The 102,980-nt window shown below is 40.7% G+C and overlaps 1 protein-coding gene across 2 annotated transcripts; it reads right to left on the bottom strand.

The window, feature by feature from the left end:
• Nucleotides 1-7,260: 7,260 nt before the first annotated feature.
• Nucleotides 7,261-95,461, bottom strand: UBE2T (ubiquitin conjugating enzyme E2 T). Of its 2 annotated transcripts, XM_053706932.1 has the most exons (9): nucleotides 95,402-95,416; nucleotides 90,015-90,067; nucleotides 77,728-77,844; nucleotides 76,926-76,995; nucleotides 75,857-75,962; nucleotides 75,564-75,662; nucleotides 53,214-53,294; nucleotides 52,933-53,082; nucleotides 7,261-7,518 (listed from the first exon to the last, which is right to left on the bottom strand). In XM_053706932.1, exons 3-8 carry the CDS (start codon nucleotides 77,834-77,836, stop codon nucleotides 52,972-52,974), a joined length of 576 nt encoding a protein of 191 aa, XP_053562907.1. In that variant the 5' UTR covers nucleotides 77,837-77,844; nucleotides 90,015-90,067; nucleotides 95,402-95,416; the 3' UTR covers nucleotides 7,261-7,518; nucleotides 52,933-52,971. The 2 variants fall into 2 exon arrangements, with proteins under 2 accessions (XP_053562907.1, XP_053562906.1); XM_053706931.1 differs by lacking the exon at nucleotides 90,015-90,067 and having other exon boundaries at nucleotides 95,402-95,461.
• Between the last annotated feature and the right edge of the window lie 7,519 nt (nucleotides 95,462-102,980).

Here is a 102,980-nt window from a genome sequence, read left to right as displayed (position 1 = left end):
GCTTTTAATCCAAAAAGAGAGAGAGGTAGAAGTTGCTTTTTGACCTCTCCTTTTACCAGAATAAACAACAAACAAGGAAGATGTTTGTCTAAAATCCTTTGTAGTATCTAAATAGAATTTTAGAGCACGAACAACATCCAAATTGTGCAACAAACGTTCCTTCTTTGAAACTGGATTCGGACACAAAGAAGGCACGACTATCTCCTGGTTAATGTTTTTGTTAGAAACAACTTTCGGAAGAAAACCAGGTTTAGTACGTAAAACCACCTTATCTGCATGGAACACCAGATAAGGAGGAGAACACTGCAGAGCAGATAATTCTGAAACTCTTCTAGCAGAAGAAATTGCAACCAAAAACAAAACTTTCCAAGATAATAACTTAATATCAACGGAATGTAAGGGTTCAAACGGAACCCCCTGAAGAACTGAAAGAACTAAATTGAGACTCCAAGGAGGAGTCAAAGGTTTGTAAACAGGCTTGATTCTAACCAGAGCCTGAACAAAGGCTTGAACATCTGGCACAGCTGCCAGCTTTTTGTGAAGTAACACAGACAAGGCAGAAATCTGTCCCTTCAAGGAACTTGCAGATAATCCTTTCTCCAAACCTTCTTGAAGAAAGGATAGAATCTTAGGAATTTTTACCTTGTCCCAAGGGAATCCTTTAGATTCACACCAACAGATATATTTTTTCCATATTTTGTGGTAAATTTTTCTAGTTACAGGCTTTCTGGCCTGAACAAGAGTATCAATGACAGAATCTGAGAACCCTCGCTTTGATAAGATCAAGCGTTCAATCTCCAAGCAGTCAGTTGGAGTGAGACCAGATTCGGATGTTCGAACGGACCTTGAACAAGAAGGTCTCGTCTCAAAGGTAGCTTCCATGGTGGAGCCGATGACATATTCACCAGGTCTGCATACCAAGTCCTGCGTGGCCACGCAGGAGCTATCAAGATCACCGATGCCCTCTCCTGATTGATCCTGGCTACCAGCCTGGGGATGAGAGGAAACGGCGGGAATACATAAGCTAGTTTGAAGGTCCAAGGTGCTACTAGTGCATCTACTAGAGTCGCCTTGGGATCCCTGGATCTGGACCCGTAGCAAGGAACCTTGAAGTTCTGACGAGAGGCCATCAGATCCATGTCTGGAATGCCCCACAATTGAGTAATTTGGGCAAAGATTTCCGGATGGAGTTCCCACTCCCCCGGATGAAATGTCTGACGACTCAGAAAATCCGCTTCCCAATTTTCCACTCCTGGGATGTGGATTGCAGACAAGTGGCAGGAGTGAGTCTCCGCCCATTGAATGATTTTGGTCACTTCTTCCATCGCCAGGGAACTCCTTGTTCCCCCCTGATGGTTGATGTACGCAACAGTCGTCATGTTGTCTGATTGAAACCGTATGAACTTGGCTTTTGCTAGCTGAGGCCAAGCCTTGAGAGCATTGAATATCGCTCTCAGTTCCAGAATATTTATCGGGAGAAGAGATTCTTCCCGAGACCAAAGACCCTGAGCTTTCAGGGATCCCCAGACCGCGCCCCAGCCCACCAGACTGGCGTCGGTCGTGACAATGACCCACTCTGGTCTGCGGAAGCTCATCCCCTGTGACAGGTTGTCCAGGGACAGCCACCAACGGAGTGAATCTCTGGTCCTCTGATCTACTTGTATCGTCGGAGACAAGTCTGTATAGTCCCCATTCCACTGACTGAGCATGCACAGTTGTAATGGTCTTAGATGAATTCGCGCAAAAGGAACTATGTCCATTGCCGCTACCATCAAACCTATTACTTCCATGCACTGCGCTATGGAAGGAAGAGGAACAGAATGAAGTATTTGACAAGAGTTTAGAAGTTTTGATTTTCTGGCCTCTGTCAGAAAAATCCTCATTTCTAAGGAGTCTATTATTGTTCCCAAGAAGGGAACCCTTGTTGACGGAGATAGAGAACTTTTTTCTACGTTCACTTTCCACCCGTGAGATCTGAGAAAGGCCAGGACAATGTCCGTGTGAGCCTTTGCTTGAGGAAGGGACGACGCTTGAATCAGAATGTCGTCCAAGTAAGGTACTACTGCAATGCCCCTTGGTCTTAGCACCGCTAGAAGGGACCCTAGTACCTTTGTGAAAATTCTTGGAGCAGTGGCTAATCCGAACGGAAGTGCCACAAACTGGTAATGCTTGTCCAGGAATGCGAACCTTAGGAACCGATGATGTTCCTTGTGGATAGGAATATGTAGATACGCATCCTTTAAATCCACCGTGGTCATGAATTGACCTTCCTGGATGGAAGGAAGAATTGTTTGAATGGTTTCCATTTTGAACGATGGAACCTTGAGAAACTTGTTTAGGATCTTGAGATCTAAGATTGGTCTGAATGTTCCCTCTTTTTTGGGAACTACGAACAGATTGGAGTAGAACCCCATCCCTTGTTCTCCTAATGGAACAGGATGAATCACTCCCATTTTTAACAGGTCTTCTACACAATGTAAGAATGCCTGTTTTTTTATGTGGTCTGAAGACAATTGAGACCTGTGGAACCTCCCCCTTGGGGGAAGCCCCTTGAATTCCAGAAGATAACCTTGGGAGACTATTTCTAGTGCCCAAGGATCCAGAACATCTCTTGCCCAAGCCTGAGTGAAGAGAGAGAGTCTGCCCCCCACCAGATCCGGTCCCGGATCGGGGGCCAACATCTCATGCTGTCTTGGTAGCAGTGGCAGGTTTCTTGGCCTGCTTTCCTTTGTTCCAGCCTTGCATTGGTCTCCAGGCTGGCTTGGCTTGAGAAGTATTACCCTCTTGCTTAGAGGACGTAGCACTTGGGGCTGGTCCGTTTCTGCGAAAGGGACGAAAATTAGGTTTATTTTTGGCCTTGAAAGACCTATCCTGAGGAAGGGCGTGGCCCTTGCCCCCAGTGATATCAGAGATAATCTCTTTCAAGTCAGGGCCAAACAGCGTTTTCCCCTTGAAAGGAATGTTAAGCAATTTGTTCTTGGAAGACGCATCCGCTGACCAAGATTTTAGCCAAAGCGCTCTGCGCGCCACAATAGCAAAACCAGAATTTTTCGCCGCTAACCTAGCCAATTGCAAAGTGGCGTCTAGGGTGAAAGAATTAGCCAATTTGAGAGCATGAATTCTGTCCATAATCTCCTCATAAGAAGAAGAATTATTATTGAGCGCCTTTTCTAGTTCATCGAACCAGAAACACGCTGCTGTAGTGACAGGAACAATGCATGAAATTGGTTGTAGAAGGTAACCTTGCTGAACAAACATCTTTTTAAGCAAACCTAATTTTTTATCCATAGGATCTTTGAAAGCACAACTATCTTCTATGGGTATAGTGGTGCGTTTGTTTAGAGTAGAAACCGCCCCCTCGACCTTGGGGACTGTCTGCCATAAGTCCTTTCTGGGGTCGACCATAGGAAACAATTTTTTAAATATGGGGGGAGGGACGAAAGGTATACCGGGCCTTTCCCATTCTTTATTTACAATGTCCGCCACCCGCTTGGGTATAGGAAAAGCTTCGGGGGGCCCCGGGACCTCTAGGAACTTGTCCATTTTACATAGTTTCTCTGGAATGACCAAATTCTCACAATCATCCAGAGTAGATAACACCTCCTTAAGCAGAGCGCGGAGATGTTCCAATTTAAATTTAAATGTAATCACATCAGGTTCAGCTTGTTGAGAAATTTTCCCTGAATCTGAAATTTCTCCCTCAGACAAAACCTCCCTGGCCCCCTCAGACTGGTGTAGGGGCACTTCAGAACCAATATCATCAGCGTCCTCATGCTCTTCAGTATTTTCTAAAACAGAGCAGTCGCGCTTTCGCTGATAAGTGGGCATTTTGGCTAAAATGTTTTTGATAGAATTATCCATTACAGCCGTTAATTGTTGCATAGTAAGGAGTATTGGCGCACTAGATGTACTAGGGGCCTCCTGTGTGGGCAAGACTGGTGTAGACGAAGGAGGGGATGATGCAGTACCATGCTTACTCCCCTCACTTGAGGAATCATCTTGGGCATCATTTTCTCTAAATTTTGTGTCACATAAATCACATCTATTTAAATGAGAAGGAACCTTGGCTTCCCCACATTCAGAACACAGTCTATCTGGTAGTTCAGACATGTTAAACAGGCATAAACTTGATAACAAAGTACAAAAATCGTTTTAAAATAAACCGTTACTGTCACTTTAAATTTTAAACTGAACACACTTTATTACTGCAATTGTGAAAAAGTATGAAGGAATTGTTCACCACAGTGTCTTAAAGCCTTAAAAGTATTGCACACCAAATTTGGAAGCTTTAACCCTTAAAATAACGGAACCGGAGCCGTTTTTATATTTAACCCCTTTACAGTCCCTGGTATCTGCTTTGCTGAGACCCAACCAAGCCCAAAGGGGAATACGATACCAAATGACGCCTTCAGAAAGTCTTTTCTATGTATCAGAGCTCCTCACACATGCATCTGCATGTCATGCTTCCCAAAAACAAGTGCGCAATAGAGGCGCGAAAATGAGACTCTGCCTATGATTAGGGAAAGCCCCTAGAGAATAAGGTGTCCAATACAGTGCCTGCCGGTTATTTTACATAATTCCCAAGATTAAAATAATTCCTCAAGGCTATGGAGTATAAAATATGCTTATATATAAATCGATTTAGCCCAGAAAATGTCTACAGTCTTAAAAGCCCTTGTGAAGCCCTTTTTTTCTTTCTGTAATAAAAATGGCTTACCGGATCCCATAGGGAAAATGACAGCTTCCAGCATTACATCGTCTTGTTAGAATGTGTCATACCTCAAGCAGCAAAAGTCTGCTCACTGTTCCCCCAACTGAAGTTAATTCCTCTCAACAGTCCTGTGTGGAAACAGCCATCGATTTTAGTAACGGTTGCTAAAATCATTTTCCTCTTACAAACAGAAATCTTCATCTCTTTTCTGTTTCAGAGTAAATAGTACATACCAGCACTATTTTAAAATAACAAACTCTTGATTGAATAATAAAAACTACAGTTAAACACTAAAAAACTCTAAGCCATCTCCGTGGAGATGTTGCCTGTACAACGGCAAAGAGAATGACTGGGGAAGGCGGAGCCTAGGAGGGATCATGTGACCAGCTTTGCTGGGCTCTTTGCCATTTCCTGTTGGGGAAGAGAATATCCCACAAGTAAGGATGACGCCGTGGACCGGACACACCTATGTTGGAGAAATATTTAATGTATCCAAGTAATAGAAGTCTGTTTAAAAAAGGCTGAGTATGGAGCCCAGTAGTGATTCCTAGCTTTTTTAATAGCCAGTCCTTCCCTTAAGACTAGCACACAGATAAGACCAATATATTAGTTAAGTAAGAAAGCGCTAAAGAAGCTAAGGAGTCTAAGAGGTGATATATTCTAATAGCTTTTATTAAAACAGTTTGATATAAGTGTGGATCTAAAACATTTGCAGAATCAATCATATAAAATTAGGGACGTCTCCCTTAAAACAATTCTTCTAGTACAGTAATGCTAAAATAGTATCAGATATATTAAATATCTAGTTCATATATTTCTAATATGTGTAACTTCAAATTCGTTACAATAAAATCGCAACAAATTATACATGTAAATAACAACAATAGTAGAAAACGTGCTAAAAACAAACTAGTCCACCTTAGCATTGAGAGTTCATATATAATTTTGTATGAAATCCAGATCCAAAGTCTCTATTGAGTCAATACTGGCATATATATATTTTTCAATTTATAGACTGTAGTTTTCCATAATATGTAGCTTATCACTACTTAACTTGTGAATAGTTGTAAGTCAATATAACAAAGTCTGGCCAAAAGACACTGACCAAATCGACACTTTTTCCTTAGTGCAGGATAATGTGAATTATAGCTTACCAGAATCTTCAGACACTTACTGTGCCCTGCACATATTATGTGCGCTTCTGATAGAAGTAGAGAATATGCTTACCGGGAACTTCCGACACGGTATTGTGCCTCTTTACAAGCTTACTACGCTTTTCTCCGGTGGTTGATTACAGCGGTTTTTGTTTTCAGCGTCTTCCGTTACCAAGCGTGGCTGTGATGATGTCACTCTCACCTCGCTTTCTATTGTTACGGTTTTCTTCCTCTGTTATCCGCTATGATGTGCTCAGGACTGATGATCTCAATGTGACAAACGGCCGTTTGTACTCCCTGTACTTGACAGTTCTCAAGAGCCTGCAGGGAGAGTCCTTTAGAGATGTTATTATCCCGAAATGAAATCCTCAGGTTTGTAGTAATAATCTAATAACGCCAACAAGTTTCGCCCTGGTGTGGGCTTTGTCAAGACGTATCTGTTGTGTGTGGTTGTGGACTTTTAAATATCCCTCCTCTTCTGTTTATTGGTTGAGTAAGCTTCACATCATCGTCATCTTATTTAAGGTGGTAATACTTTTTCTTTTAAGATGGTAATGGTTGATTCTGAATATCTCTATGCGTTTTCTTTGTTTATGATTCTGATATAACTGCTTGTGCCCTGGGAACTGATTATGCTTTGGTCAATGTTTTGGAGAGGTGAACAAATGTAACATGTTGTACCATAAAATTGTGTGCTTGTAATGTTTAATTTTTTTTGCTGTTTTTTTATTTTTCTATTTGCCGCAAACAGGCCAGACTACATACTCCAAAGTCCTTTCACTACAACATTCTACATACACAGTGACTGAATGATCAGTGAAGTTGACCATTTATATAAGTCCATAACTGACTGCAGCAAATGAAATAAAATTGACACTACTTAAGGGGCTTTTCAAAGGTTAAAGGGACACTGAATCCAAATTTTCTCTTTCATGATTCAGATTGAGAATTACATTTTAAGCAATTTTCTAACTTTCTAACTCTTATTATCAATTTTTCTTCGTTCACTTGCTATCTTTATTTTAAAAGCAGGAATGTAAATCTTAGCAGCCAGCCCATTTTAGGTTCAGCACCATGGATAGCGCTTGCTTATTGGAGGTTTACATTTACCCACCAATAAGCAAGCATAACCCAAGTTCTCAACCAAAAATGGGCCGGATCCTATGCATCACATTCCTGCTTTTTAAATAAAGATAGCAAGAGAACGAAGAAAAATTGATAATAGGAGTAAATTAGAAAGTTGCTTAAAATTGCATGCTCTATCTGAATCATGAAAGAAAACATTTGGGTTTAGTGCCCCTTTAATTCTGCTAACAATGAAGTGTTTTATTGCTAACAATTGCTGAAGCTTGACATCTCTTTAAGGAACCATAATAAAAGACAAGGAATCATTAAAATTGTACAAAAATTCTGAAAATGTATTTAGCTCTTTATACAAAAAGATTGTGTAGTATTGATAAATAGCAACAAAAACATTCAAAAGGAAAAAGATAGGAGCAGTAGTGCAGTGCTTATGATTCTGGTTAATGATGCACCAAAACAATACTCAAACTGCAGCAGAAAAATTTATTTGCTAAAGATGAATACAAACAATGGATGAAGTCACCACGTTGTCTCCTCCTGAGACATAAGGACCCCGGTAACCAACTTTACCTGGAACAGAAATAAAATATGTACATTACAGATTACTGCACTTAAAGGCACAGTAAAGTCACACTTAAATGTTAATGATTTAAATAGAACATGCAATTTTCCAATTTACCTCATTTTAGTAATTTTGTTTAATTCCCTTGGTATCCTTTCTTTGACGGATATGAAACCCACATTTTTTTTTTTAATATGTGAGCACACAATTTTAAAAATAAAGCTTCCTTTCTACTTCTATTATCAAATTTGCTTTGTTCCCAAGGTATTCTTTGTTGAAGAGATACCTAGGTAGGTGAAACACTACATGGCAGGAAATAGTGCTGCCATCCAGTGCTCTTGCAAAGCTGTTGCCATATAGTGCGCCAGAAATGTGCATGCTCCTTAGCTTTTTTTTTTTCCAACAAAAGATACCCAGAGAGGTTCCGGTGGGCGGGCTAAACAGCAGCAGCTCAAGCTTTGAGCTCCGTAACAAGCCTCAGCATAAACTGCAGTTATATCTACAAAAAGAGCCCGCATTTGTTCTGCCCTTGACAGAGATCGTGTCTGGGCACTAGAGTGATTGGAGTGTATCATCTCTCCCCCACCGAAGCCCGCTGTAGGGGTTAAGAGTGGAGTGGCAGCTAAAAGTAACGTCTGCGGCAGCCATCTTGGTCAGAGTGGAGAAGAGAGGAGGCTAGCAGTGGATGGAAGAGGCCTTCAAGTGACAGACTCACGGCTGCCTGAGGGCGGATTGTTGGATCCCCTGAATCCTGTGCTCTATCTGCACTAACCTGAAGGGACGAACGTATACCAGCTTTTTGATATCTGGTGTCTGTGTGACACGTGGCGAGACACTCAGCCTAGACAGCTTACGGGATGCAGCAGAGCGACAGCAGTGCTTGATTGAAGCAGCGGAGGGCACCCCAGCACTGGAACAGGTCATCTCCTAGTGACGTGTAGTGGCAGGAGGAGCTGCGGATAGGCAGGGGCCAGAATAAGAGGAAAAGGCGCGAAATCCCTAGGGTAGCACTACCGTGCTGCTGTCCAGAAGATCCATCATTGTATCCCAGACCGGGGCCGACCCCAGTGGCTCTGCAGCTCTTCCAGAGGAGGTAAAGTCGGCTGAGGAAGTTGGTAAGGTAATCCAACACTGAGACACAGGCAAACACCTTTGCTCCCAATGGCTGGCATCAGGGGGTACAAGACCTGAGTCTCCCTGAGATAAATACAAAGGCCTGGAGTATTATACAGGGGCTAACTGACCATACACGTGGGAAACCTTGTGGATCTGAGGTTGGGGACAGGGGCCTGGTCTTATACATTTGCAGCTATACATCTGCCCACCTCTACAGCCCCAGTAGGGGTATAAAGATTACTGATTCTTGCCAAAAGTGCAGCATAAACCAGCACATAAGGGGACATTATATTATTATTGGGACAAACTGCGGCAGGACTTGTACATGCTGAACTTATAGGAGCCTTGCTTGTGTTTGGAGCCCTGAGGTAGAAACGAAGGCTTAACGGACTACTCGGAGAGTATTGTTATTACTGGCCCTCTCTAGATCCTATAGAATCAGCTGAAATTACATAATAGCTGTTTATTAACGGCATAACTACACGGACTGGGCCCAATTGTTATGATCTTCCCCAACTGTATACCCATAGAAGCTTCACAGATGAAGATAGGCGACAGAGGTCACCTCCCTTGCTGCAGCTTTGTGGCCTAATGTCCTGAATATATCTAAAGTCTCCTGAGAAGAGGGTGCCTGCTGTTGCACTGTAACTTGTGGGTACAGCCTTTGACTGCTCTGTGCTTATTATATGTGTTCTGTAATTGTACTGTGAAGTACCAGAATACTGTCTATGATCTCTGTTTGCTGTATGATATACTTTGTTTTGCAGGGTTAACTATGTGATCTGTCTTTATATGCCTAATTCTCTGCCCTTATTTAAAATACGTTATACATTTGCAGGTATCAGGTATTTGCAGTATCTTGATATTGGCACATTGTATCCTGAAAGGGGGGAAAGTAGACTATTGCTGCAAATGTCCCCTTTTTTTGTGTTCTCTTTATACTGCGTGGACTTTACAGGTATCCGATGTCCATTATATTTTAGAGTTTAACGTTTCTGTGTATGGAGAAATATCTTATTCAAGACCCAATGGAGAGCCGCAATAAAAATGCTGATCGCAGAGCCAAACAGGGACCAGACGTTGTTAGTCAGGGCCATCCTATGAAGCTCAACAGGAGATCCCTATGCTAGACCCACACCCTATTGTTAAGCAAATATCCACTCTGTTTCTGCCCAAAATAGGTTGTTAATACTGGTAAATTAGAGGCATTAGAAAAACTCCTTAGCATTGCAGCAAAAAATTGACGACCTTGAGAACCGCTCGAGGCGCAATAATGTCCGTCTGCTAGGGCTTCCTGAATCGGTAAAACCAACAGATATCTTAAAATTTGTAGAAACCGTTCTCCCTTCCCTGCTAGATATCTCACCGGAAAGCTTAGTGGGTAGCGTTGAGAGAGCACATAGGGTAGGTCCGGAGAGACCCGCTATGGATCATAATGCTCAGGCCCGTCCAGTCATGATTAAATTTCTACACTTTCAAACTAAACTGCGTGTCCTGAGGGCATATAGAAAGGTAGAGACTCTGACCTATGAAAACTCTAGACTTTTGCTGTTCCAGGACTACTCAATGGATCTGATGAAAAGGCGTAGGGAATTCTCCTCGGTCTGCTCTAAGCTCCACCGAGAGGGCAGACAGGCCTACTTACTATACCCTGACAAGCTTAAGATTGCCACCCCTAGAGGCCCTAAGTTCTTTGACTCCCCGCAAACAGCACAAGAGTATCTAGACGCAGAAAATGGCTCCAGGAGCCCTGGTCGCTTTAGAGGGGGGGAGGGTTGAAGGGACCTAATGTGTTAGCAATAATTACATTTTCTTCACTATAGAGTAATGAATGGCTTTATCGGCCAAAAAGGGGAAGGTATTACCTCAGTGTGATAGGCTAAGGGACACCTCTAGGTGTAGCGCTGGACCGCATACTAAACCCAATAACAAATTTGAGTTCGAGATCTTTCAGACCCTAGCATCTTCATTGGATGTGATAGATATCTGGCGCAAACTGAACCCAGATGGAAAGGATTATACCTGTCTCCCGGGCCTCTCCTACCATGTCCGTTATTGATTTGTTCCTGACCTCCAACTCTCTGATCCCCCAAATTAGATATGCTAAAATAGGAGAAGTGATTGTGTCCGATCATGCTCCTATAGGGCTTTTTCTGAACACCCTGGCACAGTCGGGGGGCCAGCGGACTCTCAAGTTTCCACAATACCTAGTAACATTTCAGGAATTCCAGCAACACATGGTAAAGAGTTGGAAGGATTTTCATGCCACCAATGCACAGCACCTATCGATGCCTGAGCTTTTTTGGCAAACGGCAAAGGTAGTGCTTACAGGGAACATCTTGGCCATCCTGTCCTATAGGAAGAAGCTGCACACGGAGAGGCTGGAGAAGCTCAGAGATGAACTGGCTGCCTCTTATCTTACATATCGCAATGCGCCCACGTGGTATCATCACCAAAAGGTACATGTCTACTAAGAGGGAGTATGATGCACTCTTGGCTTATCAAGCATCCCAAACACTTTTAAGAAATAGAGGCAGATACTACAGATACAGTGACAAATCGGGTAGGCTACTGGCCTCCCTGGTCAATCTCAAAACTTCTACGCGCTTCATTGTGGCCCTTAGGGATAGTGGGAGAGTGGTTAAAGACCCCAAGCACATAGCTGAGGCATTTGCCTCTTACTATAATCGGCTGTACACCAGCAATCAGTATGGCTCTGAAGAAATATTGGGGGACTTCTGGGAGTCTGTTAGATTACCCCAGGTGTCAGAAGAACAACTGAACAAGCTTAATGCACCTCTCTCTAGAGAGGTGGATAAGATGATTATGTCTTTAGCCTTGGGTAAGACAGCAGGCCCTGATGGGCAGCCCATAGAATTTTACAGAATGTTGAAACCGCAAGTTGTCCCAGTGCTGACAGATCTATTCACGGGCTATTTTACTGACGCGAAGGAGCCGTCTAGTACCTTCTCAGCGGCATATATTACGCTTATCCCTAAAGCAGGAAAGGATACCCTCCTCCCAGAATCTTATAGGCCGATTTCGCTATTAAACACGGACTACAAGATTCTTACGAAACTCTTGGCAGAGCGCCTTAAATTTATTTTACCAGATCTGATCCATGAAGACCAGACTGGTTTCATGCATGCAAGATAGTCAGTGGTTAATGTGCGCCGAGTATTGCAGGTAACCCAGTACTTTTGGAGTAAAGGACGAGCTGGATCGGATGCACCACTTCCGGAGGCCTTTCTGCTGTCCTTGGACACGGAAAAGGCCTTCAATAGGGTTGAGTGGGGATATCTCTTCCACACTATGGCCAAGTTTAACATGTCGAGATCTTTTCTCTCATTTCTTAAAAATCTTTACTCCTCTCCCATTGCCAACATATGTGTCAACAATCTATTTTCTACTGATGTGACCCTGGGGCGAGGCACCAGACAAGGTTGTCCTCTGTCGCCACTACTATTTAATCTGGCCATAGAGCCTCTGGCTATTAAACTGCGTCAAATATTTCCGGGTATTGACATTGCAGGAGATCCTCAACATCTGGCGCTCTACGTAGATGACATGATGTTGTTTGTACAGACCCCGGAGACTCACATCCCATCTATTCTGAGGACACTGCATGACTTTGGCTCCTTTTCGGGATACAAGGCCAATATGCAGAAATCTGAGATTCTGTGGCTGCATAAAAAAGCTGGGCGAGCCCATGACTACCCGTTTACGATAGCGACTCATACGATAACCTATCTTGGTATTCAGATTCCTATAAACCCTAATAAGCTGTACTCTATAAACCTGGCTCCCTTATGCCTCAAACTGTGTAGCTTAATGAAAAGCTGGAAGTCCCTCCCCCTGTCATTGGCAGGAAGGGTTAGTCTCCTGAAGATGGTGATACTGCCTCGACTTCTGTACCCATTACTTATGCTACCCTTATTGCTGACTAAGTCAGATGTGAAGTTGCTAAATTCCGCAATGCAGTACTTTGTTTGGAGAGGGGGTAAACCCTGAATATCTACTGATAAATTGTCCATGTCTTATCTTAAAGGTGGCTTATCTTTACCAGACTTTAAGCTCTAGAACTGGGCGGCATTAATCTGTCTTGTCTTAGATTGGTAAATTGGTACACAGCATTTTAACAAACCTAATTTGGAACGTGCAGCCCTAGGAGGCATCTCCCTGGCATATCTACCACATATGGCGAAAACGGGAGCAGCTAGACTAATAGGTATGAATCTCCTATACCGGGATCCGATAAGAGCTTGGCACCAAGCGCATAAATTCCTGAGGAAGAGCTGCGATGGCTTCATCTTTCTTCCCCTTAACGGCAACCCGGACTTCCCAGCGGGATTCGATACGAAACCGTTCACTTACTGGAAGAGGATGGGTTTGAAGAGTGTAGGGTCTCTGCTGGAACCGCTGACTCGATCAGTAAAATCTTATTCTGTGCTACAGAGGGAGTTTAACCTACCAAACACCCACTTCAACGCTTATTTACAGACTCCTCACTACTTGAGCGCATTGATTAGAGATAACCCAGACTTTTGGGAGGGATCCCCCTTTCGAATCACCCAATCTCTCTTCAAGATGGGCAGATTCTCACTATCAGAAATCTATCAAACCTTCTTGCAAAGCAGACTGCTACAATTACATCTGACAATCTTGCTGGGATGGGAGAGGGAGGGAGTCTTGGGCACTACTTGGGACGAGGCTCGGGAGGGGCTGGAAAAGGTTAGGAGGGCCACTCTTTCTGAGAACCTCAGGGAAACTCAAACCAAGTTTCTACATAGAGCCTACCTAACCCCTAATAGACTGGCTAAATGGATACCTGACTGGCCCAACAAATGCTCTAAATGCTCTGAGGAGTTCCCTGGCCTGCTGCACTGTATATGGGAGTGTCCAGTGATAAGGCAATTTTGGCATCAACTTCAATATTGGATTAATAAAAAAATGGAGATATCGATATCTCTTAAACCCACTGATGTCTTGTTTCTGAATTGGGGTGCACAGTACAAACAATATGACTCAGAGCTAAATTTGGTTATCTTATTAGCAAGGAAAAGTATACTAAGCCACTGGACTGAAATGACCAGACCTACTATAGCATACTTTCGTAATATGCTGAAAACACAGTTTTTTATAGAACAAATTGACGTTAGAGTAGATGTCTAACAGGCTTAACCTATTTTTAAGAAAATGGCGCAGATTGATCCTGACCTTTGAGTTACAGATTCAGAGACAGGTCCTCTTACCATTCAAACATACTGATATATTTCTAGAGGATACCTTACGAGGCGAGTGGGCCCATATATTACTCTCAAATGAAACTTAGGGGTTTTGGGAAGCTGGTGGGAGAGAGGGGAGGGGGCAGAAATGACTCCATCCGCCCCCCCCCCTTTTTTTTTCCTCCACGCTGTCTATTAGGATAAGGGATAGACGGGATATTGTTTAGAGTATAGGGTTAGGGAACCTAGCTTGGAGTATTGATGTTATTAGTTAGATAAGTGTTTAATCTGTTATGGGCAGGGCAGCCATCAGGGGGTGACAGGGGTGACTCCTGTCAGGGGCCCAATGGGTCAGGGGGGCCCCATGAGGCAAGAACTAAAAAACATAATTTATGCTTACCTGATAAATTCCTTTCTTCTGTTGTGTGATCAGTCCACGGGTCATCATTACTTCTGGGATATAACTCCTCCCCAACAGGAAATGCAAGAGGATTCACCCAGCAGAGCTGCATATAGCTCCTCCCCTCTACGTCAGTCCCAGTCATTCGACCAAGAATCAACGAGAAAGGAGTAACCAAGGGTGAAGTGGTGACTGGAGTATAATTTAAAAGATATTTACCTGCCTTATAACAGGGCGGGCCGTGGACTGATCACACAACAGAAGAAAGGAATTTATCAGGTAAGCATAAATTATGTTTTCTTCTGTTATGTGTGATCAGTCCACGGGTCATCATTACTTCTGGGATACCAATACCAAAGCAAAAGTACACGGATGACGGGAGGGATAGGCAGGCTCATTATATAGAAGGAACCACTGCCTGAAGAACCTTTCTCCCAAAAATAGCCTCCGAAGAAGCAAAAGTGTCAAATTTGTAAAATTTGGAAAAAGTATGAAGCGAAGACCAAGTTGCAGCCTTGCAAATCTGTTCAACAGAGGCCTCATTCTTAAAGGCCCAAGTGGAAGCCACAGCTCTAGTGGAGTGAGCTGTAATTCTTTCAGGAGGCTGCTGACCAGCAGTCTCATAGGCTAAACGTATTATGCTACGAAGCCAAAAAGAGAGAGAGGTAGCAGAAGCTTTTTGACCTCTCCTCTGTCCAGAATAAACGACAAACAGGGAAGAAGTTTGGCGAAAATCTTTAGTTGCCTGCAAGTAGAACTTGAGGGCACGAACTACATCCAGATTGTGTAGAAGACGTTCCTTCTTTGAAGAAGGATTTGGACACAAGGATGGAACAACAATCTCTTGATTGATATTCCTGTTAGTGACCACCTTAGGTAAGAACCCAGGTTTAGTACGCAGAACTACCTTGTCTGAGTGAAAAATCAGATAAGGAGAATCACAATGTAAGGCTGATAACTCAGAGACTCTTCGAGCCGAGGAAATAGCCATTAAAAACAGAATTTTCCAAGATAACAATTTTATATCAATGGAATGAAGGGGTTCAAATGGAACACCCTGTAAAACGTTAAGAACTAAGTTTAAACTCCATGGCGGAGCAACAGCTTTAAACACAGGCTTGATCCTAGCTAAAGCCTGACAAAAAGCCTGGACGTCTGGATTTTCTGACAGACGCCTGTGTAACAAGATGGACAGAGCTGAAATCTGTCCCTTTAATGAACTAGCTGATAAACCCTTTTCTAATCCTTCTTGTAGAAAAGACAATATCCTAGAGATCCTAACCTTACTCCAGGAGTAATGTTTGGATTCGCACCAGTATAGGTATTTACGCCATATTTTATGGTAAATCTTTCTGGTAACAGGCTTCCTAGCCTGTATCAGGGTATCAATAACCGACTCAGAAAAACCACGTTTTGATAAAATCAAACGTTCAATTTCCAAGCAGTCAGCTTCAGAGAAGTTAGATTTTGATGTTTGAATGGACCCTGTATCAGAAGGTCCTGTCTTAGAGGTAGAGACCAAGGCGGACAGGATGACATGTCCACTAGATCTGCATACCAAGTCCTGCGTGGCCATGCAGGCGCTATTAGAATCACTGATGCTCTCTCCTGCTTGATTTTGGCAATCAATCGAGGAAGCAGCGGAAAGGGTGGAAACACATAAGCCATCCCGAAGTTCCAAGGTGCTGTCAAAGCATCTATCAGAACCGCTCCCGGATCCCTGGATCTGGACCCGTAGCGAGGAAGTTTGGCGTTCTGGCGAGACGCCATGAGATCTATCTCTGGTTTGCCCCAACGTCGAAGTATTTGGGCAAAGACCTCCGGATGAAGTTCCCACTCCCCCGGATGAAAAGTCTGGCGACTCAAGAAATCCGCCTCCCAGTTCTCCACTCCCAGGATGTGGATTGCTGACAGGTGGCAAGAGTGAGACTCTGCCCAGCGAATTATCTTTGATACTTCCACCATTGCTAGGGAGCTTCTTGTCCCCCCCTGATGGTTGATGTAAGCTACAGTCGTGATGTTGTCCGACTGAAACCTGATGAACCCCCGAGTTGTTAATTGGGGCCAAGCTAGAAGGGCATTGAGAACTGCCCTCAATTCCAGAATGTTTATTGGAAGGAGACTCTCCTCCTGATTCCATAGTCCCTGAGCCTTCAGAGAATTCCAGACAGCGCCCCAACCTAGTAGGCTGGCGTCTGTTGTTACAATTGTCCAGTCTGGCCTGCTGAATGGCATCCCCCTGGACAGGTGTGGCCGATGAAGCCACCATAGAAGAGAATTTCTGGTCTCTTGATTCAGATTCAGAGTAGGGGACAAATCTGAGTAATCCCCATTCCACTGACTTAGCATGCATAATTGCAGAGGTCTGAGGTGTAGGCGTGCAAAAGGTACTATGTCCATTGCCGCTACCATTAAGCCGATCACCTCCATGCATTGAGCTACTGACGGGTGTTGAATGGAATGAAGGACACGGCATGCATTTTGAAGCTTTGTTAACCTGTCCTCTGTCAGGTAAATCTTCATTTCTACAGAATCTATAAGAGTCCCCAAGAATGGAACTCTTGTGAGAGGAAAAAGATAACTCTTCTTTTCGTTCACTTTCCATCCATGCGACCTTAGAAATGCCAGAACCAACTCTGTATGAGACTTGGCGGTTTGAAAGCTTGAAGCTTGTATTAGAATGTCGTCTAGGTATGGAGCTACCGAAATCCCTCGCGGTCTTAGTACCGCCAGAAGGGCACCCAGAACCTTTGTGAAGATTCTTGGAGCCGTAGCCAATCCGAATGGAAGAGCTACAAACTGGTAGTGCCTGTCTAAGAAGGCAAACCTTAGATACCGGTGATGATCTTTGTGGATCGGTATGTGAAGGTAAGCATCCTTTAAATCCACTGTGGTCATGTACTGACCCTCTTGGATCATGGGTAAGATTGTCCGAATAGTTTCCATTTTGAACGATGGAACTCTTAGGAATTTGTTTAGAATCTTTAAATCTAAGATTGGCCTGAAAGTTCCCTCTTTTTTGGGAACCACAAACAGGTTTGAGTAGAACCCTTGTCCTTGTTCCGACCGCGGAACCGGATGGATCACTCCCATTATTAACAGATCTTGTACGCAGCGTAGAAACGCTTCTTTCTTTATCTGGTTTGTTGACAACCTTGACAGATGAAATCTCCCTCTTGGGGGAGATAATTTGAAGTCTAGAAGGTATCCCTGAGATATGATCTCTAGTGCCCAGGGATCCTGAACATCTCTTGCCCAGGCCTGGGCGAAGAGAGAGAGTCTGCCCCCCACTAGATCCGGTCCCGGATCGGGGGCTCTCGGTTCATGCTGTCTTTGGGGCAGCAGCAGGTTTCCTGGCCTGCTTGCTCTTGTTCCAGGACTGGTTAGGCTTCCAGCCTTGCCTGTAACGAGCAACAGCTCCTTCCTGTTTTGGTGCAGTGGAGGTTGATGCTGCTCCTGATTTAAAGTTCCGAAAGGGACGAAAATTAGACTGTCTAGCCTTAGCTTTGGCTTTGTCTTGAGGTAGGGCGTGGCCCTTACCTCCTGTAATGTCAGCGATAATCTCTTTCAAACCGGGCCCAAATAAAGACTGCCCCTTGAAAGGTATATTAAGTAATTTGGACTTAGAAGTAACATCAGCTGACCAGGATTTTAGCCACAGCGCCCTACGTGCCTGTATGGCGAATCCTGAGTTCTTAGCCGTAAGTTTGGTTAAATGTACTACGGCCTCCGAAATGAAGGAATTAGCTAGTTTAAGGACTCTAAGCCTGTCCGTAATGTCGTCTAGCGTAGATGAACTAAGGTTCTCTTCAAGCGACTCAATCCAAAATGCTGCCACAGCCGTAATCGGCGCGATACATGCAAGGGGTTGTAATATAAAACCTTGTTGAACAAACATTTTCTTAAGGTAACCCTCTAATTTTTTATCCATTGGATCTGAGAAAGCACAGCTATCCTCCACCGGGATAGTGGTACGCTTAGCTAAAGTAGAAACTGCTCCCTCCACCTTGGGGACCGTTTGCCATAAGTCCCGAGTGGTGGCGTCTATTGGAAACATCTTTCTAAATATTGGAGGGGGTGAGAACGGCACACCGGGTCTATCCCACTCCTTAGTAACAATTTCAGTTAGTCTCTTAGGTATAGGAAAAACGTCAGTACTCGCCGGTACCGCAAAGTATTTATCCAACCTACACAGTTTCTCTGGTATTGCAACGGTGTTACAATCGTTGAGAGCTGCTAAGACCTCCCCTAGTAATACACGGAGGTTCTCCAATTTAAATTTAAAATTTGAAATATCTGAGTCCAATCTGTTTGGATCAGAACCGTCACCCACAGAATGAAGCTCTCCGTCCTCATGCTCTGCGAGCTGTGACGCAGTATCAGACATGGCCCTAGCATTGTCAGCGCACTCTGTTCTCACCCCAGAGTGATCACGCTTGCCTCTTAGTTCTGGTAATTTAGACAAAACTTCAGTCATAACAGTAGCCATATCTTGTAATGTTATCTGTAATGGCCGCCCAGATGTACTAGGCGCCAAAATATCACGCACCTCCCGGGCGGGAGATGCAGGTACTGCCGCGTGAGGCGAGTTAGTCGGCATAACTCTCCCCTCGCTGTTTGGTGAAATTTGTTCACATTGTACAGATTGACTTTTATTTAAAGTAGCATCAATACAGTTAGTACATAAATTTCTATTGGGCTCCACCTTGGCATTGGAACAAATGACACAGATATCTTCCTCTGAGTCAGACATGTTTAACACACTAGCAAAAAACTTACAACTTGGTTATAATCTTTTTTAGCAAAAAACGTACTGTGCCTCAAAGAGGTACTAACGATTAAATGACAGTTGAAATAGTGAACTGAAAAAACAGTTATAGCATCAAACTTTAAAACAACAAAACTTTTAGCAAAGGTTTGTTCCCATTAGTAAAATAACAATAATTAAATTTGACATAAAAAATACAAAGCAACGTTTTTATTCACAGTCACTATAAGAATTCTCACAGCTCTGCTGAGAGAATTTACCTCCCTTCAAAGAAGTTTGAAGACCCCTGAGATCTATCAGAGATGAACCGGATCATGCAGGAAAAATAAAAGTAACTGACTGGTATTTTTTGATGCGTAGCAAAGAGCGCCAAAAACGGCCCCTCCCTCTCCCACACAGCAGTGAAGAGAAACGAAACTGTCACAATTAAAGCAAAAAAACTGCCAAGTGGAAAATAATGCCCAAATATTTATTCACACAGTACCTCAGCAATGTAAACGATTCTACATTCCAGCAAAAACGTTTAACATGATAAATAGTTATTAAAAAGGATTAGTGACCTTTAACAGAGTAGTTCCGGTGAAATACCATCCCCAGAATACTGAAGTGTATACATACATGTCATTTTAACGGTATGGCAGGATTTTCTCATCAATTCCATTCAGAAAATAAAAACTGCTACATACCTCAATGCAGATTCATCTGCCCGCTGTCACCTGATCTGAAGCCTTTACCTCCCTCAGATGGCCGAGAACAGCAATATGATCTTAACTACTCCGGTTAAAATCATAGTAAAAAACTCTGACAGATTCTTCCTCAAACTCTGCCAGAGAAGTAATAACACGCTCCGGTGCTATTTTAAAATAACAAACTTTTGATTGAAGTCATAAAAACTAAGTATAATCACCATAGTCCTCTCACACATCCTATCTAGTCGTTGGGTGCAAGAGAATGACTGGGACTGACGTAGAGGGGAGGAGCTATATGCAGCTCTGCTGGGTGAATCCTCTTGCATTTCCTGTTGGGGAGGAGTTATATCCCAGAAGTAATGATGACCCGTGGACTGATCACACATAACAGAAGAAAAAACTTTTTTTTTTTTTTTTTTTAATTTTGGCAGCCACCAGTGGGTACTACAGCAGAGTGCTAATTGAGCATGGGACATGCTATTACAAGGAGTAAAGTATTAGCATTTGAGAGGATTTCTGAGTGTGCACTAAACCACTATGCACAGTGTGAGAAAGACTTGGCACTTTGTTTGTACAATGTGTGCCTGAGTCAGACGGCAGATCACTTTCATTTGCAGAGGAGGTAGGACTTACTTAGCAAATGTTTTTTATTTCTTTTAGCAATTTTGGGTTGTAACTTCAGTGTGGTAGTAGTTGTATGGTGGGGCCAGGGGTCCATAAAAACAAATTTTTTTAGCAGCAGTGTATTTATGATTATTTGACAATGCTGTAGAAATTCTATATTTAAAAGCATGCAGAAATGTTTCCTCCTCAATACACAAATGGTAGGTGCCCTTTTGGCAGATATGGATATATATATTTATTTATATATTGCATTCCAGTTTACTGTCCCTTTATGCAAGGACTTTCCAGATGCAAGGAGGCATTTTATCTAAGATTTTTACATCTGCATAAAACGTTATACTCTCAGACTAAGATTGCTCAGTGTTTGAAATGAGACAGGTTAACTTAAAACTGTTCAGTTTACGCTACAGCCGACTTAATTTTGAAATACATACCAACAAGCCTAAATCCTGCATTTAACCAGATCTAATGGTATGAGTGGTTTTCAAAATCCATAAGTACAGCTGACAGATGGGAACATTTGTACACCATATTTGAAGTGGTGCTCTTGGTTGGGGAAAATGGGGGGGGGGGGGGAGAACAAACATATGTCAACCTTTCAAAAGTACTTTTCTTCATCAAGCCATCTACCCAGATCATTAATGTACAATTTTGAATTCACAGAATTATTTTTGTTTGCACATTTACAAATATGATTCTTTAAAAAGTGATCTCTTCATTTCTGCAATTTTTTTTATCATGCATGTCACACACTGTTGATTTAGGGGATGCAATGTGCATAAATGTTTCCTCCTGTGAGAATTTCTGTGGGTTTCAGTGTTTATGTCTTTGTGCTTTGGTTTGTGTCTCTATGAGTGCGTATGTATATTTTTTCTGTGAGTCTCTGTGAGGGAGGGTGTGTATGTCTTTGTGCATTTTCTGTGGATGTCTGTGAGGGTGTGTGCAGACGTCTTTGAGCCTTTTCTATGGGTGTCTCTGTGAGGGTGTGTGTATGTTTGTCTATGTGTATTTTCTCTGGATGTCTCTGTGAGGGTGAGTGTGTATGTCTGTGTTTTCTGTGGATGTCTCTGTGAGTGTGTGTGTTTTCTGTGGGTGTCTCTGAGGGTGTGTGTATGTCTGTGTTTTTTGTGGATGTCTCAGTGAGGGTGTGTGTATGTATGTCCTTCTGTGTTTTATGTGGTTGTCTCTGTGTTTTCTGTGGGTGTCTCTGTGTGTGTGTGTCTATGTCTGTGTGTTTTCTGAGGCTGTCTCGGTCTGTGTTTCCTTGGGTATATGTGCAAGTTTGTGTGTGTGTGTTTCAATCGTCTGTTCCTTTTTAGGACATTTTGACCTTACTACTGATTAGTCACATCTTTCTACAGACTTTGAGACTAACAAGACCTTTCCGGAAGTCACCAATCCACCATTTAACCTTTAAATTATTGTTTAGGCAGTTCAGGGCCCTTCCTTTCAGCCACTGCATGCTGTTGACATCATTTAGTTGGCATCTTCCTTTACAAAAAGATAATCAGAACTCCATATTTTGTTTTCTAAATCTCCTTTTTTTTTTACAAAACTGTAGTTTACCTCATTACTTGTCAGGTCAATGTAAACAAGTGATGAGAGTCTGTTTGGGTGTCTGTGTCTGAGTGTGCTTCTTTGCGTGTCTGCTAGAGTGTCTATTTGTGAATCCTTATGTGTGAGTGTGTGTGTGTGTTTCAGTGTAAAGAATAAGATTAAGAATAAAGTGCATATACGTTTTAGTCAAAAATTGCACATGTCAAAGGAGTGGGGGGGGCAAAATTTCTAGTGGCGGCCCTGGTTATGGGGTTGGGAAGGGTTAAGTTGAGAATAGTGTTCTCTTTTAATGTAAAATATAAAATGAGAGAGCAGACTACATGTGAACAATGTAAATGTTATATGCATTTAAGAAATAATTGGTATAGTGCATATTCTGGGAATTCACCATATAATGTTATCCCTGACTTTTTCTATGTCATGATATTTGATGTATTTGTAAAACTAGAGAAATTATTATTGTGTGTATGACGCTACCTAACATGGTGATGTTTTGATGTGATGATTGTTGTATTCACATGTTGCTCTCAATAAAAATAATTTTTTTTAAAAAAGGATACCCAGAGAATGAAGAAAATGTGATAATAGAAGTAAATTTAAACGTGGTTTAAAAATTGAATGCTCTATCTAAATAACGAAGAAAAAAAAAATGTTGGGATCCATGTCCCTTTAAAGAGTAATCCTAGATGAGCTCAGGAGTGTGCACAGGTCCTTAGTCATCTGGCAGCAGTTATACATGGCTGCAAACTGCTACCATAGAGTGTCTGTGGCATTCAGTGGGAGCAGTGCTTGTAACAAAAGTATGCTCTTCAACAAAGAATACCATGAGAATGAAGCAAATTTGATTAAATAAGTTGAAGGTTTTCTTTTTAAAAACGCAAGTTGAAAAAAATTATTAAAAAAAATGTATGTTCTTTCTGATACAGAAAAAAATGTTGGGTTTCACGTCCCTTTAAATTGTCAGATTGAGACCCAACACAAGTCCTTATTTAACCCATCAGGAATCAACCAGCAAGACCTTTACTGTGCTGAAAGGCTTTTTGCATGATTCTTTTTTTCCTTTGCTGCTACTTACATACATGTTCAGTTAACATTTCAACAACAATGTTCACAAATAAAATATCAAACGGAAAGCTTGTTCATTATTGCAATAAAAAGGGACATTTAAAATTAACTTGGTGCTAGATTTTAAAAAATTAAAAAAAATGTTTTATCTCCCGGATCATATAGAAGCATTGTCAGCCAGTGTACTAACTTGCTTAGCAAACTATTCTGAGACCCACTATAATGTGTGCTAGAAAGTTCCTCAAATTGTTTAAAATGTTATAAAAATGTAAAGTATATGCATAAACACTTAGGCTATTAAAGGGACAATAATATATTTTCTACAAGTTCATTGCACAGAGCCAGTGGAAGGTAAAGATGCAGGGAAACCTCCGCTGTTTTTCTCTCCACAGTGTTAATTTAAGTTGTGGCCACTTTATCTGGGGACCACAAAAACTTGCTTACCTGATAAATTCATTTCTTTCTTGACACGGTGAGTCCACGGATCATCATCAATTACTGATAGGAATATCACTAATGGCCAGCAGGAGGAGGCAAAGAGCACCACAACAAAGCTGTTAAAGGGAATGTTTTTCCATTAATGTATTTTAAATGACTTGTTATACCAACTGCAGAGTATAAAATATTTGAGAAATTGCATTTTCGAGTTTATTTGTGTATATGAAGTAGCTGGTTTTGTGCTTTGAAACCAGAGCCTATAACAATGGGTTGAGCTTCAGGTAATATCATATCTCATTATGTTATCACTTATGTGTACAGACTTGCTTCCTTATCTTATATTTGTCTGGAACACCAAAGCTCAATACAGAGAGAGAACAATGGAAAATTATCATTTTATTACTTAACTATCCTGCATCCCACTGGGAGTATAATCTCTTCTGCTGGCTGTGTTTACTTAGGCTTGTCAATAGCGTATACACCAGTATCAAAACTTTCAGTATAGGTTGGGAAACCACAAGCTAAATCAGCTATTTCAAATGCTGAAATATGAGTAAAGGAGCTACTTGCAACCATTTTAATACACTCTAGCAGGTAAAAAGGAACATTGGGAATAATTTAAAGGGGAGAAAGTTTTTGGGTGAACTGTCCCTTTAAGTATCACTTCCCTTCCTACAAACCCCAGTCATTCTTTGCCTCTAGTGCAAGGAGGAGGTGAGGTGTTCTACAGGTTAAAATCCTCACATGGGGGTGCTGGAGTTGGAGATGGCAATACGCCATTTTTCCATGCTATGTTTCAGTGATTAGCAGGCTGCTCTGCTGAATACCCTAGTGAATCCTTGAGATTTCAGCCTGATGGCTCTCCTTCCATAAAACGTTGCTCGTTTTCAAATGGAAGTGAACTACGGTATTTTAATAGTTCCTGCATAGTCGCAGGGTCTGGGTTTCAGACCTAGCAGAAATGTTTTCTTCCACCACTGGTGGTTGTTCCTAAGTTAGTCCTCCACACCATATGGTAGATGCCACGGGTGACCGGCTTTCTAGCTTGAATGAGAGTATCCATCACTTTCAGAAAAACCTCTCTTGGCTAGGATTAAGCGTTCAATCTCCACACAATCAGCCTCAGAGAATCTAGATTTTGATGAACAAAAGGACCCTGTTCCAGCAGATCCCTGCGACAGGGTAACCTCCATGGAGGAGATGATGACATCCCCACCAGGTCCGCAAACCACATCCTTCGCGGCCAGGATGGAGCAATTAGAATAGTCAAAGCTTGCTCCTGCTTGATGCGGGCCACTACCCGAAGTAGAAGTGGCAACGGTGGAAAAATGTAAACTAGATTGAACTCCCAGGGCACTGCTAAGGCATCTATCAGTTCTGCCTGGGGATCCCTGGACCGCGACCCGTATCTGGGTAGCTTGGTATTGAGACAAAAAATGGGCAAAAAGGACCATTTAAGAATACACTATTAGCACTCATGTAGACACATTAACACAAATTGTGTGTATGCATTTGTGGAAAGATTGAGTACCAAACAGTTATTAGAGTGCGCTAGAGTAATTTAAAAAACATAACTTTTATTAAATACGCAAAAAACTGGAGATAAAATAAAGGGATGTGCGATTAAAAACAATAGCTACCTGGGGGGTGATATAAGTGGTTTCTTATATCACAGTAAGTGTCTAAGTGTAACGGCTATACAATATTATGCATACTTAAGTATTGGCAGTATAGATTGCAATGTACGACAGATCCCTGCAGAGGTTAGTAACTAAGTTACCAAGGTTCTAAATAATCACCTTAAATAGTTAGTTTGCAGGGGATATGTTTAACATATATAAGTAGCAAATTAAGGACACATGTCCGATACTGTCTGGGTGTCACCCAGACTGTTTGTTAGAAGAGAATGTGTTAATCAAGTTTAGCACAATGGTGCATAAAATACAAATACCATTTACTAAAACATCAGTGTGATTGGTGCATACTTAGGTATCCATACTCCACAGTTATAAACAACACAGGGTTAAACGTAATATCTTGTCTAATCAAAGTGTGACTTGTAACATGTAAAGACCAATATCTAATGCTCAGCTAATCTTTGTATCAGTTTAGATATAGTTCAATATTAAACAAAGTAAACCTTTACTAAGTTTATTTGTAGCGCTATATGTAACTGAAATGCCACCAGAGTAACTAATGTCTTGCCTCTATAGCATTTATGGATCTGTAATGCAATCAGTATTTATCATGAAAACAGTCATGTCCCTAAGATAATTGCGTTTGCACAGTAAAGTGTAATGTTTGTCTCAAGATGATCGACTCGCTGTGTTACATATAGCGTGAGGCCAATAACTAGTAATCCGCTGATCTTGGTGCCAGTTTTGATATAGTTCAATATTACAGGGAGCTGACGCCTCACCATTACACAGCAAGTTAATTAATACATTTTTTAAGACAAATATTATACGTTGCTGTGTAAATGCAGTTATCCAAGGGACATTACTGTGTTAATCCTAATACCTTAAAACAGATTTGCAAATCAATATCTTATTATAACATATAAATATATGCCCAGTGAACTAATACTTTCTGAAACTGTCATAGTGAAATTAACATCAGATTACTTAGCAACTATTTGCAAACTAACCATTCTTGCTCAACCGGTCAAGTCAAACGACACTAAGTTGATATACTGCTCAAACCACTTTGATTAGACAAGATATTACGTTTAACCCTGTGTTGTTTATAACTGTGGAGTATGGATACCTAAGTATGCACCAATCACACTGATCTTTTAGTAAATGGTATTTGTATTTTATGCACCATTGTGCTAAACTTGATTAACACATTCTCTGCTAACAAACAGTCTGGGTGACACCCAGACAGTATCGGACATGTGTCCTTAATTTGCTACTTATATATGTTAAACATATCCCTTGCAAACTAACTATTTAAGGTGATTATTTAGAACCTTGGTAACTTAGTTACTAACCTCTGCAGGGATCTGTCATACATTGCAATCTATACTGCCAATACTTAAGTATGCATAATATTGTATAGCCGTTACACTTAGACACTTACTGTGATATAAGAAACCACTTATATCACCCCCAGGCAGCTATTGTTTTTAATCGCACATCCCTTTATTTTATCTCCTGTTTTTTGCGTATTTAATAAAAGTTATGTTTTAAATTACTCTAGCGCACTCTCCTAACCGTTTGGTACTCAATCTTTCCACAAATGCATACACACAATTTGTGTTAATGTGTCTACATGAGTGCTAATAGTGTATTCTTAAATGGTCCTTTTTGCCCATTTTTTGTCTAAGTTGAAATAATACACAGCACCACTTACCTTGAAATTAGATAGCATACAAGTCATTAACCCATTCAGGGTGTAGTCACAATTATCGATTAGGAAGTGTCATTGACAATTCTTCTTGCTCCATAGCTTGGTATTGAGTCTGGACGCCATGAGATTATCTCCAGCATACCCCATCTGTTGCAAATTTCCGCAAACACCTCGGGATGGAGAGACCATTCCCCCAGATGAAACTATTGTCTGCCGAGAAAGTCCGCTTCCCAGTTGTCCACATCCGGAATATGGATCGCTGACAATGAGCAGTTGTGGGCCTCCGCCCATTACAGAATCCGAGATACTTCCCTCATGGCTAGGGAGCTTCTCGTTCCCCCCCTGATGGTTGATGTAAGCCCTGAGGTAATGTTGTCCGATTGGAATCTGATAAACTGGGACAAACCCAGAAGAGGCCAAGCCTTCAGAGCGTTGAAGATTGCTCGAAGCTCCAGAATGTTTATCGGGAGAAGATTCCTTTCCAGTCCACCGGCCCTGTGCCTTCCTGTCACCCCAAACAGCTCCCCATTCTGATAGACTTGCGTCCGTAGTCACAATCTCCCAGGATGGTCTCAAGAAGGATGTCCCCTGGGACAGGCGATCTGGACAGAGCCACCATGAGAACGATTCTCTCGATCGGCTGTCCAGAGAAATCTGTTGGGATAGATCCGAGTGATTGCTGTTCCATTACCTCAGCATGCACAGCTGCAGAGGTCTGAGATGGAACATGGCAAATGGAATTATATCTATGCTGGACACCATGAGCCCAATCACCTCCATACAATGGGCCACAGATGGCCTTAAGCAGATCTGGAGGATAAGACAACTGGAAGTAATTTTGCAACGTCTCTGGTCTGTAAGAAATATCTTCATGGATACGGAATCTATTGTCGTGCCCAGGAATTCCACTCTGGTACTGAGAACCAGAGAACTCTTTCCTAAGTTTATCTTCCATCCATGAGATTGAAGAAGAGCTCTCGAATGGTCTACTGCAAGCCGGCAGGACGGAGCTTGGACCAGAATGTCGTCCAAATAAGGCGCTACTGCAATAGCTCTGGATCTCACCACGGCGAGCAGAGCCCCCAGAACCTTCGTAAAGACTCTTGAAGCAGTAGCCAGACCAAAGGGAAGAGCTACAAACTGGAACTGCTGATTCCGAAAAGCGAATATTAAGAACTTTAAGTGATCCTTGTGTATTGGAACATGAAGGTAAGCATCCTTCAATTCTATTGTGGTCATGAACTGTCCCACTTGAACTAAGGGCAGAATATACCTTATCGTCTCAATCTTGAACGATGGCACTGACAGAAACTTGTTTAAGCACTTTAGGTCTAGAATCGGGCGAAATGTACCCTCCTCCTTTGGGACCACAAAAAGGTTTGAGTAATATCCGAGACCTCTCTCTGCTAGAGATACTGGTACAATGACTCCTAGGGAGGAGAGATCCATCATGCACCCTAATAAGGCGTCTCGTTTTTCTGGTCTTGAAGACAGTTTTGATAAGAGAAATCTGCCCCTGGGTGGATGAGATATGAAACCTATCCTGTAACACTGGGCAATAAACTCCAGAACCCAAGGGTCTTGCATGTCTCCCAGCCAAGCCTCCACAAAGAGTCTGCCCCCAACACGATCCAGTGACGGATCGGGGGCCGCCCCTTCATGCCGATTTTGTCTCGGCGGGCTGCTTATTCTGCTTCGATTTGTTCCAAGATTGAGATGGTTTACAAGTTCCCTTGGACTGATCAGGTTTCGCGGAGGGCTGCTGGCATTGGGACTTATCTGAATGAAAGGGACGAAAATTAGGACTCTGTCCTTTAGCTTTATTCTTCTTATCCTGCGGTAAAAAGGTACCCTTGCCCCCAGTAACCGTGGATATGATAGAGTCCAGTCCTGGACCGAAAAGAACCTTCCCCTTAAATGGAAGAGAAAGTAATTTAGATTTTGAAGTCATGTCAGCAGACCAAGACTTCAACCATAGAGCCCTACGAGCTAGAACACAAAAGCCTGATGTCTTGGCATTCAAGCGGATAATCTGCATATTTGCATCACAAATAAACGAATTAGCTACCCTCAAGGCCTTTATTCTTTCCTGGATTTCATCGAGGGGATCTGCTGCATTGATTCTCTGTTAAAGTAAGATTGTCTGTTTAAGTATAATAGTTAGATAACCAAGGTAGTTAGGCAAACAAGGATTTGGAGTAACCAAGGGGAAATATAATTATTTTATATTTTTAAGATAAACCTTTTATAAAGAATGTTTGAGAATCTCATTCAGTGTACAGTTTGCCACATGTTTGCATCACTGGAGCAGCCGTTTCTGGGATTATATATTTGCGGCAAGTGTGAGCATATTGTCTCTTTAGAAACTCGGATTAGAGATCTGGAGGAACGAATTGCAACACTGCATGAAATTAAGACACTTGAAAGGGAAATGGGTAGGACTGTGCTGGTTGTTAATGGTCCTAGCAGTGGGAATGGGGAGGATTCAGATTAGGAGACTCCAGGATGTAGCTGGGTCACAGTTAGAGGGCGAAGTAAAGGTAAGCGGAAGAGACAGGCCAGTTCTGTGCTGGTACACCCCAATAGATTTGCCAGATTAAATGAAGATGTTGGGGATATCAGTTCAGGGGTGGCAGTGTCAGAGAGGGCTGGTTTGCCTAGTATAGTGAACAGTCCTTTAGTTGTGGAAGAGCAGCATACTATGGCGGGCAGTAAGGCAGAAGGAGCTAAGGTCTGTTAATTCATGGTTAAAAACATGATGTAAACATGAGGGGTTTGACTTTTTAGAGCACTGGGCTAATTTTTCATTAGGATACAATTTGTACAGTAAGGATGGATTGCACCTGAATGACATGGGTGCTGGTGTGTTGGGGGAAAGGATGGTAGCACATTTAGAGAACCTTTTAAACTAGGCAAAGGGGGGGGGGGAGGGTCAGTTAGAACACAATAGAACAGAGAGATCAGTCTGTGAATATGTCACTCCCTTAATATCTCAAGGAAGGGATGACTAGCAGCAGAAAGCACATGAAAATTAAATGTATGACAACAAATGCAAGAAGCATGACAGTTAAATGGGGGAGCTGATGCTCTTAGTTGCAGAAGAGGACTATGACGTTATCAGTATAACTGAAACTTGGTGGGATTCACATGACTGGGCAGTTAACTTAGAGGAGTATACATTATTTAGGAGTGACAGGAATAATAAAAGGGGTGGAGGAATCTGCATGTATATTAAACCTAACCTTAAACCTACAATAAGGGAAGATATTTATTATACAAGTGACAATGTGGAGACCCTGTGGGTTGAAATAACGAATAGGGGGAAAAATCCTAAAAAAAATTTACTAGGAACATGCTACAAGCCCCCTAACATTAGTGACCTGGAGGAAACTCAACTACTAATGCTAATAACAGTGCTGTAATTATGGGAGATTTTAACTACCCTGATATAAACTGGGCCATTTAAACTAGTAATTCAGCTAAAGGGGATAGATTTTTAAATGTTCTTAGGGATAACTTCTTGCCACAATTAATAGAGGAGTCAACTAAGAATAAAGCTATATTGGATTTAGTACTATCAAACAATACAGATATAATATCAAACATAGAAGTCAAAGAACATTTGGGTAACAGTGATCATAACATGGTCACATTTGAAATCTCTTTTCATATGCAGTGTCTTAAAGGTTTACCTAAGACTTAACTTCAAAAAAGCAAAATTCAACGATTTAAGGAAATCATTAAATAATATAAGTTGGGACAATGTATTCTCTAATAAAAATACAGAGGATAAATGGATAATATTTAAAACGTTGTTAAATAAATATACATATCAACAAATACCATATGGTTATAAAAATAAAAGCCGTTGTGGATAAATAAAAATGTGTTAAGAGAAATTAGGAAAAAACATAGGGCATTTAAATTATTCAAAGAAAATAGTACAGACTCAACATACAATTTTTATAAGGAATGTAACAATGCATGCAAAAAAGCAATCAAATTAGCCAAAATAGAAAATGAAAAATTAATTGCAAAGGATTCTAAGTCTAACCCTAAAAGGTTCTTTAAGTACATAAATAGCAAAAAATCTAAGGATAATATAGGTACATTAAAATGTGTGGAGGGTAACATGATAAATGACAGGGAGAAGGCTGAGGTACTAAACCAGTTTTTTTCTTCAGTATACACAAGAGAGGAACCATTGGATGATACTTTGGAACAAAATAGAACATACCAGTCCATACCATTAACTAAGTTATGTTTAGAGGATATCAGGAAAAAACTGGATAATATTAAGGTAAATAAAACTCCAGGTCCAGATGGAATACACCCAAGGGTGTTAAGGGAGCTTAGCTCTGTTATAGACAAACCTCTACTCTTAATTTTTCAAGACTCATTATCCTCAGGCATGGTACCCCAGGATTGGCGTAAAGCTTATGTGGTGCCACTCTTCAAAAAGGGAGGCAGGGATGATCCAGGAAGCTATAGACCAGTTAGTCGGACATCAATAGTGGGGAAGATATTTGAAGGGATTATAAGGGATTATATTGATGAGCATATTCGTATAAACAAGATTATGAGTCGTAATCAGCATGGTTTTAGGAGAAATAGATCATGTCAAACTAATCTAATTAGATTCTACAAGAAAATAAGTAAAAATATAGATAAAGGGGAATCAGTTGATGTGATATACTTAGATTTTGCAAAGGCATTTGATACAGTGCCACATGAGAGATTAATGCACAAAATTAAGGGACTGGGAATATCTGAAAATGTTAGCTCATGGATAAATAACTGGAGCAACGAGTAGTAGTAAACGGATCATACTCAGATTGGACAAAGTTAATCAGTGGAGTCCCCCAGGGATCAGTACAGTTCTACATTTTGGAAGTAAAAATAAGCAGGCAACGCATTTTTTTAAATGGATCAAGATTTAGCCAAACAGAGGAGGAAAGGGATTTGGGAGTAGTAATAGATAACAAGCTAAAGATGGGTGCCCAATGCAGGGCTGCGGCTTCAAAGACGAATAAGATACTAGCATGTATTAAAAGAGACATTGACTCAAGGGAGGAAAGCATAATTCTGTCACTATATAAAGCCCTGGTAAGACCTCACCTTGAGTATGGAGTGCAGTTCTGGGGGACCGATCGCAAAAAAAGATATTGCAGAACTAGAAAAAGTTCAGATTAGGGCCACAAAGCTAATAAGGGGATTGGAGAAATTAACCTATGAGGAAAGGCTAGCCAAACTGGGTCTGTTTTCTTTAGAAAAAAGGCGCTTGAGAGGTGACATGATTACTTTATATAAATATATTCAAGGCCCATATTCAGAGATGGCAGAAGCTCTGTTTATTCCAAGAAAATTGTTTCTGACAAGAGGTCACAATTTAAGGTTGGAGGAAAGGAGATTTAATCTCTTGCAACAAAAACGTTTTTTCACTGTAAGAGCAATAAAATTGTGGAACTCATTACTAAAGGAGGTAGTGAATGCCAATACTCTATATACAGTTAAAAATAGTCTGGATACATTTCTGTATATAAACAAAATTAATGGATATGATTGCTAGTATTACATGGGTCACCTTTTAGTGGGGTTATTTAAGCTTAACTGGAGCTTTATGTAAGTATTTTAGATTTGTATAGGTTGAACTCGATGGACTTCAGTATTTTTTCAACATTATTTACTATGTTACTATGTAAAAAGAGGATCCAAGTCTTTCCCATTTATTCTAGATAATATTTGCCATTTTTACGGGAAAGTTTGTGGCACCACCCTGTCCTCGTAAACCTTATCAAGCTTAGGAATAGAAGGTTCCTTGGGTAACTTAGGTTTCGGAACCTCTAACGTAGCCAACACCCTATCCTAAATCTAAAGTCTGGTTCCTCCGCAGCCGGAGGCTTAAAGGCCACTGATTCCGACCCAGAAAGAGCCTCCTCTGAAGTTCCAGAGGCGTCTTCATTAGTGGATTACCTAGTATCAGATAAGTCCAACAAATTGGTAGATGACCCCTGGGAAGGTTAGCAGTATTTAACTTTTCACTTACGCTTAGCAGGGCGAGGTAAAGCACTAAAGGCCACAGACACTGCCATTTGCAACTGTTCAGAAAAGTCTGGCGGTAAGAGGCCCCTCCCGAAGGAGGATTAGTAGTGCTGCATGTGTAATAGGAGATGATTGCATGAAACGCACCTCGTGGGATGGAGACCCCCTCAGAGGTGGACAGCTGAGTAGTACTAAATCTCTTGTCCTTTTTGGATATAACTACTTTATCAAGGAATGTGGAAAATAATTGAGCAGGCGGATATACCGTAGCCTCCTCACAATAAAAACAGGTATTAGATTTGGGTAAACAGGGAGTACACTCTAACGGATCAGAGTCCTCCATAGCTTGCGCTTTTATGATGGACTACAGAAAAAAATAAATGGCACCTTTATACCCCCAATGGCCGGGGCACTCACTACCTCCTATGACCCAGGCCCCACAGAGAAACCGCTTAGTCTCCTGTAAACTGCACGATCAGGAAAGAGGAAGTTAATGAGGCCACACCCGGTCACATGGAGTGCCATGCAGGAAGAAAAGCGTGATAAACTGACAGGCCCCGCAGTTATCCAAAACAAAAGCCTGAATGTTCCCACATCTGCCAGAGCCTCATCTCACACATGTCGCAGCATAAAACATAAGCAAATCATGTATAAATCCCCTCTGTTCAATAATCCCCTTCCGTAGATATTAACCCTTGATTCCATACAGATAAAGTAGTCACACTGTGACCCTGTCTTCCTACGTTATCATATGAAATAAAATGAAACAATCTTACCGGAATTATCGCTGTGGAATAGACACACAGCCTCTTAAGTTTGACAGTCTTGTAGCATCACACCTGACATGGACTTGAGTGATAGAAGCAGGCAGTGAAACTCGTTAACACTGATTGCTTAGGAGTTGTTAATACGAGTCTGGATGGTTTTGCAGAAAGACTCTCCTCCAGACCCTAACCTTCGTCAATGCTCTCACTGAGAGGCTGAAAAAGGGTGTGTGTACAAGCGCTAAGGTAATCCCCAAGCTGTATCCAAACAGAGATCCTAACCAACCTCCAAAAAATATGCACAAGTAGTAAGAAGTGAATACAGCGCCAACAAGAGGCCAAGGGATAAATATACTCACAGAGAGATAAATGAAGATTATTTAATGAACCATGTTAAAAAGCATCAGTAATAAAAGACTATATATAAAAAATGTAAAAAGCACATATAAATAAAATTACAAATACAGGAATATCTTACAGAAGCGGCTCAAAGGGCCAAAGCTGATAATTACAATAAAAACAGAGGTAATAACAGGTGATCAGTGTGAGTGGTACACCAGAATAAGAGTGTATACTAATAAAACAGAATTAGCCTAAGTACAACTGTAGCAAGTGCATCAAGCAAAAAACTAATAAACAATAATACAAACAATAGTGTTCAAAATTAATGTTTACAAAAATAGTGTTCCAAAAAATAGAAAAATGCACTGCAGTGCAAAAATAAGGGGGGTAGCAAAAAAAGTGTCCCTGTAAAAAAAGAAATTCACAACATAGTGTATCCAATATGAGAATGAAGTAAAGATTAAAGTAATGCTTACCAATATGTCAACGCGTTTCTGCCCTCAAAAAAGGGCCTTTCTCAAGACTAGCTTTTTTTTTTTTACAGGGACACTTTTTAGGATACCATAGGAGCAGCTGACAGGTGCTAGGATCCAATCAGCTACTTCAGCAACCACACTCAGGAATTTGGATCTGTTAAAGTAACTAACATTGGAAGGAATCAATTTCCTCACTTTCACCTTGCTTTTCATCACCCATTTTTTTAATTTTTTAGTTTTGATTGACTTATTTTTGTTCTTCACTAACATTTGTTGATCCACTTTTTGAACACTTTTTTGGATTAAATTTTATATTTTATTATTTTTTATGTTATTGCATATTGTGTATTTTATGTTTTATGTTATTGCATATTGTGTATTTTATTTAATTATATCTTAACCTCACTGGATTAAGTAGCTAGCATTTTTATATCCATTTGCACTCACTCACTATTTGATTGTATCTATACAATTATTTTGCTACCCCCCTTATTTTTGCACTGCAGTGCATTTTTCTATTTTTTGGAACACTATTTTTGTAAACACTAATTTTGAACACTATTGTTTGTATTATTGTTTATTAGTTTTTTGCTTGATGCACTTGCTACAGTTGTACTTAGGCTAATTCTGTTTTATTAGTATACACTCTTATTCTGGTGTACCACTCACACTGATCACCTGTTATTACCTCTGTTTTTATTGTAATTATCAGCTTTGGCCCTTTGAGCCGCTTCTGTAAGATATTCCTGTATTTGTAATTTTATTTATATGTGCTTTTTACATTTTTTATATATAGTCTTTTATTACTGATGCTTTTTAACATGGTTCATTAAATAATCTTCATTTATCTCTCTGTGAGTATATTTATCCCTTGGCCTCTTGTTGGCGCTGTATTCACTTCTTACTACTCACTGAGAGGCTGACAAGACTACTTAAAACTCCAGTCCCATACCAAAGAGTACTACCCTCCATAAGAGACTACTCCGAATCTTCTAACACTTCTCTGCCATCCTCCTGTGACTAAAAGCAAAGAATTACTGGGGATGAGGGGAGTGGGGGAGGTATTTAACCCCTTAATGACAGAGGACCTACCAGGTACGTCACAGAAAAAAACTTCCCTTAATGACAGTTGACGTACCTGGTACGTCCTCTGTTGTCTGAAGTGCTGGAAGCGATCATGATCGCTTCCAGCTGCTTACAATGCAGCCCACTTGGGAAAAAAAAAAAAAAAAAGATCGATGTAGATGCAGGGGCATCTCTGTTTTTTAGTAAGGGATCTGGGAGGGGGAGGGATGTAGATTATTTAGGGGGGCCAGCTACACTACAGAAAACAAATATTTTATATTAAAAAATAAAAAAAACTATTTTGGGGAGCAAATTGGGTACTGGCAGACAGCTGCCAGTACCCAAGATGGCGGCAAATAGATAGAGGGGGAGGGTTAGAAAGATGTATGGGGGGATAAGGGAAGTTGTGGGGTAAGGGGGGATCCATCACTGCAGACTGTATGACAAAAAATTAAAAAAAATATTTTTATTTCAGTACTGGCAGACTTTCTGCAAATACTTAAGATGGAGGTGACAATTGTGAGGTGGGGAGGGAAGAGAGCTGTTTGAGGGGGGTCAGGGGGGATCAGGGGGTGGGATGTGTCAGTTGGGAGGCTGATCTCTACACTAAAGCTCAAAATTAACCCCACAAGCTACCTAATTAACCCCTTAACTGCTGGGCATATTACAAGTGTGGTGCGCAGCAGTATTTAACGACCTTATTATTACCAAAAAGCAACACCAAAGCCATATATGTCTGCTATTTCTGAACAAAGGGGATCCCAGAGAAGCATTTACAACCATTTGTGCCATAATTGCACAAGCTGTTTGTAAATAATTTCAGTGAGAAACCTAAAATTGTGAAAAATTTAAGTTTTTTTTTTTATTTGATCGTATTTGGCGGTGAAATGGTGGCATGAAATATACCAAAATGGGCCTAGATCAATAATTTGGGTTGACTACTACACTAAAGCTAAAATTAAACCTAAAAGCTCACTACAAGCTCCCTAATTAACCCCTTCACTGCTGGGCATAATACACGTGTGGTGTGCAGCAGCATTTAGCGGCCTTCTAATTACCAAAAAGCAACGCCAAATCCATATAGGTCTGCTATTTCTGAACAAAGGGGATCCCAGAGAAGTATTTACAACCATTTATGCCATAATTGCACAAGTTGTTTGTAAATAAATTCAGCGAGAAACCTAAAGTTTGTGAAAAAAAATTGTGAAAAAGTCAACAATTTTTTTTATTTGATCGCATTTGGCGGCATGAAATATACCAAAATGGGCCTAGATAAATGCTTTGGGATGTCTTCTAAATATAAATATATACATGTCAAGGGATATTCAGGGATTCCTGAAAGATATCAGTGTTCCAATGTAACTAGCGCTAATTTTGAAAAAAAGTGGTTTGGAAATAGCAAAGTGCTACTTGTATTTATGGCCCTATAACTTGCAAAAAAAGCAAAGAACATGTAAACATTGGGTATCTCTAAACTCGGGACAAAATTTAGAAACTATTTAGAATGGGTGTATTTTGGTGGTTGTAGATGTGTAACAGCTTTTGGGGGTAAAAGTTAGAAAAAGTGTGTTTTTTTTAAAAAAAAATTCCTCATATTTTATATTTTTTTTATAGTAAATTATAAGATATGATGAAAATAATGGTATCTTTAGAAAGTCCATTTAAAAAAAAACAGTATATAATAATATGTGTGGGTAAAGTAAATGAGTAAGAGGAAAATTACAGCTAAACACAAACACTGAAGAAATGTAAAAATAGCCATTGTCATTAAAGGGACATTATACACTCATTTTTTCTTTGCATAAATGTTTTGTAGATGATCTATTTATATAGCCCATAAAGTTTTTTTTAAAATAAATGTATAGTTTTGCTTATTTTTAAATAATATTGCTCTGATTTTCAGACTCCTAACCAAGCCCCAAAGTTTTATGTGAATACTGTCGACTACCTTCTCCAGCTTGCTCCTGTTTGTGTAAAGGGTCTTTTCATATGTAAAAGAAGGGGGAGGGGGGGGAGTGTCTTATTTGCCACTTGCAGTGGGCTTTCCAGCTACCTTTTCAACAGAGCCAAACTGACAGCTTCTAAGTAAGTTTTTAAACAGTTTTATACTGGATTTTTATATCAGTATCTGTGCATCTTATTCTTTATAGTAGTGTCTATTACATGGAGTTATATGAAAATGAGTGTATACTGTACCTTTAAGGGTAAGAAAATTGAAAAATGGTCCGGTCATTAAGGGGGTTAAAGGGACACAAATTTTTTCTTTTGTAATTCAGAAAGAACATGCAATTTTAAGCAACTTTCTAATTTACTCCTATTATCAATTTTTCTTCGTTCTCTTGCTATCATTATTTGAAAAAGGCATCTAAGCTTTTTTTTGGTTTCAGTACTCTGGACAGCACTTTTTTATTGGTGGATGAATTTATCCACAAATCAGCAAGGACAACCCAGGTTGTTCACCAAAAATGGGCCGGCATCTAAACTTACATTCTTGCATTTCAAATAAAGATACCAAGAGAATGAAGAAAATTTGATAATAGGAGTAAATTAGAAAGTTGCTTAAAATTTCATGCTCAATCTGAATCACAAAATAATTTTTTGGGGTACAGTGTCCCTTTAAGCCTTTCGCTGGGGTGTCTTTGCCTCCTCCTGGTGGCCAGGTGCTGTATTCCCACAAGGAATGAAGCCGTCGACTCTCCTCATATTAAGATGGAAATCGCACCACTGGTGTCAAATCAGATGTATTTCCACAGTCGTGTGTTCCAGGCATGCATCTCACAGCTCAGGAGGTATTACACTAAATGTAAAATTTTCTTTACATTTTATGGACCATTAGAAATAGGTGTATAAGCATTCTACATTTTGTATCTTCTGTAGGTGCAAAAATGTATTAGGCACAGGACGTTTATCAATCCTAAATAGGCTCATAACAGAACACACAATTATTTTGTTGTAATGGCTATATTCTGGGGTGAGGACTAAAAACAAACAAAAAACCCACTAATTTAGGTACAGGCAGAAAGAGTAAAATTGTGCCTTTTAAGCCCCCCCTTCCTAAAATTTGGCATGGTGCGGCTGAATCCTTTCTAGGCCGTGTGGCCAAATAAAGGGAGGTCCAGACTTGGCAGATTCTGTGTGAGTGGCCCTGTTAGGAAGAGTAGCTGGGCATCTACGCATGTTACTGCACACTATGGACCAGGCATGGGAGGGCAGGGCAAAATAACTACATATCACCAGAATACTACACCTTTACAATACCTGTTGATTTTCTGGCAACACAAATACTAGGACTAAATCATTACAGGGAACTAAATTTGTCACAATACGATCCTAACAACCTGCCATACACATTTCACCGCTTTGCAAAGCTTAAAGGGCCATTAAACACTTTGAGATGGTAATATAAAATGATAAAATTGTACAAAATTCTGAAATATACTTTAAATATTTTGGCCCCTTGTCCTGTAATTCCATTATGAAATTGTGAGCATTTCCGTTCCTGTTAGAAATGGAAGTATAGAACACTGTTGTATTCCACACAGCCATTGGCTGCACAGTCTAGTGATCTATTTGTAACTTTCACTAATTGGCCACAGCAGAGGTTACAACATGGCAGTTCCCATTGTTTCATAGACATTAAAATATTACTATTTAAATGGACAGTAAACCTAAAAAATAATGTTATATAATTCTGCACATAGTGCAGAATTATATAACATTATTTTAGTGCTATAGTTATAAAAGCCTTTATTCCCTTTTAATATTTAAAAAATATGCCACTTTTACAGACCTGCTCTCTGCTGAGCGGGTCTGTTTTTTTTAGTCAGCGCATCGGGCCAGCTGTATAGTCACACCTCGGCCCGACCGCGCCGTAAGACTAAGTGCAGCTCGCTCCTGCTCTGTCTGACAGCAGGAGCGAGCTTCACTTAATGCTATGGCGCGGTCGGGCCGGGCTGTGACTATACAGCTGGCCCGATGCGCTGACAAAAAAAAACAGACCCGCTCAGCAGAGAGCTGTAAAAGCGGTATGTTTTTTAAATATTAAAAGTGAAAAAAGTGTTTTATAGCTATAGCACCTAAATAATGTTATATAATTCTGCACTATGTGCAGAAATATATAACATTATTTTTTAGGTTTACTGTCCCTTTAAACAACCAATGAAACAAACTTTAAGAAACGCATCTACATGTTATTCTCAGACTAAATCTTTTCTTTGAATGCTTCATTCTATCTAGCATCTAGTGTCCCCTTAAAGAAGCCTGGAACTATATAAAATGTTGTTTCCTACACTAGTTTACATGTCTAAGGTGAGCTTTATATATCCCTCCTACTTCCCTTTCTCTTTGCAAATTTGTTCTTCAGAGGCCTCATTCTTAGAAGCTCAGGAAGTAGACACAGGAACAAGTAGAATGGGCAGTAATTCTAAAAATATAATTTATGCTTACCTGATAAATTTATTTCTCTTGTGGTGTATCCAGTCCACGGATCATCCATTACTTGTGGGATATTCTCCTTCCCAACAGGAAGTTGCAAGAGGATCACCCACAGCAGAGCTGCTATATAGCTCCTCCCCTCACTGCCATATCCAGTCATTCGACCGAAACTAGCCGAGAAAGGAGAAACCATAGGGTGCAGTGGTGACTGTAGTTTAAAATTTAGACCTGCCTTAAAAAGGACAGGGCGGGCCGTGGACTGGATACACCACAAGAGAAATAAATTTATCAGGTAAGCATAAATTATGTTTTCTCTTGTTAGGTGTATCCAGTCCACGGATCATCCATTACTTGTGGGATACCATACCAAAGCTAAAGTGCACGGATGAAGGGAGGGACAAGGCAGGTACTTAAACGGAAGGGACCACTGCCTGTAGAACCTGTCTCCCAAAAATAGCCTCCGAAGAAGCAAAAGTATCAAATTTGTAACATTTTGAAAAGGTATGAAGCTAAGACCAAGTCGCCGCTTTGCAAATCTGTTTAACAGAAGCCTCATTTTTAAAGGCCCAGGTGGAAGCCACAGCTCTAGTAGAATGAGCTGTAATCCTTTCAGGGGGCTGCTGTCCAGCAGTCTCATAGGCTAAGCGTATTACGCTCCGAAGCCAAAAAGAAAGAGAGTTTGATATCAATGGAATGAAGGGGTTCAAACGAAACTCCTTGAAGAACCTTAAGAACCAAGTTTAAGCTCCATGGAGGAGCAACAGGTTTAAACACAGGCTTAATTCTAACCAAAGCCTGACAAAATGCCTGGACGTCTGGAACCTCTGCCAGACGCTTGTGCAAAAGGATAGACAGAGCAGAAATCTGTCCCTTTAAAGAACTAGCTGATAATCCTTTATCCAAACCCTCTTGGAGAAAGGACAATATCCTAGGAATCCTAACCTTACTCCATGAGTAATTCTTGGATTCACACCAATGAAGATATTTGCGCCATATCTTATGGTTGATTTTCCTGGTTACAGGCTTTCGTGCCTGTATTAAGGTATCAATGACTGACTCGGAGAAGCCACGCCTTGATAAAATCAAGCGTTCAATCTCCAGGCAGTCAGTCTCAGAGAAATTAGATTTGGATGATTGAAAGGACCTTGTAGTAGAAGGTCTTGTCTCAGAGGCAGAGGCCAAGGTGGAAAGGATGACATGTCCACCAGGTCTGCATACCAGGTCCTGCGTGGCCACGCAGGCGCGATCAAGATCACTGATGCTCTCTCCTGTTTGATTTTGGCAATCAGTCGAGGGAGCAGAGGAAAAGGTTGAAACACATAAGCCAGGTTGTAGAACCACGGTGCTGCTAGAGCATCTATCAGCGTCGCTTCTGGGTCCCTGGACCTGGATCCGTAACAAGGAAGCTTGGCGTTCTGGCGAGACGCCATGAGATCCAATTCTGGTGTGCCCCAACGATGAACCAATTGAGCAAACACCTCCGGATGGAGTTCCCACTTCCCCGGATGAAAAGTCTGACGACTTCGAAAATCCGCCTCCCAGTTCTCTACACCTGGGATATGGATCGCTGATAGATGGCAAGAGTGAGTCTCTGCCCAGCGAATTATCTTGGAGACTTCTAACATCGCTAGGGAGCTCCTGGTCCCCCCTTGATGGTTGATGTAAGCCACAGTCGTGATGTTGTCCGACTGAAATCTGATGAACCTCAGGGTTGCTAACTGAGGCCAAGCTAGAAGAGCATTGAATATTGCTCTTAACTCCAGAATATTTATTGGGAGGAGTTTCTCCTCCTGAGTCCACGATCCCTGAGCCTTCAGGGAATTCCAGACTGCACCCCAACCTAGAAGGCTGGCATCTGTTGTTACAATTGTCCAATCTGGCCTGCAAAAGGTCATACCTTTGGACAGATGGACCCGAGATAGCCACCAGAGAAGAGAATCTCTGGTCTCTTGATCCAGATTTAGCAGAGGGGACAAATATGTGTAATCCCCATTCCACTGACTGAGCATGCATAATTGCAGCGGTCTGAGATGTAGGCGCGCAAATGGCACTATGTCCATCGCCGCTACCATTAAGCCGATCACTTCCATGCACTGAGCCACCGAAGGGCGCGGAATGTAGTGAAGAACACGGCAGGAATTTAGAAGCTTTGATAACCTGGACTCAGTCAGGTAAATTTTCATTTCTACAGAATCTATCAGAGTTCCTAGGAAGGAAACCCTTGTGAGGGGTGATAGAGAACTCTTTCCCTCGTTCACTTTCCACCCATGCGACCTCAGAAATGCCAACACTATGTCCGTATGAGATTTGGCAATTTGGAAGTTTGACGCCTGTATCAGGATGTTGTCTAGATAAGGGGCCACTGCTATGCCCCGTGGTCTTAGGACCGCCAGAAGAGACCCCAGAACCTTTGTAAAAATTCTTGGGGCTGTAGCTAACCCGAAGGGAAGAGCCACAAACTAGTAATGCCTGTCTAGAAAGGCAAACCTTAGGAACCGATGATGATCTTTGTGAATCGGTATGTGAAGGTAAGCATCCTTCAAATCCACAGTGGTCATGTACTGACCCTCCTGGATCATATGTAGGATTGTCCGAATAGTTTCGATTTTGAACGATGGAACTCTGAGGAATTTGTTTAAGATCTTTAGATCCAAAATTGGTCTGAAGGTTCCCTCTTTTTTGGGAACCACAAACAGATTTGAATAAAATCCCTGTCCTTGTTCCATCTGTAAAACTGGATGGATCACTCCCATTATTAGGAGGTCTTGCACACAGCGTAAGAATGCCTCTTTCTTTATCTGGTTTACAGATAATCTCAAAAGGTGAAATCTCCCTTGTGGGGGGGAAGCTTTGAAGTCCAGAAGATATCCCTGAGATATAATCTCCAACGCCCAGGCATCCTGAACATCTCTTGCCCACGCCTGGGCGAAGAGAGAAAGTCTGCCCCCTACTAGATCCGTTGCCGGATAGGGGGCCGTTCCTTCATGCTGTCTTAGAGGCAGCAGCAGGCTTTCTGGCCTGCTTGCCTTTGCTCCAGGCCTGGTTAGATTTCCAGGCCGGCTTGGATTGCACAAAAGTTCCCTCTTGTTTTGTAGTAGAGGAAGTTGATGCTGCACCTGCCGTGAAGTTTCGAAAGGCACGAATCGAAATTAGACTGTTTGGCCCTGTCCTGAGGAAGGGTATGACCCTTACCTCCAGTAATGTCAGCAATAATTTCCCTCAAACCAGGCCCGAATAGGGTCTGCCCCTTGAAGGGAATGTTAAGTAATTTAGACTTTGAAGTCACGTCAGCTGAACAAGATTTAAGCCATAGCGCCCTACGCGCCTGGATGGCGAATCCAGAATTCTTAGCCGTTAGTTTAGTCAAATGAACAATGGCATCAGAAACAAAAGAATTAGCTAGCTTAAGTGTTCTAAGCTTGTCAAGTATTTCAGTCAATGGAGTAGCTGTCTGAAAGGCCTCTTCCAGAGACTCAAACCAGAACGCCGCAGCAGCAGTGACAGGAGCAATGCATGCAAGGGGATGCAGGATAAAACCTTGTTGAATAAACATTTTCTTAAGGTAACCTTCTAATTTTTTATCCATTGGATCTGAAAAAGCACAACTGTCCTCGACAGGGATAGTGGTACGCTTTGCTAAAGTAGAAACTGCTCCCTCCACCTTAGGGACCGTCTGCCATAAGTCCCGTGTGGTGGCATCTATTGGAAACATTTTTCTAAAAATAGGAGGGGAAAAACGGCACACCGGGTCTATCCCACTCCTTAGTAATAATTTCTGTAAACCTTTTAGGTATTGGAAAAAACGTCAGTACACACCGGCACCGCATAGTATTTATCCAGTCTACACAATTTCTCTGGCACTGCAATTGTGTCACAGTCATTCAGAGCAGCTAAAACCTCTCCAAGCAACACCTGGAGGTTCTCAAGCTTAAATTTAAAAGTAGACATATCTGAATCCGGTTTTCCCGAGTCAGAGACGTCACCCACAGACTGAAGCTCTTCCTCAGCTTCTGCATATTGTGACGCAGTATCAGACATGGGCCTTAAAAACATAATTTATGCTTACCTGATAAATGTATTTCTCTTGTAGCGTAGTCAGTCCACGGGTCATCTATTACTTATGGAATATATCTCTTCCTAACAGGAAGCTGCAAGAGGATCACCCAAGCAGAGCTGCTATATATCTCCTCCCCTCACATGTCATATTCAGTCATTCGACCAAAACCAGACGAGAAAGGAGAAACCATAGGGTGCAGTGGTGACTGGAGTTTAATTAAAATTTAGATCTGCCTTAAAGACAGGGCGGGCCGTGGACTGACTACACTACAAGAGAAATAAATTTATCAGGTAAGCATAAATTATGTTTTCTCTTGTTAAGTGTAGTCAGTCCACGGGTCATCCATTACTTATGGAATACCAATACCAAAGCTAAAGTACACGGATGAAGGGAGGGACAAGGCAGGAACATTAAACAGAAGGAACCACTGCCTAAAGTACCTTTCTCCCAAAAATAGCCTCCGAAGAAGCAAAAGTGTCAAATTTGTAAAATTTTGAAAAAGTGTGAAGTGAAGACCAAGTTGCAGCCTTGCGAATCTGTTCAACAGAGGCCTCATTTTTAAAGGCCCAGGTGGAAGCCACAGCTCTAGTAGAATGAGCTGTAATCCTTTCAGGAGGCTGCTGTCCAGCAGTCTCATAGGCTAAACGTATTATGCTACGAAGCCAAAAAGAGAGAGAGGTAGCCGAAGCCTTTTGACCTCTTCTCTGTCCGGAGTAAACGACAAACAGGGAAGAAGTTTGACGAAAATCTTTAGTTGCCTGCAAATAGAACTTCAGGGCACGGACTACGTCCAGATTATGCAAAAGTCGTTCCTTCTTTGAAGAAGGGTTAGGACACAGTGATGGAACAACAATCTCTTGATTGATATTCCTGTTAGTAACTACCTTAGGTAAGAACCCAGGTTTAGTACGCAGAACTACCTTGTCTGAATGAAAAATCAGATAAAGAGAATCACAATGTAAGGCAGATAACTCAGAGACTCTTCGAGCCGAGGAAATAGCCATCAAAAACAGAACCTTCCAGGATAACAGCTTGATATCAATGGAATGAAGGGGTTCAAATGGAACGCCTTGAAGAACGTTAAGAACTAAGTTTAAGCTCCACGGCGGAGCAACAGTCTTAAACACAGGCTTAATTCTAGCTAAAGCCTGACAAAAAGCCTGAACGTCTGGAACTTCAGCCAGACGTTTGTGTAGAAGCATAGACAGAGCAGAAATCTGTCCCTTTAACGAACTAGCAGATAAGCCCTTTTCTAAACCCTCTTGTAGAAAGGTCAATATCCTAGGAATCCTAACCTTACTCCATGAGTAACACTTGGATTTGCACCAATATAAATATTTACGCCATATCTTATGGTAAATTTTTCTGGTAACAGGCTTCCTAGCCTGTATTAAGGTATCAATAACCGACTCCGAGAAGCCACGCTTTGATAGAATCAAGCGTTCAATCTCCATGCAGTCGGCCTCAGAGAAATTAGATTTGGATGGTTGAAAGGACCCTGAATTAGAAGGTCCTGTCTCAGAGGCAGAGACCACGGTGGACAGGACGACATGTCCACTAGGTCTGCATACCAGGTCCTGCGTGGCCACGCAGGCGCTATCAGAATCACCGAAGCTCTCTCCTGTTTGATCTTGGCAATCAAACGAGGAAGCATCGGAAATGGTGGAAACACATAAGCCATGTTGAAGACCCAAGGGGCTGTCCGAGCATCTATCAGCACCGCTCCCGGGTCCCTGGACCTGGATCCGTAACAAGGAAGCTTGGCGTTCTGGCGAGACGCCATGAGATCCAGATCTGGTTTGCCCCAACGATGAATCAGTTGAGCAAAGACCTCCGGATGAAGTTCCCACTCCCCTGGATGAAAAGTCTGGCGACTTAGAAAATCCGCCTCCCAGTTCTCCATGCCTGGGATGTAAATCTCTGACAGGTGGCAAGAGTGAGACTCTGCCCAGCGAATTATCTTTGAGACTTCCAACATCGCTAGGGAACTTCTGGTTCCCCCTTGATGGTTGATGTAAGCCACAGTCGTGATGTTGTCCGACTGAAATCTGATGAACCTCAGAGTTTCTAACTGAGGCCAAGCTAGGAGAGCATTGAATATTGCTCTTAATTCCAGAATATTTATTGGGAGGAGTTTCTCCTCCTGAGTCCATAATCCCTGAGCCTTCAGGGAGTTCCAGACTGCGCCCCAGCCTAGAAGGCTGGCGTCTGTTGTTACAATCGTCCAATCTGGCCTGCGAAAGGTCATCCCCTTGGACAGATGTGGCCGAGAAAGCCACCATAGAAGAGAATCTCTGGTCTCTTGATCCAGATTTAGTAGGGGGGACAAATCTGAGTAAACCCCGTTCCACTGACTTAGCATGCACAATTGCAGCGGTCTGAGATGCAGGCGCGCAAATGGTACTATGTCCATTGCCGCTACCATTAAGCCGATTACTTCCATGCACTGAGCTACTGACGGGTGTGGAATGGAATGAAGGACACGGCAAGCATTTAGAAGTTTTGATAACCTGGCCTCTGTCAGGTAAATTTTCATCTCTACAGAATCTATAAGAGTCCCTAGAAAGGGAACCCTTGTAAGTGGTAATAGAGAACTCTTTTCCACGTTCACCTTCCACCCATGCGACCTCAGAAATGCCAGAACTATCTCTGTATGAGACTTGGCAGTTTGAAAACTTGACGCTTGTATCAGAATGTCGTCTAGGTCCGGAGTCACCGCTATGCCTCGCGGTCTTAGTACCGCCAGAAGTGAGCCCAGAACTTTTGTAAAGATTCTTGGAGCCGTAGCTAATCCGAAGGGAAGAGCTACAAACTGGTAATGCCTGTCTAGGAAAGCAAATCTTAGGTACCGATAATGATCCTTGTGAATCGGTATGTGAAGGTAGGCATCCTTTAAGTCCACTGTGGTCATGTACTGATCCTCTTGGATCATGGGAAGGATGGTTCGAATAGTTTCCATTTTGAATGATGGAACTCTTAGGAATTTGTTTAGGATTTTTAAGTCCAAGATTGGTCTGAAGGTTCCCTCTTTCTTGGGAACCACAAATAGATTTGAATAGAATCCTTGCCCGTGTTCCGTCCGCGGAACTGGGTGGATCACCCCCATTAGTAAGAGGTCTTGTACACAGCGTAGAAACGCCTCTTTCTTTATTTGGTTTGCTGATAACCTTGAAAGATGAAATCTCCCTCGTGGAGGAGAAGTTTTGAAGTCCAGGAGATATCCCTGAGATATGATCTCCAACGCCCAGGGATCCTGGACATCTCTTGCCCAAGCCTGGGCGAAGAGAGAAAGTCTGCCCCCCACTAGATCCGTTTCCGGATAGGGGGCCCTCTCTTCATGCTGTCTTAGGGGCAGCAGCAGGTTTCTTGGCCTGCTTGCCCTTGTTCCAGGACTGGTTAACTTTCCAGCCCTGCCTGTAACGAGCAACAGCTCCTTCCTGTTTTGGAGCGGAGGAAGTTGATGCTGCTCCTGCCTTGAAGTTACGAAAGGCACGAAAATTAGACTGTTTGGCCTTTGATTTGGCCCTGTCCTGAGGTAGAGCATGGCCCTTACCTCCCGTAATGTCAGCTATAATTTCTTTCAAGCCGGGCCCGAATAAGGTCTGCCCTTTGAAAGGAATATTAAGCAATTTAGATTTAGAAGTCACGTCAGCTGACCAGGATTTAAGCCATAGCGCTCTGCGCGCTTGGATGGCGAATCCGGAGTTCTTAGCCGTAAGTTTGGTTAAATGTACGACGGCATCAGAAACAAATGCGTTAGCTAGCTTAAGTGCTTTAAGCTTGTTCATAATTTCATCCAATGGAGCTGTGCGAATGGCCTCTTCCAGAGACTCAAACCAGAATGCCGCCGCAGCAGTGACAGGCGCAATGCATGCAAGGGGCTGTAAGATAAAACCTTGTTGAACAAACATTTTCTTAAGGTAACCCTCTAATTTCTTATCCATTGGATCTGAAAAGGCACAACTATCCTCCACCGGGATAGTGGTACGCTTAGCTAAAGTAGAAACTGCTCCCTCCACCTTAGGGACCGTCTGCCATAAGTCTCGTGTGGTGGCGTCTATAGGAAACATTTTCCTAAATATGGGAGGAGGGGAAAAAGGCACACCAGGTCTATCCCACTCCTTGTTAATAATCTCTGAAAGCCTTTTAGGTATAGGAAACACGTCAGTACACACCGGTACCGCATAGTATCTATCCAACCTACATAATTTTTCTGGAATTGCAACCGTGTTACAATCATTCAGAGCCGCTAATACCTCCCCTAGCAATATGCGGAGGTTCTCAACCTTAAATTTAAAATTAGAAATCTCTGAATCCAGTCTCCCTGGATCAGATCCGTCACCCACAGAATGAAGCTCTCCGTCTTCAAACTGTGATGCAGTATCTGACATGGCTCTCACCTCATCCGCGCGCTCTGTCCTTAACCCAGAGCTATCGCGCTTGCCTCTTAATTCTGGCAATTTAGATAATACTTCTGTCATAACAGTAGCCATGTCTTGCAAAGTGATTTGTAAGGGCCTCCCTGATGTACTTGGCGCCACAAAATCACGCACCTCCTGAGCGGGAGGCGGAGGTACTGACACGTGAGGAGAGTTAGTCGGCAGAACTTCCCCCTCGTTGTCTGGTGATAATTTCTTTACATGTAAAGATTGACTTTTATTTAAAGTAACATCAATGCAATTAGTACACAAATTTCTATTGGGCTCCACATTGGCCTTTAAACATAGTGAACAAAGAGATTCATCTGTGTCAGACATGTTTAAACAGACTAGCAATGAGACTAGCAAGCTTGGAAATACTTTTCTAAATAAATTTACAAGCAATCTAAAAAACGCTACTGTGCCTTTAAGAAGCACAAAAAGCTGTCACAGTTGAAATAACAATGAACCAAATTAGTTATAGCAACCAATTTTTCACAGTAAATGTATTAAGTTAGCAAAGGATTGCACCCACCAGCAAATGGATGATTAACCCCTTAATACCCAAAAACGGATAACAATTTAATAATTAACGTTTTTATCACAGTCAAAACACACTGTCACAGGTCTGCTGTGACTGATTACCTCCCTCAAAATGAATTTTGAAGACCCCTGAGCTCTCTAGAGACGATCTGGATCATGGAGGATGAAGTAGACAGATTGTGACTGAATTTTTACTGCGCAAAAAAGCGCTAAAATAGGCCCCTCCCACTCATATTACAACAGTGGGGAAGCTCAGATAACTGTTTCTATGCAGAAAACAAAGATGGCCATGTGGTAAAAATCATGCCCCAATAAGTTTTATCACCAAGTACCTCACAAAAAACGATTAACATGCCAGTAAACGTTTTAAACATACATTTGAAAAGTTATGAAGTGTTATTAATAAGCCTGCTACCAGTCGCTTTTACTGCAGTTAAGGCTCATACATTATTTCAGTATTAACAGTATTTTCAGAGTCAATTCCATTCCTTAGAAAAATACATTCAGTGTACACACACTCATCAGCCTAATACCAGTCGCTATCACTGCATTTAAGGCTGAACTTACGTTACATTGGTATCAGCAGTATTTTCTCAGTCAATTCCATTCCTCAGAAAAATAATTTACTGCACATACCTCATTTGCAGGGGGGGCCTGCATGCTATTCCCCTTTTCTGAAGTTACCTCACTCCTCAGATGAGAACAGCCAGTGGATCTTAGTTACGTCTGCTAAGATCATAGAAAACGCAGGCAGATTCTTCTTCTAATGCTGCCTGAGAACAAACAGCACACTCCGGTGCCATTTAAAATAACAAACTTTTGATTGAAGAAATAAACAGTTAAAAAACACCACAGACCTCTCACAGCGACCTATCTTTAGTTAGGCTGCAAGAGAATGACTGAATATGACATGTGAAGGGAGGAGCTATATAGCAGCTCTGCTTGGGTGATCCTCTTGCAGCTTCCTGTTAGGAAGAGATATATTCCATAAGTAATGGATGACCCGTGGACTGACTACACTTAACAAGAGAAACATATGCGCGCTCTGTATTACGTCTAACCCCAGAGCTATCACACTTTCCTCTGAATTCAGGCAGTCTGGCTAATACTGCTGGCAGGGTATTATCCATGATTGCCGCCATGTCCTGCAAAGTAATCGCTATGGGCGTCTTTGATGTACTTGGCGCCATTTTAGCGCGAGTCCCTTGAGCGGGAGTCAAAGGGTCCGACACGTGGGGAAAGTTAGTCGGCATAACTTCCCCCTCGTCAGAATCCTCTGGTGATAATTCTTTTAAAGATAACAGCTGATCTTTATTGTTTAAAGTGAAATCAATACATTTAGTACACATTCTCCTATGGGGTTCCACCATGGCTTTTAAACATAATGAACAAGGAGTTTCCTCTATGTCAGACATGTTTATACAGACTAGCAATGAGACTAGCAAGCTTGGAAAACACTTTAAATCAAGTTAACAAGCAATATAAAAAAAACGTTACTGTGCCTTTAAGAGAAACAAATTTTGCCAAAATTTGAAACAGTGAAAAAAGGCAGTTAAACTAACGAAATTTTTACAGTGTATGTAACAAGTTAGCAGAGCATTGCACCCACTTGCAAATGGATGATTAACCCCTTAATACAAAAAACAGATTAACAAAACGAAAAATATGTTTTTATACAGTCATAACAACTGCCACAGCTCCTACTTTTGAAGCCTTTTGAGCCCTTCAGAGATGTCCTATAGCATGCAGGGGATTGCTGAGGGAAGCTGAATGTCACAGTTTGTAATTTTAACTGCACCAACTGTAACTTTTATACTATAACAGTGGAAAGCCTCAGGAAACTGTTTCTAGGCAAAAATAAAGCCAGCCATGTGGAAAAAACTAGGCCCCAATAAGTTTTATCACCAAAGCATATATAAAAACGATTAAACATGCCAGCAAACGTTTTATATTGCACATTAATCAGAGTATATACCTCTGATAGCAAGCCTGATACTAGTCGCTATTAAATCACTGTATTTAGGCTTTAAAGGGACACTGAACCCAAAAAAATTTCTTTTGTGATTCAGATAGAGCATGCAATTTTAAGCAACTTTCTAATTTACTCCTATTATCAATTTTTCTTCATTCACTTGTTATCTTTATTTGAAAAAGAAGGCATCTAAGCTTTTTTGTTTCAGGCCTCTGGACAGCACTTTTTTATTGGTGGATGAATTTATCCACCAATCAGCAAGAATAACCCAGGTTATTCACCAAAAATGGGACGGCATCTAAACTTACATTCTTGCATTTCAATTAAAGATACCAAGAGAAGGAAGAACATTTGGTAATAGGAGTAAATTATAAAGTTGCTTAAAATTGCATGCTCTATCTGAATCTTGAAAGAAAAAATTTGGGTTCAGTGTCCCTTTAACTTACATTAATCCGGTATCAGCAGCATTTTCTAGCAAATTCCATCCCTAGAAAAACTTAACTGCACATATCTTATTGCAGGATACCCTGCACGCCATTCTCCCTCTGAAGTTACCTCACTCCTCAGACATATGTGAGAATAGCAGTGGATCTTAGTTACTTCTGCTAAGGTCATAGAAAAACGCAGGCAGATTCTTCTTCTAAATGCTGCCTGAGATAAAATAGCACAACTCCGGTACCATTTAAAAACAATAAACTTTTGATTGAAGAAAAAAAACTAACTATCTTACACCACTTTCCTCTTACTACCTCTAGCTATGTTGAGAGCTTGCAAGAGAATGACTGGATATGGCAGTTAGGGGAGGAGCTATATAGCAGCTCTGCTGTGGGTGATCCTCTTGCAACTTCCTGTTGGGAAGGAGAATATCCCACAAGTAATGGATGATCCGTGGACTGGATACACCTAACAAGAGAAAAGTGGATCTTTGATAGCTTCCAAGTAAGCTCTGCGAATCGTGGTCTTTACGATAAGAGTTCCAAACACCTTAACGATTCTAGGAGTCGTAGATAAACAGAAAAGGTAGAGCAGTAAATTGGTAATGCGTGTTCAGAAAGGCAAATCTTAGGTACTGATGGTGGTCTATATGAATATGGATGTGAAGATATGCATCCTTCATATCTATTGTAGACATGAAATGCCCTTGAAGCACTAAGGGAAGAATTGATCTGATGGTTTCCATCTTGAAAGAAGGTAACTTTTAAAAATGTATTTAATGTCTTTAAATCCAATATCGGGCGATACATGCCCTCTTTTTTTCATAACTTTGAAAAAGGTTTGAATAAAAACCCTTTTCTTGATCTTTTAGTGGAGCTGGGATAATAACCCCATGCTCTCCAAATATTTTACACACTGTAAAAAGGCTAATCTCTTTTCTGGCCTTTGAGATGTGAAGCAGAAAAAACCTTCCCCTTGGAGGTCTGGACCTGAATCCTATTCGTTACCCTGGGACACAATCTCTATCACCCACGGAACCTGAACTGAGTTCAAGCCTCTTGAAATAAGCTTGATCGGATCAAGGATCGCACATTCATGAGGTTAAGATCTAGCATCAGAAGAAGTGTTACCCTTCGTTTCAGGAGTGCAATGTTTAGTATTGCGCTTACGCTTGCTTGGAGGCGGTAAAGACTCAAGGGCTTCAAAAACTGCAGCTTGTAAAGGAGTTTTAAATCCCTCTGAAAAATCAGATGCTTCCTAATTAGTTGTCACAGGTACCTTGCTAATAGGGCTTGGAGAAATGGGAGCTGAAGAATGAGACTGTAGAACAAAAGGTGAAACATGTGCTGCATGCGCAAAGCTCAGTTATTGGGCATTACAATAAAAAAATTAAAAAAGCATTAAGTTGCAGGTCTGCCGGAGAACACAATTGAAACGGAGCCGTTTCATTATAAATAATAAAAGTTGTGATTTCAAGAGTTTTGATATTCATCAAAACGCTTGAACTCTTTATGGAGTTATATCGATTGAGGGCTAGCAGTGTTGGTGAATTTACCATCACTTTAAAAAAATAAAAAAATTAAATCAGCAGAGAACCCAAAACCTTGAATATACCCCTAGATAGTTAAGGAATATACTCACACATATTTATATTTACATTCAGAGTAAGACCTAATTGTTTCAGGATTCCATACAGGACTTTTTGGGGTCAGCTGTGATCTCTGAACTTTTACGTTTCTGGGATTTGCCTGCTGCAGCTGCCTGCCTGTCTTTTGAGTCACATTCTGTTACCTGTAAGGAAGTGCATAAAGTTATAAACAAGCACACTACTCACTTATAATTAAACAACTCTTCCATAAGATCCAATATGGAGAAAAACAACTGACCACAGAAAGAAAATATAAAAATTTACATGTTCTTACCTGCAAACTGATAGCATGCTTTTCTGTCCACTTCTTTGCATTGGATACAAAAGCCGGTCTATTATATTTAAACTCTGATGACTAAAATAAAATAACATGAGAAAGGAAAAAAAAAAGAGAGAGAAAAAACATTTTTTAAGTAGGAAACATGATATAGTTAGATTATAGCATATTCAATAAGAAAACAAAGCCTTGTTCTTGATCTTCATTTAATGTTTTGCAACCCTACCCTAGTGTAATATTTTAAAACTTAAAACAAATCATTTGTTTTATTTAAACTCTAAGAGTTAGCATTATGTTAAAGGGACACTGAACCCACATTTTTTCTTTCGTGATTCAGATAGAGCATGAAATTTTAAGCAACTTTCTAATTTACTCCTATTATCAAAAAACCTGCTGAATTATTAATAAAAAAAAAGGGCGGGGTCGTGGACTCTCCATGTCCGGCAATAAATACATTTATCAGGTAAGCATACATTTTGTTTTCTTTACTGTGACATGGAGAGTCCATAACGTCATTCCAGTTACTAGTGGGAACCAATATTCAAGCTAGATAACACGGAATGAACAGGGAGGGAGAAAAAAGCAGGAGGACCTTAACAGAAGGCATCACCACTTGAAGAACCTTTCTCCCAAAAGAAGCCTCAGCTGAGGCAAAAGTATCAAATTTGTAGAATTTGGAAAAAGTATGCAGAGGGGACCATGTTGCCGCCTTGCAAATCTGTTCCACAGAAGCTTCATTTTTGAAAGCCCAACAAGAGGAGACAGCCCTAGTGGAATGAGACGTAATTCTCTCAGGAGGCTGCTGTCCAGCAGTCTCATAAACCAAACAAATCAAACTGCTCAACCAGAGAGACAGAGTAGTAGAAGTGGCCTTCTGAGCCTTACACTTTCTAGAGAGAACAACAAATTGGGCAGAAGCTTGCCAAAAAAGTTTAGTAGCCTGTAAGTAACATTTTAAAGCCTGCATAACATCCAAGTTATGGAAAAGACATTCCTTATGAGAAGGATTAGGACAAAAAGAAGGAACAAAAATTTCCTGATTAATGTTTCTGTCCAACACCACCTTAGGGAGAAACCCGAATTTAGTAAGAAGGACCGCCTGATCAGCATGAAAAATAAAGTACGGGGAATCACACTGCAGGGCTGAAACTCAGACACTCTGAGTGGAAAAAAAATAGCAAGAAGAAACAAGACCTTCCAAGATAACAACTTTATATCAACAACATGCATCGGCTCAAACAGAGCTTGCTGCAAAACTAAGAACTAGATTAAGGCTCCACGGGCGAGCAACAGGTCTAAACACAGGCCTGATTCTAATCAAGGCCTGAACAAAGGCTTGAACATCTGGTAAGTCAGCCAGACGTTTGTGCAAAAGGATAGATAATGCAGAAATCTGACCTTTAAGAGTAATGACTGATAAACCCTTCTCCAGGCCATCCTGAAGAAAAGACAAAATCGGGGGAATTCTCACTTGGTTCCAGGAGAACCACTTAGAGTCGCACCAATAGATATTTACGCCATATATTATGGTAAATCTTTCAAGCCTGAAGCATAGTCTCAATGACCGCTTCAGAGAATCTAGGTTTGGATAAAGCAAATGACCCTGAATTAGGAGGTCCTTCCTCTGAGGTAACCTCCAAGGAGGTAGAGATGACATCCTTACCAGATTCGCAAACCAGATCCTGGGAGGCCATGCAGGAGCGATTAGGAACACAGAGGCTCTCTCCTGTTTGATACGAGCAATGACTCGTGGAAGGAGAGCAAACGGAGGAAACATATGCCAGAGAGAACCACCAAGGAACCGCTAGCGCATCTATCAGAATGACCTGAGGATCTCTTGACCTTGAACCGTACTTTGGAACCGTGGCGTTTTGGCGAGACGCCATCAGGTCCAACTCTGGAACCCCCCACCTGAGGGTTATCTGAGGAACACTTCCGGATGGAGAGCCCACTCCCTGGGATGAAAAGTCTGTCTGCTCAGAAAAATCTGCCTCCCAGTTGTCCACTCCTGGAATGTGGATTGCAGACAGAAGACAATCGTGAGCTTCTGCCCACTGCAGAATGCGAGTTACCTCCTTCATGACTAAGGAACTCTGATTCCCTCCCTGGTGGTTGATGTAAGCCACTGATGTAATGTTGTCCGAATGGAATCTGATAAGCCGGACTTAAGACAGTTGAGGACACGCTGATAGGGTATTTAAGATAGCTCTCAACTCCAAGATGTTTATGGTAAGAGAAGAGTTTTCCTGAGACCACAGACCCTGAGCCTTCAGGGGACCCCAAACAGCTTCCCAGCCTGAAAAGCTGGCATCCATACTCACAATCTCCCAGGAAGTTCTCAGAAAACAAGTGCCCCAAGACAGATGTTCCTGTGACATCCACCACGAGAGAGAGAGAGAGAGAGAGAGAGAGAGAGAGAGAGAGAGAGAGGGTTCAGATTTATCCTTTGTGATAAATTTGAATGGTCTCCGTTCCATTGACGGAGCATACAAAGTTGCAACGGTCGCAGATGGAACCGAGCAAAAGGAATGATGTCCATGGATGTCACCATCAGACCAATCACCTCCATGCATTGAGCCACTGATGGACGAAAGGCAGGAAGCAAGAAGTTTGGATTTTCTGACCTCCGTCAGGAAAACCTTTATGGACAGGGAATCTATTATTGTCTCTAGGAAACACACTTTGATAGATGGAACTAGAGAACTCTTTTCCAATTTCACCTTCCACCCATGGGAACGTAGAAAAGAAACGCACCTCTGTATGAGATTAGGCTAGTTGAAAAGATGACGCCTGAACTAAGATGTCGGCTAGATAAGGCGCCACAGCAATTCCTTGGGATCTGATCACTGCCAATAGCGCCCCCAGAACATTTGTGAATATTCCAGACCAAACGGAAGAGCTACAAATTGGAAATGCTTGTCCAGAAAAGCAAACCTCAGAAACTGATGGTGTTGGCTGTGAATGGGAACATGAAGGTATGCGTCTTTCAGGTCTATGGTCGTCATAAACTAACCATCCTGAACCAAAGAAACAATGGAACGAATAGTTTCCATCTTGAAGGATGGAACCCTGAGGAATTTGTTGAGACACTTGAGGTCTAGGATAGGACGAAAAGTTCCCTCCTTTTTGGGAACCACAAATAGATTTGAATAAAATCCTAGACCTTGTTCTCTTAGAGGGACTGGAACAATAACTCCCAAGGAGGATAGGTCCTTTACACAGTTTAAGAAGGCCTCCTTTATTTGGTTTGAGGATAGTCTTGACAGAAGAAATCTGCCCCTTGGAGGGCAAGACTTGAATGCCATTTTGTAACACTGGAATACTAAGTATACAGCCCAAGAAATGGGACATTGCGTATCCAGGCTTGAGGAAAAAGAGAAAGCCTGCCCCCACTTGAATTGGGGGCTGAACCTTCATGCTGATTTAGAGTCAGCAGAAGGCTTCTTGTTTTGCTTTACCTTTTTCCAGGGCTGGCTGAATTTCCAAGTGGATCTGGATTGGTCAGGTGGACTTTTGACCCTTAAAGTTAAGAAAAGAACGAAAATTAGAAGTCTGACGACCTCTAGGTCTATTCTTCTTGTCCTGAGGTAGGAAAGATCCCTTTCCGCCCGTAATCTCTGAAATGATCTCCGCCAGACCAGGTCCAAACAGAGTCTTTCCCTTATAAGGTAAAGCCAAAAGCTTGGCCTTAGAAGAGATGTCGGCTGACCAAGATTTTAACCACCGTGCTCTGCAGGCTAGTACAGTGAAGCTAGACATTTGAGCTCCCAGTTGAATTATCTGCATGTTGGCATCACAGATAAAGGTATTGGCCAATTTAAGAGCTTTGATCCTATCTTGGATCTCCTCTACTCTAATTTCCTCTGCAATAAGATCAGACAATGCATCGCACCAGTAAGATGCTGCTCCTGCAACCGTAGCAATACTTGTTACAGGTTGCCACTGTAATCATTGATGGATGTACATCTTTTTTAGGTAAGCCTCTAGCTTCTTATCCATTGGATCCTTAAAAGAGCAACTATACTCAATAGGAATGGTAGTTCTCTTGGCAAGAGTAGAAATAGCTCCTTCTACTTTAGGAACAGTGTGCCGTGAGTCACAAATAAAGTCAGCAACAGTAAACATTTTCTTAAACAGGGGAAGGGGGAAAAGGGAACCCCTAGCTTATCCCATTCCTGAGCAATAATTTTAGACATTTTCCCTTAGGACAGGAAAAACCTCCTCAGAAGATGGGGAATCAAACTCTATCCAATTTAGAAGACTTTGTGGGTTCAGAGTCGTCTAAAAGTAGCTAGAACCTCTTTCAGTAATAACCGGGAGGTGTTCAAGCTTAAATCTAAAATTAACCTCTTCAGATTCTGAAGATGTTTTCGCTAAAGTGTCAGAGTCTGAGATCTCACCTTTAGAAGCTACTGAAGTATTCTCCTAATCAGACATCTGGGAAAGATTGGCTAATGCAGACCTACAGTCAGAGGCCTTACTATCAGGCAGAGATTTTTTTCTTATGCTTTCGAGGAAGGGAAGGCTGCCAAAGCTGCCGTTACTGCAGAAGAAATCTGAGTGGCAAAATCCCCAGGTAAATAAACACCCACAGGAGGATTAGAGGACACAGAAGGCACAGTATGAGAAACAATTAAGGCTTGGGACGTTTGTGGAGAAACCTGAAGCACGTCACGCACATCATTATCCTGAGCGACAATAGGCTCAGGAGTAATTTGTCTTTAAATTTTAAAGTCTTAGTTAAACAAGAGGAGCAAAATTGCATAGGCAGAACAATTTGGGCCTCTAAACATAATAAACATTTATCCATAGAGATGGACTGATCCTGTTCTGAGTCCATGGCTATAATGAAACAGGTCCCACAAGTAATGTCAAAATTAAGAAAATTAAAATTACAAATAAAATGAAGCAATTTTAAAATTAAATATCTAATTTTAATAATAAAACATAGGACTCCTTTGAAAAAAAAAAAACTGTTTGCCTGAGGCTCTTACCGCCAAAAGAGATACCCCACTAGTATTAGGAGACAACGGACTGCTTGAAGAGATCCACTCCTCTTAATAGATCCAGGTTTCTCCTCATCAAAGATGAAGTAAAAAAGGCTGATCCGAGAAGACTCTGAAGATACCACCGTAGCAAAAGCTTACCATCGCTCAACAGCACCGCTCCGCTAAACCGGAAGTGCGGGCGTCACTTAAGCGGGACCAAATAAACTGCACAATCTTATTACAGTGTAAAAAACTTTTACACATATAAGTAAATAAGCTCCAAACAACGGACTGCTTGTTGTGGTAAAAAGCCCATAGACCTCAATACAAAAGCATTAAATATGATAAAAAAGGTTAAATAATCGTGAACACACAATATCGTTGACACATCCCTTAGCCAAAAGTCAAGTCTCATACAGTATGCCAAATATTGTCCCCATATAAACCCTTAAAAGAAAAGGATTATTATGCCCCAGTTTAAATTATCTGAAACAGAGGGTAAACCTCTTAAGTGCTGCTGTCCTTCTGTACCTAGAAGGCAAAAGGCACTTACCTTAGATCCAACTGCATGATAGATACTGATCGTTAGGTGTGACCGGCACTGCACTCCCTGTCATGGACCTGTAGGAAAAGAACGAACAGAGTAACTAACTCTGGCTTTCTACAAAGGGGTAGCAAAGTGTTAAAAGTAAAGCAAAGACTTCCTCGCCGCATTTTAACTGATAAAAGCCACCACTACTCTTACTCAAGAGATTGACGTGGACACAGCTAGACTCCAATCCTTGCTTGCAGGAAAAAGTACCCATAAAAGGATTATTATCTTTAGACAACAACTTCGCACAACCTCCATTGACAGAGGCAAAGAGAATGACTGGGGATTATGGGTAAGGGAAGTTACACTTAACAGCTTTGCTGGTGTCCTCTTTGCATCCTCCTTCTGGCCAGGAGTTGAATATCCCATTAGAAATTGGAATGACGTTGTGGACTCTCCATGTCATAGGAAAGAAAAGTAATTTAGCTTTTAGAAATAACAGACTTCAGGACATATTAAACTGATTTAGAATTTTAGAATATGGTAAAGGAATTTAGGAACACTTTAAACACAAAAATATAACTGGTCTTCATTATAGCCTTAGAAGTTTGAAGACAGTGATTAAAAGGGATATAAAACAGTCTCATTATTGTAATAAAAAGCACTTGGTAGTCAGTGGCTTATGCTTAAAGGGACACTCAAGTCAAAATTAAACTTTCATGGATTCAGATAGAGCAGCTATTTTAATCAACTTTGCAATTTTCTTCAATTCTTCCATTAATGGAATGTGCACAGTCTTTTTATATTTTCACTTTTTTTGAGTCACCAGCTCCTAATAAGCATGTGCAAAAATTCACAGAACATACGTATATGCATTTCGGATTGGCTGACACATGAGGAGTGGAACTAGACATAACTTCGAAATTTGTCAGAAAATAAATCTACTTCTCATTTGAAGTTCAGACTATGCATTGTCATTTTTATCAAACATTTGCGGATTATGCAAATCTACTGTATTTACTGGTCTTTTAACAGATTTCATTGCAATATGTATTATTCATCAGTGTCCATTACTTCCTATAACATCCCTACAAGTGGGGTGGGTTTTCTACAGAAAGGAATATCTAGCTTGATGTCATACATCTTCTAGAGTAACATAAGCTGCTTTACTAATCAGTAAACATTAGAGACAGGAAGTCAGGTTCTGTTAATGCTCAGGAGAAGCAAAATGTAACCTAAGTTCTCAGCATATCTACTCCCTTATCGAGCTATAGGGAGGGGCTACACTGAGAATTTCAAGTGCTTATTATGCAAAAATGCAAGTAAGTTGTTTACCAGCTATTAACACAATCTGTTTCTTTTTACGTCTACTTTGATTTAAAATATATTTTTACTGAAGGAGTACTGTTTAATATCTACTTAAGAGCAATAAATTGACCTGTGAACAACATCTTCAGTATTTGACACAGAATGAGGAGAAACAATCACTGTAGTAATATTCAGAGAATTCACAACCTAAGCACAGCCTTATCCTGGGGGATGACATAAGCAAGCAAATTAAACAATTTTCAGAGGTGTTTAACCCCTTCAGGACAGATGCAATTGTCCAAGATCAGATTGTATGTAACAACAGTGCAAACAGGATGTCACATGCTCGTCACTGTGACCTTGTGACTCAAACAGCGCCGATTGGCTCCTGGAGGAATGCCTGCATTGCTAGGCAAGTCCCAGAGTTAGATCCACAGAATTTTTTTTAACAAGGAGGAGAACAGGGGGCTGCAAACATTAGGACGTTCCATGCCGTCCTTAAAGCCTGGCATTTTCAGGATGGCATGGAATGCAATAACGTCCTGAAGAGGTTAACAAAATAAAAACAAAAGCAAAAAATGAATGCATAGTGGAATGTTTTTATATTTTAGCTCATTAAAGGGACAGTTCACCCAAAAAATTTCTCCCCTTTAAATTGTTCCCAACGATTCATTTTACCTGCTTGAGTGTTTTAAATTGTTTACAAGTAGCTCCTTTACCCCTATTTTGGCATTTGAAATAGCTGATTTAGCCTGTGGTAGCCCAACCTATTGTGAAAGTTTCTATACTGGAGTATATTCTATTGAGTAGCCTAAGTAAACACAGCCAGCAGAAGAGATTACACTCTCAGTGGGGGGCATGGTAGTTAAGTAATAAAAATATAATTTATGCTTACCTGATAAATTCATTTCTCCTGTAGTGTAGTCAGTCCACGGGTCATCCATTACTTATGGGATTATAACTCCTCCCCAACAGGAAGTGCAAGAGGATCACCCAAGCAGAGCTGCTATATAGCTCCTCCCCTCTACGTCATATCCAGTCATTCGACCGAAACCATACGAGAAAGGAGAAACTATAGGGTGCAGTGGTGACTGGAGTTTAATTAAAATTTAGACCTGCCGTAAAAACAGGGCGGGACAGGAGAAATGAATTTATCAGGTAAGCATAAATTATATTTTCTCCTGTTAAGTGTAGTCAGTCCACGGGTCATCCATTACTTATGGGATACCAATACCAAAGCTAAAAGTACACGGATGACGGGAGGGACAGGCAGGATCTTTACACGGAAGGAACCACTGCCTGTAGAACCTCTCTCCCAAAAACAGCTTCCGAAGAAGCAAAAGTGTCAAATTTGTAAAATTTTGAAAAAGTGTGAAGTGAAGACCAAGTTGCAGCCTTGCAAATCTGTTCAACAGAGGCCTCATTCTTAAAGGCCCAAGTGTAAGCCACAGCTCTAGTAGAATGAGCTGTAATCCTTTCAGGAGGCTGCTGTCCAGCAGTCTCATAGGCTAAACGTATTATGCTACGAAGCCAAAAAGAGAGAGAGGTAGCCAAAGCTTTTTGACCTCTCCTCTATCCAGAATAAACGACAAACAGGGAAGAAGTTTGACGAAAATCTTTAGTTGCCTGCAAATAAAATTTCAGGGCACGGACAACGTCCAGATTGTGCAAAAGTCGTTCCTTCTTTGAAGAAGGGTTAGGGCACAATGATGGAACAACAATCACTTGATTGATATTCTAGTTAGTGACTACCTTAGGTAAGAACCCAGGTTTAGTACGCAGAACGACCTTGTCTGAATGAAAAATCAGATAAGGAGAATCACAATGTAAGGCCGATAACTCAGAGACTCTTCGAGCCGAGGAAATAGCCATTAAAAACAGAACTTTCCAAGATAACAGCTTGATATCGATGGAATGAAGGGGTTCAAACGGAACACCTTGCAGAACGTTAAGAACTAAGTTTAAGCTCCACGGCGGAGCAACAGTCTTAAACACAGGCTTAATCCTAGCCAAAGCCTGACAAAAAGCCTGAACGTCTGGAACTTCTGCCAGACGTTTGTGTAAAAGGATAGACAGAGCAGAAATCTGTCCCTTTAACAAACTAGCAGTTAAACCCTTTTCTAAACCCTCTTGTAGAAAAGACAATATCCTAGGAATCCTAACCTTACTCCATGAGTAACTCTTGGATTCGCACCAATATAAGTATTTACGCCATATTTTATGGTAAATTTTCCTGGTAACAGGTTTCCTAGCCTGTATTAAGGTATCAATCACTGACTCCGAGAATCCACGCTTTGATAGAATCAAGCGTTCAATCTCCATGCAGTCAGCCTCAGAGAAATTAGATTTGGATGTTTGAAAGGACCCTGAATCAGAAGGTCCTGTCTCAGAGGCAGAGACCATGGTGGACAGGACGACATGTCCACTAGATCTGCATACCAGGTCCTGCGTGGCCACGCAGGCGCTATTAGAATCACTGATGCTCTCTCCTGTTTGATCCTGGCAATCAATCGAGGAAGCATCGGGAAAGGTGGAAACACATAAGCCATGTTGAAGACCCAAGGTGCTGTCAGAGCATCTATCAGCACCGCTCCCGGGTCCCTGGACCTGGATCCGTAACAAGGAAGCTTGGCGTTCTGGCGAGACGCCATGAGATCCAGATCTGGTTTGCCCCAATGATGAAGCAGTTGGGCAAACACCTCCGGATGAAGTTCCCACTCCCCCGGATGAAAGGTCTGGCGACTTAGAAAATCCGCCTCCCAGTTCTCCACGCCTGGGATGTGGATCGCTGACAGGTGGCAAGAGTGAGACTCTGTCCAGCGAATTATCTTTGAGACTTCCATCATCGCTAGGGAACTCCTTGTTCCTCCTTGATGGTTGATGTAAGCCACAGTCGTGATGTTGTCCGACTGAAACCTGATGAACCTCAGAGTTGCTAACTGAGGCCAAGCCAGAAGAGCATTGAAAATTGCTCTTAATTCCAGAATGTTTATTGGAAGGAGTCTCTCCTCCTGAGTCCATGATCCCTGAGCCTTCAGGGAATTCCAGACTGCACCCCAACCTAGAAGGCTGGCGTCTGTTGTTACAATCGTCCAATCTGGCCTGCGGAAGGGCATCCCCTTGGACAGATGTGGCCGAGAAAGCCACCATAGAAGAGAATCTCTGGTCTCTTGATCCAGATTTAGCAGAGGGGACAAATCTGAGTAATCCCCATTCCACTGACTTAGCATGCACAATTGCAGCGGTCTGAGATGCAGGCGCGCAAATGGTACTATGTCCAGGGACCGTCTGCCATAGGTTCCGTGTGGTGGCGTCTATTGGAAACATTTTTCTAAATATAGGAGGGGGTGAAAAGGGCACACCGGGTCTATCCCACTCCTTGTTAACAATTTCTGTAAGCCTTTTAGGAAAAACGTCAGTACACGCCGGTACCGCAAAATATTTATCCAGCCTACATACTTTCTCTGGAATTGCAACCGTGTTACAATCATTCAGAGCCGCTAATACCTCCCCTAGTAATACACAGAGGTTCTCAAGCTTAAATTTAAAATTTGAAATCTCTGAATCCAGTTTACTTGGATCAGATCCGTCACCCACAGAATGAAGCTCTCCGTCCTCATGTTCTGCAAATTGTGACGCAGTATCAGACATGGCTCTACTATTATCAGCGCACTCTGTTCTTACCCCAGAGTGATCGCGTTTACCTCTTAATTCTGGCAATTTAGATAGTACTTCAGTCATAACATTAGCCATGTCTTGCAAAGTGATTTGTATGGGCCGCCCTGATGTACTTGGCGCCACAATATCACGCACCTCCTGAGCGGGAGGCAAAGGTACTGACACGTGAGGAGAGTTAGTCGGCATAACTTCCCCCTCGTTGTCTGGTGATATTTTTTTAACATATAAAGTTTGACTTTTATTCAAAGTAACATCTATACATTGAGTGCACAAATTTCTATTGGGCTCCACATTGGCCTTTAAACATAGTGAACAAACAGATTCATCTGTGTCAGACATGTTTAAACAGACTAGCAATAACACTAGCAAGCTTGGAAAAAAACTTTTAAATAAATTTACAAGCTATATAAAAAACGGTACTGCGCCTTTAAGAAACATAAAAATGTGACACAGTTGAATTAACAATGAACCAAATATGTTAAAACAACCAAATTTTAACAGAAAATGTATAAAGTTAGCAGAGGATTGCACCCACCAGCAAAAGGATGATTAACCCCTTAATACCCAAAACGGATAACAGTTGAAATAATAAACGTTTTTATCACAGTCAAACACACTGTCACAGGTCTGCAGGTCTGCTGTGACTGATTACCTCCCTCAAAACTAGTTTTGGACACCTCTGGGCTCTGTAGAGACGTCCTGGATCATGGAGGAAGAAATAGGAAGACTGTGACTAAATTTTTACTGCGCAATAAAGCGCTAAAATAGGCCCCTCCCACTCATATTACAACAGTGGGGAAGCTCAGTAAACTGTTTTTATGCAGAAAAAAACGACAGCCATGTGGTAAAAATCATGCCCATAAAGTTTTATCACCAAGTACCTCAGAAAAAACGATTAACATGCCAGTAAACGTTTTAAAATTGAAAATTATGAAGTGTTATTAATAAGCCTGCTGCTAGTCGCTTTCACTGCAGTGCAGGCTCAAATATTACTTTAATATTGACAGTATTTTCTTAGTGAAATTCCATTCCCCAGAAATACCTGAGTATACATACATACTTATCAGCCTGATACCAGTCGCTACTACTGCATTTAAGGCTGCACTTACATTACATCGGTATTAGCAGTATTTTCTCAGTCAATTCCATTCCTTAGAAAATAATTTACTGCACATACCTCCTTGCAGGTGGGCCCTGCATGCTATCCCCTGTTCTGAAGTTACCTCACTCCTCAGAATGGCCGAGAACAGCAAGTGGATCTTAGTTACGACCGCTAAGATCATAGAAAACTCAGGCAGATTCTTCTTCTAATGCTGCCTGAGAACAAACAACACACTCCGGTGCCGTTTAAAATAACAAACTTTTGAATGAAGAAATAAAAACTAAGTTTAACACACCACAGTCCTCTCACACGTCCTATCTTTAGTTAGGTGCAAGAGAATGACTGGATATGACGTAGAGGGGAGGAGCTATATAGCAGCTCTGCTTGGGTGATCCTCTTGCACTTCCTGTTGGGGAGGAGTTATAATCCCATAAGTAATGGATGACCCGTGGACTGACTACACTTAACAGGAGAAATGATAATTTTCCATTGTTCTCTCTATGTATTGAGCTTTGGTGTTCCAGACAAATATAAGATAAGGAAGCAAGTCTGTGTACATAAAAATGATAACATAATGAGATCTGATATTACCTGAAGCTCAACCCATTGTAATAGGCTGTGGTTTCAAAGCACAAAACCAGCTACTTCATATACACAAATAAACCCAAAAATGCAATTTCTCATAAATTTTATACTCTACAGCTGGTATAACAAGTCATTGAAAATACATTCATATAAAAACAATTTTACAGTGTACTGTCCCTTTAAACATTTAACCTCCCTGGCCTGCAAACCGAACCATAGCCAACATTTATCAGCTGCTTATAATGATAAGTCAAAAGAAAGGAAAAGATTTCTATTAAGGGACCCAGAACCCCCATAACAAACAGAGGACGATCTCGGTCTATACTGCATCACCGTAATTGTATGGAAATCTAAAGAGATATTATTATTATTATTTTTTAAAAAGATAGATACTCCCTTTATTACCCATTCTCCAGTTTTGCATAACCAAAACTTATATTAACCTTTTAACACTGTTATGATGATCTATTCTGTCCTAACCGTGCCAGGCTTTAGCAGTCTTAGCCGTTTGGCTGTCCTAAAGGCAAGGCAACAGCGCTTCCAGGATGCGATCGAGGTCTGGAGGGCATGCCTATCCCCTAGCGTCAGAGACACCCCCCTGACCCGATCCCATAATTGAAATCTCGCGATCGCATGCACGATTGCAGGATTTCAATTTGTTTACATCAGAAAGTTGTTCCGATGTAGACAAATTAACCTTTTAACGCCGTTATGCCGTTCCATTCCGTCATAATTACACTGGGCTTTAGAGCCGCTATGACGGAATAGAACGGCATAACGGTTTTCAGCTCCTGTGCCCCCTCCGATATTTTGTTTGTTGTGGATCCGGTTGGGGGATGTGCCTAGCACCTCTGGCACTCCCCCAGGATCCAATCAGCATGGAGGGGGTGTATCGATTGTCCCCTGTAACACTGTAGCAGCCAATGAGTGGAATCATTGGCTGTTACAAGTGTATCCGCTTCCTCTCTGCTCTCAGTGCGATCTGAGAGAGAGAGGAAGACAGTTTAGTGTTTGTAGTGCTAGAGAGGGGAAAATATATATAAAAAAAATAAATACCATATATATATTTTTTTTTTTTTGCTGCTGATCACAGAGCTGCTACTGTGATCAGCCTAATATAACTTGGTTATCCAGTTAGGGCTTTAATCAGTGTTGATCAAAAGCTTTGGGGGTTTATTTGTGGGGGTTACAAATATATATATATATATATTGTTTTTGCTGCTGATCACTGAGCTGCTACTGTGATCAGCCTAATATTACAGTGATCAGCCTGTCAGGGCTTTGATCAGTGCCCAAAAGTATATTTGTGGGGATCTTTAGTTATTATTAACCCCTTCCCTGCTGTTCCCAATCACTACCCTTCCCAGTTCCTTTTTTTTTTTTAGTTTATAAAGAAAAAAAAAAAAAAAATATAAAGAAAAACTCATAATTTTTCTTAAAAAAAAAAATCTGAGGGAATAGGGTGGGTGGGAATAGCTGGATGGTAATTGGGAGGTGGTAATTGGGGTGGTTTAGTGGGATTTTGGGGAAGGTGAAGTGGGAATTGGTGGTGGTGAAGTGGTAATTTGTACTGAAAAAAATCCCTTATGGCACGCTATTCAGCAGAAGAGGCTTATGCCATTCTTGCCGCAGATTCAGGGAGTGAAACCCTCTCTGCTCTGTCTGACAGCGCAACCCTTACGGCATCAGATATAGAGCCCCTGAGTGATACATCTGATGCTGATGCTCCCTGCCCGCCACCTAAAAGGAGGCGTCACACAAATGACCAAAATTGGATACCCCCAAATTTCACTGCCCCAGAAATGCCAGAATTTACTGAGACTCCTGGCATCACAAGTGATGTTCCAGTATGTGAGCCAATAAACTATATGTCCCTGATTCTGACAGATACCATGTTTGAGCATATAGTTGCTCAAACAAATTTATATGCCAGCCAGTATCTGTCCAAAAATCCCCAATCTCTGTATGTCAGAAAAAATAGCTGGCACTCCACTGACATACCAGAGATTAAAAAGTTTTGGGCCCTGACATTAATAATGGGGATTGTGAAGAAACCCAGCATTCGTTCATACTGGAGCCAGAACCCCATCCTGGCTACCCCTCTTTTTCCAGGGGTTATGAAGAGGGACAGATATGAACAATTGCTGCGGTTTCTCCATTTTAATGATAATACCAAGTGCCCCCCCAAAAATGACCCCCTGCATGACAGGTTATATAAACTAAGGCCCCTGATAAGCCACCTGTCCCAAAAATTTAAAAGAAGTTTACATACCTGAGCAGGACATTTGCATTGATGAGTCCCTCATGAAATTTAAGGGGAGATTGCTTTTCAAGCAATATATACCATCCAAGAGGACCCGCTATGGGGTAAAATTTTATAAGCTCTGTGAATGCAGTACTGGGTATACCTGGGCATTTTGCATCTACCAGGGAAAGGATAGCCACTTGGATCCACCTGGCTGCCCAGATTCCGTTGGCACAAGTGGGAAAATTGTGTGGGATCTCCTACTACCTCTGCTAAATAAAGGGTACCATTTGTGGCTCGATAATTTTTACACCAGCACAGAGCTATTAAAATTTTTATCTTATTTTGAAACCGTGGCCTGTGGCACAACAAGAAAAAATCGCAAAGGTTTCCCCCAGAAGCTGACATATGGAAAAAAAAGTAGGGGCACAACGTCAGCTTTACGCCACAATGAGCTACTGGCCCTTCGGTACACTGATAAAAAAGATGTGTACATGCTCTCCACAATGCACGATGAAGCTACAGTGCCAGTGTCTGTGAAGGGAAGATCTGCACAGATCCTAAAGCCAAAGTGCATTGTGGAGTACAACAAAAACATGGGGGGGGTAGATTTAGCTGACTGGTGCCTGCAGCCATATCTAATTCAAAGAAAAACTAGAACTTGGTACAAAAAAGTAGCCTTTAATATTATGCAGATCGCAGTATATAATGCATATGTGCTGTACAAAAAAACAGGCACAGGGAAAACTTATACTTTTTTGGAATTTGTGTTAAATGTAAGATCTGATATTTTGTTTAACCAGACCCCTAATCCTCCCACTGTTCAATCAGAAAATGTCGAGCGACTCTGTGGCAGGCATTTTCCCACTAGGATCCCCCCCACTGCCTGCAAATTAACACCCCAGAAAAGATGCAGAGTCTGCTATAAAAAAGGAGGGAGGAGGGATTCTAGTTACCATTGCCCTGACTGCCCCTCTCAACCTGGTCTCTGTATCACTGATTACTTTCGAATATATCACAGAGTTAAACTTTTAATTTGAAAGCAATCTGTATGTGTTCCTAATTTATTTTATTTTATTATTCTGTATTCCTAACTTCATAAATCCCCTGACCTTGTCCTGTCCCTTTATATGTTAAGCCCATCCACTCTAAGGCCATTATAAGTTATACAAAACAACTAAAATACTCCTTTTATAATATCCTGAGTTATCCACTTTTGCAAATGGTATGTCATGAGGGGGGTAATTTTCATTCCTGGGCTGCCATACTGTCTCAAAGGCAACATAGGTCCAGAAAATCAATGTGCCAAATTTCTATGCAGACCCTATATTGGGCCCTGTAACTTCATAAAACCACATAAAACCTGTGCATAGGGGGTATTGTTGCACTCATGGGAGATCACTGAACACAGATATGGGTGTATTATAGCAGTAAAAAATATAATGATGTTGATCTAAATAGAAAAAAGGCAAAGTCTGTGTGAAAAAAGCAAATAAAAAAATATGACCACTAAATTTGACCAGGTTTTGTGACTAAGTGGCTACAAAAAAAAGACTAAACATAGTCCTTTTTCAATACCCTTGGTTGTCTACTTTTGCAAATGGTATGCCATGGTGGGGTAATTTTCATTCCTGCGCTGCCATACTGTCTCAAAGGCAACAAAGGTCCATAAAATCAATGTGCCCAATTTCCATGCAAATTGGCAGACCCTATATTGGGCGTTGTAACTTCCTGAAACCACATAAAACCTGTACATAGGGGGTATTGTTGTACTCATTGGACATCGCTGAACACAAAGATGGGTGTATTATAGCAGTAAAATATACAAGGATGATATAAACAGCAAAAAGGCAGTGTTTTTGTGATAAACTAAAACTGAAATATGAACATTACCTTTGGCCAGATGTTGTGACTAAGTGGCTACAAACAAAGACTAAACATAGTCCTTTTTCAATACCCTGGGTTGTCTACTTTTATAAATGGTATGCCATGATGGGGTAATTTTCATTCCTGGGCTGCTATAATATCTCAAAGAGGACAAAGGCCCATAAAATGAATGTGCCAATTTTCCATGTAAATGGGCAGATCCCATATTTGGCCCTGTAACATCTGTAACCCCCATAAAACCTGTACAAGGGGGGTACTGTTTTACTCGTAGGACATTGACAATATGTGTGTTTTATAGCAGCAAAACATAAAAGGTTGATGACAGAGACAGCCAAAGTGCAGTGTTTGTGCAAAAAAACGCATGCAAAAAAATGACCATTACATTTGGCCAGGTGTTGTGACTAAGGGGCTTCACAAAAAGATGTGACATGGGCCTTTTGGAATACCCTAGGGTGTCTTCTTTTGAAAATGGTATGCCATGATGGGGTAATTTTCATTCCTGTGCTGCTATAATGTCTCAAAGAGGACATAGGCACAGAAAATTAAGGTGCCAAATTTCCATGCATAAAAACTGAAATGGGCAGACCCCATATTTGACCCTGTAGCTTCTGTAAACCCCATAAAACCTGTACATGGGGGGTACTGTTTTACTCGTAGGACCTTGACAAACACTAATATGTGTGTTTTATAGCAGCAAAACATAAAAGGTTGATGACAGAGACAGACAAAGTGCAGTGTTTGTGCAAAAAAATGCATGCAAAAAAATGACAATTACATTTGTCCAGGTGTTGTGACTAAGGGGCTTCACAAAAAGATGTGACATGGGCCTTTTGGAATACCCTAGGGTGTCTTCTTTTGAAAATGGTATGCCATGATGGGGTAATTTTCATTCCTGTGCTGCTATAATGTCTCAAAGAGGACATAGGCACAGAAAATTAAGGTGCCAAATTTCCATGCATAAAAACTGAAATGGGCAGACCCCATATTTGGCCCTGTAGCTTCTGTAAACCCCATAAAACCTGTACATGGGGGGTACTGTTTTACTCGTAGGACCTTGACAAACACTAATATGTGTGTTTTATAGCAGCAAAACATAAAAGGTTGATGACAGAGACAGCCAAAGTGCAGTATTTGTGCAAAAAACGCATGCAACAAAAAGGACCATTACATTTGGCCAGGTGTTGTGACTAAGGGGCTTCACAAAAATATGTGACATAGGCCTTTTGGAATACCCTAGGGTGTCTTCTTTTAAAAATGGTATGCCATGATGGGGTAATTTTCATTCCTGGGCTGCTATAATGTCTCAAAGAGGACATAGGCCCAGAAGGTGAATGTGCCAAATTTTCATGTAAATGGGCAGACCCCATATTTGGCCCTGTAACTTCTGTAAACCCCATAAATCCTTTACATGGGGGGTACTGTTGTACTTGTAGGACATTGAAAAACACTTATATGTGTTTTATAGCAGTAAAACATAAAAGCTTGATGACAGAAACAGCCAAAATGCAGTGTTTGGGCAAAAAACGCATTAAAAACATAATTTATGCTTACCTGATAAATTCCTTTCTCCTGTAGTGTAGTCAGTCCACGGGTCATCATTACTTATGGGATATTAACTCCTCCCCAACAGGAAGTGCAAGAGGATCACCCAAGCAGAGCTGCTATATAGCTCCTCCCCTCTACGTCACACCCAGTCATTCGACCGAGAACCAAACGAGAAAGGAGAAACTATAGGGTGCAGTGGTGACTGGAGTATAATTTAAAATTTAGACCTGCCATAAAAAACAGGGCGGGCCGTGGACTGACTACACTACAGGAGAAAGGAAATTATCAGGTAAGCATAAATTATGTTTTCTCCTGTTAAGTGTAGTCAGTCCACGGGTCATCATTACTTATGGGATACCAATACCAAAGCTAAAGTACACGGATGACGGGAGGGACAGGCAGGATCTTTACACGGAAGGAACCACTGCCTGAAGAACCTTTCTCCCAAAAACAGCCTCCGAAGAAGCAAAAGTGTCAAATTTGGAAAATTTGGAAAAAGTGTGAAGTGAAGACCAAGTTGCAGCCTTGCAAATCTGTTCAACAGAGGCCTCATTCTTAAAGGCCCAAGTGGAAGCCACAGCTCTAGTAGAATGAGCTGTAATTCTTTCAGGGGGCTGCTGTCCAGCAGTCTCATAGGCTAAACGTATTATGCTACGAAGCCAAAAAGAAAGAGAGGTGGCCGAAGCCTTTTGACCTCTCCTCTGTCCAGAATACACGACAAATAGGGAAGAAGTTTGTCGAAAATCTTTAGTTGCCTGTAAATAAAATTTCAGAGCACGGACAACGTCCAGATTGTGCAGAAGTCGTTCCTTCTTTGAAGAAGGGTTAGGGCACAATGATGGAACAACAATCTCTTGATTGATATTCTTGTTAGTAACTACCTTAGGTAAGAACCCAGGTTTAGTACGCAGAACTACCTTATCTGAATGAAAAATCAGATAAGGAGAATCACAATGTAGGGCTGATAACTCAGAGACTCTACGAGCCGAGGAAATAGCCATTAAAAACAGAACTTTCCAAGATAACAACTTGATATCAATGGAATGAAGGGGTTCAAACGGAACACCCTGTAAAACGTTAAGAACTAAGTTTAAGCTCCACGGTGGAGCTACAGTCTTAAATACAGGCTTAATCCTAGCCAAAGCCTGACAAAAAGCCTGAACGTCTGGAGCTGAAGGGCATCCCCCTGGACAGATGTGGCCGAGAAAGCCACCATAGAAGAGAATTTCTGGTCTCTTGATCCAGATTCAGAGAAGGCGACAAATCTGAGTAATCCCCATTCCACTGACTCAGCATGCACAATTGCAGCGGTCTGAGATGCAGGCGTGCAAAAGGAACTATGTCCATTGCCGCTACCATTAAGCCGATTACCTCCATGCATTGAGCCACTGACGGGTGTTGAATGGAATGAAGGACACGGCAAGCATTTTGAAGCTTTGTTAACCTGTCTTTTGTCAGGTAAATCTTCATTTCTACAGAATCTATAAGAGTCCCCAAGAAGGGAACTCTTGTGAGTGGTAAGAGAGAACTCTTCTCTTCGTTCACTTTCCACTTTAAATAAACGACAGCCATGTGGAAAATAACGCCCAAAACAATTTTTCACCAAGTACCTCAGATAATTAAACGATTTAACATGCCAGCAAACGTTTAAAATCTAATTTATGAAATGTCATTAAAAGCCTGCTGCTAGTCGTTCACACTGCAAGTTAGGCTAAAAGTTATATGCATACAGTATTTACCCAGTGAAGTGCCATTCCCCAGAATACTGAAGTGTAAACATACATACATATCAGCCTGATACCAGTTGCTACTACTGCATTTAAGGCTGTACTTACATTATATCGGTATTGGCAGTATTTTCTCAGTCAATTCAATTTCTTAGAAAATAATATACTGCAACATACCTCTTTGCAGGTGAACCTGCCCGCTGTCCCCTGATCTGAAGTTTACCTCACTCCTCAGAATGGCCGAGAACAGCAAATGGATCTTAGTTACGTCCGCTAAGATCATACAAAAACTCAGGTAGATTCTTCTTCAAATTCTGCCTGAGAAAAAAACAACACACTCCGGTGCCGTTTAAAATAACAAACTTTTGATTGAAGATAAGCGTTTTTATCACATAAGCCATCCCGAAGGTCCAAGGTGCTGTCAAAGCATCTACCAGGACCGCTCCCGGGTCCCTGGACCTGGACCCGTAGCAAGGAAGCTTGGCGTTCTGGCGAGACGCCATGAGATCCATATCTGGTTTGCCCCAACGTTGAAGTATTTGGGCAAAGACCTCCGAATGAAGTTCCCATTCCCCCGGATGAAAAGTCTGGCGACTTAGGAAATCCGCCTCCCAGTTCTCCACTCCTGGAATGTGGATCGCTGACAGGTGGCAAGAGTGAGACTCTGCCCAGCGAATTATCTTTGATACTTCCATCATCTCTAGGGAACTCCTTGTCCCTCCTTGATGGTTGATGTAGGCTACAGTCGTGATGTTGTCCGACTGAAACCTGATGAAGATTTAGAAGCAACATCAGCTGACCAGGATTTTAGCCACAGTGCTCTGCGTGCCTGAATGGCGAATCCGGAATTCTTAGCCGTAAGTTCCACAGTCCTCTCACACATCCTATCTATTAGTTGGGTGCAAGAGAATGACTGGGTGTGACGTAGAGGGGAGGAGCTATATAGCAGCTCTGCTTGGGTGATCCTCTTGCACTTCCTGTTGGGGAGGAGTTAATATCCCATAAGTAATGATGACCCGTGGACTGACTACACTTAACAGGAGAAAATAAATGAGCACTACATTTGGCCAGATGTTATGCCTAAGGTGCTTCACAAAAAGATGTGACATGGCCCTTTTAGAATACCCTGGGGTGTCTTCTTTTGAAAATGGTATGCCATGATGGGGTAATTTTCATTCCTGGGCTGCTATAATGTCTCAAAGAGGACATAGGCACAGAAAATTAAGGTGCCAAATTTCCATGCATAAAGACTGAAATGGGCAGACCCCATATTTGGCCCAGTAACTCCTGTAAACCCTGTGAAACCTGTACATGGGGGGTACTGTTGTACTCGTAGGACATTGACAAACACAAATATGTGTGTTTTATAGCAGTAAAACATAAAAGCTTGATGACAGAAACAGCCAAAGTGCAGTGTTTGTGTAAAAAACACATGCAACAAAAATAATTACTACATTTGGGCAGGTGTTGTGACTAAGGGGCTTCACAAAAAGACGTGACATGGCCCTTTTGGAATACCCTAGGGTGTCTACTTTTGTAAATGGTATGCCATGATGGGGTTATTTTCATTCCTGGGCTGCTATAATGTATGAAAGGCAACTTAAGCCCAGAAAATGAATGTGCCAGATTTCTATGTAAATGGGTAGGCCGTATGTTGGGCCTTGTAAATTCCAGAAAACTCAAAAAACCTGTACATGGGGGGTATCGTTATACTCATGGGACATCGCTTAACACAAGTATGGGTGTTTTATTGCAGTAACATATATCAGGATGATGATATTCACAATAAAATCCTTTGGAAAGCTTCAAATTTCTTAATTTCTCACACTTACTTTGATTTTTTTTTATATAAAATTATAGTTGAGAAATAAATCTTTGATGCCAAAAGAAAGCCCTATCTGTCCTCTAAAAAACAATATATAATTAGTGTGGGTGCACTTAATGTGAAAGGGGTAAATTATGGTTGAAAAGACATATAGCTGAAATTCAAGGTTTTGTTTACGTTCAGAACTTGAACAATTGCCTATGTCATGAAAGGGTTAACTCTGTCAAAGGATTAATAAAAAAAAAAACAAAGAAGCAGCACCCGGAATTACGAAAAGCCAGTAGTCCATTAATCCAATGAATCTTCCAAGGAGAGCATAAGTAAAGGCAAAAATAATCACTCTATTACAAAAAGCACAAAAAAATCAAAGGATTAATACACATTTTACCTCTGTGATTACCCTGTATCTAAGCCTCTGCAGACTGCCCCCTTATCTCAGTACTTTTGACAGACTTGCATTTTAGCCAAGTCAGTGCTGACTCATAAATAACTCCCCAGAAATGAGCACAATGCTGTCTATATGGCACACATGAACTAGCATTATCTAACTGAACAACTATCAAAATGCACTGAGACAAGAGGCGGCTTAGAAATCAGTTTATGAGCCTACCTAGGTTTAGCTTTTAACAAAGAATACCAAGAGAAAAAAAGTAAATTTGATGATAGAAGTAAATTGGAAATTTGTTTAAAATTTCATGCCCCATCTGAATCATAAAAGTTTAATTTTGACTAGACTGTTTCTTTAACGGATTCCACCGCTCCATGCAACAGCAGCCTTGTAACAATGCTTTTAACAATATTATGCACTTTTGTAGCACTAGTTGGCTGTAGTGTTTGCACAATGTGTAATATCAACAACATTCTATGATCCAGCTAACCATCGCTTTAAAACCCCAGTAACCATAAACATAAAGCTGTCACTCACAATATCAGCCATGAGAGGGTCATCAGGGTTGGGTTCACTCATCAGTAGCTGGATGGAAGTAAGTACAGTGGATATGTTGAGAGCTGGCCTCCAGGCACCCTACAGAAGAAAAGATGGATTAGATTCCACACAAAGTGAAGTATATAGTTAAAAACAAATTACTCACCATCTACCTACATTTAATCATATCCTAACACACAACTCAATTTCCCAGAATAAAAGGGCCTCACAATTATGTTTTAGGGTATAGAACGCAGCTACCATTGTTTGCAGAAGGTGACTTTACATCTTACTTTTGGTGGCAATTTAAGTATGTCCAAGCAGATTCTGCCAGATGAGTCAATGTTTGGATGGTAGATAGGAGTCAAAAATCGAATCTTTGGTGGTTCAAAAGGGTACCTTAAAAAAAAAAAAAAAATTATATTATATAGTATATAAAAAAAAGAGAAAGGAGGAACGGAGGAAGAGAAAAATAAAATATTTATTTGAATGTTTATGCCACCAAACACTACAACCACATGTATACATTATTTATACCAATACATCTACTTCTTCACCTTGATAGTTACAACCATAATCAGTACTGATGGGAAGTGTTATGGCTGCTACAGTAACAAGAACCACACTGTCAAATCATGTAGAGAACTACTTTACACTGAAAACTTCAACAAACCTCAAGATGCCTCTTTCTTTCTGGACTGTAGATTTGCTGTGAACAACCCCATAGTGATTTAAATAAACTACCCTAGACAGGCTTTGCTGACTATTGTGGGACATGATTCTGATGTCAAAGTGTACCTAGGTCTTTAGAGAGACAGAAAAACTGCCTTGAGTACTAAAATATTAAACATAATGGATGATTCTAGATAAGACAATTTCCCATGAGTATTGAATTATATCAAACCACCATGAAAGTTATTTTACTATGTATAATCATTTTATTTTACAATCTCAAGGTGTTTACTATCTCTGTGAGCACCCTCTAGTGGCCAAAAGCAGTTTGGCCTGTACTGTGAACTACATAAAATATCAATAGGAAAAAAAGAAAAAAAACCCACAAATCTTTTAGCAAAAAAATAACAAAAGCAATTAAACACTCTGGTAAACTTAGCACTACAATTTTTCTGCATGAAATATCAGAGAATGGAACTGAATTGCAGGAAAGAGCAAATGCACTTAGACTTCTTTTAATAGTTCTTGCATTCTGTAGGGAGTGCTGAAAGCACTAGGATGTTATTCAGGATTATAGATTATAAATCAATTGACTGTATGCTGTTTACATGCTGCAATGTTCTAGTTCTGTTCAGCTGATATACATATCACAGATACAGGCACATTCGGCATTGAAATTTATTTTCATACCTTTCCGGAACAACAATCTCTAGATTAAAGATACCACCCTCATATGGTGACCCAGAACTGCCAACAACTTCTGAAATATACAAAAATACAAACAGATTAAACCATGCAGTGTATGCAGTGCTCAACACAAAATATTTCTTATATCTACATATTTCCAATTTATGTCTACTATCACATTTGCTTAATATCCTTTGTTGAAGGGACAGTCAATGCACTACAGGAAACTAGCTGAACACATTGGGTGAGCCAATGACCAAAGGCATATATGTGCAACCACCAATCAGCAGATAGCTTCCAGTAGTACATTGTTAATCCTAAACCTACCCAGGTATGATTCTCAACAAACAAAGCAAATTAGATAACAGAACTAAAGTTGCTTAAAACTGCATGCTCTGTCGGAATCATGAAATATAACTTGTGACTTTACTGTCCCTTTAACTCAATGAAACCCTCTAAAAGAAATTACTTACTAGTTTAAAACAATTGCATTAGGTCACCCTAGGTATCCACAGTAATACTTAAACAGCAAAATCATATGGACACTTCTTTAAAATTCAGTCACACATCGGCAGTTTTTGTACTCCAGTCAAGAAGTTAAAGGAAACCAAATACATTTTGCTGTTAATCTCTAACAGAGAACTATGGAAGGTCAATCGCAATCAAGCAAATGCCGATTCAGTAGCCCAATTTGACCTTTAAAATTTTTTACAGGGACATGGGACTTGCCAGAAGGCAACTGTTAGCTATTTCCTGACTGTAAAAGGATAATCTGAGGACTCTCCACATAATTAGTGATACACACGTGCCCGCAGTTCATCAACACGGTCATCATGTTGCCAGCAGGTAACCCCAGGGGGAGGTTCCGTAGTAAGTAGCTGTAGTTCTCTCTTCAGACGTGATGCTCTCTGCATTTCTAAACCTGCACATTACAATAAACATACAAACCCCATTACAATAAGAGAGACAGGCTTTATTACTGCATTCTATAGAAGCACTAAGTTAGGCACACACTTTATTAATCATAATTTAAAAAAAAAAAATACCTTCTTTATTGTTACTTTTCAGGGTAACTCATCCCTTGCTTGAACGTTAAAGAACATACAGTGAACACTGAATTTAAAGGGACATGAAACCCCAAAAAATTATTTCATAATACAGATAGAGAATACAATTTTAAACAACTTTCCAATTTACTTCTATTATTTAATTTGCTTCCTTCTCTTGTTATCCTTTGCTGAAAGGGTTATCTAGGCAAGCTCATGAGCAGCAGAGAACATAGGTTCTAGCTGTTGATTGGTGGCTGATATATATATATATATATATATATATATATATATATCGATTGTGATTGGCTCACCCATGTGTTCAGTTAGGAAACAGTGCATTGCTGCTCCTTCAACAAATGATACCAAGAGTATGAAACAAATTAGATAATAGAAGTAAATTAGAAAGTTATTTAAAATTGTATTCTCTATCTTAATCGTGAAAGAAATTTTTGGGGTTTCGTGTCCCTTTAAATAACTCCTTAATCACAGAGCTGCCAGACACTGCCAATATGCTCATGAACAGTCTGTAATAGTGTATGGTTCAGTGATAGCTAAATACATGCATTGTTATTTCAAAATGTATATTTAAATATTATTATAAAACATTCAAATTGCTCATACATAACACATTAAGTTAAAGAAATATAATTGGGAACTTAAAGGGTTAGAAATTGATTCCTATTTGAACCTAATTAAACTATATCATTAGAATGACTGTTATAAATGCCATTAAATTAAACAGTTTTTTTTTTTAAATGAAGCTTTTACATACCTTATTTTTAAAGATTAAAATATCATAAAATGGGTGGTAAAGACCGCCCATAAAATGAGGCATGGCTTATGTAAATCTAGCATCCGCCCCCCATCCAATGGTGAAGCGGCTGGACACAGGGAATAAAATAACTTTATCTGAGAGCTATGCAAGATACAACTGTTTTTGTCCCAGTTCATCCCTGCACGAGAGCAGAGTACAATTCTTCCCTGTCTGTGATGTAGTGCGTCTTTGTTTCAGACAAGGAATACAGCGGCAGTGTGAAAGCTCTGTTTATTTAAACTGTCCGCTTATCTCCCCCTCTCTATTGCTGTGTTTGCTTGATTAGTGAGGGCTCCAATTACACATGAAAGCAAACACAGCAAGAGGGAGGGGGATATGAGCCCGACAGCTTAAATAAACAGAGCGCTCATACTCACCGCTGTATTCCATGTCTGAAACACAGATGCACTAAATCACAGGCAGGGAAGAATTGTAACCTACACACTGCTCTCCTAAATGTTTCCTCGACTGCCTGTGTGAAGCTGCCCCTCCAAGCTATGCTCAGCAATGATTCTCAGTGAGTCTGTTGATGCCGGTTTCTGTGACTTGGTTACAGATACAGCACTAGTATGCTAATTAGCCGGTGAGGACTTATGCTAATGCCTCCTCTCAGTTGACAGCTGAAAGCGCTGCTGGAGACAGGAGGTGAGTCTGCGCATGCCTTGTCAATACAAATAGTTGAATTGCGCATGCGGGCCGCCATGATGTTTCTACCTAGGTAGAACATCATAACAGGCTCCATAATAATGAGCAGAAAATGGGTTTGGCACAAAATTAATCTTTCAATTAAAATTACAAGAAATGGAAAGGTAACTGTACAAAGGTATCAATTACAAACTGCTTTATTATATAAAGAAGTTTTTAAAGAATTGAAAATAATTTTTGGGTTTACTATCCCTTTAAAGGGGCAGCCTACTGAAGAATTGTTATTGTTTAAATAGATAGATAATCCCTTTATTACCCAGTTTTGCATAACCAACACAGTTATATTAATATACTTTTTACCTCTGCGATTACCTTGCATCTAAGCCTCTGCAGACTGCCCCTTATTTCAGTTCTTTTGACAGATTTGCATTTCAGACAATTAGTGCTGACCCCTTGGTAAATCCACAGAAGTGAGCACAATGTTATATATATATATATATATATATATATATATATATATCACACAAACTAGTGCTGTCTAGCTGTGAAAAACTGTCTAATGCACTGAGAAAAGAGGCGGCCTTCAACAGCTTGGAAATTAGGATACAATTTAAAATTTTTCCCCCAATTTACTTCTATTATCAATTTCTTCATTCCCATGGTATTCTTTATAGAAGAGATTCCTAAGTAACTGTCTGTAGCATGCACGAGCAGGAGCTGTCAATCTCCCTGGTCGGACGAGCTCGGGGAGATTGAAATTCGCCAACTAAGAGGTGGAGAAAGGTTAGGAAAGTAGCGGTCTAATGACCGCTGCTTGTTAAATACGGACTGCAGGTTCTCTTGTGAGAAAGGGGTGCGAACTCCATAGTGCTCCAGACATGTACACGCTCCTTAGCTTACGTCCCTACTTTTCAACAAAAGATACCAAGAGAATAAAGAACATTTGATAATGTAAGTAAACATAAAAGTAGGGCTGCAAGTAACGATTATTTTCATAATTGATTAAATCGGCCAATAATTTTTTTGATATTTCGACTAATTTTTTTCTTATCTTTTAAATAAAATCCACATACTGAGTGTAACAAATATAAACTACAGAATAAAACATTACATTAACACAACTGTATGTCCATTTGTTAAGCAGCAGAACACATTTTTATATTTAAGCAAAACCACAAACTGTTTGAAAAGAGGTAGAACTAGAAAGAGTAGACTATTACTGTTTATAATATTCTGTTAGTCACTCTTTCAGAAACTTTGCATTGAAATGCAAAAATGTCAACATATCCATATGCTCATGGCTCCTTTTTGCAAGCTATGTTGCCTGCAGCAGAGAAGAGGCGCTAAGATGGTGTTGAGGTGCCTGAGTTGCATAAGTAGGGTTTTGCCAATTTCGCCAAGGTGGGATATTTATCTTTGTTAGCTCTTCACCAATGCAAAGTGATGCATGACTTTAATGTTAACTTCTAATGGAAAAAATCTTCCGATTCATTATTTTATCACTAAACATACATAAAATCCCACTTGATACAACACTTTACAGCTCTTCAATAGGAGACTGTGACAATTCCTCCTATTTTGCTAACCAGTTGTATTTTGCTTGCAATGTGTTGTAGTGGTGTCCTAAAAACAGGAGAGGTATGCCATGGGTGCATCAGGGGCAGACTAATGGCCTGTGGTGTAGGTGAGGTGCACTGGCCCACCTAGTATAGGAGTCTGTGCCTTTGAATAGGCGCTGCCAGTACAGATACGAATACCAAATCCAAAATCCATAATTATTAATTAGTATTTTCTCTGCCAGTAAATCTTCTCTGCCTGCATCTTTGGTTTGTTTTTTGCGTTCTTAAAGGGACAGTCAAGTCAAAAAAAAAACTTTCATGATTTAAATAGGGCATGTAATTTTAAACAACTTTCCAATTTAAAAAATGAAACAAACAAATACGGCGCTAAATGAGCCTGAAGGAGTAGCGATCAAGCTTTCCTTATTAATCAGTAGCCTATATATAGCTGTTATAGGTGTGTACAGGCACAAATTTGCAAATGAGATACAGAATGTAGAATGTTAAAAAAGGTACACAAACTCTAATGAAATATATATATATCTTTAGCTCACAACGGAGGGGTATATATCAATACCAATGTCCTTATTAAAGTCCAAACACCTTGGTAATTAATTGGACAGTCACAAAATAGCCTAAAGCAGTGTTATTCAAGTTCAATATAAATGCAATATGTTCATATATTTATATGAGAGAACACTTAGCTGCAATCTTGCAAGAAGCTGTTAGGTTCCAATGATAGGAGCTGTGGTTCTGATAGAATCCTCAATGTAGTGAGGTAAGCTGAACGAACAGGCAGAGCAGCCGGTGATTCCCAGGACTCCCGCTATGTATGTCCCAAAGCGATCAGCTGTACAAGAGAAAAAAAGAACACAGCGCATCCGCGATTCACAGCATCGTTTTATTCATAACACACAGCTCCACGTAAAATGGCACACTTACAAGATAAAGGATCAAAACTAGCACTTAGCCCACTGGCTGATGAGAAGACCGCCTGTAGTAGTTACCGGAAAGGATCACCTGGACGCCGGCCAGCAGCACCTGGAGTCACACTTCTCCTTGTGAGCTAAAGAGCTTTATTATCAAAATTCTTTGTTTTCTTTTTATCCTTTGTTGAAAATCAGTACGGTAAATTCAGGAGCGTACATGTGTCTGCAGCAGTATATCCTATTATAGTGCTGCAGACACATGTACGCTCCTGAATTTACCGTACTGATTTTCAACAAAGGATAAAAAGAAAACAAAGAATTTTGATAATAAAGGTCTTTAGCTCACAAGGAGAAGTGTGACTCCAGGTGCTGCTGGTCGGCGTCCAGGTGATCATTTTCCGGTAACTACTACAGGCCGTCTTCTCATCAGCCAGTGGGCTAAGTGCTAGTTTTTATCTTTCATCTTGTAAGTGTGCAATTTTACGTGGAGCTGTTTGTTGTGAATAAAACGATGCTGTGAATTTGCGGATGCGCTGTGTTCTTTTTTTCTCTTGTACAACTTTCCAATTTACTTTTATTACCAATTTTGCTTTGATCTCTTGGTATTCTTAGTTGAAAGCTAAATCTAGGAGGTATATATGCCAATTTCTTAGACCTTGAAGGCCACCTCTAATCTGAAAGCATTTTGACATTTTTTCACCACTAGAGGGCGTTAGTTCATGTGTTTCATATAGATAACATTGAGCTCAGGCACGTGAAGCTCCTAAGAGCAAGCACCGATTGGCTAAAAATGCAAGTCTGTCAAAAGAACTGAAATAAGGGGGAAGTTTACAGAGCCATAGATACAAGGTAATCACAGAGGTAAAAAGTATATTATTGTAACTGTGTTGGTTATGCAAAATTGGGGAATGGGTAATAAAGGGATTATCTACCTTTTTAAACAACAATTCTGCCCCTTTAAATGCAAATGCTAGTCTATATTTATTTTAAAACAACAAATAATACCTGGATTACACTACTGTACTATCTTTCAAATGGTACTGTGTATACAAAAGTACCAAAAAAATGATATAAAACCAGGGGTCGACAAATCTGTTTAAAATCTAGGAGGTATTTGTATATAGATATATGGAAAATAACCCAAAAAGTTAGGAGCCAGGGGTAAATTTCTAGGGGCCAGTAGCTCCCTGGCTTCTGCGTTTGTCAAGCCCTGACATAAAACCACCTTTATGTTGCATATATAAGCTGTATTACATGTAAATATAGCCTAAATGACATATGATGATGTTTATGTTGCATATATAAGCTGTATTACATGTAAATATAGCCTAAATGACATATGATGATGTTTATGTTGCATATATAAGCTGTATTACATGTAAATATTGCCTAAATGACATATGATGATGTTTATGTTGCATATATAAGCTGTATTACATGTAAATATAGCCTAAATGACATATGATGGTGCCATATGCAAATACAAATTTTCCACCATCCAAACCTTTTCCAGTAGCAAGCAGTTTGGAAAAAGTTTTGCACCTATTCTATCCAATACGGGTGTCCAATTCCCTTTATACGCCACTGATGTGTTGCAACTTCATACAAGGTTTTAAGACTAACACAAAGTTTACTAGGGACCCTTAGTGTTACATTATCTAATTTATTAGAGCATTTTAATCTCTTTCGGGTCATTTTTATTTTTTAAGAATGAGATATAGATAGATATACAGTGGATATAAAAAGTCTAAACACCCCTGTTAAAATGTCAGGTTTCTGTGATGTCAAAAATTAGACAAAGATAAATCATTTCAGAACTTTTTCCACCTTTAATGTGACCTATAAACTGTACAACTAAATTGAAAAACAAACTGAAATCTTTTAGGTGGAGGGAAGTAAAAATAAACAACTAAAATAATATGGTTGCATAAGTGTGCACACCCTTAAACTAAGACTTTGTTGAAGCATCTTTCTATTTTATTACAGCACTCAGTCTTTTTTGGGTATGAGTCTATCAGCATGGCACATCTTGATTTGGCAAGATTTGCCCACTCTTCTTTGCAAAAACACTCCAAATCTGTCAGATTGCCCCACAGATTTTCAATCGGATTCAGGTCTGGGCTCTGGCTGGGCCATTCCAAAACTTTAATCTTCTTCTGGTGAAGCCATTCCTTTGTTGATTTGGATGTATGCTTTGGGTCATTGTCATAATTAAAGATGAAGTTCCTCTTCATGTTCAGCTTTCTAGCAGAAGCCTGAAGGTTTTGTGCCAATATTGACTGGTATTTGGAATTGTTCATAATTCCCTCTACCTTGAGTAAGGCCCCAGTTCCAGCTGACGAAAAACAGCCCCAAAGCATGATGCTGCCACCACCATGCTTCGCTGTGGGTATGGTGTTTTTTTGGTGATGTGCAGTGTTGTTTTTTCGCCAAACATATCTTTTGGGAAAATGGCCAAAAAGTTCAACCTTGGTTTCATCAGATCATAACACCTTTTCACACATGATGGCAGGTGTGTACTGACTCCTATTTAACATGATTTTGAATTATATTGCTTAATTCTGAAAACAGCTACATCTTCAGTTAAGATGGGTAAGAGGGTGTGCACACTAATGCAACCACATTATTTTAGTTTGTTTTTTTTTTGTTTACTTACCTCCTCCTAAAATATTTTAGTTTGTTTTTCAATTGAGTTGTACATTTTATAGGTCACATTAAAATGGAAAAGGTAATATTTTTGGCGAGTGCACACACATTGTGCTCTATATAACCAGTAGACTACCTTAAAAGCTTTAATGAATGCATTAGAATTTGTTGTCCCAGCTTTGACTGCGGAGCTGATTTCTGGGGACATACTAAACTGCATATCGGGATGATGGGATGATTGGCTGCAATGCTAAACACTATCACTAGGTGTCATACTTTTTACACACATACATGGTAATGACTGCTGTAAATCAAAATATGTTATTTTCTGCAGTGCTTGATACCAAGTTGCATAAAGAGTTGCAAATGTTATATATATACATATACACACACAGTTATATAATGGAATCGTAAATTATATAGAAATAGAAAAAATAGTCAATACTTTTGTAGGACTACATTAAAGGGACATTAAACACTAAATACACGCTAGATAGAATGATGCATTCAAAGAAAAGATTAGTCCATGACTAACATGTAGATGTATTTTTTAAAGTTTCATTAGTTGTTTAAAAAGTGACAAAATAAGTGTAAAGTTTTAGTGTCTATAAAACACTGGGAGCTGCCATGTTGTAACTTGTGTTACCTTCTCTGCTGTGGCCAATTAGGATCAGTTATAAATAGGTCACTAGAGTGTGCAGCCAATGGTTGTGCTGGATTTAACAGTGTTCTGTACTTCTATTTCTAACAGGAACTGAAAAGCTCACAATTTCAGAATGGAATTACAGGCAAAGAGGACAAAATAAATAATGAAAGTATATTGCAGAATTGTTTTATTATATACAATTTATCCTTTTATATTACCATCTCAAAGTGTTTAATGTCCCTTTAACTATTTAATATAGTACATGCATGTGCAAAGCACCACCTGTGCTGTTTTGATTGGAACCTGGGACTAGATGTTTTAAACATGGGGGTTATGGGTTACACGTGCCAAGGAAAATATTTGTTTTATTTCTGATAAGCATATGGTTATAATTATTTTTCTACATGGGGATTATGGGTGCGATATCATGGTTACACATGCAGTTGAACACATTTGACCTGTTTCTGATAGGAATATAATTAGATTTTTATTTTCTAAATAGGGATTATGGGTGGAATATCATGGTAATGCATGTCAAGTAATATATTTGACTTGTTACTGCTAATAATATGGGTATACATATTTTTATATAAGGGGATTATGGGCGGAATATCATGGTTACACATGCCAAGGAACATATTTCTGATAGGAATATGGGTATAATGATTTTTCTACATGGGAATTACAGCTATGACTATGGCCAATGGCCGAAATGCGTCAGCTGGCCTATGAGGCTACCGGCACAACCCGGATGTTATTGGGAACAGTGTGGAGGATGAAAATGCTGTCTAGCAGATTTTAAATGCCTGGAAATAAAGTATTTGGTTTTTAACTAAACGGATTCCCTGGTTTGCATTGTTTGTTTTGGATTATTATTGCCTGATACCGGGTGGAATCTGGAAATTTACGGCACAGCTGGGATGAAGTATTGTGCAAAGCATAGGAACAAGGGGATTGCCACACACCAAAGCCTACCCTGATGAGGAAAGGTGAGCAGTGGACGTTTAAGTGTCCTTTGAATTCATTTATCTCTCACTTTGTGTGGACCGGGGTACAGGCTGTTTTAACAAATATTGTAATAGTGTGTGAGACACACGGTGTCTGGGATAAACAACGGCCCTAAGTACGAGCATTGACACACAAGATAGTACATAAATCCATACATCCCAGTTTGACTACAAGCACAAAACAGGCAAGGATTGACAGTTTCATTTTGAAGGGGTATACACTTTTGAAAGTTTATTATGGGTGGAATATCATGGTTACACATGCCAAGGAACATATTTGATCGGTTTCTGATAGGAATATGGGTATAAATTAGGGCTGGGCGATATGGGCAAAACATTTTTTTTTGTGATTGCGATTTTCTTATAAATGACTATAACACCTTAATTTTTCAATAAAAAATGTATTTAAGACTACAGAATCTTAATGTACATGTTTCTCAGCGTCCAAAACATGGCAGGGAACTGCACTCTCATACTGGACCGGGTACAAATCCAATGACCCTGCAACATGCTCAGCCCTGGGTGCCACTGGCACTCACAGGAAGCTGTGCTGCTCCCAGAGTCACAGGCAGTTAACCCCAGTCAGGTCTGGGTGCAAGAACCATAGGGAAAATTACAAAACAAATAAATACAACACACAGAGAAAACCCAGCACTCACTTACAAGCTCTCAGCTAAGATTTAAAAGCAAAAATGGAAAGGTTAGTTACCGCATCTGGCCAAATGGGACAAGCCCAGGTACCTCGTCAAGGTCCTTTCCAATACCTGGGACCCTAAAACAGCCACACAATGCAAGCTTTCAAATCCAAACAAACTGGGGACAAGGGAAGGGTGCACAGGAATATGTAATATATATATATATATTTTTTTTAAATAAATTGTTTTAGCAAACAAGCATCAACCATACAGGATTCACTGCCAGGATGTGGAACTATCTAGTTGTCACATGTTAGATAAATAAGTGCAAGTACAGCAACTCAATGTTGATACGTGACAATAAGGCAGATAATATATGCCTATACCAAGGTTTACTATAGTGTCATCTCTCTCTCCCAAGGTACCGGCCTCTTCCAAATATGCAACGGTATAAAGAGCTAGTATGTCTGACATAAATATCCCACCTCATGCAAGGACACTAATCATATGCCCCATATCGTAGGTTCCTTTCAATCACACTAAGGGAGAATCCATTCAAGTACCCTATTGTCTAGATGGTACTTCTCTAGGAATGGTCGTTAAAGCCGTGAAGGAATTGGCGCCAAGCCCCGCGGGGTGCCACATCCACAGTAAATACAGGCTTCAATAAAAAAATAAAAAAAATAAAAAGACCTATAGGTCCAAACACGCTCCGTCCGCAGTCTTGAGGCACAGCCTGAGAGCGCGCAAACATATAGGGAACAGTCTGTTATCAAGTTTGCTGTGATCTAAGCTCTACAAGCCATGAGACTAAACTAGACCAATCCTGTGGCGGTAATATCGAGAGTCCTACTGCCGCAGGATCGCAGACCTCCCTTACTGCTGTATCTCCCAAACAAACTAGATCGACTGAGGGCCACTACGGAGCCGCAACTCCAGTCCGTATAGGGGAATCCCATCATGGTGGGCGGGGTTATAAATTGTGTACTCTCCCGGTTTTAAAACCGCAGCAATTAATAGCGGTTTAAAACCACATGCGCGATTAATCGTGCAGCCCTAGTATAAATATTTTTATATATGCGGATATTGGGTGGAATATCATGGTTAAACATGGCAAGGGAAATATTTGACCTGTTTCTGATAGGAATATAGGTATAATGATTTTTCTATGTGGGGATTATGGGTGAAATATCATGGTTACATATGCCAAGCAATATATTTGACTTGTTACTGCTAAAAATGTGGGTATAATTATTTTTATATATGGGGATTATGGGTGGAATACCATGGTTACACATGCAGAGGAACATATTTGACCGGTTTCTTATAGGAATATGGGTTTAATTATTTTTATATAAGGGGAATACGGGTGGAATATCATGGTTACACATGCAGAGGAACATATTTGACCGGTTTCTTATAGGAATATGGGTTTAATTATTTTTATATAAGGGGATTACGGGTGGAATATCATGGTTACACATGCAGAGAAACCTATTCGACCTGTTTCTGATAGGAATATGAGTATAAATATTTTTATATAAAAAGGGTTAAGGGGCAGAATATCATGGTTACAAATGCCAAGGAACATATTTGACCTTTTACTGATAGTAAACATGGGTATAAATATTGTTTATATGGGGATTATTGGTGCAATATCATTGTTACACTTGACAAGGGACATATTTGACCTTTTACTGATAGTAAACATGGGTATAAATATTGTTTATATGGGGATTATTGGTGCAATATCATGGTTACACTTGACAAGGGACATATTTCACTTGTTACTGCTAAGAATATGGGTATGCAAATTTTTATATATGGGGATATGGGGGAAATATTACAGTTACACATGCTAAAGAACATATTCGACCGGTTTCTTATAGGAATATGGGTATAATTATTTTTCTATGTGGGGATTATGGGTGAAATATCATGGTTAAACATGCCAAGGAACATATTTGACCTGTTTCTGATAGGAATGTGTGTATAATTATTATTCTATGTGGGGATTATTGGTGGAATATCATGGTTAAACATGCCAAGGAACATATTTGACGTGTTTCTGATAGGAATATGGGTATAATTATTATTCTATGTGGGGATTATTGGTGGAATATCATGGTTAAACATGCCAAGGAACATATTTGACCTGTTTCTGATAGGAATATGGGTATATTGATTTTTCTACTTCGGGATTATGGTTGGAATCATGGTTACATATGCCAAGGAACACATTTGACTTGTTACTGCTAAGAATATGGGTATAAATATTTTTATATATGGGAGTTATGGGTGGGATATCATGGTTACACATGCCAAGGAACATATTCGACCTGTTTGTGATAAGAAAATGGGTATAATTGTTTTTCTACATGGGGATTAGGGTGCAATATCATGGAGTTACATATGCCAAGGAAAATATTTCACTTGTTACCGTTAAGAATATGGGTATACATATTTTCATATATGGGGATTATGGGTTAAATATCATGGTTACACATGCCAAGTAATATATTTGACTTGTTGCTGCTAAGAATATAAGTATACAATATACATATTTTTATATATGGAGATTATGGGTGGAATATTATATAGTTACACATGCCAAGTAACATATTTGACCGGTTTCTGATAGGAATATGGGTATAAATGTTTTTCTACATGGGGATTATGGGTGAAATATCATGGTTAAACATTCCAAGGAACATATTTGACGTGTTTCTGATAGGAATATGGGTATAAATATTTTTTAACACATAATGTGCTGTTGTCCTCAAAATGCTTTATTGCATTCACACTCTCTGTCCCTCAATTGAGTTTCTTGAAGCAGACTGGACTTGGATTGCCCGAAACAAAGTAATTCTTATGAAGGTGGAGTGCATGTCATCCTAAATTCAAACATTATATGTAATGGTCTCAAATATGTGAGGAGTTTTGACAGCAAGATACACAGCAAGATACTGCAAGTTGATTACTCATACCTGACCACTAAACAAAGAACAAAGCACACATTTGTAGCAGGAGAAATACAGCCCACCAAAGGTCAAAATAACAGAACAGGACACACAGGCGGACATCAGTACTTTCCCCTCCCGTTACTGCAAATCAGAAGGCTGGACATTTTGTTCCTCTTGTTACTGCTTTGGTGATGCTCACCATGAAGAAAAACAGATCATATGTGTTGTGTGTCAATACTGGTATCACCAGAACTGTGGAGGACAGAAGGATTAGACCACCAACATATTTCATTTGTTTACAGTGCCAAAGAAAATAGCAACAAATTTTAGTATTACTATTTAGTAGAATGTTAAATTGTCATTTTAAAAATGTTTGGTACATAGCTATTCAAAACAATAAACATGTAAATTAAAAATTACAAAATAGTTCTGATAAACAGCTCTTAATGTGAATTTAAATTGCCGGGATAAACTGGATGTTTATTGACATTGAATTCCACTCATGGAGACACAAAGTAGAACACTCTTCCTGTCCAGTTATTTAATAATAGTTTACATTTGTAAATTACTCCTCATATTTTTCCCTTTTGTTATGTTTAGCATGAACGATTGAAAATTCTCAATTCCAGCCTATGTATCATGCCGATGTATCATGCAGTGTATGCGCGAGCCTTTTCGGCTCGCTGGAAACAAGAGTTAAGAAGCAACGGTCCTAAAACCGCTGCTCCTTAACTCGTCCCCCGGTGGACAGTAATCATCCCGATCAGATATGATTGGGTAGATTGACACCCCCTGCTAGCAGCTGAATGTGCAGGGGGCAGCATTGCACAAATGTCGGCCTTTATCGATATGGGGCGGACATGATCCGCTACAGCGGATCATTTCCATTCGCACATTCATAAGTCGGCCCCTAAATAAAGGAAGCTATCCTCTTGTCTTGTAAGGAAGTCTAACCCACTGTTTCACATCAATACACATGAGCATATGAAAATGCACTTGTTCAGTAAGAATGGACCGTTTTCTGTAAGACATTTATTGTGTTTGTTGTTATTATGGCCTTGGTATGGACATAATCTATATTGATGTTTCAGATGCATGCTCCATCTAAAAATAGTTAGGTTAAAAAAAACTTTATACATAAGTAAGGTCTCTGCAAATTGAGACCCTATAAAAACTAGAGGGCTGGTTGAGTTTGTGAACTAAAAATATTTCTAGTGTAGAATTTGTAGAAAAGTTTACTTGTAGCCTGTACTTCTTGTAACCAGAAGTATTAGAAATAGGTCAAATGTGTTCCTTGGCATGTGTAATCATGATATTTTACCCACAATCCCCACGTAGAAAAATAATTATACCCATATGCCTATAAGAAACAGGTCAAATGTGTTCCTTGGTATGTGTAATCATGCTATTACACCCATAATCCCCATGTAGAAAAATGTTATACTCATATTCTTATCAAATACAGGTCAAATATATTACTTAGTATGTGTAACCATGGTATTTCACCCATAATCCACATGTAGAAAAATAATTATAAGCATATTCCTATCTGAAACAGGTCAAAGATGTTCCTCGGCATGTGTAACCATGATATTGAACCCATAATCCCCATGTACAAAAATATACCCATATCCTTATTATAAACAGGTCACATGTTACTCGGGATGTATAATCATGATATTCTACCCATAATCCCATTACATAAAAATAATAATATTCTTATCAGAAACAGGTCAAATGTGTTCCTCTGCATGTGTAACCATGATATTCCACCCATAGGGACCGCATTATAAAGTTCAGAACGGAGCTTGATGCCCTTGTTTCCACACAAGCCTTTAGGCTCGCCCGAAACGGAAGTTATGAAGCAGTGGTCTAAAGACCGCTGCTCCATAACTTGTCCACCTGCTCTGAGGCAGCGGACAGAAATCCACCTGATCGAATACGATCAGGTTGATTGACACCCCTTGCCAGCGGCCGATTGGCCGCAAATTTGCAGGGAGAGGGCATTGCACAAGCAGTTCTCAAGAACTGCTTGTGCAATGATAAATACCCACAGCGTATGCTGTCGACATTTATCGATGTGCGGCGGACATGATACGCTACATCGTATCATGTCCGCTCGCACTATGATAAATTGGCCCCATAATCCCAATGTATAAAAATAATTATAACCATATTCCTATCAGAAACAGGTCAAATGTGTTCCTCTGCATGTGTAACCATGATATTGCACCCATAATCCCCATGTAGAAAAATAATTATAACCATATGCTTATCAGAAATAAATCAAATATTTTCCTTGGCATGTTTAACCCATAATCCCCATGTTTAAAACATCTATTCACAGCAGGGATAGGCAAGGTGTCCGTGACTAGCCCTTGCAGTGTTCACCCCAACCTTAGTATATATTTTTTTCTAAATAAATAACATAAAATGTAGTGTGAATAAAGTTAGTGGCTTATCAAGAGACTGCTAGCAATATTGGGCGATAAGTTATGGAATAAAGCCTGAGTGAAATACTGGATGTGTATCTGCATCTGTATAACAACACCCAGCTCTATACAAAGACACAGTAGTGATACTGGCACATGTTTTTAGCAGACAAGGGCTGGTTATAGAATCAGTGGTATCTGCATCAGTAAAATAACACCCAGCTCTATACAAAGACACAGTAGTGACACTGGCACATGCGTATAGCCAGACAAGGGCTGGTTATAGGATCAGTGGTATCTGCATCAGTATAATAACACCCAGCACTATATAATGACACAGTAGTGACACTGGCTCATGCGTATAGCCAGAGGATGGCTGGTTATAGGATCAGTGGAATCTCCATCAGTATAATAACACCCAGCGCTATATAATGACACAGTAGTGACACTGGCTCATGCGTATAGCCAGAGGATGGCTGGTTATAGGATCAGTGGTATCTGCGTCAGTATAATAACACCCAGCACTATATAATGACACAGTAGTGACACTGGCACATGGGTATAGCCAGAGGAGGGCTTGTTATAGGGTCAGTGGTATCTGCATCACTATAATAACACCCAGCACTATATAATGACACAGTAGTGACACTGGCTCATGCGTATAGCCAGAGGATGGCTGGTTATAGGATCAGTGGTATCTGCATCAGTATAATAACACCCAGCACTGTATAATGACACAGTAGTGACACTGGTACATGGATATAGCCAGAGGAGGGCTTGTTATAGGGTCAGTGGTATCTGCATCAGTATAATAACACCCAGCACTATATAATGACACAGTAGTGACACTGGCACATGGGTATAGCCAGAGGATGGCTGGTTATAGGAATTAGTGGTATCTGCATCAGTATAATAACACCCAGCACTATATAATGACACAGTAGTGACACTGGCACATGGGTATAGCCAGAGGATGGCTGGTTATAGGATCAGTGGTATCTGCATCAGTATAATAACACCCAGCGCTATATAATGACACAGTAGTGACACTGGCACATGGGTATAGCCAGAGGATGGCTGGTTATAGGAATTAGTGGTATCTGCATCAGTATAATAACACCCAGCACTATATAATGACACAGTAGTGACACTGGCACATGGGTATAGCCAGAGGAGGGCTGGTTATAGGATCAGTGGTATCTGCATCAGTATAATAACACCCAGCACTATATAATGACACAGTAGTGACACTGGCACATGGGTATAGCCAGAGGAGAGCTGGTTATAGGATCAGTGGTATCTGCATCAGTATAATAACACCCAGCACTATATAATGACACAGTAGTGACACTGGCTCATGGGTATAGCCAGAGGAGAGCTGGTTATAGGATCAGTGGTATCTGCATCAGTATAATAACACCCAGCACTATATAATGACACAGTAGTGACACTGGCTCATGGGTATAGCCAGAGGAGAGCTGGTTATAGGATCAGTGGTATCTGCATCAGTATAATAACACCCAGCACTATATAATGACACAGTAGTGACACTGGCACATGGGTATAGCCAGAGGAGGGTTGGTTATAGGATCAGTGGTATCTGCATCAGTATAATAACACCCAGCACTATATAATGACACAGTAGTGACACTGGCACAAGGGTATAGCCAGAGGAGGGCTGGTTATAGGAATTAGTGGTATCTGCATCAGTATAATAACACCCAGCACTATATAATGACACAGTAGTGACACTGGCTCATGGATATAGCCAGAGGAGGGCTGGTTATAGGATCAGTGGTATCTGCATCAGTATAATAACACCAAGCACTATAAAAATAATGTTTTAACATTTCAAATGTACCTTGGTGTCTTTCACTAAGGTCTGTACTTTGGAAAATGTCCGCAACAGCCTTTGTCTGTGCCTATCCCTGATTCACAGGTTCCTATCAAAACAGGTAAAAAGGTGTTGCTTTGCACATACATGTACTATATTAAATTAGTAACCTGGTCTCACAAACGTATTGACTCATTTTTCTATTATATTATTTACTGTGATTCCATTATAAAACTGTATATATATATATATATATATATATATCAGCAAGTGAATAGTTAAAGGGACACTGTACCCAAATTTTTTCTTTTGTAATTCAGAAAGAGCATGCAATTTTAAGCAACTTTCTAATTTACTCCTATTATCAATTTTTCTTCGTTCTCTTGCTATCATTATTTGAAAAAGAAGGCATCTAAGCTTTTTTTGGTTTCAGTACTCTGGACAGCACTTTTTTATTGGTGGATGGATTTATCCACCAATCAGCAAGTACAACCCTGGTTGTTCACCAAAAATGGGCCGGCATCTAAACTTACATTCTTGCATTTCAAATAAAGATACCAAGAGAATGAAGAAAATTTGATAATATGAGTAAATTAGAAAGTTGCTTAAAATTTCATGCTCAATCTGAATCACGAAAGAAAAATTTTGGGTACAGTGTCCCTTTAAACATTTGCAAAAGCTGTTTGCAACTTAGTATCAAGCACTGCAGACAAGAACATATTTTAAGTTACAGCAGTCATTACCATGAATGTGTGTAAAAAGCATAGTGACACCTAGTGATAGTGTTTAGCATTGCAGCCCATCATCCCAATATGCAGTTTAGTATGTCCCGATTTCTTTTTTGGTGCTTTTCCTCACAACACTGGCAGCTGACTACACCACTCTATGAACTTCATTCTAAATTAAAATATAGGTTGTGACTTGCCCGTTTGCTTATGCCTTGCTCCTGACTTGTATTTTACTTTTAAAATGTAACGGGTCTAGCACAGCTCTCACGTCTGAAATATCTGTGGTCAGTGTGACCTGATTATAGATATATACTGTTAACAATCGCAACTAACAAATCAAACTATACATAACTTTTAACCTAAGACAAAGCTACTCGCTTTTCAAGCTAGTGTCACTACACACAATTATATTACATAACGCTATGATGCAGCTGTTGTATCACTAATAAGGGGTCCCTCGCTACGGTGTATACAGCGTCAAATAAAACCACTAAGCCTTGCCTATATTAAGTACATGGGTTAAATTATTTAACGACAAAGTATAACACCGTTTAAAATACTTGCTGTCTTCTATATTCTATTTGCAGCTTACCCACGGCAGAATAATTAACGCGCGCTCAACAACTACTAGCGGCTAGTTCCTATTCTGCCGAATGACCCATACACTGTCACACAGTCACGTGGTTAAGCGAGCACATGATACAGTTGAAACAAAGGGCGGGACGTTTTTAAAGATATTTTACCTGCATAGTGATACTATAGCTGACTGTGATTTTGACGTGTCGTGAAGCACAAATGAGTAGCATCTTTTCAATTAATTTACTGAAGAAACGATTTAGGCCTAAATGCTAAGAACTCTCAGTGCGCTAATTATTTTCAGTTTTATAACTTGGCCTGGTCCCATAGCTGAGATTATTAGGAATGTGAAAATATTTTTAAACATAGATATGAACCACTGGAATGAAGCAGACCATGTTACTAAATTCTCTTATTCTGCTGTCCTAGTACCTAGTGTGATCAGGCATGCACTTTCATAAAAATGCGACTGGCTTAGGGTTGCCACCTTTTGCCCAGAAAATTCCTGGACACTTTGTAAGTGGGCGTGGAGAGGGTGTGGCTTGGGGCGTGGCTTCTCGCGGCCTCAAATTCATTATGAAATCAATTTATATATATATATATATATATATATATTATATATATATTATATATATATATTATATATATATATATATTTATTATAGATTTATATATAGATTTATATAGATTTATATATATTAATATATATTATATATATATATATTATATATATATAATACATATTATATTTACACATAATTAAGGCAGCCCCCACAAAAAAAATAACCATACCAATTTGAATTTAAAAACAGCAGACACAGCCAAGTGTTACTCACAGTTTCTCTGAGTCTGTGGCTGCTCTGCACTTGTTGGCTTAGGAGGAAGGCTACTGCACAGTCGACAGGAGGTGGTATACACATGTCCGATGGATGAGGCACGTCACGAAAAACCAATGTTTAGAAACAAACACAACCAGGTGACTGAGTAAACCGTACGACTTTACGTGAAAAGAGCGCACATTTACTAATAGTCACATCTTACCTTAGGTGTATGAGGGGTGTCAAAAAGCCGTAGCTTGCAAAATGTTTTGTGGGGCGGGGTGCCAGGACAGTCCGGTATAGGAGAACTAGAGCCTTCCCTCTGATGCCTCCGATATCCCGGGGGGGGCTGAGTGGTACCATTAAGGTAACAATGTCATTTTTCGGCAGGCAGAGAGACAGCTCGCCGCGCAGCCACCGCACCAACACCTGCTTCAAAGCTCTCTCTGCCGCTCTCAGCTGCAGCGCAGCCTGCATCCGGATATGACGACTCCCTCGACCCTCTTTCCCCCTCCCACTGTCCGACTCCCACTGTTAAAAAGTTTGCAAATATACTAACTTAGTCTAAGTGCACTGCTGTTAACAGAGGAATCCTCACATGCATCGCTCCTGTAACCCCCGGGCTAAGCGCTCCTCTGGCCAGCTAATTTTTTGTAAAGTCTGCTCACTGCTGCGCCAGGGGAGCGCTTAGCCCGGGGCATTTGAGGCTAGTTCCGGGACACAGACCGGGACTGTCCCGGTGAAACCGGGGCAGGTGGCAACCCTAGACTGGCTGTACCCATGCTACCTCGGAAATTTAGACATAAAAGTCAAAATAAAACTTTCATCATTCAGATGGAGCATGCACATTGAAGAGACTACAATGTACTTCAACTACTGGGAGCTAGCTGATAGTATCTGTGTAACTTTAACAAATTAGGGTCATACTTTGTACATTGCACTTATTCATAGTTGTCAACATTTCAAAAACATTTCCAGGGACACTTTTCAGCAGAGCAAGCAAGCAGGTTACTGGAGGAGTATTGACGACCTACTGTTCAACTGCTCCGCCCACTCCAGACATCCCAACTCTCCCTGATTGTAATAACGGCTCCCTGATGCCAGCAAATGGAATGCAATCTCCCTGAAACTCCAAGTACCATGATCCAATGTCGCCCAAATCCGGAAAAGTGTTTCTTTAAAGGGACAGTATACACTCATTTTCATATAACTGCATGTAATAGACACTACTATAAAGAATAAGATGCACAAATAGTGATATAAAAATCCATGATAAAACGGTTTAAAAACTTACTTCGACCCTCTCAGTTTAGCTCTGTTGAAAAGGTAGCTGGAAAGCCCACTGCTAGTGGGAAATAAGACACTCCCCCTTTTTTTGCTCATGAAAAGACCCTTTACACAAACAGGAGCAAGCTGGAGTAGGCAGCTGACGGTATTCTCATAAAACTTTGGGGCTTGGTTAGGAGTCTGAAAATCAGAGCAATGATATTTAAAAATAAGCAAAACTATATATTTAAAAAAAAAACAACAACTTTATGGGCAGGGCTATATAAATTGATCATCTACAAAACATTTATGCAAAGAAAAAATGAGTGTATAATGTCCCTTTAAGGAATGCCTTTAGTTGCTGGGATGTTATAGAACCCTCAAAGCCTGCATCAGTAACCAAAAAGCCCCCACTGATTTTAATAAAATAAAACACAAATACTACCTTATTTACTGCATGTAATTAAACTTTGTATTCTAAAATATTTAAGCATTCAACAAGAGTACGATCACTGGAAAATAGGTTTGTTGTATGTGGTTGTGCAATAAAGCTACTTTTTTAATGTGACTTTAGAGTGAAGCTACTTTGATAAGTCTCTAATCTTATTTAGGGCTTCAAGGTGTCCAATAAATAACTGAGAGGGGGGGTGGCGGCGCAGTAGCGGGTGAAGCCACCTCCCTGAAATTAGTTTTTGCAGGTTGGGATGTCTGCCACTCATTTCTGCAATCAAAACACACCCATTTTATAGTAATAGTATAATTTAGACTTATCCATAGTTTATTATACAGATTCAGCACCAAGCTTTTACACCTACCCAGTCTCTGGAACACATTTTGGGCATATGGTTATTTTTACTACACATCATTAAAATTAGGCAGACAAATTCTATGTACCCATTCAATAATAATAACAATATTCCAGTAGGCCTTAATTATAGTTAAATAATAAACTACATCCAGACATCCCAACCTGCAAAAACTCATTTCAGGAAGGTGCCCTCCCCCCCCCCACCGCGCCCCTCACTATACTATGTCACTGCATGCCAACCTCACTATAGTACCTCACTGTACCACCTCTATATAGTACCTCACTGTACCAGGTATAGTACCTCACTGTACCACCTCTGTATAGTACCTCACTGTACCACCTCACTATAGTACCTCACTGTACCACCTCTGTATAGTACCTCACTGTACCACCTCACTATAGTACCTCACTGTACCACCTCTGTATAGTACCTCACTGTACCACCTCACTATATTACCTCACTGTACCACCTCTGTATAGTACCTCACTGTACCACCTCTGTATAGCACCTTACTGTACCACCTCACTATAGTACCTCACTATAGTACCTCACTGTACCACCTCTCTGTAGTACCTCACTATTGTACCCCCCAGCCCCCCCACCCCACCCCAATTCAGAATTCCTCAGTGCTCTGATTATGAAATAGTTGAAAATGTTATCACATTATAGAGGTATGGGAGTCTGCACAATATAGAAGAATGGGAGTCTGTACATCTCACCTATATATATCAGGTCTGCTGCTATGTCTCGCACCGCACTAGAGTAGAGTAGAGATTAGGAGGGGGGAAAAGTCTATAGGAAAGCAGTAACTATTTACATTGAGCTATAACGGAACAGTGACACCTAGAGGTAGAAATGAAAAGTGCAGGCACAAATTTAATTTTCTCTGGCACCGCTATTTCCGGGAGATTGTGTTTCATTTGCAGGTTTAAAGGGACAGTCTACACCAGAATTTTTATTGTTTTAAAAGATAGATAATCCCTTTATTACCCATTTCCCAGTTTTGCATAACTAACACATTTATAATAATATACTTTTAACCTCTGTGATTATCTTGTATCTAAGCCTCTGCAAACTGCCCCTTTTTTCAGTTCTTTTGACAGACTTGCAGTCTAGCCAATCAGTGCCTGCTCCCAGATAACTTCTCGTGCACGAGCACAGTGTTATCTATATGAAATACGTGAACTAACACCCTCTAGTGGTGAAAAACTGTTAAAATGCAATCTGAAAGAGGTGGCCTTCAAGGTCTAAGAAATTAGCATATGAACCTCCAAAGTTAAGCTTTCAACTAAGAATACCAAGAGAACAAAGCAAAATTGGTGATAAAAGTAAATTGGAAAATTGTTTAAAATTACATGCTCTATCTGAATCATGAAAGTTTATTTTGGCCTAGACTGTCCCTTTAAGGGAGCAGCTTTTTCAATGCGGGAGACTCCCGGACCTTCTGGGAGAGTTCAGATGTCTGTACATCTATCTAATCTATCTATATGTATATATGTATGTGTGTGTGTGTGTGTATATACCCTGTATATACACCCATCAAATGTTGGGCAAAAGAGGTAGCATTTCCAGGGACAAAAAAAATCCTGGGACATACAACAAAATCCACGGACTGTCCCTGGAAATCAGGGACTGTTGGAACACACTTTGTATTTTTTTCTCTTTGAAATAAAGATGACAGCTTCAGTTTCCCAGAGATTCTCATTGCTTTCTATAGTGCTATAATAATGACTGAACTCACTGAATTCTATAAGAAAAAGGGCAGATCCTGGAAGTCCCTGAGAGATGCCTTCTATAGAAAGTAATGAGGCTCTCTGAGATACAGAATTTCAAAGCTGAGAGAGAAGTTAACAGGGGAACACCTGGGACTGATATAAAGTCTCACGGCTAGATTTGGAGTTTGGCGGTAGATGGGTTGCTAACGCCACGCGTGTTTTATGTCTAACGCACGGCATTGTTTGACTCCGGTATTTAGAGTTCAAAAAAGACCATCTAACGATGCTCCTAACGCGTGTATGTCACACGCGGAATACTGCCCGATCGTGCCCGATCGTGAGTGAGTTAGTGGGAGTTAGTGGGAGTGGGAGAGAGTCAGTTAGTGGGAGCGTGAGTGAGTTAGTGGTAGTGGGAGTTGTTAGTGAGAGTTAGTGCTAGTGTGAGTCAGTTAGTGGGAGCGTGAGTTAGTGGTAGTGGGAGTTAGTGAGAGTTAGTGGGAGTGTTTGTTAGTGAGAATTAGTAGTAGTGTGTTAGTGAGAATTAGTAGTAGTGTGAGTTAGCGAGCAAGTGATTTTTCTGTACACTTAACACATTTACACTTAACACATTCAATACATACATACACTTATCAATAACACTACATACACTCCATACCCCATACCCCCTCATACTACACTCCATACCCCATTCCCTGTAGTCCCATTCCCTTTCATCCCATTTACTCTTATCCCATACCCCATAGCCATCCCATACCCATCCCCTAGTTACATTTAGTTTACATATCCTCCTTTTAGTCTTCTTCTTCTTTTGGTTTATTTAAATACTCCTTACCCTCTTTGTTTTTTTAGATCCATCTCACACTTTCAGCACTTTTTTTGTCTTTTTAGTTCTTTATTTTGACCCCCTTTCATTTCATCACACTCACTTTTTGTTTGATTATTTGGGGTTTAGTTTAGGGAACAGATGGAGGGCAGGCAGGGGAGAGGTAGAGGGGGGAGGAGAGGGAGGGGGAGAGGAACAGGGCAGGAAGGGGGGCAGGAAGGGGGGCAGGAAGCGGGCGTGGAAGCGGTGGGTGGACCCAGCTACTTGGTTCAAGATGAACAAGTGGCTGGGCCCAGTGGCGGACAGAGTAGGGCTTCACAGTCCGGGAAACAGAGGGCATCGTCACAGGGGAAGGCCAAGGCGACTAGGGAGGCGAGGTTTTCGATGGAGGAGAAGGAGGCCCTCGTAGAGGCCTATATGGCCAGGTATAGGAGGCTGCAGCACCAGAAGACTACCCCGACTGAGAAGAGGAGGCTCTGGAATGAAATAAGGAATGCAGTCAATGCAGTGGGTGGCCGGAACAGAGATATGGACTCTATAAAATATCGCTACCGGGACTGTAAGATGGATCTCAAGAAAAAGTTAAGCCTGGAGGCCCGACATTCCGCAGGAACCGGTGGCGGCCCTGCCCTGGAAATCGAGTACTGCCGATGGGAGGAAATGTTGCGGCCCAGCATCTCCGAGGTGGATGTAGTCGGTATCGGAGGAATTGATACCGGGAACCTGCCATTCTCATCTGACGGTAAGCTCATTGAAGAATAAATTCACATACGAATGTATTTCAAGGGACACTATACGCAAACCTTTACTTTCATGATTGAGGTAGCGAATACAATTTGACAAAACATTCAAATGTACTTATATTACCTAATTTGAATCATTCTTGAGATATATTTTAATGAAGAAATAGCCATGCACACGGTGAAACAATCACAGGAGGCAGCTATATTCAGCTAACAATCAGCATCTTCTAAGCATATTTAGATATGCTTTTCAGCAAAGAATATCCAGAGAATGAAGCTAATTAGATAAGAAAAGTACATTAGAAAGTTGATCATAAATGTATGCTTCTAAATCATGAAAGATAAAACATTGGGTTTCATGTCCCTTTAAGGATCAGATTAATGCTATAACGTTGTTTACACGCATTCAATTACTTTGCGGTTACATCAGTATCTAGGCTATAGGTTAGGTGTGCATTTAAACAGACTGAAAACAAACGCTAAAACATTCAGATTGACCAGAGATATCACAAACACGGTTTAGAAAATGCGGAAATCGTATTGATTGTTAGATTTCAAAGTGGATTAATGATTCTGCATTTGTAATTGTATCGTAAGCTAAGTCATTTAAAGCTTCATTTGCAAATATGCTAATATATACAATTTTTATTTTTTTAAATATACAGAGTCTGGGGAGGAGGCAGCACAACAAATACAGCCTCCTCCATCTCCCCGGGATGAGAGTGGTGGGGAGGAATTTCCACTTCAGAGGGAAGAGGCCCCCCGTGACGAAGAGGGCACAGAAGCAGATGAAGAGGCCCCGGAAGCAGAGGAGGAGGCCGCGGAACCAGAGGCCCCTCAAGAACCCGCACACCGCCGTGCACGGGCACCCCGCCGTGCACGGGTACCCCGCCAAGCACAACAAGAGGAAATAGCGGAGGTGCGGGTTCTACTGGACTACATAGACCAGATGCGTAACTCCCGGATACAAAATATCGAAGGCCGAACTCGAATTCTTGATGGACAAAACCAAATAATTGAAGGCCAAAACCAAATAATAAACATACTTAATAGAATAGAACAAGGGCAAAACAGAATCATTAATCTACACCAAGAGATGTTTAATTTTTTCCGGGAGGCGCATGCTGGTCTGCCTCCTGGTCCGCCTCCTGCTGCTGGGCCTCCTGCTGCTGGGCCTCCTGCTGCTGGGCCATCTTCTCCTGCCGGCCCATCTTCTCCTGCCGGCCCATCTTCTCCTGCCGGCCCATCTTCTCCTGCCGGGACATCTCCTCCTGCCGAGCCATCTTCTCCTCTTCAGCCATCTTCTCCTCTTCAGCCATCTTCTCCTCAGCCATCTTCTCCTCCTCAGCCATCTTCTCCTAATCACCTTGGTCGTCCCAGTACTCTTCCTTCCACTCTTCCCACAACATCTCCAAGGAGAA

Source organism: Bombina bombina, chromosome 3, assembly GCF_027579735.1.
Source record: "Bombina bombina isolate aBomBom1 chromosome 3, aBomBom1.pri, whole genome shotgun sequence".
Classification (NCBI taxonomy): Eukaryota; Metazoa; Chordata; class Amphibia; order Anura; family Bombinatoridae; genus Bombina; species Bombina bombina.
This window is presented reverse-complemented; position numbering and strand designations above follow the sequence as displayed.

Coding starts and splice junctions, on each gene's coding strand:
- UBE2T (XM_053706931.1), bottom strand. CDS start 77,836: ATGCAGAGAGCATCACGTCTGAAGAGAGAACTACAGCTACTTACTACG. Junction 75,663..75,856: donor TACTTAAATTGCCACCAAAA/GTAAGATGTAAA, acceptor TTTCTTCTGTAG/GGTGCCTGGAGGCCAGCTCT. Junction 53,295..75,563: donor ACCCTCTCATGGCTGATATT/GTGAGTGACAGC, acceptor ATTTTATTTTAG/TCATCAGAGTTTAAATATAA.